This window comes from Macaca nemestrina, chromosome 1, assembly GCF_043159975.1.
Source record: "Macaca nemestrina isolate mMacNem1 chromosome 1, mMacNem.hap1, whole genome shotgun sequence".
Classification (NCBI taxonomy): Eukaryota; Metazoa; Chordata; class Mammalia; order Primates; family Cercopithecidae; genus Macaca; species Macaca nemestrina.
In genome coordinates, this window is record NC_092125.1 from 28,001,953 (window position 1) to 28,146,131 (window position 144,179).

A 144,179-nucleotide genomic window follows, 5' to 3' on the forward strand; every position below is an offset into this window, starting at 1 on the left:
GAATTTACAGTTTCCAGAACTGTGAGAAATAAATGTTTGTTGTTTAAGCCACATAGTCTGTGGTAGTATGTTAGAGCAGTCTGAACTAAGACAGGGGTCACATTAGAAGCTGCCTACCATAATGTGTGCCTTTGTGTATATTAGCATGGGTATATGTATGGGCAGGGGGTCTGTGGGTGCACATGGCATAGGGCCAATAGTGTATTGAGATCTTACACATTTTCCTGTTAGGAACATAAGGGGAGGAAAACAGTAGTCATGGTCCCTGTAGGGAACAGATGGAATTCACAAATTGAGAATTTGAACTGGTTTAATAAAGGGACTATTTACAAATAGGTGGGCAAGGATAGGAAAATTACAAGGAATCGGGCTTGTCACCTGGTGCATCACTCCCCCTGGGCCTCAAGCAGTCAGGTGAAGGAGAAATAAACAGAACTAGGAGAGGATATTTGTATGAGAAGACCCCTGTCAGATGTATGACCTTTTGTTAAAGGATATGGTCAGCTCATGGCATTTCCACAGAGAAGGTGCCAAGGAAATAAATACTTTGACCTCACTTTCCTCCAGTCTCCTCCTGGCACTATCCATTGGCTAAAGCCAACTAGAAGCCAGAAAGAAGTCAAAGGAGTTCACTGATATAGGTCAGCCTCCTAGGGAACACATAGTAATGTGTGAAGAGTGGAGAGTGGGTTTGGAGGGACAATCGAAAGATACCCAGGACAGAAAACAAATGTACTTAAGAGGAAAATCATATTCATAGTAGGCAGAGAGGAAGAAACAGGCTTACATGAATAGCTGTTGTTTACAGCAAGCTAGATGGAAGAATTTGCTGACAGAGAAAGATATTCAACATCAAAACAAGCTTTCAAATAATTGCATCTCTTGAAGATCCTTCAAAATAGGAAACACATACACATTTCTATGAACTTTTGTGGGAGAAATTGTACAGATGAAAGAAGCATGGGTGGCTAAGATGACTTTGAAGGGTCCTTGTAATTTGAGGATTCAATTTTCTAGGAGGAGTGATGCAAATCAGGTAACAAGATCTCCTGCAAAATATTCACAACTCTTTGAAATGGAAATTAGGCTATTCCAATTTAGAAATTAAATTAAGGCAAATATTCAGGGTGTTAGCAGGCTGTGCTCTTGCCTGTTTGAAGTAGTGGCTAAAGGAGAGAGGCGTACTTTTTCCTGGATGAAGCAGGATCTCTCTCAGCCAGTTTTCATCCTTACTTAGCACCTGCTGGATTGGAGTGGTGTCACCCAAGCAATCAGACAGGGGGGATGTGCCAAGAGCCTGCCCTCCCCTCCCACTGTGTGCTGCCCCTCCTCCCTACATCCCATGACAGCCTGTCCTGATATAGATGGACAGGGGACTGGTTTAAAATGACAGTCTCAAGTTCGTTTAGAAAGAGAAGGCTAATTCAAAGAAACAACAAGGCAAGCTTCCTTTCTCTGTAGGAATCGTTATTATCCCCCTTCATCATGGCCCACCTGGGTGCCCATTTTGCCTTTAGATCCCGCTGGCAGAAGACCGACGATGAACTCTGTCGACATAGCATGTCTTTTATCCTTCACAAAGCCATTCGCAATGACTTCTTTCAGAGCTATCTCTACCTGCTGGAAAAAATTCCCCTGGGTAAGTGAGTCAGAGCTACTAGATAAGAAACAAGAAATGACTGAAGGGATTGCATGAGGTCATGGGGCTTCTAGAAGAGAATTTAAAACAAGGATACTTTTTAGATAAAAAAAAAAACAACTCCACAACCAATGTCATTGGGCTGAAATGTTTCAATGGAATTATTTTATGAAGAATACAAAGATTAAGTGCCTAAAATAGAGTCCGGACTTTATTTTGGGATTTCCATGCACCCTCAGGCATTGTGATTTGCTTCTCTGGGTGTCTGTTGCCTGAGTATCAGGCTTGTAGAAACTCAGACATGTTTAATATTTACAAAAAATTGTAATTGGGCAAATTTGATAATTCAAAGATGAGAGTATTAATGCATTAATACACTGAGTAAGAGTTAAAAAGAAAGACATAACAGATAAAAATGTGCTTGAGGTATGTATGTATGTTTATGTGTGTGTGCTTGTGTACACACTTATAATCCTCTCTGGTCTTCTTGAATCACAAGAATAGTCAGAGAGCCTTAAAGAAGCAGATTTTAGCTTGGTTTTTGAATATTAAGAAATCAGTAGTCTGTCTCCATTTTTGTTATTTCCTCTAGTTTTCAGAGACTTGGATAAGAGAGCAATAAAAAGCTTATGTGGTTTGCCTACTCTACTTTTTTCAGCCTCTGTGAAAGTAGTTACTTAAGGGTACCCTAAACAGCACTGAAGAGGAAATAACTTACCATTAAAGAGTAAAGTACCCTCCTCCCTTTGATTTATATTTTCCCCCAGTGAAAGCAAGAAGGCTGTGTATCAGCCTAGTCTGTTTTCTTAAGGTCGTCTGAAAGCCCCATTGTGCACTTGAGGTGGTCAGGGTTTCCAGCTGTGGAAGCAGCTACATAATTCTTTGTATTGCATTCAAGCAACTGAATGTTAGCAGCCTGCCAAAACCTATTTATGAGGGATCTTTAATTCTAAACATACAAATACCTTCATTTCATATTTATATAACTTCTTTCTAAAACTTTTTTATCATCTATGACTTTATTTGATTCTCCTAGTCACACTATGGAATAGATGGGGTAGGTTGTCATTATTTTTTTCTACCTACCTTCCCTCCTTCTTCCTTTCATTTTACTTTTTCAAAGGAGGGAAATAAAATTCAGAGATGGTGATATTTAATCTAGATAGAGTAATATCAAAGCAAAGACCAAAGTCCAGGGCTTTTTTTGGTAGATCACACTGCCCATGAGTAATTCTTTTAGGACATATAATACATCTCATCTATATCCAAAAGGAAAAAATAATAGAGCAGTTTAAGTGGAAGGTGATGATGTTCTAGCCACTTCATATACTGCAGAGCATTGCTTTTCTGGAGACACTCTTCAGGCCATACCTCTATAAGAGTAGCTTTGTAGCCTTGGTTTTATTAGACTGGAGAAAGGTATCAATTACAACAGCTGAGAAGAGAGTCACTAACAGGCAGATGACCGCCAAACTTTACAAGTATTTACTAGAGAGAAAAAGAAGTCACCTTTGAAAGCAGCTGAAGATGAATGAAAAAGTAGAATACAATAGTCTCTTCTGAAAAGCAGATGAAAATTAATTTGGCACAAGTGGACAATAATTTATATTTGATCTCAATCCCTTTTATTGTCCAATAAAATCATTGTGATTTTGTGTTTTTCTCCTTTGTAAATATGCTAATGGTTTACCAATTATTTTCAACCTTTTAAAAAAACATCATTATCAAAAGGCAAAGTTTTTGACAAAATATTCCATGGATGCCCAGTGTAAAATACAGGAAAAAGTGAAACTTTTCTGCAAAGGATTGGGGTCAAGACCCTTTCCTTGGTCTAGTCTCTTAGACTCAGACTTACCACTGTCTCCGGAGGCACTTTTTTTTTTTTTCTGGAGACGGAGTCTCGCTCTGTCGCCCAGGCTGGAATGCAGTGGTGCCATCTCAGCTCACTGAAAACTCCACCTCCTGGGTTCACGCCATTCTTCTGCCTCAGCCTCCCGAGTAGCTGGGACTACTGGCGACCGCTACCATGCCTGGCTAATTTTTCATATTTTTAGTAGAGACAGGGTGTCACCGTGTTAGCCAGGATTGTCTCAATCTCCTGACCTCGTGATCCGCCCGTCCTGAGACTCTTCTATAATACCTGTGGGGTTCCATAAACACAGTTTGAAAACCATTAGTCTATTCCAAGCCAACATTGCCTTCATTTTACTTATTTGCAACTTTCCATAAATGGGCATTACTTATTTTCTCTGACCTGATGATTTGACCTGGACATTAGTTTCAACTGAGAGTCACAGAACTAGCCTCATCCACAGTACCTCTTTGAAGATAGAAATCGAGGGCTACATTAGTCAATATGGACTGGGATATGCTGCAATAACAAATTAACTCTGGAATCTTGATAGCTGAACACATAAAAAACATTGTTTACTCTTGCTACATCATTTTCAATGTGCATTATTGGAGGTGGAGGGGAGGCTATATTCCACACAGGCAATCAGGGATCCAAGGATGATAGAGGCTTTGCCAGCTGGAACATCACTAGTCACCAGGCAAGCAAATAGAGCAGCCAAAGTTTTGTCTACTAGCTCTTAAATACTTCAGCCCCAAAGGACATCGATTACATCTGTTTAGAATTCATTGTCCAGAACTTCAAGAATGCTGGGCAATATGAAGGGAGCACATGTATATTTGCTCACTAGCAAATGTTCCTGCCACAGGGAAAAATATTTTATTTTGGAGATTAAAATACCAGACAATTCTTATTTCTGATCAATTCAGTCATATTTAATGTAAGAGACATTTATGGAATTTCATTATTGTCAAAGTACTGTGCATTAGAAAGGATTCAAATATTAATAAGATAGTTTCCACTCTTCTTCAGGATTTTATAATGTGACAATGGATGCAAATCTACAAATAACTGTGTTAATCCCTTTAAACTAAGGGTACAGGAAAATCAGGCTACCAGTTCTGTGAATACTCAGATTTTTTGTGGCTTTGTCCTCTAATGGGAGAAGCCGAATGTTCAGAAAGGAATCTGCACGTAAGTCTTATCTGCCAGTGTGACTTTTATTCAATTAGAAGGTTTCCCTTAATCCTTGATTCACTCATTTAAACTTTGGTTTTTGTCCCAGGAGGTTATAACTTATATTTATGGAATGCAGTTGCGTGTATTAGTTCCCCTATTGGACTCTCATTCCCACGAGAGTGGAGACTTGCCTTTTTCTTCCTCTTCTGTATCTATTTAGCATTTACCATGGTTCCTGGCACATCAGAAAAACTCAAAAAATATTTGTTAAATGAATTAAATGGCCTCTAATAATTAATTGCGGATCAGCAAAGTTCTGAGTTCAAATGTTTGCACTGCTACTACTAGAAAACTAACCTCTGCGAGTTACTAAAGCCTCTGAGTATAATTTTTCTTAAAACTATAGCAGAGTTGATTGAAGGATGAAATGTTGGTATATATGTGAAATAGTCCTCCTCAGTAAATATTAGTTTCTTTATTTCCTTCCTCTGAGCCAGGTCTCTTTTAAAGTCACCATGTAGCTTTCTCTAGAACAGGCATTACCAAAGACAATACACTTAATTCAAAATATGAGAGTTTTCAGGCTGCCGTGAGTATTAATTATGTTTTTCAGTTTGGAAATAAAACTTAGTCAGAAGAGATGCTTCCTCTCCAGCTCCGCTGAGGTGTTTTACAGTCAGCTTCCTCTACTCTTGATAATTTCAAGACTTCATAGAAATGAAAATAAAGCCCTTCTTTCAAAAAGGCTAGGGAACTTCTCCTGTAGGGTCTGCACAGAGAGTTTGTTGTTTGGGGTAATTATATGGAAAGAACGGTGGCTAACCAGACTCTTTGATTCCTTCTTTCCTTCCTTTCTCCTTCCAACTGCCTAGATTAGAAAGCCAGTCTCACTCCAGCACACTATGTGGTGACATTCAGTTATGGGGAAATCTGCTGAAACATCCCTGGCAAGCTTCAGAGATTCATGGAATAGCAAAGACATACGTAGTAAAAATCTCCAATGGAAGGCTCAGCTATGCTGTTGAACATAACGGATCTTCAGGAAGAAGTGAGAACAAGCCTATCATTGTTCTCAATGTTTTGCATATAATTATCTCAGTTCATTTTCATAACATCTCTATTAGGTGTGCTGTTATTTTCGCCATACGATATTTGAGGAACTGATACCCAGACGAGTTAAGTAACTTGCCAAAGATCTTATGGTGGTGAGTGGAGTAGCAGGATTAGAACCCAGGTGATCTAACTCCATGATCTTTTTTAAAACAATGCATAATACAATGTAAATGAAAACTTAACTCACGGGGCAATATAAGTTTTACCATATTTAATGATTTAACAGGAATACAGAACAAACAGCCTATGAAGAACGTTGACTTCCTGTTAAGATAATCAAGGTAGGCAGGTCAGTGAGTAGGTTTAAATAATCTAGGTACACCAACCAAAGTTCTGTTAGAAGCTTGGTGTGAACAAGTTTTCCAAAAGTGTCTATTCATGAACAAATAGGAAACAGAACAGGAAAACAAGTCAGTGGAAATCTCCAATGTGTATGCCAGTGCTCAAAGGGTTCCACTGGAGCTGCTGGGATAACATCTCCACGTTTAGTAACAATTATTGAGGAATAACTTCACACTCAATGATTCTTCTAGTGCTATCCACATTTTTGAACACACAGAAGTCAATGGACATTCATTAATTATAATATTGAGCAAAAGTCTATTACTCCTAGACATTGTTAAAGGCTTAGCCCAACTTCATGTGTAGAACAATGGTTCTGTGTGGTTTAACAGAAAGACCAGAAGCTTTGCATTTGAATAGGCACATGCCAGGACCTGGTTATGACATTTCTTTTCTATATGATATTAAGTTACCAAGTCTCTCAGATTCTGTTACTCATCTCTAAAATGATGATTATAATTCTAGTCTTATAGAATCATTGTGACAGTTAAAAGAGATAAAGTGAAGAGGTGACATGAAAGTACTCAGCATAATGCCTGGCATATAGGAGGTATCCTCTCTTGCATTGATCCCTTTTCAGAAGAATCAGTCTCTGAGGAGGAAATTAACTCTGGCTTTTAACTTTGATGGCAAAGACATAGATTGTTTAGCTACACCTTTGCCATCAAAATTAAAAGCTAGAGTTAATAACAACATCTCTTAAAAAGCACTTGGAACTTCCAGAATAAAACTCACCACACAGCTATTGGTATTTTAAAAATTTATTTCATTCCTGTGATAGGCATTGCTGCACAACTCAGCAATGTACAATGATACATTTTCAAATGTTTATCACTACCTGTGCAATACAAATGCTGTAACACCATTTTTCTCTTTCAAGCAATGAAGAAAATATAATTTTCCTTCTTATTTAGCGATATATTTTTAGGTACAGAGTATGAGAGGGATGATCTATAGGTTTTCTATTTAAATAGACATAGGTTCAAGTTCCAGATATACCACTCTCTAGCTACTTAATCTTGAGCAACTTAATCTCTTAATGCCTTGGTTTCTTCTTTTGTAAAATGGATATATAATGTTTATCTTACATATTCAGTTCGATATAAATGTTTTGCATATGTATTACATATAAACATGTTTGATCAATTATAGTTACTATTTTTTAATTATTTGAGTATGCCTAAGTGGAAGGACAGGTATTTCATAAATGATACCAAAGGTATGACTTATGTGTGCTTATGTCAGTTAATCCCTATCACCATTCAGCTCTTTGTTGAACCCATATATTATTCAAAGAACAAAAACTAGCTTTTATTCAACGAACATTCAAAGAAGGCTCATCAAGAAGCTAGCATAATGTTAAGTGCTAGGGTTATAAAAAAATAAGATATAGCCTTATCCTGAAGAGTTTAGTGTAGAAGAGAGACCTACACAAATAATTTTTTTAAATGTGCTCCTGAAATGCCTGACATGTGGAAGCTTCTGATACTTGAAAATGTGGAAGTGACTTTGGAACTGGGTAATGGGAAGAGGTTGGAAGAATTTGGAGGGCTCAGAAGACAAGATGATGAGGAAAATTTTGGAACTTCTTAGAGTTGTTAAATCACTATGACCAAAATGCTGATAGTGATATGGACAGTGAGACCAGGTTGCTGAGATCTCAGATGGAAATAAGAAACTTATGGGAAGTGGAGCAAAGGTTACCCTTTTTATGCTTTAGCAAAGAGTTAAGTTGCATTGTATCCATGTCCTAGGGATCTCTGGAAGATTGAACTTAAGAGTGATGACTTAGCATATCTGGCGGAATAAATTTCTAAACAGCAAAACATACAAGATGTGGCCTGATTGCTTCTAACAGCCTAACCAAGATTTGGAAGCAAACAAATGACTTAAAGATGGAAGTTATATTTAAAGGGGAAGCACAGCATAAAAGCTGAAAATTTGCAGCCTAGCCATGTGGAAAGAAAACTTTTTCAGAGTAAGAATTCAAGCAGGTTGTGGAACAACCACTTGCTAGAGAGATTTGCATGACTAAAAGTGAGCCAGGTGCTAACAGCCAAGATGATGAGGAAGAGGTCTGGAAGGCATTTCAGAGATCTAAGAGATGGCCCCTCCCATCACAGACCCAGTAGTATAGGAAAACTGGTTTCAGGGGACCAGGCCCAGGGCCCTGCTACCCTGTGTAGCCTCAGGGCACTGTTCTCCATGTCCCACTCCAGCTCCAGCTGTGGCTCAAAGGGGCCCAGGGACAGCTCAGGCATCTGCTCTGAAGGGCAGAAGTTGTAAGCCTTGTTGGCTTCCACATGGTGTTAAGCCTGTGGGTGCACACAGTGCAAGAGTGGTGGAGGCTGCCAAGCCTCTAGATTTCAGAGGATGTATGGGCAGTCCTGGGCACCTAAGCAGAAGCCTGTTGCAAAGGTGGAGCCCCCACACCGAGATAACCTTTACTAGTGTGGAGGAGAAATGTGGGGTTAGAAGTCCCACACAGAGTCCCCACTGGGGGCACTGCCTACTGGAGCTATCAGAAGGGGGCCAAGTGCCTCTAGACCTGAGAATGGCAGACCCACCTGCAGCTTACAACCTCAGTATGGTCCAGCCCAGGAGGGGAGCTGCCCAAGACCTTGGGAGCCCACACCTCACATCAGTGTGCCCAAAATGCGGGGCATGGACTCAAGGATTATTTTGGAGCTTTAAGATTTAATGACTGTCCTGCTGGCTGGGGTTCAAACTTGTGAGGGACCTGTAACCCCTTTCCTTTGGCCTATTTCTCCCTTTTGGAATGGGAATGTTTTCCTAATACCTGTATCTCCATTGTATCATGGAAGTAAATAACTTGTTTTGATTTTATGGGGTTGTAGGTGGAGGAACTCATCTCCAGATGAGATTTGTGACTTGAGACTTGGGACTTTTGAGTTAATGCTGGAATGAGTTAAGACTTTGGGGGACTATTGAAAAGGGAATTTGAAATGTGACAAGGACAAGAGATTTAGAGGTCCGGGGCAGAATAATATGGTTTAGATATTTGTCCCATCCAAATCTCATGTTAAAATCCCCAATGTTAGAAATGGGGCCTGGTGGGAGGTGTTTGGGTCATAGAGACAGGTCCCTCATGGCTTGGTGCTGTCCTCTTTGTGAGTTCTTATGAGATCTGGTTGTTTAAAAGTGTGTGACACCCCACCTCTCCCCTTGCTCCCGCTCTGCCATGTGACATGCCTGCTCTGGCTTCACTTTCTGCCATGAGTAGAAACTCCCTAAGACCTCCTCAGAAGCTTAGCAGATGCCAGCGCCATGCTTCTTGTACAGTCGGCAGAACTATAAGTCAAACACCTCTTTTCTTTATAAATTACTCAGTCTCAGGTGTTTCTTTAGAGCAACACAAGAACAGCCTAATGCAGGTATCATTACCTCTTTATAGAGGAAGAAGCTGAGGCTAACATGAGTTATGTAACCTATTCAAGGTCATAAAACTAATTTGCGTCAGAGCTGGCAAACAAATCCAGGGATGTCTTACTCCAACTTTTTCCTTCCTCTTTTTCCTTTTCTTTCTTCCTTCCCTCCCTTCCCTCCTCTCTTCCTTCCTTTTTTCCTGTTTTACCATTACTTCTTTAATGGCTAAACTGAGAAGTACTCACCTGCAAATCTCTTTTATGGAAGGTCTTACCTTTCACAGGGGCATCTCCTAATTGGGCTTCTTTTTTTTTCTTTCTGTTGCAAAGGTCTAACTTGATCAAATATTACCAGACTCAAATCATTTCAAAATTACTGTCTAAACCTAGCTTACAAATCTTCTGAAGAATTTTAGATCATGTTTAAATTGACAAACAGGTCTAATAGCTGGAATAGAGAGGTATTTTAAAATAGCTATATTCAACCAATTAAAAAAAGAAGAAAGAAAAGAGGATACTCAGCACAGATAAGCACTTAGCTATCAACAAAATTTCTTGTTTGTCAGAAAGTCTTCATTTTATTGCCAACTTGGATAATATTGTCTTGACTTGTTGTCCCTATCTCTGATACTGGATCAATATTTCCTTTCATGTCTAGATTAAGATTTTGAGTGACTATTTTGTTTTTCTCCCAATTTTTATATTGAAAGACAGCAAAAGTCATCAAATGGCACATTGCCTCAAGGTAAACTTACTTCTTTGCATCTTAAGAGTCAGAAGATGAGACCATAAGACACAAAATTCTTTTGCTACCTGCAAAAGATTTTCTCAAGTAGGCATTTGAAAATTCTGAGTTTTATCCAGATAATTCATGCCATGTGACATTTCTTTCCTGCTCATTTTTTGATAACCCAAATAAAAAGTATCCTTCATGGTTAAAGTCTTATGGAGTCTTCTTGCTGCTACTTGCAGGCATCTGCTGCATGCCCAAGGCATTTTTTGGTACTATTCTTTGGGCATGCAGCCATGTGACTTAACTCCTCCATGCTAGGGTGTAATCTCCATGAGAGAGATTGAGCTTTATGTTTATATCCTGAATGTTGTATTGGGGCTTAATAACTGAATCATGAATGAATTGTCTTTCAATGTAAACTCTCCTGGATATTAACCTTTCCTAGAAATTTCATTTTTATTCTCCTTCAGAGTAAACCAACTCGTACTCTATTTTTCTTTTCACCACAAGTAAACAGTGGAAGCTCCTTGGGAATTCAACTCATAATGTAGGTCAAGAAATAAATAAATACTACATTAAATAAAAAACAAACAGTGTCTAGTTTTTGTCTTGAACTACCCCAGGTTTCACAGAGACATTGTAATTCTTTAATTAGCCAGTATATATATTTGTATAGTAAAAAGCCATGTGCTGGTGACCGATTGACTTATCTGAGTCAATATGCACAACTGCAGAAGCTTTCAGGAGGGGAGAACCTGGGGCCGAACATGACACCTCATTTATCTTTTTTTTTAGTGAAATGCTGCTGTCAATTAGGTGAAAATGAGAACTCAAGTCCATAACCATAAAAGCCCACCTATTGAGTCTGACGCCTGCTGAGATTGGCATTCACTTGTGGTCTAAATGTTGCTGGCATAATGGACCATTCCTATTTCTAGATTAAGGATTTTAATAGACTGCACAAACCAGTTGACTTAAGCAGGTGATGATGAGTGTGGCTGCTTTGCTGCTTTGGTTGGATCAAGAGATCCCTGGGCTATGGCTTGCCAATGATCCCAGAGCAGCATCCAACCCTGGGCAGCCTCTGTGAGCTGTGAGTTCCTAGCCTGATTTTCTGAGACATCCAGAAGAATTTGGAACAGTCATATTATTGGTGATGCCTGATTTTTGTCATCCCTGTTGAATTTATAAGCACTTATTAAGTCACTTGCTGTGTACACAACACTTTACCAAGTGCTAGGGAAGGGAGATTGGTGTAGGTCCATGGTTCTCAATGTTTTTGAACATAAGGACCATTCTTTTAATGTTGTAGTTTCTCAATCAGTAGCTAATTTGTGTATAAAATAGCAAAAAAAAGCTTCTATGTATTTATTTAAACTTTTAAAACATTTGAATTTTAAAATAACAATCTATGTATAATAGTTAATACGTATGGAGGATATAAATAATATTGGTGGCCTCCAGAAAATGATGTATTACATGGAAACTGATTCTTGTTCTTGTTATCCCTTTCAGCAAATTCATGGTGATTCAGGGTACAAACATTGGCTCCAGTGTCTCCAAGTTGGAAAATGCTGATGCAACTCCATAGATGGAAACAGTCATAGTAATATAAGTGGTATTTTTTGGATTTTTAACTTTTAGAATCAAAATTTGGAACTATGTAATTGTTCAATTCTGAACACCATCCAACATCTCAGTCCTGGGATTATCTGAAGAAAAATGTTCTTAAAGTGAAATAGGTATTTTTCTCTTTGATTTCTTCTACCCAAATTTATGCCATATTTTGGCTTGCTTCATGCCCTGATCATAACATTTTTGAACCACTGTATATTTTTCTTGGAGCTTTCAATTATCTTTTATTTTTGGTGGTTTAGATTAAAAATATGTCTTCCTTAGAATATTTCTAATATCTCCTTGCTTCTTGCCTACTCTGTTGGATCTAGCTTATTCTACTTAAAGATATTATTTTTGAAGTCTATGTTTTGTCTTGTAATATAAACTGATTTCTTTCCAGATCTGATACATATCTGTCATTTTGCGATTCCTTTTCATTGGATTCCTGGTTAATTACATCATCTTTCATCATGCATCTTCTCTTGATTGTAACCCTCATTGGGCTGGAATATAGCTTCAAGAAACTTCTGAAGAATGAATCTATAGGAGGTAAATATTCTTTGACAATTTGACTGGGTATTAAGTTTAGTTTCCAAAAATTTGATCTCAGAATATTGGTGGAACTGTGCCATTGTTTTCTAGTGTTTCTGATGAGATCTGTGATATAAGCCTGATTCTAGTCTTTTGAACATAGAGTTGCCAAATAAAATACATGATGCCAGCTAAGTTTAATTTTAACATAATCACCAAATAATTTTTAGTGTAAGTATTTACCCTGGAATGTGCAATATTTCAGGCATACTCAAACCAATAAATTATTCATTATTTGTCTGAAGTTCAAATCTGTGTGTTGTGTATTTTTTTTCCCCTAAATGTTGCAACCCTATTTGAAGGTCAGCCACTCTTCCTCCTCTAAATGACTTTTAGATCTTCTTACTACTCTTTCTGTTTTGAAATCTCTTAAAGATGTGCTTAAATGTGGCTTCAAAAAAAATCTATGCACCTCAGCACTTTGTTGGATCTTACAATCTCTTTCAGCACCAGGGAATTTTCTTCTATTACTTTCTTTAATAATTTTCTTCCCTTCATTTTATTAGTTTTCTGGAATTCTAATTAGCTTGATGTTGGGCCTTCTGAATTGCTTATATAAGTCTAGTCTTCTTATTTCTGTTTTGCATATCTATCTTTTTGTTTTATGTTCTGGAAATTTACCTAACTTTATATCTTAAAGTTTTTGGTTATCAAAACTTTAATTTCTAATAATTCTTTACTGCTCTTTTAATTATAATTTTCTTGGAATCTTATCTTTAATTTATGGATGTGCCTATTCTCATATGTCTTCAAAGATATATGAGTTTTTTTGTTTTGTTTTGGCTTAAATTCTCATCCATTTCCTGAATTATTTTTGTTTTCTTTGAGGTCAATTCTGACTATTTATCTCACTCTTTGTTTTTCAGGCTGCTACTTTACTCTCATGTGTTTGGAGATCATTTATCCACATTTAAGAATAAAAAACAAGGTAAATAATTCTAGGCAATGGATAAGGTTTCCTTTGTTTTATACTTGTCCCCTAAATAGACAAGAAGCCCTACATGTGCAGGTAGATTTTACCAGACTCTGATGAATGGGTGTAAGTGACAGCACTTGGAGTCTTCTATATGTGAAAATGAGTAGTATTCTAACATTTTAATGCTAACTGGTCTAGCTCTTCCTAGGCAATTGATCTACTTATTCTTTTAAAAGACAACAGACACATTTTCCCCTTCTAGGATTACAGCTGTGCTTTCTGCTGCTTTTAGGAGGGTGCACTTGTCCTCTTACCTGTTTGTTCTCTAGACAGAGTTTTGATTTATGCTGTTTTTTTGTTTGTTTGTTTCGTTTTTGTTTTTTTGACTTCCATTCTCATTCTTACACTTGCCTTCCTGTTGATTCTAAGTCCGGAATGTAATTTCCTCTTGCAAATATTTTGGCCTGCAAATTCTTTTGCTTTGTTCCATCTGCTTTTTATTGTCCAGAAATTTATCGTAATCATGAATCCATCAGTGATACCCTCTCATTTTCCTCACTATTATGGGTTTAGTGTTTTAAGATAGTTCTCAGGGAATACTGGGAGGGAGAGAAGACAAATGCATGTACTCAGCCTACAATCTTGAACCAGAAGTTCCATCCTTTAATCTACTGTCTATCGTTTTATTATGAATGTCTTATGATGAAAATATTTTATATCTGCATGGGTGAATTTTGGTTTGCAAAACACACTTATGTGTAGTCTCATTTATTCCTCAGAAGTTGGAACACATATTTTTCTTATACATTTTTGAAAATAATAAAATGACAAAGTGTATGTGAATGTGCCTGGCACACTACCTAGGACAGAATGGCTGCACAATAAATATTATGTCTCTTTTATTGTTTTGTTTTCACAATGTAGAATTCAGGCACATTTCTGTAATATTGGTATGAAGACATATTTGGATATGTATTGTTTGAAAAAGATATAAAACAGTTACCCCTACCTTACGATTAGAAGTAAAGTAATTTTTTCATTAAACTTTATTATAAGCTTAATGAGAAAATTCTCAGAAAACATTTGGAACTCAGGGATAAAACTCACCACAAAACTGATGACATTCTTTACATTATTGTAGCTAACACTGTTAAAAATTTTAATACACTGATATAGCTATGGGTTTATTCAACTATAGAGTTATTAAGTCATGAAAATGCCACATGATTGTAATCCGTAGATGCGATCTCTGAAGATCAGAGGAGTTAAGACATTTTCCCAGCATTACATAGCATGTAAGTCACGGAGCCAAAACTCAAACCCAAATCTTTTGACTTCAAACTAGTGCTCTTTTCTCCACAGCACAGATTCACAGGCTTTTAAAAGGAAATGCAACGCATAAAGCTGAGCTTTTTTTCTTATAAATATTAATAACGTTTCATTTGCAGTGAAATTGTACGCTTTAACGAGCCAAGTCATCAATGGCGAGATGCAGTTCTATGCCAGAGCAAAACTCTTCTACCAGGAAGTACCAGCCACAGAAGAGGGTATGATGGGAAATTTCATTGAACTGTCCGGTCCAGACATCCAGGCCTCTCGGAAATTTCTTAGGAAATTTATTGGGGTGAGTTATTCAACTGCAGCTTGATGAGAAGGCAAAGTCATTGCAAACACTGAGCTCGCATGCCTCTGTGTTGTTACTTAAGTCACGACTAAGCCATATGACCCAGCCAAGAGTTCTGCCTGCAAGCCTGTTTTAAGATGTTCAGAAAGGATGAACCATTTATGATATGATAAATATAGTAACACTCGTTTATCCCACTTGGCATTTCACTCTCCTATCGCCAACTAATCTTACATGCTCCAGAGGAAGGTGAAATAGCGGTGTTGATATAAAATTTGGGAATGAAGAAGATATCTCTTTTAGAGTCTCATAAACATTTCATACCCAAATGATTGATGAGAGATCATGTCCTTTGGGATCTTGGGTTGACTTATTGACTCCTTGTAATAAAAATGAGATGTTGGAAGGAAATACATGATTATGCTCAGTTTAAAAACAATGAAAGTAGAATCCTTTTATACTATTTTATACATAGTTTTGATTTTACCTTGAAAGAATGTTATCCTTTTGTAGTCCTGCATTGAGTCAACCCCTACTTCCTTACTGTCATGTCATATGAATACAGACAGTATATTGTAGGGGTCAAAATTTTGGGCTTTAAGGCTATTGTGGTTCTTCTGCTTAATGTATAAGCAACTTTGAGCTTGTTACTTAAATGTACCAAGTGTCAGTTTTCTCTCTTGTGACTAGGGCATGACAATAGAAGCTACTTCACAGGATAATGTGGAGATCAAACGAAATAATACATGTCAGGTACCTGCTTTAGTGCACAAAATTAGTACCCAATCAAGCTAATTTATTACTATCACTACTAATAACAGGCTTTCATATAATGTATTCATTCTATTTTAAGGAACTTCATTTAGTTGCTAGAAAAGACTTAACTCCCAAGAAAGACTGGGTGTGGTGGCTCACACCTGTAATCCTAGCACTTTGTGAGGCCAAGGTGGGTGAATCACGAGGTCAGAGTTCGAGACCAGCCTGGCCAATATGGTGAAACCCCGTCTCTACTAAAAATACAAAAATTAGCCAGGCGTGGCATTGCACGCCTGTAGTCCCAACTATTCGGGAGGCTGAGGCAGAAGAATTGCTTGAACCCGGGAGGCGGAGGTTGCAGTGAGCTGAGATCGTGCCACTGCATTCTAGCATGGGTGGCAGAGCAAGACTCCATCTCAAACAAACAAACAAACAAACTAACTAACAAAACAGAACAAAACAACAGCAGAAAAGACTTAACCCCCAAGATAAAGCTGCTGTTAGTTCTATCGAAGATGCAAAGTTCTAATTGGTAACAGGTTTTGTTCCAACACATTACAAAGTCATTGGTTTGAGATTTGGTGCCCATTTTATTCTGATAAAGGAAATATAAACATTAGGCCATCAACTAATTTAGTAGCAAAACATTAATATCTCTAGTGTTGAGGTGAGGTTCACTTCAAATCCAATCTCCCTGGAGCACCCAGTGTGTGAGTCCAGAGCCTGACAGTGGATAAAAATGTGATCAGGATGATGTATTTACTGGGGCCAAAGTGTCTGGACATTAGCTTCAGCCATAAAAGACTAGAGAGTCTAGGGATGAAGACCGTGGATATTTACAGGTTAGGTTAACTTGGAGTATTTCTAAATCAGTGTTGCTGACTGGCTTCACTGAATGCTGGTTCTGCGAGAGTCAATCTGCTAAGCACTTTAGAAGCGTTGTCTCATTTACTCCCCATGCGAATTCTTGGAGTAAGTGCTATTATTAGTTCTGTTTTTTATAGTTGTGGAAACTGAGGCTTGAAGAGGTTAAATAAGTTGTCAAGATTACACAGCTGGTAAGAGACAGAATGGGGAATTAAGCCCAGCCAGGTCTGCCTGACATCAAACTCCCTGCTGTTAACCATGACATATTTTTTCCATTTGTCTCATGAAACTGAAAAATCCCTGCTTTATTTATTTATATATTTACTTTTTTGGTGGACCATAGACCTTGACTCTCCTCCGGCCTGGCTGAAAGCAATCCCTCCTGCTTTCCTCGTGGTGAGGCCAACTTTGATCCCAAAGCATTTCAGAAGCTTAGTTAGTAATCCAGCTGTCTTGTCACTCCGTGTGGAATGCCAAGCTACCACAGGGATGCTGGTCAGACAGAGCCCATAAGCACGCCCACAGACCTGGGAAAGGAAACAGCCTTGTGCTAGCATATTTATGTTGGAAAAGAGGCAGCCTGCTCCTTTGAAACAAATATAAGGAGTCCTTTTTAGTAGACAAGGCTCATTGTAAAACTGTGACTTCTAAGCACAAACACAGTCCTTTTTAAGGACTGATATATGGTACTTTGACCTTCATACTCTAATCTACTAGATTAGTATTCAGGTCAAGATACAAAGAGTTAGGGAATATGAGTATCTGACATGACTTATTCTCGCGTCAACTGCAAAAAGAAGATTGTTTAAAGTTTTGCTTTCCTTTCAGCACTTAATGACATGAGACAGTGGGAAAAGGTGTTTAAACTAGTTGCAAATGTATTTACTTTAGCAAATAAACAAATGACATCAAGATGATGTCAATGCCATAGTTGATAACTTTCCTGTTTTAGCTTTCTAGTGGGCAAAAGTAGTAATTCATAGAAAGTCATCAGTATTTATTTGATAGTATTTATTTTTTGACATTTCTCAGAGATTGGATAGCTAAAAAATCTGGGTCTACTAACTTGTTATATTTTATAGTATTTATAGTGACATGAGGCCCTTTCATTTTAGTTTTTTAGCTCCACTGGATAAACCTAAAATAATGTTCTTCAAAACAAAATACATAGGCAGAATCAAAACTAAACTGAAATTCCTAATAATGTTTTACTAGTTTATATGGATTCATAAATATAAACATGGCATAATAAATGAAAATGAAAATAACGAAATGGGCTCATGTCTGTAATCCCATCACTTTGGGAGGCCAAGGTGGGTGGATCACCTGAGGCCAGGAGTTCCAGACCAGCCTGGCCAACATGGTAAAACCCCATTTCTGCTAAAAATACAAAGATTAGTGGGGTGTAATAGCTAGCACACACCTGTAATCTGAGCTACTCGGGATACTGAGGCAGAAGACTCACTTGAACCCGGGAGGTGGAGGTTGCAGTGAGCTGAGATCCCGCCACTGCACTCCAGGCTGGGTGACAGAGTGAGACTCCATCTCAAAAAAAAAAAAAAAGACTGTCTTGTTTTGAAATAATACATTGCATGTAGTTCTAGTCATATGCATTCAAGGGCATCAGATTTCAATACAATCACAGTTTCAGGCAGCCATGGTGTCCAATAAAGTTCAGGGTGCTTTGTTGTTCCAGGATTCTACTTCTAAAACTGCTTTCTACACTAATGAGAGCAACGTGACCAATAGAGGCTTTTAAGGCCAAGTAATAATAAGAAAAATTTGAAATGAGAATCTCTTATTGAGCATACACATTTTTAGTAAAGTCATTTCTAATAATGACATAATTTCTCCATCTACTGCCCGTCTTCTTGTTATGAATTTACTTAGAAGATGCTTCTTTCACAGCATTCATACTTAGGCCTTTTTCTGAATTAGCTTAGTCTAAATTATATTTGAATGTGACATGTGGCACAGTATAAGTAAAAATGGCAAACATATGGCAGTATACTACCACTTCCCCTTCTCATGCTTGAGGCAGACATCACTAATCTATCATAGATCTCTTTTCTACTGTCTAAATGAAGCCTTGTAATTCTTTTTAACATAGCATTAGACAGATATTACCAAGAGAATCAGAGTTATCACTTGAGGTGACATCTCTAATGTAGAACTGGCTTTGGATTCAGACAGTTCCTGTTCTAATTCTAATTCTGACATTAGTTATGAAATATTAGAAATCGGAATTTTCTCATGTCCAAAATGAGGATAATAATCGATATTGTGGAGTTTTCTTATTATAATTATTATAGCTAAGAGCTTGCTATGTATAAATAATAATTGTGGCTATTATTATCCATTTTGAAAGAAGTTACAGTTCCTTCACTTTTTGTTCTTCATTGTACTTTTCTAGCATAACGAAGGCCATTTGGGTGGACTAGAAAGCTGGTTTTCTGATGTTTCCCTCTGTTTGTATTTCACCTTTGATCCTTAGCCAATTTTTTTTTTATTCTTAGTTCCTGAGAAATCAAGAGTAGGCTTTTCCCTTAAGATCTTGATTGGCAACTTCAAGTATCTTGTTACTGTAATTTCTAGCACAAAACTGCTTCAGCAGCCATCCCAATTATGACCAAATAATTTAGACCAGCTGAATCTTCATAAATCAGAAACGTTTTTTAAGTTTTATGGAAGCAAGTTTGAGAAAGTTTGTATTGGCTGATTTCTCCCTACCTCCACCATCTTCCCATCCCCTCACTCCCAGCTAAATTAATGCACAGACATACTTAAAAAAACTGTTTTTAGAATTTTTATGCCAAATAAATCATGTTGTTTCTGGTACCAAAAAAACCCAGAAAAAAATGTTTAGCATTAAAAGACACAAGGAAACTTTGCCGAAACTATCTTTTATCCATGTGAACTTGCTGTGTGCCATCAGGGCTGTATTTGAAATAAAATCCTGGCCAGGAATGGAAAAGTTAGCATTGTTCAGCTCAGGTTCCCAAACTTATCATCCACCCAAGAGGAGTAGATAATTCAGAGCCTTCAAAATTTGCCTAGAAAAGATAAAATTCAACTATTCCAAACTGAAATGTTTCCATTGAATGAGTCTTTAATTTTAAAACTCGGAAAGGTTCTAACTGTTTGGTTATTTTTTGCTTACACGGCAATAATCTATAGTGTAGAACCATTTACCTGTGGATTTGTCTCAAATTTAGTCATTAACGTTTAATCTTCATAGGGCTAGCAATGGCTCATTTTTTTTTGGAGAAAATTACCAAGTGTGTAAACCTAAGATACTATTTTTTAAAAATCTCATTTATAATTCTTTATTTGGATAAAGAAAGCAGGACTAGAAATATTTAGATTTTTTGAAAAGATAATTGAATGTATATCTTGATTGTGGTGGTAGGTGCATAACTATATACATTTGTCCAAAATCATCAAATTGTATACAAGAAATGGTACATTTTATTGCATAAAATTTACCTAATAAAGTTGATTTAAAGAGGTAACTAGGGTGTGCAATTTTCAAGGATGGGTCTCTGTACTTGAAATATCAAGGTGCCTTTCTGCAGGGGCCTGGGAGAGCTGGAACAGACTGCGCCTTGGACTGCGGCTCCGGGATAGGAAGGGTCAGCAAACACGTCTTATTGCCTGTTTTCAACAGTGTGGAGCTGGTGGATATGATGGAATCCTTTCTCCTTGAAGCCCAGAACTACCTGCAGGTCAAAGGTGACAAAGTAGAAAGCTACCACTGCTACAGCCTGCAGGAATTCACACCCCCGTTCAGGAGATATGATGTCATCTGGATTCAGTGGGTCTCTGGTTAGTCCTGCATGACTTTGGCTCTGCTATTCTCCCCTTTTCAGCCAGAGAAGACGGTGCTTGGGGCTAATGAGGGCACCAGGGAAGAGTTAGCTGTAGTACTTCGAGCAGTTAGCTCCCTTAGGTGTCATGTGAACTCCCACAAAACTCTGATCTTCCAGATTTCTCCCTTGACATTTTCTGTACAATAAATTTACATTTCTTTGAGGATTTACGTTGGTTCTCGAACCAACCTAAATGGAGCAAGTGCCTTTGGACCAACCTAAATCCTCAAAGAAATCTAATTACTTGAAAAAATTTCAAAAGTGCAGTCAAAAAGATTAATCCCCATTTATTGGCAGAACTAGACATTCTTAGATTTAAATTCCCAGGAAACGAGACAGCAGTGAATTCGATTTTGGGGTGTGTGTGTGTGACACAAAGATATAGTAATAGAGGGGTTCTCCAGGGGACAGGGAGGGACTTGTGGGGGTAGACAATAATTTATCTCATGCCTATGAGGTCGACAGGATTTTACAGACAGGGGACAGAGTCTTCTCTAAGAGGATATGTGTCCCCTTATCTAAATTTTCAAAGCCTCCTGTAACTAAACGAGGCTATTAAATAATTCATGAATGAGTGAACAAATGGTCTCCTGATTCTCAGCCGTGTTCTTCCCTACTCATCTTCCATCCTCCCTACCATATCATCCTGTTCCCCCATCCACTTGGTCTCCCTTGTAGGGCACCTGACTGATAAGGACCTTCTTGCATTTCTTTCCCGGTGCCGAGATGGCCTGAAAGAAAATGGCGTCATCATATTGAAGGACAATGTGGCCCGGGAGGGCTGTATCCTCGATCTCTCTGACAGCAGTGTGACTCGGGACATGGACATCTTCCGGAGCCTCATAAGGAAGAGTGGGCTGGTGGTGCTGGGCCAGGAGAAGCAGGAGGGCTTCCCAGAGCAGTGCATCCCCGTATGGATGTTCGCACTGCACAGCGACAGACACTCCTGAAAAAGCAGTGGGAATGAACGCCCGGACTGGGCAGTGGTGCTTTGGGACAGGGCTGCTATCCTTCCAGGTGCCCCTTGTAATGCAGATAGGGAAGGTGAGAAAAGGGATACAATGTATGTCTGGAAATAATTTATGATATAATATGTACCTGTTTTCAGTGGTTATACAATGTACACACTCTGATGAGACGTGCAGAAATTCTGCGGATTTTCTGGAAAAAAAAAAGTGACATATCAGGAAACGTGCTTTAACTCTGTTTGTATGTGTCTAAACTGTACAAGCATGCATAAAATCAGAAGGCATAAAGGACAGCTGGCCTGCATCAATATTTGTAAAAATCGTCTTTAACAACATCCTTGGCAAAAAAGGTGTTTTTTGTTTTTTTTTTTTTTTCATCACAAGATCAAATCAGCATTCTGTGGGTCAAGGAAAACAATTTAGCTTTGGGGGTTGTTCAAATAAAGCATTTGTTTACTCAAACACACACAAAAAAGGAAAAGAAACAATGCCCACATATTCCGAACTATCTTGTTCCCTGATAATTACTATTATAGAGTATTCTGGTGGGGGCAGGGGTGGGAGAAAATCTAGACTCCTTTCCCCACTTTCATGTCAGTTACATTATATTTCCTTCCTCTTTGGTACTACTACTTCTCTTGAACAAACATCTCCCTCTAATTAAGAAGACACTAGTCAAAATAATCTTGTGAACACAAATCCATTATTTAATTTTGTCTTTAGCCTTTCTCTTGGCAGAAAGGTATTTGGTTTCACTTTCTATTTTGGGTCAGTTTTACTACCCAGTGATGTAATATGGATGTAATTTGATAACAGAGGTCTGCATTACAGTGATGGGAAGTATCTCCTTTCAAGAGAAAATGTTGTGCCCTGAAATTTCAGCCTTTAACATATAAGTAAATGTCATTGATAATCTAATTTTAGTCTTTGGTTTTCAACATTGCTTGGTTCATTGCAGCTGCTCCTGGGGTCTTGATTGATATGAATATATATTGGAAAGAGAAGCAGCAAAACAAATGGACAAGGAAATGATAAACCTGAAAACTGAACTAGCTAGACATTGGTTTAATTAAAAATAATCTAAAATTATTAAAAAAATGTAATTCAATTTTTATTAGCAGAATGCTAAATATAACTGCTGTTGTCTTTAAAACACTTCAACATCTTCACATGGAAGCACATTTGTGCTTGATATGTATTGAGTCTTCATGCAATGAAAATAATCAATTTAAGTAAAGAAGATAGACTACATGGATATGCTATCATCATAAAATAGTATTTTCAGGTCACAGCTGTAATTTAAGAGGAAAACAATTATGATAAAACATTTGATATTTTGTTGTAGCTTTACCTTGGTAGTTTCATTTACTGTGCTGGAAAATTACTTCACCTATTCTGCTCTTGGCATCTTACAGCTGTGGTATGTTACTTGCCATGCTCTAGGGTAGCATGCCACTGATTCCATGACAAGCAAGCCAGGGACCAGAACTAAATCGAATGGTAAACCATTACCAAACAGCCTAAGTGCAGCAAAACAATGGTACTCATGTTTTAGGCCTCTGTAATTCTTAGAGCACATTAGCAGAATCTTCTTTTTAGGCTCATCCTGGGAATTTTCTATTTCTTTCACCAGTATCCTTAATTCTCTTAACCCTTGACTTTCTGCTTTGCCAATATTCACAAGCTGATTAACACAATTGTCAATATTCTCTGCTATGGGTTTCTGAGCTTATGGAAGGAATGACATAATTTTCCTGCCGATACTGATACCTGATTTTCAACTCAGTTGGGTCATTGAGGTTGACCATCATTCCCTTTTCTCATCCTAAATCACATATTATTCTCCTTAGAAATTTTTCAGATTTTTATTGCTCTGTCCAATTTCCCAATTCCGTATCTATGCTTAACTTAATTGAGAAAGTAGACATTGGGAGTAAACAGTATCAACACCCCTTCTCCCCTGACCTGGCTTTATATTGTTAATAACGGGTACAAAGTAAAGGGTGGCTTGAGAGAAACTGGAGCCAGATCATGTACACTATAGGTCATGTTAAGGTTTGGACATGTTATTCAAAGAACAAGTGGAAGTTCTTGAAGGATGCAAGTAAAGGACTGATTTTTCTGCCTTTGGTAGTAGAGTCACAGAAACTGTGGAAAGAAGACATTTAGCATGCGACCTACTCCAGTCCTCTTCAATCTAACTGAGTAAGCGAAACACACTGCTCAAGCTTATCAACACATCTGAAAACTAGTGATACAAATGACAACCTATATTATTTCCTAAATACTGGTCCATAGTCCAGCTGCCTCAGAATCACTTGAGGGAGACTTATAGAGATTCTCAAACTTGATCCCCATGATATATGGTTTTGTTAAGTTGGTCACTGATTCTGATCACTAGTTTTGTTTGAGGACATTGATGGGAAAGAGGTGTGGAGCTGAGCTCCTCATAACCACAGAAAGGTAAGGCAAGGGAAGCAAAAGTATGGACCAGGTTCAAGGGAAATCGCTGGATGATGAAATCCATTGTCCGCATTGATGCCAGTCCTTCTAAAATATGAATCTGATCATGCCATGTATAAACTTCCTTTTCCAAAAGTTTTATTTTAGGTTTGGGGTACATGTGAAGGTTGCTTACATAGGTAAACACATGTCACAGGGGTTTGTTGTACATGTTGTTTCATCACTCAGGTATTAAGCCCAGTACCCAACAGTTACTTTTTCTGCTTCCCTCCCTCTTCCACCCTCGCTGCTAAGTAGAACCCAGTGACTGTTGTTTCCTTCTTTGTGTTGATAAATTTTTATCATTTAGCTCCCACTTAAAAGTGAGAACATGCAGTATTTGGTTTTCTGTTCCTGAATTAGTTTGGTAAGGATAATAGCCTCCAGCTCCATCCATGTTCCTGGAAAATACATGATTTCATTCTTTTTTTATGGCTGCATAGTATTCCATGGTGTGTATGTACCACATTTTCTTTATCCAATCTGTCATTGATGGGCATTTATGTTGATTCCATGTCTTTGCTATTGTGAATAGTGCTGCAATGAACATTTACATGCATGTTTCTTTATGGTACAGTGATTTATATTTCTCTGGGTAAGTACCCAGTAATGGGATTGCTGAGGGGTGGAATGGTAGTTCTGCTTTTAGCTCTTTGAGGAATTGCCATACTGCTTTCCACAATGGTTGAATTAATTTACACTCTCATTAACAGTATATAAATGTTACTTTTTCTTTGCAACCTCGCCAGCATCTGTTATTTTTTGGCTTTTAAATAATGCCATTCTGACTGGTGTGAGATGGTATCTCATTGTGGTTTTGATTTGCATTTCTCTAATAATCAGTGATATCGAGCTTTTTTTCATGTGGTTCTTGGCCACATGTCTTCTTTTAAGAAGTGTCTGTTCATATCCTTTTGCCCATTTTTTAATGGGGTTGTTTTTCTCTTGCAAATTTAAGTTCGTTAGATATGCCAGATATCAGATGTTTGTCAGATGCATTGTTTGTATTTTCTCCCATTCCATAGGTTGTCTGTTTACTCTGTTGATAGTTTCTTTTGCTGTGCAGAAGCTCTTAAGTTTAATTAGATCCCACTTGTCAATTTTTGCTTTGTTGTGATTGCTTTTGGTGTGCTTTTCATGAAATCTTTGCTTGTTTCTATGCCCAGAATGGTATTCCCTCGGTTGTCTTCCAGGGTTTTTATAGTTTTGGGTTTTACATTTAAGTCTTTAATTCCTCTTAAGTTCATTTTTGTATATGGTATAAGAAAGGGGTCCAGCTTCAATTTTCTGCAAATGGCTAACCAGTTATCCCAGCACCATTTATTAAATAGGGAGTCTTTTCCCCATTGCTCATTTTTTGTTAGCTTTATCGAAGATCAGATGGTCACAGATATGTGGCCTTATTTCTTGTCTCTCTATTCTGTTTCATTGGTCTATGTGCCTGTTTTTGTACTGGTAACATGCTGTTTTGGTTACTCTAGCCTTGTTGAAGTAGGGTAACATGATACCTCCAGCTTTGTTCTTTTTGCTTAGGATTGCCTTGGCAATTCAGACTCTTTTTTGGTTCCATATGAATTTTAAAATAGTTTCTTCTAGTTCTGTGAAGAACGTCTTTGGTAGTTTGATAGGAATAGCATTGAATCTGTTAATCATTTTGGGCAGTAAAACCATTTTAATGATACTGATTTTTTCTTTCCATGAGCATGGAGTGTTTTCCATTTGTTTGTGTCTTCTCTGATTTCTTTGAACAGTATTTTGTAATTCTCATTGTAGAGATCATTTACCTCCCTTGTTAGCTGTATTCCTATGTATTTTATTCTTTTTGTTACATTTTTGAGTAGGATTGCCTTCTGATTTGGATCTTGGTTTGACTGTTGTTGGTGTATAGGAATGCTAATGTTTTTTATACATTGATTTTATATCCTGAAACTTTGATGAAGTTATTTATCAACTGAAGGAGCTTTTAGGCTGAGACTATGGGGTTTTCTAGATATAGGAAATTCATAGAAATTCTAATTACAGACAAAACAGATTTCAAACCAACAATGATAAAAAAAAGATGAAGAAGGGAATTACATAAAGGTAAAGGGTCCAATTCAGCAAAAATACCTAACTATCCTAAATATATATGCACCCAACACAGGAGCATCCAGATTCATAAAGTGAGTTCTTAGAGACCCACAAAGAGAAATAGATTCCCACAGAATAATAGTGGGAGACTTCAACACTCCACTGACAATGTTAGATCATGAAGGCTGAAAATTAACAAAGATATTCAGGACCTAAACTCAATATTAGGTCAAATGGGTTTGATAGACCTTTACAGAACTCTCCACCCAAAACCAACAGAATATACATTCTTCTGATTGCCATATGGCACATACTCTAAAATCAACCACATAATTGGACATAGAACAATTCTCAACAAATGTAAAAGAACTGAAATCATACCAAACACACTCTCAGACCACAGCACAATAAAAATAGAAGACTGAAAATTGCTCAAAACCATGCAATTACATGGAAATTAAACAATATGCTTCTGAATGAATATTGGGTAAATAATGAAATTAAGACAGAAATCAAGACGTTCTTTGAAAATAATGAGAACAAAGATACAATATGTCAGAATCTCTGGGACACAGCTAAGGCAATATTAAGAGGGAAATTCATAGCACTAAATGCCCACATCAGAAAGTTAGAAAGATCTAAAATTAACACACTAACTTCACAATGGAAAGAACTGGAGAAGCAAGAAAAAATCAACCCCAGTGGTAACAGAAGATGAGAAATAACAACAACAACAAAAAAGCTGAAATGAAGGAAACTGAAACACGAAAAAACATTCAAAAGATCAATGAATCCAAGAGTTGTTTTTTTGTTTTGTTCTTTTTTGGAAAAAAAACAAGAAAGGCCAGGCACTGTGGCTCATGCCTGTAATCCCAGCACTTTGGGAGGCTAGGACGGGTGGATCACGAGGTCAGGAGATCGAGACCATCCTGGCTAACATGGTGAAACCCCGTCTCTAGTAAAAATACAAAAAATTAGCTGGGCGTGGTGGCAGGCGCCTGTAGTCCCAGCTACTCAGGAGGCTAAGGCAGGAGAATGGCGTGAATCCGGAAGGCGAAGCTTGCAGTGAGTGGAGATGGTGCCACTGCACTCCAGCCTGGTGACAGAGCGAGACGCAAAAAAAAAAAAAAAAAAAAGAAAACTGATAGACCACTAGCTAGACTAATAAAGAAGAAAAGAGAAAAGACCCAAATAAACGCAATTAGAAATGATAAAGGAAATGTTACTACTGACCTCACAGATAAAAAAACAACCATCAGAGACTACTATGACCACATCTACACACACAGACTAGAAAACCTAAAAGAGATGAATACATTCCTGGACACATACACCCAAGACTGAGCAAGGAAGAAGTTGATTCCCTGAATAGACCAATAATGAGCTCTGAAATGGAATCAGTAATAGCCTACCAACCAACAAAAGGCCAGGACCTGATGGATTCACAGCTGAATTCTACTAGATGTACAAAGAGGAGCTGGTACCATTCCTACAGAAACTATTCTAAAAAACTGAGGAGAAAGGACTCCTTCCCAACTCCTCCTATGAGGCTAGCATCATCTTGATGCTAAACTTTCAATGACTCTCCACCACCAAGAGGATGAATTTCTGTCTCCTTAGAATGGCATATAAAGCCTTTTGTGATTTGGCCCTGGCTTCCCTCTCCACTCCTGCACCTATACTTAAGTACTTGTAGGTCCCTTAGGGAGCCATAATTTGTGGCATTTTTACATGTTACTTCCTTGGCATATATATTTTATTTTTAATTTTTGTCAGGCCCAGACCACTTAGATGTTGCTGACTCCAGGAAAGCTTCCCTTACTCCCTGGGTGCTGGGCTAAGCACCCCTATTCTGGGTTCCCCTCTGCTTACCATATCACAGCACTTCCGTGACTTCATAATCGTCTGTTTACTTGCCATCTCCTCTTATAAAATTCTGAGCTCCCCGATGGAGTATTCACGGTTAGAGTCTCAGTCTTTATTACCGTTCCTACTACACTTCAGGAACTCAAAAGCTTTGCTGAAATAATGCAAGGTGATAATAAAAGTAGAAGGACTTGGGATATTCTTGGTTTCTGAAGGCATCAAACAGGAATCAACAAAGCAGCAGGAAAAACGACTGGCTTTTTAAGTTTCACGAAAACTACGGTGTGCAGGACTGGTCAAAATAGTAATCAAACAATGCAAGTGGCAAGAATCAGGAAGTGCACAGAAACGAGAAGCTCGGTGCACACTGGGATCGGGCAAGCGTCTGGGAGAAGATTGTAGCAAGACTGGATCCTGAGGTAAAATCCTGCCTAGTTAGGAAATCTCTCTGTCTTTCTCTCTCTCTCTCTCTCTTTTTTTTTTTTTGAGACGGAGTTTCACTCTTGTTGCCCAGGCTGGAGTGCAATGACGCGATCTTGGCTCACTGCAACCTCCGCCTCCTGGGTTTAAGCGATTCTCCTGCCTCAGCTTCCCGAGTAGCTGGGATTACAGGCATGTGCCACCATGCCTGGCTAATTTTGTATTTTTAGTAGAGACGGGGTTTCTCCATGTTGGTCAGACTGGTCTTGAACTCCCAATCTAGGGTGATCTGCCCACCTCGGCCTCCCAAAGTGCTGGAATTACAGGCCTGAGCCACCGCGCCCAGCCCTCCCTTTTTTTTTTTTTTTTTTTTTTTTTTTTTTTTTTTTTTTTAAGAGGAGACAGTCCGAGGATATGAGCAATCTGAAGTCCATAGTTTAATTAGGTGAGTGTGTACACTTGATAAGAGAGATAGATATGTTGCAATTGTGAGTAGGTTATATTAATAACAAAATCCTTACTCATTTCCTGCTATGCAAGAGGTCAGAAGAAACTAACTAGGTTATAGATGACGTTAATCCTTCTGTGAATGTTGATTAGAAGGTGCTCACCTGATGTCACAGATGAGCTAATTGCAAACATGCCCGCAATCCTAGATGAACTTTGGAGGACCTCTTGATTTATATAGTGATTCATGAATGGGTGCACTCTTCATCTACTTCCTTTTTTGAGAACCTGAGCCACCAATCCTAAGCACTGGCATAGAAGCATGCAAAGTCTTAAAGCATCAGCAGTTTTATAGATTTGGGCCCATCATAAAAATATAAAACAAAGTGAATAAGGTCATCCACGTGAAAGATGATCTGCTTTGTATTATGGACACATTTTGGCCCCATCTTGATTTTTTTTTCTCTCTACCATTTCCTGTAACTGGCCTGTTTTGAGTGATGTATTGGAGAGAAGGCCTGTGTCAGATATCTTCAGCTGCCTGTCATGAGTAATTAAAACCAGTTGTGTTATTGCTTTCCTTAGTTCCAGCTGACTCTTTGATGCTTTGGTGTCCATGCCAAAAAACTACCTCTTATAATCATCAGAGGCCAGTGTTTTTGCAGAGGTCACTGCAAGCTAATTAAGCAAATATGTGAAAAATAGTTTTAAATTATCTCTATTAGTGGAGTGTGTGTATACATGTATTTAGAGTGGGGGTTGAGGAGAGACTTTTAAAACAATAGCTGACTTCCAGAGCTAGTAATTTGGTGTCAGAGAACTACGTATATATGGCACTTTTGTACATTCATTAAGTTGGCACAATTTGATCTTTTGTTGCATGACAGACACTGTATTAGTTTCAGCAAATAAACATGAGTCAGTAATGGTACAGATAGATACATAAATGATAGTAATAATTCAGTATAAAATGGACTAAATGAGTGGTATATACAAAAAGTTAAAATAATATAGGTAAAAGAATAACTCACTCCATCTCTGGGATTTGAGGGAGGTTACAGAGATTCATTCATTGAACACATTTTTTGGTTTTGTTTTGTTCTGTTTTTTGGAGACAGAGTCTTGCTGTTTCGCCCAGGCTGCAGCGCAGTGACATGATCTTGGCTCACTGCAACCTCCGCCTACCACGTGCAAGTGATTCTGGTGCCCCAGCCTCCCAAGTAGCTGGGATTATGGGCGTGTGGCTAATTTTTTGTATTTTTAGTAGAGACGGGGTTTTGCCATGTTGCCCAGGCTGGTCTCGAACTCCTGAGCTCAAGTAATGCACCTACCTCGGCCTCCCAAAGTGCTGGGATTACAGGCATGAGCCATCGTGCCCGGCCTCAACACATTTTTTAATGCGTACTATGTGCCAGGCACTGCTCAAGGATCTCAGGCTACATCCAGGAATAAAACCAAGGTTCCTGGCCTTATAGAGCTTATATTCTAGGAGAGGTGGAGAGGTCGTAAATATAAATAAGTGAATTGTTTTTATGTTAGAAAGTGGTGGGGAAGGGAATAGAATAGAAAAGGGGATTGGAATTCACAGGGGATGTTTGTAACTTCCAAGAGTGGTCGGTATGGCTTCATTGAAGAGGTGGCATTTGAGAAAAGAAATGCAAAGATGAGGGCATAAGCCATGTTGATCTGGGGGAAAAGGGAATAGCTAGTGCAATGCCCTAAGTCTTGAGCATACGTGGCCCATTTGAGAGATAGCAAGAGGTCAGTGCAGCTGTAGCAGTGAATGAAGGAGAGAGTGTAGTCATATATGAGGTTCAGGAATATGACTGGGGCAAGATTATGTCGGATCTTGTAGGTCATTGAAAGGATTTTCACTTTTATTCTGAGTGAGAAGCGGAGCATTGCAGAGAAGTGACATATGACTTGTGTCTTAAAAAGATTCCTTGCTTCTGTGTCAAGAAATGATAACTGGAGTAAGAATGGAAGCAAGGAGACCAGTTAGCCCAGGACTTGGTAAACTATGGTTCATGATCCAAATCTGGCTTATTGCTTTTTGTAAATAAACTTTTATTGGGACATAGCCAGGCCCATTTGCATTACCATAATAGAGGTGAGTGGTTGCCACAATGACTGTATGGCCCATGAAACAAAGAAATACTTACTATATTATTCCCTATGTAAAACGTTGCTGTCCCCTATGTTAGAATATTGCTGCATTTCAGGAGAGAGGTGATGGTGGCTCAGACCAGGGTGTAGCACTGAAAGTAGTGAGAAGCGTTTGGGTTCTGCATATACACAAAACTAAAACCAACTAGATTTGCTGAATGGTTGGGTGAGAGGGTGTAATAAAGGAAAAGTCAAAGGTGAATGTCAAATGTTTGGCCTGAACTACCAGGAGAACATAGTTTCTATCATTTGAGATAGGGAAAGTTGGTGGTAAAACAGTTTTCATGGTGAAAGAAGATCAGGAATTAGAGCAGCTCAAACTCAACATTGGTGAGTGTTGGTATGACACCAAGTGAATGTGTTGAGGAGCCAATTGAATATGCAAATCTAAGTTCAGGAGAGACTACTAGGCTGGAGATGGAATATTGGGAGCCATCAGCATAGAGATACTGTTTAAGGTCATGATTCTGGATGAGATTACCAAAGGAATGAGTAAAAACAGAGAAAAGAACAAAGGATGAATCCTAGAATGCATAATCATTAAGTTTGGGAAGAAAAGGAAAAACCATTAAAGGATACGAAGGAGGACTGACCAATAAAATAGACCAGTAAATTAAATCAAGAGTAGGGTGTTCTGGAAGCCAAATGAAGAAAGTTTATCCAGGAGGGCAGAGGAATCGAATATATCAAATAATTCTAATAAGTCAGATAAGAAGAGAACTGATAATTGACTGTTGCAATTTTGGTAGACTAGGTAGGACCAAAAATTGGATTGGAATAGATACAATTAAGTTTGGAAAGAGAAGAATTAGAGAGAAGGAGTACAGAAAACTCTTTCAAGGAGTTTTTGCTGGAAAGAGAGACAAATTTGCAAGCGAGTAAGGCAATGTCAGGCAAGAGAAGTAGGATTAAGAGAAAGATTCTTGTTTATAAGATGGAAGAAATCATTTTTCATATAATTTCAACTTTTGTTTTAGATTCAGGGGTATATGTGCAGGTTTGTTACATGGATATATTGTGTGATGCTGATGTTTGGGGTATGATTGATTCTGTCACCCAGGTAGTGAGCATAGTACCCAATAGTTTTTCAACCCTTGCCTACCTCTCTTCCTTCCCCCTCTAGGAGTCCCCAGTGTCTACTGTTGCCATCTTTACGTCTGTGAGTACCCAATGCATAGCTTTCACTTACAAGTGAGAACATGTGGTATTTGTTTTTCTGTTCCTGAATTAATTCACTTAGGATAATGGTCTCCAGCTGCATCCATGTTGCAGCAAAGGACATAAGTTCATTCTTTTTTATGACCATGTATTATTCGATGGTGTATATGTACCACATTTTCTTTATCTAATCCACTATTGATGGACACCTAGGTTGATTCCATGTCTTTGCTATTGTGAATATTGCTGCAGTGAACATACACATGCATGTGTCTTTTTGGTAGAATGATTTGTTTTCCTTTGGGAATATAGCCAGTAATGGGATTACTGGGTGGAACAGTTGTTTCATTTTAAGTTCTTTGAGAAATTTCCAAACTTCTTTCCACAGTGGCTGAACTAATTTACGTTATTTCCAGCAGTGTATAAGCATTCCTTTTTCTCTGCAGCCTCGTTAGTGTCTGCTGTTTTTTGACTTTTTAATAATAGCCATTCTGTCTGGTGTCGGATGGTATCTTATTGTGGTATTGACTTGCAATTTCTCTGATGATTAGTGATGTTGAACATTTTTTTCATGTTTGTTGGCTGCTTGGATGTTTTCTTTTGAGAAGCGTCTGTTCATGTCTTTTGCCCACTTTTTAATGAGGTTATTTGTTTTTTGCTTACTGAATTGTTTAAGTTCCTTATAGATCCTGGATATTAGAACTTTATCATATGCATATTGTGAATGTTTTCTCTCATTCTGTAGGTTGTCTGTTTATTTTGTTAATGGTTTCTTTGGCTGTGCAGAAGCTCTTTGGTTTAATTATGTCCCATTTGTCAAATTCTATTTTTGTTGCAATGCTTTTGAGGATTTAGTCATAAATTATTTCCAAGGCCAATGTCCAGAATGGTGATTCCTAGGTTTTCTTCTAGGATTCTTATAGTTTGAGCTGAAGGTGGAAGAAATAATTTTATTGTGTATATGTATATTGATGGGAAAGATTTGATAGAGATGGAAAAATTAATGATTTAAGAGAGGAATTGCTAGCATAATATCATTGAGTAGTTAAGACAAGATAGAATCTGGTTTGCAAATGGGAGGATTGAATTTTAAATAGGAACATGATAAATAAATCCTCCCTAGAAGCAGGTGGGAGTTTATGTGTGCAGATTCTGGAGGGGGTGGTGAGAGTCTATGGAAATCTTTTTTTACTTGCTTTATTTTTCTAAGTGATGTAGAAAAAAAAAAGATCATTATCTGAGAGTAAAGATTGAGGTGGTGTATTGTGGGTTTGAGAAGAGAGGAGAAAGAACAAAATAGCCATCAAGTATATGGTAGAATGAATGCATTGGAACAGTGTAGTATGATCATCAAACAGCAGACAGGCTAACTTAAGGTTCATAATCTTGTGCATTTGTCTTCAACTCATTCTTTTGCATGGTTGTAGGCACAATGATAAATTTAAACAGGGTTGTGATTTTTTTCAAGTGAGTATAGCATGGATAAGGAATTGAGAGTGTATACAAATAACTGAATATGCTAATTAACCTTAAGATGAGTAAGTATGAAAGAGAGGATATTAATAAGGTTACAGACAGTGAAAAGATAGGAAGAGGAATGAATTGCAGATCCTGGTGAAGTTGGAATTGAGGAATTAGAGAGAATAAAGTGATAGATGGAAGTTATGGTCAGAGAATGGGATAAACTAAATTGAGATTATACAGGGATTATTGGTGATGAGAAGGTCTAGGGTTATGAACATATAACTGAATAACTGAGGTAGTATGAGGGTCAGATCACTGAAAAAGAGGAGTTTAAGAAACTGAGACGCTAGAGTGTTAGATCGAATCTCTAATGGGTGTATTGCAGTCGTCCAAGAATTAAGACATAAGTCGTATTGGATAGGGTGAAAGTGAACCAAGAACTAAAATCAGTGGGAAATAAAGGGGTATTACCTGGGGGCTGGTTGGTGACATAAACAATGAGGGATAATGGGTAATATGATTTATGTAAGATTAACCCCTAGAGTACCTACTGAGGAGAGAAAGAAAGAGAATAGTTTGGAAATAGTGATGAGGAGCAAATGTGAATCCATTGCACATATGATTTAAATTTTTACATGGGACTCCAAGAATAAATGATTTTTCTTGAGGCAGTGAGGTAGAGTCTGGGCAGGCATAGGGAAATCATTGGGCATTTAATTGCATGTGAAAAAACATGTAATTTAAGATATGGTGACTATATCCACATGGCTCAGTTATCAAGTGGGGGCATGGTGGCTACAGATGTAGAGATATCAGGACATAGTAAAAGAAGATGGAAGAAAACAAAGTTGCTGAGACTTGCTAGGTTGGGGCAGATTGTGCAAAGAGACCACCTAAGGTTTTTAGTCAGGGCACTTATCTCATCAGATTATTTCACAAAAATAAATCTTGCTACACCTTAGAAAGAGAGTTAGAGGCAAAGAAGGCAACTAAAAATCTACAGCAATAATGAAAACTACAGATAGAAGGGCTTGAACTTAGGCAGTTCAAGGTATAGATGAAACATTGGGAAGGGAAAATCAATAGGAGCTGGTGATCGTTTGGTGATCGTGGTTAGTGCGGCAAAGAAAGGAATCAAGGAAGATTTAAAGGTATTTGACTATAGCCACTGGGTAAAATATATTACCTTTTACTAGTTTAGGGAATAAAGCAGAACAACTAAGATTGATTGATAGATTATATATCTTTTAATAGGCAATAACATTGCAGAGTCCTAAGGCATACACCTTATTCTCTAGATAGATGCTTATTTATTTAATGCAACTCAGCATTTCTTAAAGTATCTTCAACACTGGTGAGGATTCCAAGAGACCAATCATATTCTCTTATCTAAACGATTTAGTCAATTTATAAATAGACTTGAGGACCAAGGATCACATATTAGTTTACTATATATAAAGCGAAGTTGGAGAATGCATCTTGGATCTGCATTCCAAACCTTCCTCCCATGTCCTACCTCTTCCTGCCTCACAAGTCTAGATCTTGGGATATGATTACCCCTGCCTGTCCACTGCACCCCATCCCCTCCCCAAAACAAAATAGTCTAGTGTGATGGGTTAATATTTGCCAAGACAGATACAAAGAGATCTACAATCTCCCTTAATCCAGGGAGAATGGACAGCCCTGACAGGAAAGGAGAAAAGGATTGACACATCTCTATGCTTTCTTTCCACAGTGAAACAGGAGCAAGCGAAAAGACCACAGCTTGCTTTGTGAGTCTAATCACTTTTCCAAATCCTTATGAGAGGAGCACTACTTTGACTGTGAGAAGGAATGAGTAAGATATAGAAAAGGGACAGAAATGTCCCCTGTTCCCTTACTGATCTCTCCTGGAAGTGGAATGGAAATCTTTGCCTCTCTATGGAAATTGAGGAATGGGGTAATAAGCACTTCCCTAGAGAGGAAAGAGTCCATGTTAGATGTAAGCAAACTGGCAATATAAGTGCAGGTAAGGTAATCTAGTCATATGTGGCCCCTAAGTAAGAAAGCATACCTCCCTATGTACAAAATGTAGGGCCAGAGCACTCTAAGGGAAACAGAAGACAGAGAACTCAGGTAATACGTTCAGAACAACAACAACAAAAAAATCAAGGTGCTGGGAAAAGATGACTGAAGCTCAGTATATCAGTTACATCAATGATTGGATCGCAGGTTGAGCTAGGTGAAAAGAGGAATGTTTAGTATATGGATGCAAAGTTGATATAAAACTCAATGGCAAGAATGCAGCCAAGACCTTGGGATGCGACCAGAGATGAGAAAGCCGCCAGAAACCAGGAAATAGACTCTTTCTATTCAAGCTTTGCTTTGCTCTGAACATATGCTTGAGTTTTCTCTTTCCTTGTGGGTGGAATTCTCTGCTCCCTAGTCCACATAACAAAACACGGGCAACCTCAGCTTCCCAGTTTGCATGTTCTGGTTTCAGCCATGGAACAAATGATGGAGTGATGGACTATCTCTGTCTTGGTAGCCCTTGCCCTTGCTTTCAATTCTCGTTTCACCGAGAATGGTCACCAATTGTTCTGGCAGAGTCTCACTTCTTGTCCTATCAATCAACTGTGACCAGGGAGTAAGGTCACATTGTGCAGTATGGCTGTGTCTCTCTCTTTCTGACCACCCCCAACTCTCAGAGGCCTTTGAACCAAAGCAACTCCATCTTGAATAGGAGCTGGGCAAAATAATGCTGAGACCTACTGGGCTGCATTCCCAAGCAGTTAAGGCATTCCCAGTCACAGGATGAAATAGGAGGTCAGCACAAAATACAGGTCATAAAGACGTTGCTGATAAAACAGGCTGCAGTAAGGAAGCTGGCTAAAACCCACCATAAACCAAGATGGCAATGAGAGTGACCTCTGGTTTTCCTCACTGCTACGCTCCCACCAGCACCATGACAGTTTACAAATGCCATGGCAGTGTCAAGAAGCCACCCTCTATGGTCTAAAAAGGGGTTGCATTAAAAATCTACCCCTTATTTAGCATATAATCAAGAAATAATCATAAAAATGGGCAACCAGCAGCCCTTGGGGGCTGCTCTGCCTATGGAATAGCCATGCTTTATTCCTTTGCTTTTAAAATAAACTTGTTTTCAATTTACTCTATGGACTCTGCTCGAATTCTTTTGTGTGTGTGTGAGATCCAAGAACCCTCTGTTGGGGTCTGGATTGAGACCCCTTTCTGGTAACACAACTATGAGCTATAGGTGAGGAGCACAGTTAAAGGAGGAGGCAAGCTGGGAAGGTACTCCAAAATTGTCTTCAGTGCCTGAGTGTCTTCAGGGTCTTCGTTGTCTTCAGTGACTAAGATCAGAAAACAATAAGAAAATTTAAATTCATGTAATATGTCTGTGCTATGCCCTAGAGATACAATTAAGCAGTCTCTTGACAGGAATTCTTTAAAACAGTTTCTTGGGAAGTCAGCTCACACCTGCATTTGGAACCTTAGCAAGAATAAGAAGGCTACAATTTTCCTGCACCATTGGATTAAATACATGTACAGAAACGATTTGGGTTATTTCAAGAAGAACAAAAGGATGTCCTGGAAGAATGTCTGATTCTCACCCCCTCTAGGAATATTTGTCCAGAAGGAAAAAGTAATGTGGCAGACAGGTCCTCTGTGTCTACCAGATGTTCTTTGACAATATGTATTGTTAAAACATAAATTACATTATGAGAATCAGGCCCATCAAACAATGAAATACCTAGTGACGTTTTGAGTCCTATTCATTAGGCCTTTCTGAGTATTGCTCTGAGTCTAGCCACCATTTCTTTCTTTTTAAAAATCATATGAGTTAAGGTGTACATCATGCTATTTTGGTATACATACTGAAATTATTACAATGAGTGAGCAAATTAACATATCCGTTTCTTGAAAGGAAATGTAAGTTTATCTCTGAGATGCGAACTGTTTGGCCTTTCCTTGGATCAGAAAGTACATGAGAAGAAATTTTCTGTCTCTTCCTCACTTCAGCCCTCTGGAATTTCCTTTCAAGTGGTGGGAAAATACTAATAATAAACACTCAGTGAATGCTAAGTTCTTTACATCTATGATTTTGCTTAATTCTTTCAACAGCCCTGTGAGATAGGTGTTTGCACTTTATAAGTATAGAAATTGAGCCTTAGAGAGTTTAAGAAAATAGCCCAAGGTCATGTGACTGGTTAAAGGACCAATCACAGATTGGATCCCAGTGCTGCTGATATAAAAGTCTGTACTCTCAAAATAAACACCACCAGTATGGTGATGTCTAGGAAACATGAAAAGATTATAATAATTTATTCATATGACTCTGTTATTAGAAGAAATGGATTCAAACATTTGATTGTATATGAGAAAACCTTGGAAGTAGATTAGCAAGTAGAGCTTCATAAACTTGATGTAGTAATTTTCCTGAGTAATTACCTGAGGGTAATTTTCCATTACCCTCAGATGAGTGAAAGGAATGGCTTTCCCCTTTCACTCCCAACAAGATTCCTGTCCCACTCATGTATAATGTCAGAAGATTCTTCAGATTATTTTTTCTTTTCTTAAATTTTGATTATCTTTTATTAATACATAATATTTGTACATGTTTACGGGGTACATGTGATATTTTGTTACATGTATACAATGTGTAATGATCAAATAATGGTATTTGATATCCATCACCTCTATCATTTATCATTTCTTTATGTTGGGAACATTTTAAATCTTTCACTCTAGTTATTTTGAAATATACAATATATTGTCTATTAACTATAGTCACTGATGTGCTATTGAACACTAGAATTTATTCCTTCCATCTAACTTTATGTTTGTACTTATTAACCAACCTCCCTTCATCACTCCCTCCCCACTGTCTTCCCAGCCTCTGGTAACTCTCATTCCACTCTCTACGCTATGAGATGAACTTTTTTTTTTTCTCCATATACAGGTGAGAATGTGCAATATATGTCTTTCTGTACTTACGTCATTTAACATAATGACCTCCAGTTCCGGCCGGGCGTGGTGGCTCACGCCTGTAATCCCAGCACTTTGGGAGGCCGAGGTGGGCGGATCACAAGGTCAGGAGATCGAGACCATGGTGAAACCCCGTCTCTACTAAAAATAGAAAAAATTAGCCGGGCGTAGGGGCGGGCGCCTGTAGTCCCAGCTACTCGGGAGGCTGAGGCAGGAGAATGGCGTGAACCCGGGAGGCGGAGCTTGCAGTGAGCCGAGATTGCGCCACTGCACTCCAGCCTGGGCGACAGAGCGAGACTCCGTCTAAAAAAAAAAAAAAAAAAATGACCTCCAGTTCCATACATGTTGCTGCAGATTACAGGATTTCATTCTTTTACATGGATAAATAGTATTCCATTGTATATATACCATATTTTCTTTAACCATATATTCACTGATGGACTATTAGGTTGATTACATATCTTGGCTATTGTTAATAATGCTGCAAAAAACATAGGGGTACAGATATCCCTTTGATATATTGCTTTTCTTTCCTTTGGATAAATACATAGCAGCTGGAGTGCTGGATCTTATGATATTTGTATTTTTAGATTTTTTTTTTTTTTTTTTTAGTTCAGAGGTACATGTGCAGGATGTGCAGGTTTGTAGGTAAACGTGTGCCATGATGGTTTGCTGCACCTAGGTGGTGTCCCATCACCTAGGTATTAAGTCCAGCATCCATTAGTTATTCTTCCTTATGCCCTCCCTCCTGGCTTCTCACCCTCTGACAGGCCCTAGTGTGTGTTGTTCCCTGCCATGTGTCCATGTGTTCTCATCATTCAGCTTCCACTTATAAGTGAGAACATGCAGTATTTGGTTTTCTGTTCCTGAATTAGTTTGCTGGGAATAATGGCCTCTAGCCCATCCACGTCCCTGCAAAGGACATGATCTTGTTTATTTTTATGGCTGTATAGTATTCCATGGTGTACATGTACCACATTTTCTTTATCCAGTCTATTATTCGTGGACACTTAGGTTGATTCCGTATCTTTGCTATTGTGAATAGTGATGTAAGGAAGGGGTCCTGTTTTAATTTTCTGCATATGGTATGCAATGAACATACATGTGCATATATCTTTATAGTAGAATGATTTATATTCCTTTCGGTATATTGCCAGTAATGGGATTGATGGGTTAAATAGTATTTCTGCCTGTAGGTCTTTGAGGAGTCATCACACTGTCTTCTATAATGGTTGAACTAGTTTACACTCCCACCAACAATGTATAATTATTCTGTTTTTTCTGCAACCTCACCACCAGCATCTGTTGCTTTTTGACTTTTTTTTTTTTTTTTTTTTTTGAGACAGGGTCTCACTCTGTCACTCAGCCTGGGGTGGAGTGGCATGGTCTCGGTTCACTGCAACCTCTGCCCCCTGATCTCAAGTGATCCTCCTGCCTCAGCCTCCCGAGTAGCTGGGACCACAGATGTATGCCACCATCTCTGACTAATTTTTGTATTTTTTGCAGAGACAGGGTTTCATCATGTTGCCCAGGCTGGTCTTGAACTCCTGAGCTCAAGCATTCTGCTCACCTCAGCCTCCCAAAGTGCTGGGACTATAGGTGTGAGACACTGCACCCAGCCTTGACTTTTTGATAATAGACTTTATGACTGGAATGAGATGGTATCTCATTTTGGTTTTGATTTGCATTTCTCTAATGATCAGTGATGTTGAGCTTTTTTTGTGTGTTTCCTGGCACTATGTATGTCTTCTTTTGAGAAGTGTTTGTCCATGTCCTTTGCCCACTTTTTAGTGGGGTTGTTTGTTATTTTCTCATACATTTGTTTAAGTTCCTTGTAGATGCTGGATATTAGACCTTTGTCAGACGGATAGACTGCAAAAATTTTCTTCCATTCTGTAGGTTGTCTATTCACCCTGATGATAGTTTCTTTTGCTGTGCAGAAGCTCTTTAGTTTAATTAGATTCCATTTGTCAATTTTTGCTTTTGTTGCAATTGTTTTTGGCATTTTCATCATGAAATCTTTTACTGTGCCTGTGTCCTAAATGGCATTGCCTAGATTTTCTTCTAGGATTTTTATAGTTTTGGGTTTTACCTTTAAGTCTTTCATCCATCTTGAGTTGATTTTTGTATATGATATAAGGAAGGGGTCCTGTTTTAATTTTCTGCATATGGCTAGTCAGTTCTCTCAGCACCATTTATTAAATAGGAAATCCTTTCCCCATTGCTTGTTTTTGTCGGGTTTAAGATCAGATGGTTGCAGCTGTGCAGTCTCATTTTTGTGTTCTCTATTTTGTTACAGTGGTCTATGTGTCTGTTCTTATAGCAGTACCATGCTGTTTTGGTTACTGTAGTCTTGTAGTATAGTTTGAAGCCAGGTAGTGTGATGCCTCCAGATTTGTTGTTTTTGCTTAGGATTGTCTTGGCTATTTGAGCTCTTTTTTTAGTTCCATATGAATTTTAAAATAGTTTTTCCTAATTCTGTGAAGAATGTCAATAGTAGTTTAATGGGAATAACATTGAATCCATAAATTGCTTTGGGCAATATGGATATTTTCACAATATTGATTATTCTGAACCATGAGCATGGAATCTTTCTCCATTTGTTTGCGTCATCTCTGATTTCTTTGAGCAGTGGTTTGTAGTTCTCCTTGAAGAGGTCCTTCACTTCCCTTATTATTGTTATTCCTAGGTATCTTATTCTTTTTGTGGCAATTCTGAATGGGAGTTCATTCATGATTTGGCACTCTGCTTGCCTGTTGTTGGTGTATAGCAATTCTTGTGATTTCTGCACATTGATTTTGTATCCTGAGACTTTGCTGAAGTTGCTTTCTTTGGTCTGTAGCTATTACTGCCTCAATTTCAGAACTCATTATTTGTCTATTTGGGTAATCAGTTTCTTCTTGGCTCAGTTTTGGGAGGGTGTATGTGTCCAGGAATTTATCCATTTCTTCTAGATTTTCTAGTTTATGTGCATAGAGGTGTTTATAGTATTCTCTTGTAGTTGTTTGTATTTCTGTGGTGTCAGTAGTGATGTCCCTTTTATCATTTCTGATTGTGTTTATTTGAATCTTCTCTCTTTTTTTTTATTAGTCTAGCTAGCAGTATATCCATTTTATTATTCTTTTCAAAAAGTCAATTCCTGGATTTATTGATTTTTTGAAGGTTTTTTTTTTGTGTGTGTGTGTTTCTGTATCCTTCAGTTCAGCTCTGATATTGGTTATTTCTTGTCTTCTGCTAGCTTTGGGGTTTATTTGTTCTTAGTTCTCTAGTTCTTTTAGTTGTATGGTTAGGTTGTTAACTTGATATCATTCTAGCTTTTTGATATGGGCATTTAGTGCTATAAATTTCCCTCTTAACACTGCTTTAGCTGTATCCCGGAGATTCTGGTACATTGTATTTTTTGTCCTCAGTGGTTTCAATGAACTTCTAGATATTTGCCTTGATTTGATTATTTACCGAAGAGTCATTCACGAGCAGTTTGTTCAGTTTCCATGTAATTGTGTGGTTTTGAGTGAATTTCTTAATTTTGAGTTCTAATTTGATTGTGCTGTGATCTGAGAGACTGTTTATTATGATTTCCATGTTTTTGCGCTTGCTGAGAGGTGTTTTACTTCCAAATATGTGATCAGTTTTAGAGTAAGTGCTGTGTGGCAATGAGAAGAAGGTATATTTTGTTGTTTTTGGATGGCAAGTTCTATATATATCGGTCAGGTCCACTTGATCCAGAGCTGAGTTCAAGTCCTGAATGTCTTTGCTAATTTTCTTTCTCAATGATCTGTCTAATATTGTCATTGGGATGTGGGATGTTAAAGTCTCCCACTATTACTGTGGTGGGCGTCTAAGTTACTTTGAAAATATCTAAGAACTTGCTTTACAAATCTGGGTGCTCCTGTATCGGGTTCATGTATATTTAGGATAATTGGCTCTTCTTATTGAATTGAACCCTTTACCATTATGTAGTATCCTTTGTTTTTGATCTTTGTTGGTTTAAAGTCTGTTCTGCCAGAAACTAGTATTGCAACCCCTGCTTTTTTCTGTTTTCCATTTGCTTGGTAAATTTTTCTCCATCCCTTCATTTTGAGCCTGTGAGTGTCATTACATGTGAGATGGATCTCTTGATGACAGCATACTGATTGTCTTCGTTCTTCATCCAACTTACCACTCTGTGTCTCTTATCTGAGGCCTTTAGCCCATTTACATTTAAGGTTAGTGTTGTTATGTGTGGATTTGATCCTGTCATCATGTTGCTAGCTGGTTATTTTGCAGGCTTGTTTATGTTGTTGCTTCATAGTGTCACTGGTCTGTGTACTTCGGTGTGTTTTTGTATTGGCTCATAATGATTTTTCCTTTCCATATTTAGTGCTTCCTTCAGGAGCTCTTGCAAGGCAGCTCTATTGTTAACAAATTCTCTCCACATTTGCTTGTTTGAAAATAATCTTATTTCCCCTGTGCTTATGAAGCTCAGTTTGGCTGGATATGAAATTCTGAGTTGGAAATTCTTTTCTTCAAGAATGTTGAATTCTTAAAGAATTGACCCCCCCATCTCTTCTAGCTGGTAGGATTTCTGTGGGGAGGTCCACTGTTAATCTGATAGGCTTCCCTTTGTAGGTGATGTGGGCTTTCTCTTTGGCTGCCTTTAACATTTTTTCTTTCATTTCAACCTTGGAGAATCTGATGATTCTGTCTCTTGGGCATAATATTCTCATGAGGTATCTTACTGTTGTTCTTTGCATTTCCTGAATTTTAATGTTGGCCTGTCTTGCTAGGTTGGGGAAGTTCTCCTGGATGATATCCTTAAGTATGTTTTCCCACTTGGTTCCATTCTTTCCGTCTCTTTCAGGTACCCCAATCAGTCATAGATTTGGTCTCTTTACATAATCCCATATTTCTCAGAGGTTTGTTCATTCCTTTTCATTTTATTTCTCTATTCTTGTCTGTGTATCTTATTTCAGAATGATAGTCTTCAAGTTCTGATTTTTTTTTCCCTGCACTTGGTCTATTCTGCTATTAATACTTGTGATTGCATTGTGAAGTTCTTGTAGTGTGTTTTTCAGCTCTAACAGGTTGGTTATGTTCCTTTTTAAACTGAATGTTTTGGCTGTCAGCTCCTGTGTTGTTTTATCATGATTCTTAGCTTCTTTACATTGTGTTACAACATGTTCCTTTAGCTCAGCAAAGTTCATTATTACCCACTTTCCGAAGCCGACTTATGTCATTTTAGCCATCTCAGCCTCAGCCTTTGTTAGAGAGGTGTTGCAAGCATTTGGAGGAAAATGGGCACTCTGGCTTTTTGAGTTTTCAACATTTTTGTGTTGATTCTTTCTTATCTTGCTGGGCTTATCTACCTTCGATCTTTGAGGTTGCTGACCTTTGGATAGGATTTTTGTGGGGTGTTGTTGTTTTCTGTTTGTTTGTTTTTCTTTTAACAGCCTGGTGACTCTTCCAAATATGGGCAAAAAATATTAAGTTATGTACAAAGGACTCCTGTATAAACCTTTTGGAGTGATGGATGGCTGCTTGGTAGTGACAGTGTAATAATGGCTTCCCTGAGTCATCGTGCTATGCCTGAGGGAGGTGAGAAGTCAGAGACAACTGGTCTCAGAGAAGGAACAGTTTTTCAGCTCAACTTCGTATGGGTCAGGTTCTTCATTCCCCATGACAGGGGTTAGATTTCAGTGGTCGCTAATCTGAGGACATGATCCAGACAGAGATTAATGAGAAACCCTAACCCTCTCTGGAATGTGGGCAGAGCTTGTGACTGCAGAGCATGGCTCCAGAAAAACTGGTTTAAGAAGCCAGAAGCCCAAATTGTCTAAAGTAGGATATTAGATCCTTGGCTAAGGAAAGATGAGCACCCTGAACACAGGCCCTGGTCTGGGGCTTGGTGTGCAATGCTCAGATCATGCTCTTACCTTTTAAGTTCGACCCTGTGATGATTGGCAAGAAGGTGACTCAGTGTACAAACAGGCATATTTAAATGTTAAGTTTCCCTGAGACATTAGGATTATTTAAAATCTAAAGCATGATGATCATGGCCCCTCCTTCAGAGAAGCGTGTAAGAAGATTAATTTCAATTTTTGGTGTCCTCCTTCAAGCTGATAATAGGAATGACTTGATTCATTTGTTCAATTGTTCATTCAACTACTAAACTGACAAGTATTTTTTTGGTACCTGATATATGCCAGGTGTTATGCTAGGCACTGGGGACACAAGTAACAACGTGATTTAAGTAACTTGAAAATTTGGTGAAGAGTGGACATAAAATAAACATGCACTCAAATAAATGTATAATTTTATGTATTTATGTATTTATTTATTTAAATTTATTTATTTTGAGATGGAGTCTCTCTCTGTTGCCCAGACTGGAGTGCAGTGACACAATCTCAGCTCATTGCAACCTCTGACTCCCAGGTTCAAGCAATTCTCCTGCCTCAGCCTCCCGAGTAGCTGGGACTACAAGCATGTGCCACCATGCCTGGCTAATTTTTGTATTTTTAGTAGAGACGGGCTTTCACCATATTGGCCAGGCTGATCTCAGACTCCTGACCTTGTGATTCACCTGCCTCGGCCTCCCAAAGTGCTGGGATTAGAGGGGTGAGCCACTGCACCTGGCCCATAAATGTATAATTTTAATTGTGTTAAATGCCAAGAAAGATAATAATGGGAGTAGGAGCATCTAATTTATGTTTGAGGCTCTAAGAAGATCTTTCTCCTTAGTAAATCTTGAATTCTTTGGGGATCCCACTTACGGAAGGTTTATGAAATGAGGACTGCAGTAAGATTCTCTGATGGGATCTCCATAAAAAATCAGAGGATATAAGTGGATTTGGAAGCAGAATAAATTTCCTTTCTGGTCTGCACATTCTCTCACACCATACATTAGCCAGATATGTGTTATTCCCAGTTTCATTCCCAGCACCTAGACACAATGGCTAGCATGTAGTAGGTATTCATTAACGTTAATTGAATATATGAATAACTTAAAAGCTGACATTTTAATACTTACCTGTTTTTGTTTAAGTTGTTCAGAGCAGAGCTGAAAGTAGGAGACGGAATCAGAATATGTGAAAAGCTTGTGAACAATACCAGACAGAAAAAGATAGCGAAGTCAAAGACCAGTTGGAAGGAAAAGGAATTATCTCATATTGAGACTTACAGGTCAGGATGAGGCAACAGGTTCCTGCCAGTAAAGCTTTTCATTCCAGCCTTAGTGACTATCATCTAGGCCTTCATGCCAGGATGGCAGAGAAATGCTGACTCTGCTCTTCACTGCCCTCCCACAGACTTTCAGTTATGAGATGAGCAAGTTCTGGGGATCTGATATACTGCATGGGTGGTGAGGGATGTATTAATGAATTTGGTCGTGGTGATACAAATATCAAGTCATCATGTTCTACATTTTGAATATATACAATCTATTTGTCACTTAAATATTTTTATCAAGAAATAAAGAAAATGAGAAGAAACCTCTTCAACTCTGGGGACACCAATAAGTCAGGTAATGGCAGAATGAGGAGGAAGGAGAAGTATGGAGAGTTTGAAATAGAGAACAATGAATCAAATGTATTTTCCTTTTTTTTGTCCATCATAACAAACTTTCTAAGATATGGAAAGTTTATTTTGGTTTAACTTTAGGTAACCCTATTGATATGGCCAAGTTTCCACACTAATGTCAACAGTGGAATTGTGTAGGCTCTCAAATGAGGGATAATGTAGAAATGATCACTGGCTGGGATAGGACATTGTAATACTTGCCTAGTCTTCCATCTAAAAGTAGTTAACTTACTTAGCTTCAGTGGGCAAAGAATACATCTGGTGACCCACTTAAAATAGGCCACACTTAAAGCTGTCCTGTGTTAAAGGAGACTCTCTTAAATGGACCACCCCGAATGTTACATGAGATGGTGTCTTTCTGCCAATAAGGTTAGCAGTGTTTTATAAATAAAAAGACGATGTTAGGGAGAAGGGTTCTTCCCCCCCTTTCTCTTTGTCTCTGCCTCTGTACGTCTGTCTTTTAATTCACATAGAGAATTTTATTATATAAATCTTCTGCTAATCTGTGCAATGACAAAGCAATTTCAACCCAGGAAAAATGATTCTACTCCCTTGCCTCTTACGTGAGATAAGACTGTTTCAGTTTTGTGAAAAACTAGGGCAGACTACATTCTACAGAAGCAACTTTTCTAAGTGACAGTAGATCCTCTAATCACTTCTTGGTTCCTACAGGACTTCTGCTGGGTCCCTGAAAGAAACCTCACATTCAGGGCGGAAAACGAAACATAGGCTAGTTGACAGCTGCTTCAAGAATGCAGTTGCTGGCTATCTCCTGACAGGGGGTTCTGTTGTGCTTTGAAGAATAATATGAAAATTCAAGCTCAGAATAAGCTTCTGTAATTTGAAAATTAAAACTCCACCCTAAACCTTCACCAGCATGTGAAGCCAAATCCTTTTAGATGTGCAAGAGGGATCTGTTTACTTTGTATGGAAAATCATTTTCTTTTTATTAGCAAGCTCCAGGGTTTCCTGATGATCTGAAGGGCTCCTGCCTTTCTGAGGGCAGTCCTGAGGCACTCTTGGCACAAATAGAGGCCAGAGAGATTGGAAATATTATTTTGCAACATTTTCTGCCTGGTTTTAAAGTCAAGGAAGACAAATGGTTCAGATAATTTCAGCAATACCTTTGAATGTGAATTGCCTCGTCCTGAGCTGACCTAGTGAGGTTAAAATCAAACCAAACCCAAACAAACAAAAAAATAAAAATAAAAACTGAAACCAACATACCATGAACAACTCTTCCCTTCCTCAGCCAGCCTGTTTGACCCAGAAAAAGGTAGCTATCTTTTTCCTATTATCAAAACCAACAGAAGAATCTGCTCATTGCTTTTTGCACTCATGATGGGGAAGGGCGGGGTGGGGTGGGTAGCAGGGGGTTCAGTAATTGTCTTAGTATTTCTTTTTCTTTTTCTTTTTTTTTTCTGCTATAACAGAATATCACAGAGTGGGCAACTTATAAACAATAGTAGTTTATTTGGCTCACAGTTCTGGAGGCTGAGAAGTCCAAGATCAAGGGACCATATCTAGTGAGGGCCTTCTTGCTGCATTACAACATAGCAGAAGGCATCACATGGTGAGAGAACATGACATTTAACATAAGATTGAATTCACAGCCTCAAGTCCTTTTATAATTGGCATTTATCCATTTATGAGGGCAGGAGTCCTCATGGGAGTCCTCATGATTTAAACACATCCCATTAGGCCCCACCTCCCACCACTGTTGCACTTGGGATTAAGTTTCCAACATATGCCTTTTGGGGGACACATTTAAACCATTACAGTTGTCATTAAATCTTTTTCTTGATGTCACCATGCTCACTTTTATCTTCTTCCTGTTGTTGAATTGTTCACCTCTAACAAGCAAGCCATCCTGATTTGTTCTCATCTCACCTTAAATTCCACTAAGAGACCTCCTTTATCAGATTTATCTTGAACATTCTAGCCCACAGTTATCTCCCCATCTCTCACCTATAGCAGAAATATTATTCAGGTCCCCAAGCAGTCTACTGCTGGAATCCAGGTATTTTTTTCCACTCCCTTGCCTCTTATGTGAAATAAGACTGTTTCTAGCAGTCTTCTAACTTTTGTGAGCTACAAGATCATCCCTGGATTTCCTACCCAGAGACTAAAACCCTTGAATTTCAGTAGACTTTAGACTTCTTGGTTCAACCACAGCTCCACCAGTGACTCCACTGTCAGCTCCCTCTGCCAGCTCCCTCTGCCTTTTAAATGCTGTGCAACCCACACTCCCCTTTTCTCTCTACTTTAACATCCATTCACCGACCTAAGATCTGCTCTTTGTTCATGTTTCCCAGCCTCCAGCTTTTCTAGTGCCAATGTGCTCCATTTTTGGAGTAATCCTGTCTGTCAACTGTGGTTCATTGTAAAATGAGCATGCCCTAACCTGCACTTCCAGGTGGCTTCATGATATTATTGTAATTACATTCCCTGACTACCGTAGGCAAAATGAAACACATGCTATGAAAGTAGGTATGTGTTATGCTGGTTCACAAGGCAAACTTGAAAAGAAAATGAGTAAGGTCTCCTTAGGACCTTTTCCACTGATTGGCCCCTTCTTCGAATGGGGGTTCATAATAGTCACTGCTTCTCTACCAATAGCATGAAATGCTTGCTTCTGGATCTTGTTTTTAAGTCTTTAGAACAGAGAGGTGATGATAAGTAGGTATTGTAATAAAGCTTCACTAGTGTACTTGATAAACCTCTATTTTTTTTTTTTTTTTAGTTGGAGTCTCGCTCTGTTGCCCAGGCTGGAGTGCAGTGGTGTGATCTTGGCTCACTGCAACCTCCATCTCCCAGGTTCAAGCGATTCTCCTGTCTCAGCCTCCCAAGTAGCTGGGATTACAGGCACACACTACCCCCTCTTGGCTAGCTTTTTGTATTTTTAGTAGAGACGGGGTTTCAGCATGTTGGCCAGCCTGGACTCGAACTCCTGACCTTAGGTGATCCACTTGCCTTCGCCTCCCAAAGTGCTGGGACTACAAGCCTGAACCACTGCGCCCAGCCTAGTGTACTTGATAATCTTATGTGCACTGTGAAGTTTGAGAAAAGATAAGAGTGGGGTAATGGGTAGAGATGGTTTCACTAAAGAACAACCTTGGGCCTGGTGCTAAATAGTTACTTTGTGTATGTTCCTTATTTAAATGTGGCAAGAAACTTTCATTTCAGACTTATCAATGGATGAGACTTTTTAGGGTTTATTTCCTAGCTGCTAATTTTCTGGATTTGTTATTTAGAGCATGAACTTAAGAAGCTGAGAAATATGAGTTCAAATCATTCTTGTTTTCTGTGGGTAAGCATTTTAGTCCTTTAAAATAGGATTATCAATTTCTCGTCTGTAAAATATGGGAGTGACAACGCCTACTTAATGGGATTGATGTGACAAATAACTGAGATATTTTAATCAAGGTGTGAATTACAGTGACCGTTCTACAGTAGATACTCAGTAAGTGAGAGCAGTGGTTATAACCTAGAAATATGCTTCTGGCCAGGGAGGAGACACCCAGAATCAATCCTGTTGGTATTAAAATTTTTTCTTTAAGGTTTTGCAGATAAAAAGTAAGGCCATGGTTCATAAAGATTCTGAGCTCAGAGTGATGGACTCTTGGGTTCTCACAGAGCTAGTGAGGAAAAAATGAAAGGGAAAGTCAGCATATACACACACACACACACATGTGCACACACACCCCACCCCTCAGTCTTTCAGATAGGGTCTTTAACAGTAAACCAAGGTTCACTTACAGAGTTCCCATAACAAATGAGCATATGGTGAGCATTTGACAGCGAGAAATACATATCCTTTAAGGAAGCTCTTAAGTTCTCGCAAATTCAATAAGAATAGAAGAATGTTTTAAAAATCAGAAGACATCGGAAACACAGGGAAACTCTCAGTAGTTTATTCTTTGTTAAAACTTGCAACATAGAGGTGTCTGTCTACATGTAGCCCTCTGAGTTAGGATGCATTCCTCCACACTACAGCCTGGAGAAAACAGATCTGCGTGTCCTTTAATCCCTGACCATTGTAGATCAAGTTACTTCTTTGAAAGAACTTTTCTTTCTCTAGCCAACTAAATGAATAGAAAATGATGTACTTAATTGTTTTCTAAATTGCAATTTTCTCCCACAGATGTTTTTTATCAGTGTTGAGCCCAGTGGACTCTGTCAGTCACATGGGGAGATGAAGTCATGTGGTAATAAAAGAGACGGGGTTGGGGGAGGAAGGGAAATACCATACAGTATATTGTCTAATTGAAAAATGTGCCACATAAATGCTGAACTTGAAATCTCTCCCTCCCCAAGGGCTACTCGTGACAAACAATGCACACATCTTCTGCACTGGAAAGATTAGACTTCTCCCCTTTCTCCATTATTAATTCAGGTCAATGCAAGAGTTTCCTTTTTTTTTCCCCCCCTTTTTTGGGTTAAGTCATTCTACTGGAATTGTGCTGCAAGGTAAGATTCCAAAGTGAAATCTTAAATGCAAAGGTGATGGCATCTGATCTAAAGGGTGAAGGTTACAGTGATGATGATAAGGGATAGCGTTAGATTAAACTCTAACTTTGTAGAAGGAAGATGAGAACTAACAACAATATCCATGGACGTGTCTGAGAAATGATTGCTGAGAAATGATAATGCAACCTAAAATGTTGGGGAGGCTGGGAGAATTACAGCACTTGGAAAATTCAGAAAGGCTCAGGCTTCAATGCCTGTTAATGAAAGCTGGAACCATAAGTACAGTGGAGCAGGAAGGACAGAGAGAAGGGAAGGCTGCATGTGTTTTTCAAGAAGGAGAAAACACATAGCAAGAAGGAGAATGCTACAGATGTAGGACCCATGTCAGCATCAGAGAGATTAGAAGACAAAGAGAGGCTGATGTTCACAAGCAAACCTAAAGAAGTAAAAGGTTTTAACTTCCCCCTCCGCCAATAGCCCATTATGGAAAGCAAATGAGAATTGACTGCGGTACAAAAGTGTTGGCCTAGAAGGTCCTCTGACAGCTCTTTCTAGTTCTCCACCTATCTTCATTTGCACTGCCTTTTACCCTCGCTTGACTGTGCTTTAAATTTTCTGTAGGAAGTGACTTGTAACCAGTGAGATGGTAACTAAGGGGCTTTTATCAGCCCTCACTGTTAAGAAGACCTCTCTCTTATGTTGGGAAAAAAAAGGCTCTTTCCTCTTTTTCTGCCATTATTGAAGAAGGAGAGCATCTGGCCATTATATAAGAAACTCAATGAATCACTTATTTTATTTTTTGCTCATTTAATTTAGCTGTGTCTCATATTTGACTAAAACTAACTCCAGGGATTTCTCCAGGTTCTTTGATTGCACTGGAATCTTAATGAGTCATCCATTTCTTTGAAATATGAGGATTATTACCCAAGTTTTATAATCCTTTAACTAAACAGTAATTTTTTTGTAGTAATATTTGGAATAGCTGGATTCAAACTGCATATAAGAGAGTCACCATGTATAATACCAAAGCTTTATGGGGAAAAATCATATTGCATTAAGTTGCAGATGATTAGGGATTTGTCTGGGCTTTAAAACATACTTCAACCTTTCTGTTTCTCAGTGTTTATCTCTGTGTTAAACATCCTCCTCCTCATCATGATTGTCATTGTCATCGTCATCAGCATCATCACTTTTCCTCTTACCTTCTTGTTCTTCTTCCTCTTCTTTTCCCTATTCTGCCCTGTCCTTTGTTTCTGTCCCCTACCTCCTTCTCCTCCTTCTTCTTTTTCCTGTCTCTTCTTGCATTTCTTTTCCCTTTTTTCTTTTGCCTATCCTTCTTCTTCTCTTCATGTTTTCTTTTTTTCTCTATCACTTTTTTCTTCCCCTCCCTCACTTCCTTCTTTCCATTTTCTCTATATATTTTTGACTTTTCACTCTGTGTCAAGGTTTAGTGAAGCCTCTTACTTATGTCATCTCATCACATCTTGGTAATGGGCCTAAATATTATTTTAAGAAAGGCAAATGAAGTATCAGAAAGGAATAATTAATTTATTTATTTACATGGCTAGTAAATATGACTTTGGGTATCTCTAACTCCAAATCCATGCTTTTAGCCAAAACCTCTCTAGGAGACATGAAAAATATTGCGGGAGAAAGGTTGAAATAATCAGTGTTGTAATTAAACTTTAAATTTATAATTTAAGAGTATAAAACTTAACTTTAGACTTGTGAAAATTTGGAAGTTAATTGAAATAAGGTAATTAAAATGCTTATATGATAATATGGTTTGGCTGCGTCCCCATCCAAATCTCATCTTAAATTGTGGTTCCCATAATCCCCACATGTGGTGGGAGGGACCTGGTGGGAGATAATTGAATCATGGGGGTGGTTTCTCCCATGCTGTCCTTGTGATAGTGAGGAAGTTCTCACAAGATCTGATGGCTTTATTAGGGGCTTCCCCCTTCGCTGAATTCTCATTCTTCTCCTTCCTGCCACTTTGTGAAGAAGGATGTCTTTGCTTCCCCTTCTGCCATGTTTGTAAGTTTTCTGAGACCTCCTCAGCCATGCCGAACTATGAGTCAATTAAGCATCTTTCCTTTGTATAATAAATTACCCAGTCTCAGGTATCTCCTTATAGCAGCATGAGAATGGACTAATACAGTAAATTGGTACTGCACAGAGCAGGGTACTGCTATAAAAATACCTGAAAATGTAGAAGCAATTTTGGAACTGGGTAACAGGCCAAGGTTGGAATGTTTGGAGGGCTCACAATAAGACAGGAAAATGTGGGAAAGTTTGAAACTTCCTAGAGACTTGGAGGTCTCAGAAGACAGGAAGATGTGGGAAAGTTTGGAATGTCCTAGAGACTTGTTGGATGGCTTTGACAAAAATGCTAATAGTGATATGGACAATGAAGTCCAGGCTGAGGTGGTCTCAGATGGAGATGAGGAACCTATTGGGAACTAGAGTAAAGTTCACTCTTGCTGTGCAAAGAGACTGGCAGTATTTTGCTCCTACCTAAAGATTGGTGGGCTTTGAACTTGAGAGAGATGATTTAGGGTATCTGGTGGAAGAAATTTCTAAGTGGCAAGACATTCAAGAGGAAGCAGAGCATTAAAATTTGGGAAATTTGTAGCCTCGCAATGCAATAGAAAAGGAAACCTCATTTTCTGGGGAGAAATTGAAGCTGGCTCCAGAAATTTGCATAAGTTATGAGGAACCAAATGTTAATTACCAAGACAATGGGGAAAATGTCTCCAGGGCATGTCAGAGACCTTCATGGCAGCTCCTCCCATCACAGGCCCAGAGGTCTAGGAGGAAAAAATGGTTTTGTGGGCTGGGCCCAGGGCCCACCTGCTCTATGCAGCCTCAGGACTTGGTGCCCAGTGTTCCAGCTGCTTCAGCTCCAGCTGTGGCTAAAAGGGGCCAACCTACAGCTCAGGCCATTGCTTCAGAGGGTGTAAGCCCCAAGCCTTGGCAGTTTACATGTGGTGTTGGCCTGCAGGTGCATAGAAATCAAGAATTGAGGTTTGGGAGCCTCTGTCTATATTTCAGAGGATGTTTGGAAATGCCTGGGTGTTCATGCAGAAGTTTGCTGCGGGGGTAGAGCTCTCGTAAAGAACCTCTGCTAGAGCAGTGTGGAAGGAAACTGTTAGGTCAGATCCCCCACACAGAGTCCCCACTGGGGCACTGCCTAGTGGGGCTGTGAGAAGAAGGCCACCAGCCTCCAGACCGCAAAATGGTAGATCCACTGACAGCTCGTACCATGCACCTGGAAAAGCTGCTGGCACTCAATGTCAGCCCATGAAAGCAGCCAGGAGGAAGGCTGTACCCTGCAAAGCTACAGAGGTGGAGCTGCCCAAGGCTGTGGGAACCCACCTCTTGCATCAGCATGACCTGGATTCGAGACATGGTTTCAAAGGAGATCATTTTGGAACTTTAAGGTATAATGACTGCCTCGTTGGATTTTGGACTTGCATAGGGCCTATAAACCCCTTCTTTTGGCCAATTTCTCCCACTTGGAATGGGTGTATTTACTCAATACCTGTACCCCCATTGTATCTAAGAAGCAACTAACTTGCTTTTGATTTTATAGGCTCATAGGCAGAAGGGACTTGCCTTGTCCCAGATGAGACATTGGACTTGGACTTTTGGGTTAATGCTAGAATGAGCTAAGATTTTGGGGGACTGTTGGAAAGTCATGAATGTGTTTTGAAATGTGAAGACATGAAATTTGGGAGGGTCCAGGGTGGAATTATATGGCTGTATCCCCATGCAAATCTCATCTTGAATTATAGTTCCCATAATCCCCACATGTAGTGGGAGGGACCCAGTGGGAGTTAATTGAATTATGGGAGTGGTTTCCCTCGTGCTGTTCTTGTGATAGTGAGGAAGTTCTCACAAGATCTGATGGTTTTATAAGCGGCTTCCCCCTTCACTTGATTCTCATTCTTCTCCTTCCTGCCATGTGAAAAAGGATGTGTTCACTTCTCCTTCTGCCACGATGGTAAGTTTCCCAAGGCCTCCCCAGACATGCTGAACTGTGAGTCAATTAAACCTCTTTCCTTTATAAATTACCCAGTCTTGGGTATGTCTTTATAGCAGCATTAAAACAGACAAACACATATAATAAATCTTTCTTTTTTTTAGACAGTGTCTTGCTCTGTTGCCAGGCTGGAGTATAGTGGTGTGATTGGCTCACTGCAACCTCCATCTCCTGGGTTCAAGCAATTCTGTCTCAGCCTCCCAAGTAGCTGGGACTCTTAAGTGTGTGCCACCACACCTGGCTAATTTTTGTATTTTTCTTTTAGTAGAGATGAGGTTTCATCATGTTGGCCAGGCTGGTCTTGAACTCCTGACCTGAAGTAATTTGCCCACCTTGGCCTCCTAAAGTGCCGGGGTTACAGGCATGAGCCACTGCACTTGGCCAGTAGTTTTTAATAGTATAATCTATAAAGAAGAAATGAAATAGGAATGTGATAGTACTTTGAAATATAGAAAGGTCTTTATATTAAATAATTATTTATTAAATGTATTTATTAAAACTCACAGGGGATGCTCAAGGATGAATGCATGTGTTATTACAAAGGACTCAACAGTCCTTGGAAAATGCACATTTGTATTTGTTAGAATCAACTATCAAGTAACAGAGACCAAATTACCATAGCTTTACACTTTACAAAAAGAAGTCTGGAGATGGACTCTTTCAAGGCAGTCACAGTGGCTCATTGATGTCTTCCAGGTCCTCCATTCTTTGTTTCTTTTTATACTACCATTTTGAGTATGTTGGCTTGTGTTCCTTAGATTTGTACCTCATTATGCTAAGAGATCTGTCATAGCTCCTAGGATCATATCTCACCTAATTACATTATTACATTTAGAGACAGAGGGAAAAAGTTTTTCTTCTTTTGAGGATCTTTTTTTTTTTTTTTTTTTTTTTTTTTTTTTTTTTTTTTTTCGTTTTTGTTTTTTAAGGAAAGGAAATAGTTTCCAGAAACTGCTTCCACTCAACTCCCTAGCACACTTTCTCTTATGTGTCATTAGCCAGGTCTGGGTTACATGCCCACTTCTGATCGCTGGCAGAGGAAATGGAATGGCAAGTGGGGCCAGAGAAGGAGCTAAACTTCTTCAAAAATACAAGATGTCTGCTTGCTACCTGAATATGTTTGGAGTTTAAGGTAGCAAGTAAGAGGGCAAAATGGATGTTGCATAAACAGTGAACACTGTCTGCTATACCACCTTATCCATTTCACAGGGAAAAAATATCTTCCTTAATTTCCCTCAACTGAGAGCAAACCTGTATGGAATATTTTGCCTTGAGGAAGCAAAGATGGGGAAGAAGACAGCATCCTATGGAAAGTTACAGTTGGTTTGCCTCTTTCTTTCAAACTTTTGTATATTCTGTTAGTATTCTAATCTAAATATCAGGAGAATTGTGAGCAGAAAAGTAGAGGAGAATGACTAAAAATTAAAGAACAAGACAAGCTTTATTTTTTTGAGAGGAGATATAGACAAGTGAGGGATAGGCATGTAAATAAGTAAATATGTCACTGAAGATGGATGGAACATTACATGTGGCACAGCACAAGGAGAAACAGAGTTCACTGCAGTCATGACAAAGGGGTGAGACAGGGACTCTGGAAAGGTCTGAAAGATTCAAAAGTAAGTTTATCACCCTTTTTAAGAACACAGCACAGTGTGTCAATGGCCATAAGAATAGTCTAATATTCCAGATTGCTAATTGATGATGATGATGATGATGACGACGACGATGTCAATATATAGTGTTTACAACATGTCAGCTGCTGTTCTTAGGACTTTCTCCATGGTCATTTAACTGTTGTGACCACACTACAAAGTAGGGTCTGTTATCATCCCATTTTTTTCCATGAGGAAACTGACACAGACAGGTGAAGAACTTCCCCAAGCTTAACACAGCTAGTAAATGGCAGATCTATGATTTTTTTTTTCTTTTGTTGGTTTCTTACATTTTCCCAATAATGCTATTTATGCACAATGGTTGGCCCTTTCAAATAATCATACTGAAATTTTTAATAGCATCTCTTTCATTACAAATTGATTTGGGAAAATTTGAATATTTATATACTTCACTCTTAAACATAAGCACTTTTTGGAAATCGTTAGCAATTCATCAAGAAGCCATCTTAGCAACAGTTACATAATTCACAATAAATATTAAGGCTGTGTAAGGAAGTTGAAAAAACCAAAGAACTCTGAACAAGTAATGTATGTATTTAAGTTGTATTAGAGCAACAATTTGAACAGCAAAGTATTGTGCATATCCATAGCTCTTTAATTATAGCATAAGGAATTTTTTAACATTTAAGGTGATTACACTGAGAGTAGGTAAACAACTGACTTGATCCAATGGAAGTTTATCTATTGGCTTATTTCTTCTGTGCCTCTTCTTTTTTAGAATTCGTTTTCAGTTTGCAGTCTATTAGGGCCATTGTGATTGCATCTTCAGTTAGCATGGAGCAGTGCAGCTTCATGGGAGAAAGGCATAGTTCCTTGTCAATATCTCTGCTTTTGATGATCATGGCTTCTTCAACCACTTTTTCTTAACCTATTCAATGGCTAATAATCTTGGATCAATTTCAGAACCACAGCCAAACATTTAAAACCTGGCAGCCTTAAGTTTTTCCTTTTCATTCACTTGAAACTTAATTTCATTAAATTACTACCAGCTAGAGCCTTCACCAATTTAGCTCGTTTTTGGATATTTTATCAAGGAGCCTTTCATTGTTTGAATTCTCTAAATGATCAACAACCTTCTTGTGATAGAGCAGGGCCTGGTGCAACAGCTCCTGGGTGGGGACATACAGGCTCATGAGCAGCAGGTTCAAAGCTACTGGCCACCAATGATCTACTCTAGCTGCCATATTGTCAAGACCAGAACTGGAATTCAACCCAGATATTCTGGCTCCACAGTTCATGTTCTTAACCCCTGGACTATATTATCTCTCTAGTGTCTGTGTTTTACCTAGCGTCTTAGAGTACTGAGGCCATGGCAAGGTTATAAATGGTAAAAATACAGCTAATAAAGAAGACCAATCAAGACTGTGTTATAAGGTTGAGGAGAAAAGGACACATGTGGCAATGATAAATTGCAATGTTTGGGGAAAGAAATGAGAATCAGTTATATTTTGAATGGAAACATGTTGGAGGAGAAGAAATTTGCAAAGTAATAATCAGACATGTTTCAGGTTGACTAATAACCAACTGAGTTCTTAGGTCATCACCTCTGAGAGTAGCATGGGTTGATGGGCACTGCTGTCCTGGCAGTTCTTTTTTTCTGTTTCTCACCATGTCACTGGCCTTTCTGGTGCACCTGTACCATAATAGCACTACTAGGTTGCTCTACCAGAGTACATTGTCTTTCACTGACATAGAAGAAATACCTTCTGATATTCCAGACACCTGCAGTGGGATGGAGAATGGGAAGAGGGGCCTTCATTTTGGTGGCATTTCTTGTCTAAGCAGGGATGTGTCACTCAGTGGCAAGCTCTGCCTCTCAGATAATGAATGGGGCACTGGGTCATCCATTCCAAGGTCTTGGGGCAATATCAGGATACCTCTGAGGCTTAGTTTATAATGTAGCAGTTTCTTCTGTTTGTCATATGGCAAGGCAGAATGGACTTTGAGAATCTTGTTTTTGTGGTCTAGTGGTGAAGTCTTACCTTTGGGACAGCAGCCCAATTGTTCATAATTATTGAAGAAGTAAGTCAGAAGGTAGTTTCATATATGCATCTGCCTAAAGGTCAGATGGAACTGTGGAACTCCATGACAAGCTCACAGAATGTTCCATTCTCCATCTGCACGCAGCCTGATAACTGTATTTTCATAGAATTAGAGACTTATAATATTTAAGGTATTTTAAGGTAATGTATCTCATTCAAATCTCTCTCTTTACAGATGAGGAAACTGAAGCCCAGAGAGATGAAATGATTTTCCATGTTAATACAGAGACAGCTGGTACTGGACAGTATGTTATTTTACCTAGTAGTCAATGCTCTTTCCTATACACCTCCCTGGCTTGGATAAATAACATTGTCTGGAAATGGGAAAGATAATTATAACTGGGACAACAGTAGAGAGAAGAAACTTTAGAAACTCTGACTAGAGCAGAAGGGCAAGCAAACCAGTTTGACTCAGCACTTTGTTTGAAACTGAGGCTTATTGGATGTTAAATTATAGGAGCCTCTATCCCATTGACTGAATTTTTTTTTGTGGGGGGAGTAATCTTCTCACCCACATGAAAGTAAGGAATTCTTCCATAAGCATTTAAGTACTACTATTAAGGGAACTCAAAGAGGTCATTTACAAAATAGCTCATTTACCCTTCCCACCAAGAATTTGTTGCTTTAATTGAAGGGAGTGGTTTTTTGAGAATTGGCTGGCCCGGCATTAAGCTTAAATCATTTGCTTTCCATCTTACTCCTCCTTTCCCTTGACCTTATCTGGGATTTTACTTTATTAATTAACTTGAAAAGTGCTTTCTATAGGTAGCATGAGTTTTTGGTTAAAAAACAGTTCGAAAAACACCCCCCAAAATGTAGTGAGAAGAAAATCATTTGAATTCCTATCCCCCCAGGCTTCTAATTCTCTTTTCTAAAGACAGACTCTCAAACAAGCTTTTTCTGTTTTCCTAAGCTATGTCTAATTAAGTATGTGTTACTATATAGCTGCCTCTTTTTATACACACGGCACCATATTATTCTGTGTCGTACCATTTCTTTTTCACTTAATATTTCTTAAAGATGATTGCCTATCTGTGTAGAGATTTACTTCATTCCATTTACATTTTACAATATTGATAAAATGTATTCTATTTTATCTCTTTCTAGTGCCTGACGTGTGGCCAGATCCCAGAAGATGAGTTTCTCTAAGAAGATCACATGAACCATCCCGAAAGGCCTGTTGCTTCGAAGCTCAGGAATCCAGGGACCCCTTCCTATTATGCGAACTTCCTGGGTGAGTGTTTTATAGTGAAATCATATGTCAGATTGTGATTCTCAGACAACCTTCCCAGTCTGGCTTAAGAGGAGAGGGTTGTCGGGGGAGGTCCTGGGAAAGCCGACTTGCCTTAAGATTGTCTTCTTGGCTGCTGGGTGAAGCTGCACTCCTACTCTGAGATTTCTCTGAGGAGACATTGGGTTTTCCTGGCAGGCAGAGCTTCAGGCTACTCAGCGGAATGTCTATGGTTCTGTAGCTTCAAGAGGAGCCAGGAAGATGAGCTTCCAAGCCAAGGGAAACACTGCTTCAGACTCAAGACCACGATTTGGCAGAGACCACGGGGCCTGCTGAATTTAGGAGAGGACTCATACCCCTTCCTTACTCAAACCACTCTTTCCCACTAAAAGAGGATGGAGGTGACCTAAGAAATCTGCTTTATTCACCAGCACACAGCAGTTGCTTGGGTGAAATGGACTCCGGTCCCATTTTGGTACAATAGGAAAGGCAAGTGCCTCCCTCTCTATCTGGGAAGAAAGGAGAAGGAAGCCAGAGTGGAAATCAGACATCTGAAGTCTCAGCAGCAGTCTTGGTCTGTGCTTAGACAAATAATCTCAAGGCGACCCAAATCCCCCTGTTCGTTCTGAAAACAGACAGTGCCAGAGTGAAACAGAATTAAATTGTTTCTCTTTCATGGCAGCTGAAGTGTAAAAACCATTCTATTCCGACCTTGTGGTCAGAATATCCTGACACCTCATAAATTATCTTAAGGGGTCAGGGCTCAGGGAGGTTTGGGAAGGCTGCGAGTCCACACTGCAGCCAACGGTCTGCGCCGCACGGCAGCAGCGGGAGCGCCTCCTTCCTGGTCTTTCCGATAGGCAGGCACCAATGTGTAGGATGTGGAGGAATGTAGTGTCCTCAGAGCCAGTTTTTATGAATTGGGACAAGCATTTGCCCTCCTTCTATGCTTGTAGGATTTGTATGGCCACAGCAACTACCTTCATGAAGGTTTTTAAGTAAGTGAGAAAAGCACAGTGATAGCTTCCATGTCGGACAGAAATTCTAGGGTGGATTTGTCTTAGCAGAAAAAAAGACAGGGGAGGGATGGAGACAATAGAGACATATACTTACACAATACGAAGAACTAGAGAGAAAAAAATGAATCAAGGAGAAGAGAAAGGAAGGTGGGAAGGGGAAACGTGGGTGACAGAAAAGTTTTCTTGATTCAGATATACACCCCCAAGCACACGCGTGCACACACACACTGTTTCTAACACACACACTCTCTCTCACAACACTCTCTCTCACACACACACACTGTTTCTAACACACACTCTGTCTCACAACACATTCTCTCACACACACACACACTGTTTCTAACACACACACTCTCTCTCACAACACTCTCTCTCACACACACAGTTTCTAACACACACTCTCTCACAACACATTCTCTCACACACACACACACTGTTTCTAACACACACACTTTCTCACAACACATTCTCACACACACACACACATACACACACACACACACACACACACGCCTCCTCAGCAGAGTGGAACTCTTGGACTTCTCTGCCTCCTGGTGAGTTTCTTTTAGCCCCCACATTCATCTGTGCCTTACACACAGTAGGTGCTCCATAAATGTTTGCCTATTGGTAACATCCACAGATTGGTCCCCAGAGAGGGAAACAGATTTATTTTGGGAAATTCCAAGTATGTAAAGCAAAGTCATTTGGAGCAAACAGTATTCTGATAGCTTGAACCACCATAAGGTTGAAAGAATCTGGGTATTTGTGGGTGTGTCTGGACATATTGTGTGTGGGAGTGTGAGTGGGTGGTCTGGATGGGTGGGTAATAAGTGACAGGAGGGCCCTTGAAAATATAAAGGGCTCCATAACTACTGTAAAAATAAAACTGGGAATAGCATGCCCAGACCTCCAGTCATGCGGTGACCAAACCTGACCTTGGCAGAGATGAATACATTTTGGAGATGGATTCAAAAATTATTAGTCAATGTTTTTGGTCCCCATGGGCTTTTTTTTTCTTTTTTAAAGAGCAGCTGGGCGGGTTTTTGGCAAGGCAAATGACTGCCACAGCCTGTAGAGTTCCAGAGCCCTCCCAAGCTTTTTCTAGACTCTTTTGTATTAATGCTTTTTTATTTCTGGTTCATTGTTTTCCTAATGGGATATGTCTTCTGCCTCCCCCCTTGGACAAAGGATATGATTTCTCACTGTCTCTGCTCTTAATTTCTTCCTTTATGGAAATTTTGTCTTGAGGACATAATTATGATCAGAAATACATTAGAAGTGTATTGTTTTTCCTAATTGTGTCATCCCATTCCTGATATCAGCATCTCTTAAACATCACTGGCTAGTAAAGAGATGGAAGTTAGTAAAACAAGCCACGTCATGGATGGACGATCCTTCTCCCAATTCCTCTGGCCTGGAGAAACAAAAGAAGATCCAAGGCAGAAGACAGTTAAAACCCTGTTCACATCAGGCTTCTAAATAGGTTGCAGTATATGATTTTCTGCAGCTGTCCCAGTGCATAAACATGCTCATTGGAATGTTTGTTGTAATGGTGAAGGGAGGCAGGACAAAAGGAAGTATTGATGGAATGTGGAGGGAAATCCTATACTATCCACAACTGTGGATACCTGACAAGTCTGAGTTGGTATATGTATGTCTTCATACATATATCGACTAATATACCATAGCAAGCTCTGTGATATGTAATTTAGATTTTTTTTAATTAGAGAAATAGTTCACAAGGTTAGTAACACATCTTTAAACTTTGTGGTTATTTGGAGTATTAGGTGGTAAGTCTTAGAAATAAACTTTCTTAGATACTGGAGATTACATGCTACAGGTTTAGACATTAAGGAGTGTCATAAAACTAAAATTTTCTCTAAAAATACATTGATAAGAACCTTCATACTACATCTCTATTTCCTTTACACATCTTTTGAGGTTTACCTAACCATTCCCCAACTAATCAGCCTAATTGTTGATTTCATGCAACCACCTCCTTCCTGTAATTGCTGTGTACATTTGTGTGTATTTGTGTTGGTTTTGTATATTTTATTTCTTTCTCATTAGACCATAATCTCATTGGGGATAGGAATCAGTACTTATCAGTACTTTTTTTTTTTGGCCCAGGGTCTCACTCTATTACTCTGGGCTGGAGTGCAGCATCAGGATCTCGGCTCACTGCAGCCTTGCCCTCCGGGGCTCAGGTGGGAATCAGTAATATTTATTCTGTATCCCCAAGTGCCTGGGATTATTTTGTAAATCCTATGCATAGTCAATCAATGAAGAACATATTCTACTCTCAGAGGAGCAATTTAATGCTAGGTTGGCTTGTTTTACTAACTTCCATCTCTTTTCTAGTCAGTGATGCTCAAGAAATGCTGACATCAGCGATGGGATATCACAATTAAGAAAAAAATACACTTTTAAAGTTATATAATACTCTTCCAAGTCAAGAGTAAATTGCCTATTAATTTTCCATGGCTTTGTAGGTCGCAAAATGGCATTTAAACTGTAGGTGTACATTTCTGATCATAAGCAATTATCCATCTTTTAATCAAATATAAACTATCTAGTTACTAAATATTTTGAAGTCAGTTTTTCTTGAGGTATTCTGTTTAATTCTTCTTGGAGCATTCTACTGGACCCCCCACTGTCATCATCTCCTAAATTTTAAGCTTGGTCCTATAGTCCAAAGAATCACACAGGGACAATCAACTGAATACATTTGACCTATTTCTGAACAAGGTTCTATGTCCTCCGACACCATTAACCAAAACAACTGACACTAAGTTCTAGTCCTTATAAAATGCAAAATCGCTGCCCTAGCTCATTACTTCAATCCTCTCCTCAAAATCTTTTGCTGGATTGCAGACTGATTCATGCTTCAGCTCCTTTTCTCCCACTGTAATAATTGGCTATGTGGGTCCTAGACACATTGCAAATGCATTCTACAGCTTTCCTCCTCTTCTTTCTGGAGATCCAGCATGTCTCCCTTGGTATATCACCAAACTGCTTCTGTGTGCTCTTCTGCCTGTCTGCATTAATACCACCCATCCTGAGCTCAGTTCTCTTATGAGACTCCCTTTATTCAGCTGTCTTTATGGGAAGAACTACTGAACAAATTTAGAATGAATTGCCAATTAATTGGTAATGATGTATTTTGGAAAAATGTGCTCCTCGTTCTATCTCTTGGAATATAAAATCTTCATCCCAGTGCTTCAAATTCATCCATCTATCCATTAGCCTGGGAGAAAACTTTAATTTGTTTTATAAGGAATTCAACCAGGTAGATAGGAATTAGTCAGATGCTAACATACAAGATAGATTTTGAACAAAACAATAGGCTTGAGAGGCAGCCAGGCATTGTTGAGAAAGTTTGTTCCAAATAACTTCTTTGCTCCTTTGCCATATGAACAACTTAGCTTGAAGTGCTCGTTCTCTGATAACACCCCTCTAGCCTAGAGAAGATGACTCTTCTGCTACAATCCCCAGGTGAGCTCCATGGCAGCAGAAGGGTAGTAAAAGAAAAGCCCGCCCCTCTTTTGGCTCTAGGGATTGTGAATAAAGGGAGTGGGAGAGTAAATCAGTGAAGCAATCGAACATCTCTCTCCCCATTTACTATAAGGTAAATAGTAAGCTCCAAGAAGCAGGTTAGGACTTGGGAGGTGGCCACCTTACAGGCTGCCTTAAACTAAGCTGGGTCATAGTCAAACCAACCAGAGAATGTAGTGAGCTCAGGCAGAAGAAACTCTGAGGTCATCCTTTCCTGAGGCATGCTTGGTTCCCTTGTGCACAGACAAATTCCAGAAAGAACTGGAAATCTGGTTAGGAAACTTGGCAAAGCGGGTGTCACTGTATTGGGGAAGGTGAAACGGTTCTGTAGCAGAAGGTGCAAGGCAGACCCCTCGAACTAGGGCCCAGTGATAGTCACAGCCAAACCTCATAAGGGTCTCTAACACCAATAAGAGTTGAGGTGAGGCAGAGTCAGCCAAGGGTCACTGCTGAGCCCGCCAAGCCCAAGCTAAGACCTACTAGATGGAAAGTTAAACTGACCACAGACCTCAGCTGTTGGATGCCAGTGAGGCAAGGAGCACCTGTGTTGACAAGGATGGTACCCCAGAGACAGAGGGAGGGGACGTTGCTCCTGAGACCCTGACTCTTCCTTTATGGACTTTGAGGTCCCACCAGTCATACTCCTCTTCCTCATTCATTCGTGTATCCCTGCCTTTAACCTAGGGCTGGAAGCCTTTCAAAGAAATTAGAATTTTTTTTTTTATAACAAAAATGATGTTAAATACTTCTTAAAATAGACTGTCTATGTTATGGATCAAATGGAATTCCTAAGTTTAACTACATTTTTGGTAATTTTTGTCTCACCTACCTTTTGAGAAACCAGATGGTTTACTGATAAAATACTAAACCTTATATTTTTTGGTCTTTTCATTTGCTCTTCTCATTTAGTGGCTCACACCACATGATGACTAGCTGTAGCTGAATAGTTAGCCTTTCCTAGGATATGAATATTTTAATAGGTCATTCTGAGGGGTCCAACTTTGTATACTGAAGGACTTAATTTTAAGGTTTAGAAAAGTTGTTGGCAAACTATAGCCCACAGGCGAAATCCAGCCTACCGTCTGTTTTTGTAAATAAAGTTTTTTGTAACAGCCACGATCATTTGTTTACATATTGTCTGTGACTGCTTCAGGGTTATCATGATGGAGTTGAGTAGTTACATTAGAGACCATATGTAAGTATAGCTCGCACAGCTAAAAGTGTTTATTATCTGGCTTTTTATAGGATGTTTGTCAACCCCTGATATAGAATAATGTGTGGTTTTATTGAGCATCTTGTCCAGTACCCTTTCTGGACAGATGAGGCCACTGAGGCCTGAGAATTTAAGGTACACATCCAAGATCACACAAAATGTAAGGGGAGAGATCAGGATAACAAACAGTGGAGTTTTAAACGTGGTGAAAGGCAAGTGGGGGAAATCTGTACAGAGTTGAGGTCTTTTGAACAGTCTCATCTTAAATAATGCTTCGAAGATTGCACGATTATTATGAAAAATCATACTAACAAACCCAAGAGGAAAATAAAAATAATAAATGAAAATCCCCTTCAACCTGTGAAATCACCTGGATTTTATGACAGTGGAAAAGACTCAGTTCAATTAGTGGCTCTGTGCCCCCAATACTCATAAAACCTGCATTTTGGAACATTCATATGTTCTTGTTATGTATTAGATAAATGAGTCCCCAAAGAGGCCCTAGTGTATCAGGTTACTCAGTTTAGAGATTTGGAAAAGAACCTAAAAAATTGATTACTAGACTCCCAAATGAGATTCCAACAACTGGGGGCTGGGGGTTGTCTGTAACCCTGATCTGTTCTAAAAGGCTGTCAGAGAAGCAAGGGCTACGTGATTTAGTGTCACCTCCCAGGCTGTTGGAGAAACACTGAGGAACAGAACATAGACCGGTTGCCACATTGCTACCTCTGTCTTTCATTACACTGAGGAGTCCTCTCTACCTGCTTTCATTTTACTTGCTAACTTTATGTTCACTTTTTATCTCTTGTAGTTAGGAACTAGCCCTGCCACTCCATTGAAATAGGGAGGGTGTTTCAGCCCTCACCTCATTTGACCCCTCTGAGATAGCTGACATTTTTGCCCACGCCCTTTTGAATAATGTTCTTTCCTCCCTTGGCGTCTCTAATGCCCTGTTCATGTGATTCTCCTGACTTGTTGCCTCTCACCAGGCTCATCTTTCATCTGTCCTCCATTCTCAGAGGTGGGCTATTCCTCAGGGTTACGATATCTGTCTTCTTTCTGTCTCTTACATATTCACCTAGGAAATTTACTTATGCTCAGAGCTTTAACTACCAGCTAACTGGGGTTGTCTCCCAAATCTGTTTCCAGTTCACGTGTCTCTTCTGAACGACAGCATTTATTTCCATGTGTCCACAGAACACCTGTAGTCAATGTGCCTCAAGTATCTCAAACTCATAAAGTCCAAAGCTGAAACTATAATCTTTCCCCATACACCTGATACCTTCTCTGGTATTCTAAATTTACTAACCATCTACTCAGCTCTCTCCAGTGACTCCCGGGATCTCTAAAGAATGAAGTTTCTAAATTCCACAAAACCTTCTATGACCTGGCTCAGGCTAGCCTCCTTGTATACTTGGCCTCCATTCTGCAGACCCTTGCAGTTCCTTGCTTTCCTCATTACTATATTTCTATTCATTTGTTCTCATTGGACTCACTTCCCTGTTAGTTCAATAAGCATCTATTTAACTTCCAAGATTCAGCTCAAGCACTGCCTTCTCTGTAATCACCCAACAAGACATCGGCCACTAGAAAAGGAAGGCCAGAATCCTTACTTCCTCACCTTTGCACTTTGAAGAGCTCTGGAATTCATCATCCTGACAGAGCAACTATGTGGCAGCAACCTGCTCCTTTTGGGCAAGGCTCTAGCTGACTGCACAGTTTGTTGTGGAATTTTCCAGTTCTCCCACCCATCTGGGATTATCTTAATAACTGTGGGCCAAGTGAGTGGTAATTCTTGGAGTAATTTAGTCAGAGTGTTGTCAGTGAACATTCTTCTGGAGAAAACAATGCAATAACTGGAATGGGGCAGTCTGGTTAGGAGCGGAGTGTAGCACATTATTCAGCATTTAGTACGTTACAAAGAGGTAGCATAGTGGGGTTAAAGAGCATGGAGTCTGGAGTCCGAAGGCCTGACTTTGAATTCTGGCTCAGCTACTTACTAGCTTTGTGACTCTGGACAAGTTTGTTAGCCTCTCAGTGCCTCAGTTTCTTCATCTGTAAAATAGAGATGGTGATAATAGTACCCCCCAGATAGGATTGTGGTGAAGGGTATGTGTCTGTGTGTGTGTGTGTGAATATGTATATATATATGTGCATACACATATGTTACTTAGAATAATGCTTACTATTTAATGTGTTACCTGTTACTATTTTTAGCTTGTTAGATGACGAAGGGGAAAACCAAATTCAGTAGCCTTGAGAAAGATCATTTTCAACCAGAGGGTTGAGTAGTCTCCCTCTTTTACTCCAGTAAAAACAACCAAACTCTCAACTCTCCAATTAAACTGCACACTGAATAACAAGCTTATATACCTTGTGTTTGTTTAGTCCTTTATACTAGGCAAATAACTTTCACTTACTTTTATATTAGGTTACAGTAAAAGCAAGAAAAGAATAAACAGACTTTTGAACATACAATTCTTCATTTTATGTGCAAATACTTTGATGAACATCTCCTTAAATAGTTTGAGAAGCAATTATAGAAACTTCAAACACTTGGGAGTTTCAAACACTATTAACATGAACCACTGTGGACCTCGGTACACATGATCTCTGTGGCATTTGCTCTTCACAACCACCAAATCCCAAGAGGCAGCATATGTAGGTTTATTGCCCCTCATTTTCAGTATAAGAAAACAATAAAAAATTAACATACAAGTTCTATTTTCTGACTCCCTGTCTGATGTGCATTCCATTGTTCTTTTAAAAATTTTTAACTTTGTTTTATATGTATAATATTTTTTTAAAAGTTGGGCTGTGCTGAATCAATTCATACCCTAGAGATTCTATCTAGAGGCCCTCAGTGCCCTTTTGATAACTTTTTCCAAATTTGAGAAATTTTTATCATAATTTTTATATCTTCATTGTTACTGATGGTGACCAAAAGAAACTAAGGAGAGCTAGGGGATAACAAGAAGTAGAAAATAGTGCAACAAAGAAAACAGATGTATTATCTATTTGCCTGTTGCTACTTAGCCAATGCTTTGTTGCGTGGTGTTACTATGTCTGTCTATATATCTACTTCTCTCTATTTCTAGCACCACCAACTACTCTGTTCCATGCTACCATGATGTCTTGCCTGAATTGCCATGATCTCTTCCCAACTGATCTCCCTAAAACCACTCTGACATACTTCTAATATTTTCTCCAGTTTGTTGCCAGAGTTACCTTTTCAAAATACAAATCTGATCGTGCCACTTTTCTTTATTTAAATCTCTTCAGTGGATTTCTTTTGGTCTTGAATAAAAGCAAAATTCCTCACTGGGGGCTATAAGACGCTGCATCATCTGACTCCACCTGCTTATGGTAGAGATTGCAAGCCGTTCAGTAATGCCTATTCCTCTTGTTCCTGTGACAGATGGTTTACAGTTTCCAGATTCCCTTACTGTTAGGACCTAGCCCATAAATACCTTCAGTGTGCATTACTCATGATCTTGCCAGGTGACTTCGATGGCAATACTCATGATGATTTTGAAAGCCACATCTTGAAGATAAAGAGTAGTATCAGCATGAATCTCTGAAGTAGATCCCCAAGGATCTTTCATTACCATCCTTGATCTGTGATTTCTTGGAAGGCTATATGAGAAAGAAATACACGTTTATTATAACCTATTATGGGGTCTATTTGTTTCTGCAAGCAAGTCTACTATAATTAATATGTCATATCTTCTGTCTCATCTATCCACAATACTACCCATGCCTCATTTCTCCACATCAGCTGAATACCTCTTTCAGTTCCTCATCCTTGCCATGCTCCTTTATCCCAGGGGATCTTAGCATATGCTATTAACCTTTCCATTAATACTTTCTGGTTAAATCTTCCTCATCTTTCAGGTCTCAGCTCAGGTATAACCACTTCCTGGAAGCCCTCTCTGAATTCAAGTCCCACTATTAGTTAGGCTCATCTCTTCATGTGCTTTTCCATGGATCTTATGATGGTTGTGACTGTGCATTTGTGTTTGTGCTTGTTTAATTATCTTATGCTCCTTCACTAGGGTGTAAATCCACGAAGGCAAGGACAGTGTTTGTTTGGCTTATTTAGCATCTATGTAGTGCCTTGACATAGAGACAATCAGTGATATTTATTGAATGAGTGAGTCAGATTGTTGATTTTTATCACTGAGAAAAAAATTTTAAAAATATTTTAAAGTAAAATTTATAGCTGTAAGTTGTGATCCAAAAATGTTTTTTTCTCAACATATAATATTGTTTGGATGCTTTGTGTTTAAAGGCTTTTAATAATTGCTGACATGTCCTAAGATCATAATTTCAGGAAAACAAAGAGATTTGAGGTGATGGCTCTTGATGTGGCAGCCCTTTAGCCAGCCTCAGTGGTTTAGCTTACTTGCCATCAGCATGTTACTTTCCCTGATAGTTGATAACCAAATGCAATTTATGAACAATATATTTCTTCCTGAAGAAACGTCTTGTTTGGGAAAATTTACTAGGTCTATTAGTCCATTTTCACACTGCTGATAAAGACATCCCCAAGACTGGGTAATTTATAAAGAAAAGAGGTTTAATGGACTCACAGTTCCACATGGCTGGGGAGGCCTCACAATCATGGTGGAAGGCAAAAGGCACATCTTAAATGGCAGCAGGCAAGAGAGAATGAGAGCCAAGAAAAAGGGGAAACCCCTTATAAAACCATTATATCTTGTGAGACTTATTTACTACCACGAGAACAGTATGGGGGAAACCGTCCCCATGATTCAGTTATCATCCATCAGGTTCTTTCCACAACACGTGGGAATTATGGAAGATATTATTCAAAATGAGACTTGGGTGGAGACACAGCCAAACCATATCACTAAAGAAAACAATATACAAAGAATAAGTTGTATTCTGGCTATAGTTTAGTGTAGTGAGGGTAGAAAGAGCATAGGCTTTGGATGAAATAGATCTGGGATCTTGGTCTCTGGTTAGGGTTGTAAGGTATGTAACTCTATCCCTTGCAACAATTCAGACATGCTTATTCTAAAGAAATATTTATTGTTTGAAATACATATTTAACTAGCTATCCTGTATTTTTATTTGCTAAATCTGGCAACCCTATTTCTTGTTCTCCACTTACCAGAGTTTGGATAGGAATTTTACCTTGAGAGGATTAAGGAGGATACACTATTTGAAACGCTTAGCATAGTGTCAGACACTATGTGCTGACACTTAGTGTTCCAAAAATATTTATTCTTTTTTAGATTCCACATGTAAGTGAGCTCATGTAGTATTTGTTTTTCTGTGTCTGGCTTATTTCACTTAGCATAATGTCCTCCAGGTTCATCCATGTTGTCACAAAAAAGTCAAACTCAAAGAAAGAGTAGAATGGTGGTTACCAGAGGCTGGTGGGGACGGGAGGGGTGATGGAGAAAGGGGAGATGTAGGTCAAAGGCTATAAACTTTGAATTAGACAGAAGGAATAAGTTTTAGTAACCTATTGTACAGCACAGTGACTATAGTTTGCATATTGCAAAACTGCAAAAAGAGTAGATTTTAAATGTTCATACCACACAAAAATGTTGAGTACATGTGGTAATGGATATGCTAAATAAGTAGATTTAGTCACTCTACAATGCATGTATATATGAAAACATCACATTGTACCTCATATTTATATACAGTTGTCAATTAAAAATGAAATGAAATAAAAACATTTCAAATGAAAGAATAAAAAGCAGAATTAACAGTATTTTAAAATTTTATACTTATTATTAAAATATGTTAAAATGAAAGTTACTTTTGTTACAATACTAGATTCCATTATTTGTAAACATAGGAGCTACCATTGTGTGCCATATTATATACCATGTGTTGTTCTAAGAAGCCCTTCATATGTATTATTTTATTCATTTTTTTTCAATGATCCCATAAAATAGATATGACATTGTCTCCACCGTGCAGATGAGACACAAAGAGTTTGGGTCACTGCCGACATCACACCGCTCACGGTGGTGCAGCCTCAGATCCCACTGTCAGACTCCGGAGTCTGCTTCTTCACCACCAAGCCATAATTTCTGTCTGTGACAAGCAAGGTCGGGTCCATTATGGATGAGCATCCTTTCATATTTGACAGGACCACTTCCCTTTAGCCTCTTTGTAACCCTGGGGCATTGGTGATGCTGTCCACCTGGTAAATCAACCACCCCTTTTGCACCCAGAGATGATTTTATAGAAATCTAAATATACTTTACTAGGTTTACATGTTAACACTAAAAGAAAAAGAATGTTCTCTGTTTGCCTTTTAGTTGAGGCAACCCTTTGGTTTTATAGGCTTGTTTCAGTAAGTAATTATTCCGGTAATGCCAAGGCCTCCTTTATTGAGTCATAAATGCATCCTGGACAACTCAAAATAACAAGCAGGCCTTTTCCTTTGGGCCTAGCAGGCACACTGTTTGGCTAGATGTGAGTTGGCTTGCCTGCCTCTGCAGGTTTCTCTTTCTCTCTGGAAAGCTCCTATGAAACCATGTGAAGGGGGGGAAAGAGGATCAGATAATTGGGATCTTTAAGATGGTTATTATGAAAAATGTTCTGGAACCAATTCAAATACCAATCAGAAACCACATTGTTCTACTAAATCACTTTCAGATGCTATATAAGACACAAAATACAATTATTTCCAGTTTAAAAATATAATGTTCCTTTAAAAAAACACAGCATTTTATTTTATTATTTAAAAAAAAAATCTGCCTTGGCTGGATTTCAGGCCCGTCACAGATGATGTACAGACAGGCTTTGTGCCTTTCCCTTTGGATTCAGGGCCTGTAGACCTCACTGTAATGTATTTTAAAGTTCCTTAAAATGGATGTGACAGCTGTTTTCTTTGTGTATTACTGAAATATACAGAGTTCAGAGGCTCCATGGCTACACTTTGGGCATGTATGTCATTACAGGAATGAAAAAAAGATGATGGCCAAATGCTGTATTAAAATCCCATTAGAAACGCCGGGAGAAATTTATGGCCCCAATGTCTTTTATCTGACAGGTATCAGTTCGGTGAGTTTTCTTTCTTGCCCTTTTCTCTCCCTCCCTCCCTCCCTCCCTCCCTCCCACCCTTCCTTCCTTCTCTCCTTCCTTCCTTCTCTCCTTCCCTCCCTTCCTCTCTCCTACCCTCCCTCTCTCCTTCCCTCCAATCCTTCTTCCCTTCTTCCCTCTTTTATTACCCTCCAATTCCCTACTTGATCACATAACATCTGAGTGTTGTCTTTACTACTGTAAAGGCAGTATTACCAGATTTCTGTCAATATTTGCTCCTCTTCCTTGTTTTGTACATTAGACACCTTGAGGTTCCTTTCCCAGATATTTTTTCTCCAGCTGAGGATTCATTGAGCCCATGATGGTTTGTCTGAGCCATCATTACTCTGATGAGGAATAAGGAGTTAACACACCATGTGATTTCAGGAATGATTTCTGTTACAGCAGTTCCCATGTGATCCATCAGGCTCTGAGCATGAATTTTAATGGGCTCAGAACCACTTCTCTTCCCTGAGGTCACTTGCTTTCAGAGTGAATCTTCCACAAACTGATTGGAACCTGAAGAATTTGCTCTGTCAAGAGAGGTATGGATTTTTGCCTTCAGACCTCTAGGGCATGCTGTCACCCTCTGTGGAACAGTAGGGAAATATCAAATCATTACTTCGTTAAGTATAGAGTTACTTACGGATTAACATGGAAAAACTCAGCCCATAAAGCTGCTACAAGGTCTGACAGTAGGAACAATAGGAACCTGGAGGTCTCATTCTGGTCTGGCTTTGCCACTTACAAGCCGTGTGGTCATGGGCAAGTTGCTTTATCTCTGTAGGTTCAGTTCATTTAATGGTAAAAGGAGGACTGGCTTTGAAGTCTCTGATTTTGTGGAACTAACCCAATGGGAGCAGATGGGAAGATGAAATATTGCTGTGAGATAGTGTCACCAAGGATACACAACAGGTTTTTTCCCCAAATGTTATTGGGGAAAAAAGAATAAATAACTCTATACTTCAGGGAACTCAGAGTCACTGATAACACCTCTATTCACTTATCTAATATTTTGTTCATCTCTATTTACCAGCCTAAAAGCCATTTAAGGCCAAGAATGGTGCCACTCACCTCTGTATCCTCACCTCTGTGCCTGTTTTTCATGTGTAGGAAGAAAAGCATAAACCTTAGGTGGTATGGAAAATGAGGAAAGGGGAGGAGAAGGAGAAATCCAAAAGATAGATGGAAAACCATGGGAGCAAATCAAGGCAGGAAATCAGAGAAATCAAAGCCAGAGAGCATCTCAGGAAGAGCTGATGGCTACCAGCATTGAATACCACAGGTAGGCAAAAACATGCCGCAGAAGGGCTGAGCAAAAGGCCCTGCAGCTTGGGAATATCAGTGGTCAGGCTATGGAGACTAGAATAGTTCCTATATTGTTACTTCACCTTGCAACTTAAAAAAATATATATACAGGCTGGGCACAGTGGCTCACACCTATAATCCCAACACTTTGGGAGGCTGAAGCAGGAAGACTGTTTGGGCCCAGGAGCTTGAGACCAGCCTAGACAACATGGTAAAACCCTGTCTCTACAAGAAATATAAAAAAATTAGCTGGGGGTGCTGGAGCATGCCTGTATTCCCAGCTATTAGCGGAACTGAAGTGGGAGAATCACCTGAGTCTGGGAGGTCAAAGCTATAGTGAGCCTTGATCACACCACTGCACTGCAGCCTGGGTAACAGAGTGAGACCCTGTTTCAAAAAACATAATCTACGTATATATACAGAAATAGGCTTTTATGTTTTCATTTTTATAAATTGGGAAATTTTATACATATATTTCTCTCTATCTTGCTTTTTTAGTTTTCAAATGCTGTGAAATTCCTCCAGATCATTTAGGAGAGATCCAAACTCTCTAAGTCCCTATTTTCTAAAGCAGTATTTGACAAAATTTGTATATATTCAAGATGTGTAACATGATAATGTGTTATACATAAACATTGTGTAATGATTACCACAATCAAAGAGCACATCCATCATCACCCAAAGTTATCATTGGTGTGTGTGTGTGTGTGTGTGTGTGTGTGGTGTGCATAATAAGGACACTTAAAATCTGATCTTTTATCGAATTTCAAATAAATAATCAAAAAGTAAAAGCATTATTATCTCTAGAAAACAGGAAGACAGCACTGTCACTTAAGGTTGAATAAACGAAATATTGAAGAAGTTAATTTCACCAAACATTACACAGTAATAGAAGGTAAGTGTCGTGAACCCAAAATATCTGAGAGAGGTCTCATTCAATCTAGAAAGTTTATTTTGCCAAGGTTAAGGATGCACCAGTGACGAGATTTCAGGAGGTCCTGACAACATGTGCCCAGGATGGTTGGGGTACAGCTTGCTTTTATACATTTTAGGGAGACATGAGACATCAGTCAATATGTGTAGGATTGGTTCGGTTGGGTAAGGCAGGACAACTTGAGGTGGGGGCTTCCAGGTCATAAATAGGTAAGAGACAAAGGTAGCATTCTTTTGAGTCCTTAATCAGCCTTCCACCGAAGACACAGTTGAGTCTGGCTCTGTGAATCTGCATTTTTACATAAACAATAGGGCAGAGGAAGTAATCAGATATGTATTTGTCTCAGGTGAGCCTCAAAGGGATGACTTTGATTTCTTTCTGACCTTTGTCCACAAGGAATTTCCTTGCTGGCAAATTGTGAGGGAGATATGTAGCTTTTTATCTTTGTAGCTATCTTATTAGAAATAAAAAGGGAGGCAGGTTTGCCTGACATATTTCCTAGCTTGACTTTTCCCCTGGCTTAGTGACTTTGGGGTCTTGAGATTTATTTTCCTTTCACAGTGTCAAATCTATACTTCTGATGCGTCTTTTAGTTCCTACTCCCTTTAGACTATATTACACACTTCTTACTGACATGAACGGGGCTGTTCAGTGAACAGGGGCAGAATGGTCCAGTAACTGGCTAAGAGTACATCAAGATCCAGCAGACTGATGTACACACCACCATAGGCTTACTTCCCACGACATCCTTGAATGAAATAAAAGGAAGCATTCAAACTACTTGGTAATAAAGAATTGGAAAAAACAGCAGAAGATTAGAATAAGTAGTAAATGACAAATGGGAAATATGAATACTTGATGACCATTATGTTCAAATGACTATCTCAGCAGAACATTCTGTATCTACAGAAAGGATTGGCTTAAGTAAAGCTATTATGATGGGATTAAATGCTAACTTCAAATTAGAGACCAACTCCAAAACAGAAAAAGAAAATGTTTTTAAGCAGTACCCTTTATATAATCTGGTATCAGTTTTGAGGAATAACAGAGTACATTCTGAGAAAAAAAAAATTGGAAACACCTAAAGGGTAAGGAAATCATGAACCAGAAGTATGGGTTTCTGCATTAAAAATTGTATCAGATTCTTTTTTTGGATAATAGTTTATAACACTAGTGAGAAAAAAGTAGAGTAGATGTTATTTATTAGAGTTTTTATGGAGTATGTGGTTCAGAAATTGCAAAATTATATTTTTAATTTATTTTGAGCATTAATTCCAGTTGGCAGAGATTAAAATATGTTGCAAAGACTGCTTGTAGAAGAACCAAGAAAGGAAGAAGCCAAGGTGTTACAGTTTAGGAAGCAATATGTTTTACATCTCTTTCTTATAAATATTTTCATTACTTCTCTGAAAGAAAAATAAATTGGAACATTAATGAAATTGGCATGTAAGTCCTTAGTTTGAGAATGTTAGTGAACGCTAAAAAATTGGCAGAATTGAGAGATGAAATTATTTCTCTTCTTTCTCTGGATTTTTGGAGAGATGAGAAGAAGAAAAATTATTTATTTGTTTATTCATTCAGACATTTATTTCTCCATGGTCACATTGGTGCCATAATAAATGTGACACAAAGATGTATAAAGAAAATAGCTATTCTTCATTATTTAAATTATCTTCATCTTAATTTTCTTATCTGTAAAATGGAGATTATAACCACAAATCCTGAGAGTTATTGTGAGCATTAGATGTGATGATCTATGTAAAACAGTACAATGCTTAGTGTATAGGTATGATGTTAATAACAACAATTATTGAGCACTTACTATGTGCTAGGTACTCTGTTAAATTTTTTGTATACATTAATTCATCTGATCCTGATAACAAGCTTATCGTGGATGGAATCATCTTAATCCCATTTTATGGGTGAAGAAACTGTTGTTTAGAGAGTTTAAGTAACTTGTCCAAGTTTGTAAGGAGTTTGGCTGAGGTTCAAACTCAGCCTGAGAGTCTGACTCCATTGCTCATACCTGGGAGCTATTATGGTTATTACTTTAACTACTAGGCTAAGCTGAAATTGCAGCAATAGGAATTTAAATTCAGACATAACGTTCTTAACTATAGAGATTATGGGAAAAATGGAATGGAAGTTTTTAAAATATGAAAATCCTGAGAGACTTTTAAGCATATCCCAGACGTCAGCTGGGGTCCTACTATCCCTTGGAGACTTAGGTCAATTTGGTTTAAAATTTCAATTTGGTACCAATACAAGTTTAGAGCTACTTCTACGATTTCTGTGAATTCTCAATGGTGTCCTTCTTCAAGTTTTCTTTGTCTTAGATTCATCCTGCATCATCCAGACACAAATTCTACTTTCCCCAAATATGTCATTAGTTTAGTGGTTTTACTGAAGATCTGAGAGGTTATGGGAAAAGTAACATCACACAATATTACTAATTTCCTGGCCTTATCTTCATTCTTCCTCATTTTACACAAGTGGAAATATGCTTGATAAACTTGCTGATTTCAACCACCTTGTAACCAGGACCCCAGGCAGGATTCTTCCTATTGGCAGATAGGCTCATCATGCCACTGCAGGTGAGGAGACAAACCTCTTCTTCATCATCTAGGTATTCTTCTTAAACCTTGAATTTTCTTTCCATTAACAAAAGAAAAATAAAACCAGAATCATCAAAGCTAATGTAAGTCAATCCTTCGCCTAAAATCCTCTTGAAAGGCCAAGAGGCCAAAACTAGAAACAGTAAGATTACGTTAAAAGTTAGAAATGTTAGTCGGTCTTGGCAGCGAACGTGTAATCCCAGCTACCTGGAGGCTGAGGAAGAGAATTGCATGGACCCAGGAGGTGGAGGTTGCAGTGAACCAAGATTGTGACACTGCACTCCAGCCTGGGCAACAAGAGCAAGACTCCATCTCAAAAAAAAAAAAAAAAAGAAAAGTCAGAAATGTTTCCAAAGCATTCATTTGTATGGACCACATGAAGGGGGGATTCCTTGCCATCTGATTTCCAGTTGGGTTGGGCCAAAGGGAATCCTTGGCAGGAGATTGGAAAGAGGGAAGAGAACGAGGTCAAGTTGTTTATTTACCTTGGTCTCCTTTTTGGACACTAAGGGATCATGAGGCCAGAAGGCCAGTCAGTCAACTCCAGGGAGAAAATTGGCAGAAGAGAGATCTTTGCAATGCTTTATGCTCCTGTGGATACATAAGCACATGTCAGTATAGCCAACTAAATACATAGCTTCCCTTAGTCTTGACACATGCAAAACTTTTTTTTTTTTTTTTTAATTCATGTTGAAAGGAATTTTAGAAACTAGTTTCTTCTTTACAAGGGCATTGTCTTTATAATAGGTCCTCTTGCCTGCGGGCGATCTGTATAAAAGCAGTTTGGTACAGAGAGATCTGGGTTCCAATTCAGGCTTGGTATCTACTAATTTAATGAAAGGAAGGTTTACAATAGTCAAATCATGTATTTACCAGTGCAATTCATCATTTAACATATAATTATTGGGTATCTAGTTGTATCAGGCCCTGTGCTAGGCACTGAGAAAACAGCAGTGAACGACAAACTCCCTGCTTTCAGGGTGCTTACATGTCAGTGGGAACAAAAAAATCTGTAATATTCTAAGAGAAAATATAAGGCAGGGCAAGAGGACAAAGCATTATAGGGGAGGGGCCCCGAGATAAGGTGACATGTGAACAGAGATCTAAATAGAATAAGGGAGGGAGCTGTGGAAATTTACGGGAAGAGTGTCTTAGGCAGAGGGAGCCGCCAGTTCAAAAGCTTTGAGACTGGAGTGTGTTTGGTGTGTTTCAGGAACACAGCAGAATCCAGAATGGTGGCTGGAGCTGACTGAGACAGAAATGGGTCAAAGATGAGATCAGAGAAGTAACCTTACTTCCCTTTTCTAGCAAATTCACCTAATTTTCCTTTCTCTACTGGATTGTTTTGAAGTCTTAAAAGTTTGAGGGCAGTGTTTATAAAGTGACTAATAGAATATTCCTCCTGTGATAAGTCCTGATAATTCTGACATGGGGTAGGGTTCACACCTTGTTTCTACATTTCTCTAGATTCCTTTCCCATCCTTGTAATAGGCCCAGCAAAAATTCATGTTGTTCAAAAAGACAAAGGAATACTTTATTTTTAAGTCATAGCCTGATTTCTAATCAAATGAATTTTTTTTTTGGCATGATTAGAAGTGAATTTCTTCAGCTCCAAATTAGTTTCCAGCCTTTCTTTGTTTATTCCATTATGATTTATGTGGCCACGCATGCTTTCTGTAACCTTCCATTATTTCTCTCGATCCATGTTTTGGCTAGGGCAGTCGGTCCTACCCACCATAATATAAAGAACTCTTACAGATTTTTAAGGAAGTTTTTCACTTATAGAAAGTAATAAAAGTATTAATTTCCTTTTCAGATTATTTAAATGGATCATAAAACAGCCTCATTTACTGAGCCTACATTTCCTTGTGTCCCAAATAACCAAGAGAGGGTGTATGGTCTAGGGCACTAAAGCATTTATACACACTGGTGGTCTGAAAGGTTTAATGTCTCTTCCTGGAGTGATTAATTTAAAGCAGGGCAAGACTGGCTCAGCATTATTATTTCATCTTAAGTGCATCTGGAAATCCAGAGTGAGCCATTGTTTAACTCTGTTGAAGAAAAAGAAATGCATGTTCATAATTCTTACCTGTTACTAAAGCAATTCCTCAACTGCTCCTCATACCTAGGAGGCAAAGCTCCTATCACCTTGAACAGGAGACAGGAAGTGGCAGAGTCATTTCTGTCTATTGATGAGGTAGGGACTTAGGGAGCAGAGTAATTGGAGTTTAGTGAGGCCTGAGGCTTCTATAATTTTATGAATTGAGCAAAAAACTGAGAATTTATTTATAAAAAAAAAAATTCCAAGAATTAACAACTAAAACAGTTCGCCAATTTTATAAACATCACAAAATCAAGAAAAATAGCATAATATTTTTAATTGATTAACTCCCTAACTTACTACTATACATTCTTTTTACATTTTTGACTGCATACTCTTTGATGAGACTTTCTTACTAATAAGATTCTGTAATATTTTATACAGAGAGTATATAAAGATATCTTAGTCTTTCTTTTAGCACAGTTGATTGAAATTTACTTTTTATTACTCATAGTTTAGATGACCATAACTATGGCTTACTACAGAGACATATTTGCTGTTTTTTGTACTGCTCCCAGTTTGTGGTCTATCAATATAGGAATTTTGACGGTCCTAGTATTTCTTAGCAGTGGTTTAGGTTCAGAAACATGCTGAGAAAATGAGTTCTCGATTGCATGTATCGATAGAGAAAAACCTGGGATAGGAAAACCTGGGATAGTTCTTGATTGTATGTATTGATAGAGAAAAACCTGGGATAGGAAAACCTGGGATAGTTCTTGACTGTATGTATTGATGAAGCAAAATCTGGGTAGATTAGGGTACTGAGTTTCAGGGCATGCTGTACTTTCAGGAATCCTTCACTGTAAAGATTAACGTAGGTAAGCAGTACAGGGGAAAAAGTGCCCCTGATACACACACACACACACACACACCATGTGCACACACAGCTGGGTCTGAGTCCCTTCCTTCCATAAGTAACCTTTCAATGACATTCTGTATTTTTTTTTCACCTATTCAAGCCTGTCTGTGATGTATATTTTAACTTGATCTCATTTAGATAGGATGTTGGCACCCTGTGCTTATGTGTAGTATTTGGTTGACTACTGGCACTTGGTTGAACATATGGCAAGCACAAGGTTAATCCACTCACTTGGAAATAGTGGCAACTCTTCTTGATGTAACTATATCCTGTAGAGTCCACTTATATTTTGCTGCGATTTTAGAAATTTGGCTCTACTTAGACCAGAAACGAAATAGTCCACTTCAAACTTTTTTTTTTTTCTTCAGTGAGAGCTTCCAATTGAAATGGAGAAGGAAGAAGAGGACATATTTTCTGTAAGAACAAAAATTCCACACGGTGCTTACCCTACCTGTCTGATTTCTCTGTTAGGAATATCAACTTCACAAGGCAGAGAGTATTTTTCTTATCAGGTATCTTCTTTGTTGCTCTCATGCCCCTTAAGAGAATTTTTACAGACTTTGTTCCCCCTTCCACATTTTTAAGTTGACAACTAAAATGTTTAATCATAAGTTTATACAGTTTCAAAGGATATAATTTCTCGAACATTTAAATGGGAATTTTTAAAATAAAACTGTCACCTGACTTTTAAATGAGCACTTTTTACAGAAATATCCACTATCATCTATTTTAAAAGCGTATAAATATCTTCTTTAAAAATTAGACATTTTTGTAATTCTTTTTTCTCTTTGATATTTTATTTCTATTCCACTTCCTGTTAGACTCTTACACCAATGCAATATATTTTTAAAATTGAATATCTGTTTCTGATTACCCTTTTATATGCCTATACAACCAAAATTTTAAAATTTCCATTCTCTGTTTTTTTCACTATCTCCATAGTCAGAACTTTATGTCTAAATTTAGATTCCTTTTGCTACATTTTTAGCTCTGCCTACTAGTTGTAATAAAAATTTTCTATGGTCCTAGAGTTTGAAGACCTACAATTTTCTTCTGTATTATCATAACAGTTATTTTTCATATGCAAGTGATCAAAAATATACACAAATCATATTTTTTAAATATCAAAAATAAAATTGTATTGGAGATGCTTTTCTTAGTATGAGACGTGGTCAGGATTTATGGTGCTTTGATTAAATGAGGTGACACAAATATTTCAAATTGTTCCTTTGTTTGACATCTCAGAGATTATTACATCGCAAGACAATGCATACCTCCAACAGGGATGATAAAGTGAATGGGAAGGAAAGGGTTATGAAGAGTTCATGGGAGGCACCTAGGCAGACTACTTTTAGGAAAGAGTGGATGTGGAAGCTAAGTATCTGGAAATTGATTTCCTTAGAACGGTTTGTGTTTGCATGTCTTCTGAAAGGTTTTATGTGCTCCCAGGAGTAAGTATACCTGTTTGAAGACGCTGCTCAATATAGTTCTTAAAATAATCTAGAAACATTTTGCCCCAGCATAGTAAGAAATGAGAGTACAGCCAGAAATGAGAGTGGGAATGATTAGAGAGACCTCTTTGAGGCCTTGGTAGTGGGTAGGAGCACAGTGGGAGGGGCTCTTTTAAGATGTACTTTAATCATCAGGAATTCTGATACAATTATATTTTGACTATGATATATAAACTTCATTTGATTACTTTTGTCAAATATTTTTTGCTCTTCACAAAGTAAATGTCTTTTTTAAAACTTTTTAACTGGCAAATAATAATTGCATCTATTTAGGGGGTACATTGTGATGTTTTGATACATGTTTACATTGTGGAACAATTTAGTCAATCTACTGAAATTTAGTGAAAATAACTTAAGCTATTAATCTCAGCTTTGGTGGCCTCTCCTAATTTATGCTTACACAGGAGGCCGTATTCATTGTGAAATGTCACAGACTCTCACAAACAAGAGAAGAAAATATGGAGAAGCCCCTCAAACAAAATGCACTAGGTTAATTCATACTGACAAATGTGACACACTTAAAATCGTTCCTAACATCAGTTCATGATTTACTTCAAAAGTTCTTAATATTTGAAAATGCTCAATAATTTAAATTATTTCAATGTATATAGCAATTAAACCCTGCTATTAAAACAAAAGAATCAGGTTCATTTCAGAAGGGTGAAAAATAGCAAGATCTCACTGTAAATCAACTGTTTGTTTTCAGTTATTTGGCATGAGATCTTACTTATTTTTAACCCATGTTTTAATTATCTTAGATACCCTGTTGCAAAAGTTCTGAAACATTGTGAGAAAATGTTCTTGTAGCACTTTGGCAATGGGAGCCTCACTTCACTCTGTTACGTGATGTCCCATCCAGGTTTCAGTTAAACCTGGAAACACCTTTGTCCTGAGGTGAAGCAGTAAGTCTTGCTTAAGCAAAGCTAGTGAAATCAGAGCCTGGTCCAAGGCTCAGAAGTGTTTGTGGGGAAAAGCGAACACTTTATGTGGGAGAAGGAACCAAAGGAGAAGAGAGGAGGAGGAAGAAATTGAAAAAGAAGGGGAAGAGAAGAGGAAAAGAGAAAGAGATATTGAGAGAAAGAAAAACAGAGAGCTGTGTGTGATTGGATGCCATGACTCCTCAGTCCTAGTGCTAATGCTGTTGTTACCTAACTCTATTTAGGGAACTTTCCAAAACGCAGAGAAGCTTTGTGGGCCTGGCTTTCAGAACTTATGCAACAATTGTTTTGGGAGCAGACTGAAAATTTTACAAGAGGACTGAGTTCTCAAGAAACTGACAATGTGACTAAAAGATCAAAGGTTTGGTGCAGTGGGACGAAGTTTCAGGAAGCCTTTCCAATTGTGAAGATTTTCTTTCCTGTTATGGCAGTTAAGACATGTGAAAATAGTAGTTGGAGACACCTATAAGCAGCTTTCTTCTTAGTTCACATGTTCCATGAATGTCAGTGCCCTCCAAACCCATGAGAACAAAGCAGGCAACCAGGATGATTACTGCCAAATCATTGATAAAAGGAGAGAGAAGTACAGAGATACACAGTGATTGTGGGTTACCAAAAAGTTGCATGGTCAGTTTGACAACTGTTATTGCCTTCAGGTTGACAAACTGCAAAAGCAGCATTGCTGTGTGTGGGTGGGGAGGGAGGAGGAATTGCATGAGTAAGAATGAGATGAGCAATAGTTAGGTGGGGTGGAACTATAATCTTAACAGTTATTGGAGGTTCTGATGTATTTATCAAACCAAAAGATGATCTAAAAGCCATACACTCAGACTTACATTAGGGCAGTCTGTGATAAGCCAAAGTTAATAAAGTTAATATAGTGTGTTGTTTTTGAAAATATAGCATGATAATTAATAGCAACTCCTTTTTTTATACTTGCTTGGTTAACAGGAGGAAATGTAGATAAAGTAAATATTTTTGAACAATCTTTAATAACCAGGAGGTGCTTAATATTTATTTAGAAATCCCCAACATTTTATAAATCATTGTTTTGGCTGCTGGGACAAACTCAGAATATGGAACCCACAGAAACCTGTCAGTTACACCAAGACTTTCCAGTTAATTGCTACTGCACTGAAGAGCAGTCTTCACAACTATACCTAGAACTTATTAGGCCAGGAAGGCAAGGCGTTGGTATGTGTTTTTATTATAGTTAAACTTATCTGGATTTAAAAGGCATTAACTATCTTCTGATTTCTTCCTTTTTCTTCAATTGTACAAGAGTGTTTCAATTGGATATTGCAACTGAAGACATTCACTCTGCATTGATCACCTATGGAGTGATCAACTTTCAACTCTTTGAAGTTTCCTAAATGTAAGCCTTCTTCTTAAATATCCTTAAAGCAGCATTTTTAAGCCTGTAAAGATCCATGAGCCCAAGAATCCCTGCCTGAAGTACTTTTGGCTTCAGTCATCCAGTTTCACTCTTCCCGTTGTTCAGTTACCCAGATAACAATTAACCAGATCCTGGTTTTTCTCTCATGCCTTGCGGCTAAAGTCATGTTTACCCAAATTGATAAAAATGAAAATGAAAATTGTTTATGCAGAAATTCATTCTGCTACTACAACTCTCCTTTCCATCACAGTTTTAGAAGCTTGACCATGATACGCAAAGTGCATTCTGAGGATGACTAACTAGTCATAGTTGAAGGGTTTGGATAACAAAATAGCAGAATAGGACGGGGCCAGGTAATAGTCCTCATCTAAATTTGACTCCAAGGAACACCAGCACTATTATCAACTACCACTATGGTTAAATTAAGATGCTTTTTCCAGAAGGAGTGAACATTCAGACATAGTAAATTTATAGGATCAGCTTCCAAAAGTGACATGTGTTTCTCCTGGATTATTCTACTCAGAATTCTAATTAGAAACAATGCTGATGAACCCCAGAACACAGTTTCTGGGAGAATCTTCTATTATCCTGACTAATTTCATGAACTAAGAGAAAACAGAAGAAGCTTATAATTAATTACGGCCAATTATGCAAAGCTAAACCTCTGACGAGCTGTATCTATAAAAAGATATGAGGCTGACTTTATTTTTTCTTTTCTGGAAAGAAAGAGGCACTCTGAATTCAAAGGCTGTTTGAATGAACTGACTGCTTCAGCACTCCTTGTAGATATAGTCCATTCAAATAAAAGACAATATATATCTGACTGAATTTTGTCAGCACATTAAGACATTTATTATAAAAAGATTTAAGAAGAAAATAATGACCATAGTTCTTCAGACAACATGCATACGAATGTGACAAAACACTGTGGTGTTGCAAACTCAAGATAAAATGGAGTGAATGAGAAAACAAATTTCCCCACAGTTAAGTTGTATCACAATGTTTATTTATCTTGAATTCACCCATCTTTATCCCATTTCTACCAGTGCTGCTCTGGCCAAGACACCTTGCTGAAATCTCCACTTCCACTTGTGCACCCTGCCAAGCCACTCTCTTACACAGCTGCCAGAGTGATTACAAAAATAACGTGCGATTATGCTACCCCTACTTATCTAAAATTTGTCGAAATGCCCATTGCACTTTGAATAAAATACAGATTCCTCTCAGATCTCATTTCTTATCATGTCTTTGTCAGTCATTATGTTCCAGCCTCACTGACCTTCTTTCTGTTCCTGTAAAATATTCCTGCCTCAAGGCCATAGGTCTACGACCTGCAGTTCTCTTTTTCCCATATGTGACCAAGCTCTCTTTTAGCCATCAGGGCTCATTTAAGCTCTTTCCGTTCTTTCTAGGCATCTTATCAAAATCAACCTGTGTATTATTCATTTATCACATAATCTTGTTTTATTTTCCTCATAGCACTCTCACTTTCTGAAATTATCTTTGTTTATATGTTTAATGCCCTTCTTTTACACTAGAATAGAAGAAACTCAAAGATCAAGAAACTTGTCTGGCCTTTTCACTGTTAAATTGCCAGGATTTTGAACAGTGCCTAACATAAAGTAAGGGCTCAACAAATAAATAAATGTTCAGCTCCCTTGGCTGTCTCTGCAGTGATCAAGAATATTTTGGTGTCTCTCAAAAGAAGTATATGCTTATACTAGTCTCTGTAGTTCTTGGGTTTGAGTTGTGGAATTACGTGTAGGTGAAACAAAATTATAATGAAAACCTTTGTTTTTAAACCCTTTTGAGTAGAGTCTCATAGAACTTCATTTTATAGACAAGTAGGGTCAGGGATTTGGGAAATGGGGAATTAAATTAGTATTTTTGAATGCTTATTATGTTTTAGACACTGTGATAGGCATTTGATATATGTAAAGGCAATGTTCAGTCTTCTAAATTGAATTCCATATGACTTAGACTATTCAGGGGGATGGGCTTGTGATCAAGACTGTATGAAGTCAGGGGTAGCTAGATAGAATTAGGGATAGCAAAAGGACAGATGGTAAGATTATGGGGGTATGATATTGTAGGATATTGTAGAAAAAGTGTGAGCTTCAAATCAGGTCTGAGCTCAAATCCTAATCTGCCACTTTTACTAGTTGTGTGACCTTGCGTAAGGTACTTACAACTTTAGTGTGGCTCATTTTTCTTATTTATAAGAATAGAGAGCAAACAGCATTTACAAATGATTAATTCACAGTGTTGTGAAGATTTAATGACATAATATTTAAATATGTAAAATAACTAGGCCTATTGCCTTTCACATAATAGATGCTTAATAAGTGACAAGTTATTATGACATACATTATTAATTATCTACCCAATAGCTATACTTCCTTTTTTCTTGACAATGGAGCCTTAATTTTGTTCAGAGTAGTAATATCTAGTCCAAATGATGGGTCATGTTTGATGTAAGACAATCATAAGCAATCTGTTTCCCACTTTCCCTGCTCCCTTTGCAACTACAGGTGGTCACGTGATCCAATGATCCAATTTCAGATGACAAAACTAATAGGAAATCCACTGTGTGTGTGTGTGTGTGTGTGTACGTTCATGTGTGTGCATGCACCTAAGTGAGGGGAGAGGAGCGTCTGGAGAAGTTTTTCTTTTCTTAAAAAGAAAAATATTTTAATAATACAATTTAGCACTTGAGCTACATTTGTTTTTGAATGGTTTTTAAATTAATATTATTATTTCGAGACTGGATTTTCTTCTGACACCCATCTGTAGTGCAGGGGCATGATCACGGTTCACTGCAGGCTCCATCTTCCTGGCTCAAGTGATGTTCCCAGCTCAGCCTCCCAAGTAGCTGGGACTGCAGGCATGCACCACCATGCCTGGCTACTTTTTCTATTTTTTGTAGAGATGGGGTCTCACTATGTTGCCCAGGCTGGTCTTGAACTCCTGGGCTCAAGCAATCCTCCCTCCTTGGCCTCCCAGTGTTGGGATTGCAGGCATGAGACACCACACCCAGAAAATTATTATTTTTAATTGACTAGTAACAATTGTACATATTTAGGAGTACAGAGTGATATTTTGATACATGTGTACAATGTGTAGTGAACAAATCAGGGTAATTAGCATATCTATTATCTCAAACATTTATCATTTTTGTTTTGTATTGGGAACATTCAAGATCTTCTCTTCTAGCTATTTGAAAATATACAATAAATATTGTTAACTATAGTTATCCTACAGGGCTATGGAACACTAGAACTTATTCCTCCCATCTAGCTGTAATTTTGTATCCATTAACTGTCCTCTTCCTGTCCTCCACTCCCCACTACCTTGCCAGTCTTTTAGTAACCACAATTCTACTCTTCTATGAACTCAAGGTTTTTAGCTCCCACATGTGAGTGAGAACATGTGGTATATGTATTTCCGTACATGACTTATTTCACTTAACATAATGTCTGGGTTTATCCATGTTGCCACAAATGACAGGATCAGGATTTCTTTCTTTTTTTTTTTTTTTTTTTTTGGTGGCTGAATAGTATTCCATTTTGTATATACCACATTTTCTGTATCCATTTATCTGTTGATGGATGCGTGTTGATTCCATACTTTGGCTGTTGTGAACAGTGCTGCCATAAATACAAGGTATCTCTTTAATGTGTTCATTTCTTTTCCTTTGGATAAATACCAGTAGTGGGATTGCTGGATCCTATGGTAGCTCTGTTTTTAGTTTTTTGAGGAACCGCCATACTGTTTTCCATAATGGCTATACTAATTTACATTCTCACCAACAGTGTATGAGCATTCTCCTTTCTTCCCATCCTTGTCAGCAAGACTGTTTTATCTTTTTCGTAATAGCTATTCTGACTTCTGGGGAAGCTTTTGTATTTCTGATATTAAGACAGCAGTTGGTGATCCTGTTTATTATCCCTTTCCTGCTGACATGAATGTGGAAGCAATGGTTTGTGATCAAGGAGTCATCTTGCAACTTTGAGAGAAAGCTTTGCAATTTTTTAGCCACTGAAGCAATGCCAGGAGAAGCCACTTATTTGCAGACATCCCATGTTTACTTAAGCACTGTTAGGTTGCTGGCTACTGAAAGCATTTCTAACTGATGTAGGTGTGTGTTTATTTGTTTGAATGTGTGTGTGCTCACATATATGTAGGTGGGTAGAGCATTTAAATATAATGGCAGTGAGATATACATTACTTGCACCAAAATTACCTGGTTCAGTGTCACCTAAATTTTTACCAAGTAAAAGCAGGGATAAATGCCACTTTATTTAAGGTCACTTCACACATGACAGAGGTTAAGGATCTGGATTTTGAATTTCATGAATTAAATCTGATGCTCAGGATACCAGTCCTTCCAACATATTTGCTATATTTTATTGTGGAAAGGAATAGCATTTATATTTATCAAAAGCCAAGTTTAAAAAGAAATTTGCTTTTCATTTTTGAAATGCAAAAACGAAATATATTCTATACATATTTTTGGACATTGAGTAAAAAGCAAACAACATAAAAAAAGCCATGTTAAAAAATCTTATTTTAGACTTTTACAATTTAAAGTGTATATGAGAAAATGGCTTAAAATAAAATATACTTCAATTAAAATGTTTTACTCTGTCATGTAATATATAAAGCATATTATGATATATAAAACATATTCTTAGAAGCCAGAATTCTAAAATAATACTATAATCAAATAGTTTTTGAAAGTTTATATGGAACCACAGAAGACCCTGAATAGAAAAGCAGTTTTGAACAAAAAGAACAAACCTGGAAGCATCACATGTCCTGACTCCAAAATATACTGACAAGCCATAGTAACCCAAACAGAAAGATTCTGGCATAAAAACAGACACACAGACTAATGAAATTGAATGAAGGACCCAGATATAAAATCACACATTCATAGCCACTGATTTTCAACAAAGGTGCCGAGAACACACAATGGGGAAAGGACAGTCTCTTCAAAAAATGGTGCTGGGAAATCTGGATATCCACATGTAGAAGAATGAAATTACACCTCTCTCTCTCACCATATAAAAAATCAACTCAAAATAGATTAAAGACTTAAACGTAAGACCTTAAACTATGAAACTATTAGGAGAAAACATAGGGGAAAAGGTCTATGGCATTGGTCTGGGCAATTATCTTTTTTGGATATGACCCCCAAAACACTGACAACAAAAGTAAAAATAGACAAATGAGATTACCTCAAACTAAAAAGCTTCTGCACAGCAATGAAAACAGTCAATGGACTGAAGAAACAGCCTATAGAATAGAATAAAATACTTGCAGACTATACATCCAAGAAGGGGTTAATAACTAAAATATGTAAGGAACTGAAGTTACTTATGAAGCAAGAAAATGAATAATCTGATTTAAAAATGGGCAAAGGACCTGAATAGACACTTCTCAAAATAAGACATACAAATAGCTGTCAGATATATGAACAAACGCTCAACATCACTAATCATCAGGGAAATGCAAATTTAAACACAATAAGATATCACTTCACCCTTGTGAGAATGGCTATTAAAATGAATAAAGATAACAAGTGTTTTCAAGGATGTAGAGAAAAGAGAACACTCACATATCATTGGTGGGAATGTATGAAAAATGGTATAGAGGTTCCTTGAAAGAAAAGAAAAAAGAACTACCATATAATCTAGCAATCCCACTACTGAATACACATCTAAAGGAAATGAAATCAGCTTATTCACAATAGCCAAAACATAGGATCAATCTGAGTGTCCATCAACAGATAAATGGATAAAGAAAATGTGGTATATATTCACAAATGGAATACGACTCAGCCATAAAAAATGAATTCCTATCATTTGCAACAAGATAGAAGGACCTGGAGGATGCTCTGTTAAGTGAAATAAGCCAGGCACAGAAAGATAAATACCACATAATCTCACTCATATGGAATCTAAAAAAGGAACTCAGAAAAGTAGAGAGTAGAATGGTAGTTACCAGGGGCAGGGGTGGTTGGAGGGTGGTAGGAAAATGTTGGTCAAAGGATACAGAATTTAAGTTAGGTAGGAGAAATAAGTTTAAGAGATATATTGTACAACAAGGTGACTATAGTTAACAATATGTCGTTTTCTTGAAAAATGCTACAAGAGTGGATATAAAATGTTCTCACCACAAACACGATAGCTGTGTGAGGTAATGTATATGTTAATTAGCTAAACTTAGTCATTCCACTATGTATATATAGTTCAAAAGTCATGTTGTACATGATAAATACAGTCATGTTCCACATAATGATGTTTCAGCCAATGGCAGACCACGTAGATGATGGTCCCATAAGATTATAATACTTTACCTTTTCCATGTTTAGATATGTTTAGATACACAAATACCATTGTGTTATAATTGCCTACAGTATTCAGTTCAGTAACATGCTGTTCAGGTTTGTAGCCTAGGAGCAATAGGCTACCCCCAATAGCTCAGGTGTGTAGTAGGCTCTACCATTTAGGTCTGTGTAAGTACACGCTATGATGTTGACACAATCACAAAATTGCCTAAAAACACATTTCTTAGACCTGTTAAGTGACACATGACTGTACATACAGTTTTATCTGTCAATTAAAACTAATTTCAGGTGCTTAGTTAATTTGCATAATAATAAATGACATTTACTTAGTATTGCCATGTGCCAGATATTGTTCTAAAATCTTAAGTCATTTAGTCTTATTAACTCTATGGGTTTGGCGTTATTATTACTGTCATCTCCACTTTATGACTGTGGGTCCTGATTTACAGAGACATTGAATAATAAGCTCCAGGAGAGGTAAAATTTGAACCAACAGCTTCTGACTCCAGCATCTGCCCTCTCATTCACTGTGCTCTGTGGCCTCCCAAGTTATATCACTCATTATATTTCATGTGAGTTACAGTACTTGTATAATGTGTGGTGAGCTACATTTATTAACACATTTACTGTTTGTTCTTTCATCTGAGTATTTGAAGATATCTTTCTGCTTATTATCCCATACAGGTTGGAATAAATGGGCTTACCAACCACCCTTACCCTCTTCCTCCCAGTAAGCTAACAAATTGGGAGATGGATCACTAGTACCACATGCACTCAAATAACAATTAGAACAAAACTCCCTCTGAAGCAAATCCCAAACCAAAATTCTTATCTGCCTCAAGAATCAAGAGTCAAGACTAATAACCTCCATTTTGTAAATGGAACAAAAGTTTCATAAAAGATGTGGAACAGAGTACTCCTTTATTTGTGCCATGATTAGGCCAAAGGAATAGAGAAAAGCAAAAGTTAGAAATATTTAATGAAAGAAAGCAGAGCAGTATGAGAATAAAATGTGGAAGAGGAGCAGGAGATTCAGAAATGAACAAGAAAGTTGAGGAGCTTGGGTCTGGTGGGTGGAACAGGTATTTGAAGAGTGCTGGAAAATTAAAAAGTGTGCTTTGACCAGTCTGTCATAGAAACTACAGTTTTAAAGGAAGCTGCCCAGAATTGCCTCTCTGCTTGGATGCTCCTTAGGCATCTAGGAAATAAACAATTAAGCCCAGCTCTGGCCACATCCTTTTTCTCCTGGCATTTGCAGCCTCCTTCCGTTCTCCAAACCTTTGATATTATTCCTTAAGTTAATCACTTGTTTTCTCTGTGCAGTGTCCCATCCCTGCCTCTGTAATTCTCTCTGTTGTGAACAGCTCTCCATTATGCATTTATCCTGGACCAGACCATACCCAGGAAGCCACTTTTCCAGCTATAGGGAAACCACAAGAAAGCTCCAAAAATGGAAGTCCCAGCTTGCTCTCCACAATTATGTCATTTTTCTCTCCCTCTTACTTTCAAGTTTTTCTTTTAGTTTTGTATGTGGAATTGGGCTAACAGGAGAACCAGATTGCTAGTGCTAACTTTGGGGAAAGCTCCGTAAAGGAGTTGCTGTGAAATCTCACTCTCCCATTATGTAGCCTGACTATTGCCACTTCATCTTCTTTTCACTCCTTAGTGTCTCACAGATTGGCGTCTTCCCCCACTACTCCACTAAATCTGATCCCACAAAAGTTTCTAATAACCTCCCAGTTCATGACTCAAATAGAAGCTATTCAGTCCTTTTTTAAAAATGAATACTGTTTGACAACATTTTTTTGACATTTTTTCTTCCATCTGCAAACCCTTGATGCATGTCTCCCTCTCTGATTGTTCCTTCTCATTTTTTCCCAGTGGTCCCTTTTTCTCTGTCTCATCCTTACATTATGGCATCCCCAGAGTTTTGGTTCTGTCCACTCCTTCCCTTTCTTATCCTCCCCTTTTTTTATTGGTTGATTGTGTCATCCCTCTATTTCCCCACACCCACCACCCAAAATGTTGAAGGCCTAATCCCTGGTACATCACAATATGACCCTGTTTGGAAATAGGGTCACTGCAGCTATAATTAGCTAAGTTAACATGAGGTCATACTGGAGTAAGGTGAGCCCTAAATCCGATATGACTGGTGTCCTTAAAAGACAAGGAAAATGTAGATGTAGACACATACAGAGAGAGGTCAGCCATGTGAAGACAGAGACAGACACTGGAGTTATGCTGCCACACACCAAGGAACACCTGGGGCTACCAGAAGCTGGAAGAGGCAAGGAGATTTTCTCTACTAGAGGCTTTGGAGGGACCACAGCCCTACCAACACCTTGTTTTCAGACTTCTAGGCTCCAGAACTGTGAAACAATATATTTCTGTTGTTTTAATCCCAGTTTGTGGTACTTTGTTTTAGCAGCACTAGGAAACTTACAGGCCTCTCCTGCCTTCCCCTCATTCCTTCCCCTTCCCTCTCCACTCCTTCCCTCCCTTGATTTTCCTTCTCTTCCCTTCTGGTCCTTTTCTCTTTCCTTCTCTATTCTCTAGATAACCATAACATCTACTCCCATGACTTCCATTACCATAGATACCCCGATAGCTCTCAAATCTCCTAAACTCCAAAGCCAAATTTATTGTTTTTCATTTATCTTCTTTATCTGAGTGTCCCACCAGCATTTGAAATACAACACATCCAAAGCAGAACTCAAACTTGCTTTTCCATCTGTGTGCTCTGGCAGATTATGTTTTCCTCTGATGACTGCCACAATATATGGCTCATCCTTTTTGTAGTGTGCCCTTGTAACTCCTCCCACTGAGAGCTAGGGGTATGTGTCCTCTCCGTGGACCTGGGTGGACCTTTGTGACTATCCTGACCACAAAGTAGCTGGAGTCACAAATGAATTCATGTAACTTCCAAGCTTAGGTCATAAAATTTCCATTCACTTCCACCTGGTTCTCTTGGCACACTTGCTATTGGAATCCAGCCACCATACTATGAGAAAGCCTAGACCACAAAGAGAAGCCACATGTAGGTGCAATGGTCATCAGTTCTAGGTAAAGCCCCAGTTGAAAGCCAATATGAACGTCCAGGCATATGAGTGAGGAAGCCTGGAGATGCCTCCAGCTTCAGCCACCATGTGATTGCAACACATGAGAGATTCCAAGCAAGACGCATGTAGCTAAGCACAATCAACTTTCAAACCATAAGAAATGATAATAAAATGATTGTGTTATTTTAAGTCACTAAGTTTTGGGGTAAATCATTATGCAGCAATAAATAACTGGAGCTGCCTTCTATTTTGGTTAATGAAACATTTACCAAGTCACATATGTTTGTATTCTTAGTCATCTGTGACTCTTCCTTCGTACTCCACAAATTCAATCAATTCTCAAATTCCTACCAATTCTATCTAATAATTTTATGTTGAATATATCCCTTTCTTATATTCTGTTTCCCTGCCTTTTGGAAACCATTAAGATATGCATATAAAAGAGGATAAGAAATTAAACCGACTGTCCAGGCTTCAATCTCTTCCTGCTTGAATCCATCCTCATGCTTATGTGAGAGTGATCTTTTAAAAATACACATCTGAACTGTGCTCCTTCCCTGCCTGCCACCTTCTGTGTTAAAGATAATAATGTATGAAAAGATACTCTTCATATGAGGTCCTCCATAATCTAGTTCCCCAAACTACTTTTCCAGCTTTGTCACTCTGCTTATACCCCATGCCCCCTCCTCATTTTGTCCCAGGTAAGTACCTTCCAGGCTCCTCTCCTTTTGCTCGTGTTCTTTGTCTTCATAAAATGCATTTATCGGCCGGGCGCGGTGGCTCATGCCTGTAATCCCAGCACTTTGGGAGGCCGAGGCGGGCGGATCACGAAGTCAGGAGATCGAGACCATCCTGGCAAACATGGTGAAACCCCGTCTCTACTAAAAATACAAAAAATTAGCCGGGCGCGGTGGCGGGCGCCTGTAGTCCCAGCTACTCGGGAGGCTGAGGCAGGAGAATGGCGTGAACCCGGGATGCGGAGCTTGCAGTGAGCCCAGTTTGTGCCACTGCACTCCAGACTGGGCGACAGAGCAAGACTCTGTCTGAAAATAAATAAATAAATAAATAAATAAATAAATAAATAAATAAAGCATTTATCCGCATTTGCTGTCCAATAAGCTCTTACATATTCTTCAGGACCTATATTACATATCACTGCTTTGAAGAACTTTCTCGGATGATTCCCTTGCTCCCCAGAAGTTACCTTTTTTTCTCTCCTATAATAAAACCTTGCAATACTTCTCTCATTTTATTAGAATTTTTCTGTCTAGGCATCTTTCCTAGATGGAGAACTTTACAGCACTAGGACCACTGAATCTAGATCCAGTGCTCAATATTGGTAATTTTAAGAAGAACAATTTACAATAAAAGTCACCATCATCCATCCATTATCTATCTATCCACCCATTCATTGTTCTATCCTTCTATACATTCAGCTATTTATTCATTCATTTATTTCCCTATCAAATATTACCTACCACTGGGACTTTACTCTGAGGAAAGAGTGAGCATATCATCTTATTTTGGTTTAGAGAGTCTGAAAAGTAAAGCCTTGCCTTTGCCTAGACATAGGAAATTTTGTGAACAGCTTTTTTTTTTTTTTTTTTTTTTTTTTGAGACGGAGTCTCACTCTTTCGCCCAGGCTGGAGTGCAGTGCCGCTGTCTGGGATCACTGCAAGCTCTGCCTCCCGGGTTCACACCATTCTCCTGCCTCAGCCTCCCGAGTAGCTGGTACTACAGGCACCCACCACCGTGCCCTGCTAAGTTTTTGTAGTTTAAGTAGAGATGGGTTTCACCGTGTTAGCCGGGATGGTCTTGATCTCCTGACCTCGTGATCCACCTGCCTCGGCCTCCCAAAGTGCTGGGATTACAGGCGTGAGCCACTGTGCCTGGCCATGAACAGCTTTAATAACAAAAAGCAAACATGTTTATGAACCTAAACACTGCAAGAGCCACATTATGTATATCTTTACATTTAAGTCTGACAAGAGTACTGGAAAGTAGATTTTATTATTGTGTAAATCGATACTGAGAGATTAAATATAACCTGCCCAAGTTTACAGTTAGTAAACGGCATTGCTAGATTTGAATCTGAATCTGTTTGATTTTAAAGTTCATTTTCTTTCCACAGTAGGTCACACTTTATTTCTCTGTTTAGTGTCAGTGATCATCTCCTTAGTAACTACTGCATTGTCACTATTTCCAGATCATCCAGATGTTTGTCTACTGGAAATCTCAGTGGGGCACTTATTAGTCCTGACAGCCCTTCCACCTAGCTTCCCAAAGTTTAGTTTCCCCAGCTGCCTAGTGAGCAGTGTCTTATTTCTCTTTCACTCAGTTATTTTGAGCAATTCAGGAATTGAGTTTTCATGATGCTGCATAGACAGCAATTAGTCAATTACTTCAATTAGTCAAAGATGGATTTGGGAAATTCTAATTAGAGACAGTTTTGTGTTCAAATAAGGCATGTAGGGGAAAGTCATAGCTGAGTAAATAAGGGTTGTGGGTGTGGCTGTGGCATCTGTATATGGGTCTTTGTGTCTGTGTGGGTGTGAGAATGCAAGCACATGTGGTGTCTGCAGAATGAGGCATCTGTAGCTTTGGTGGTTCTGCTGCAATTGGGCGTTTTTATTGTCTGCCTGTCCATGTGTTCTTAGGTGCACATGTGGCTTCTCTGTGGGTGTGCCATCATGTCTGGATATGGGTTTCTCTGTGTGCATGTGGGAGTGCTGGAGGAAGAGCTAACATCTAAATAGCTTTTCCAGACTTCCATCCAGGACCCAAGACTCTAAGCAAAAATGATGCCAGAAGCCTAAGTGAAATTTGTTGCTGATATCTTAAATGGGAGGCATGAAAGAGCCAGAATATGAAACGAAGAATCCATTATATACCCCTTTCCTCTTCTCTTCTTAGTCTTAAAAAACTTCTCCCCATTTGTACCTCATTTCTTATCTGTCCAGGTGAATTATTTGTCACTCAGCCTTTGTGTCATCAAACTAAATGATTATTTCTGTGTTTCCGCCTCTAAACACATCTGTGTCTCTGCCACTGACAAGGAGGGAGCGCTGTGAGACCTGGAGAAGATTGGCAGGAAGTGTCCAGCCAGAGGGCACAGGAAGCCAATGATTATCCCGCCATATTGAATAATCAGGTTGACTACATGCCAGATGTGTTCTAACACAGTCCCACCCCTCCTCCAAAGTGCTCAAGTGATAGGCTAACACTGTGAGAGAAAGGATAAAAGGTAAAATAGCAGCTGGAATTATTATAGGGCATGAAACAAGTCAATCAGTTGTGTGAATTGTGAAACATGAATTCTATTTGTGCTGCGTCAAAGTAATATTTGCAAAATAAGGGGAAAATCTATGAAAGCATCTAGTAGAGAGCTCCAACTAATACCCAAATCAGACTTTGGCCCTCTCCAAACATTTTAACTAGTATCTGCTTTGACTGGTGACCCTGATACATACAAATGAAAAGTTCTTTATTTCTACATTTCCATGACTTCCGAGTAACGAGAAGCGTAGATTTGAAACAAATTGAGACGGGGGGAGATTGATTCAACATGCCTGAGAGATATTAATAGATTTTTGTTCTGTTGAATGGCAGCAATGCAATGGGGACAGCAGTGAGATGCTTCCTCTTACATTGGAAATGGGGGAAGTTCGCCATCTATGGGAGTAAGTATGGAGACTGTAAATATGTGGCTGAAGTGTTTGGGAACATACAAAACTCCAGTTAAGGTCACCTGGGTGTAATTTCGAGCAGGCAGTTCCAGAATGTGATTTTAATTTAGTAATTGAAACCCAATTGTATTGTACTTTACATGGAGAAAAAGTTGAGGACACGGAAGACAGTCTGGATAAATAGAAGAGGGAACTACGGTTGAGCAGCCTGGAGACTGGGAAGTAGGGCACACACAGACTCCACTCAATTCAGAGTATTGTGGGGCAGTGATCCTTCACCCACAGCACCACCTGTAGCATAAATATGAAACTTTGCTTAAGATCATATGTATTTCCATTTGTTTTTATTCTCTGCTTGCCAAATGGCATTTTTTTGTTTTTTCTTTCTTTCTTTTTTTCTTTTCTTTTTTTTTTTTTTTTTTTTTGAGACGGAGTCTGGCTTGGTCGCCCAGGCTGTGGCACGATCTCGGCTCATTGCAAGCTCCGCCTCCTGAGTTTACGCCATTCTCCTGCCTCAGCCTCCGAGTAGCTGGGACTACAGGCGCCCGCCACCACGCCCAGCTAATTTTTTGTATTTTTAGTAGAGACGGGATTTCACCATGTTGGCCAGGATGGTCTTGATCTTTTTTTTTTTTTTTTTTTTTTTTTGAGGCTGAGTCTTACTCTGTCGCCCAGACTGGAGTGCAGTGGCGCGATCTCGGCTTACTGCAAGCTCCGCCTCCCGGGTTCACGCCATTCTCCTGCCTCAGTCTCCGGAGTAGCTGGGACTACAGGCTCCCGCCACCACGCCCAGCTAATTTTTTGTATTTTTAGTAGAGACGGGGTTTCACCGTGTTAGCTTGGATGGTCTCGATCTCCTGACCTCGTGATCCGCCCTCCTTGACCTCCCAAAGAACTGGGATTACAGGCGTGAGCCACCACGCCTGGCAGCCAAATAGCAATTTTTTAAAAAAGGTCTCACTCTGTCACCTGGGCTGGAGTACAGCAGCATGATCATAGCTCACCGCAGCCTCAAACACCCGGGTCAGGCAATCCTTCCACCTCAGCCACCCGAATACCTAGGACTACAGTTACATGCCACCATACCTGGCTTATTCATTTTAGAAATTTTTTGTAGAGACAGAATTTTGCTATGTTGCCCAGGCTGGTCTCAAACTCCAATCCTCTCTCTTTGGCCTACCAGTGTGCTGGGATTATAGGCATGAGCCACTGCGCCCGGCCAGTCAGTAGCATTTTTATTATGAACTGTTCTGCTAATGAGAAGGTGGTACCCTGAATGGGGAAACATCATTATTCTATACTCTGGAAGGAATATCTCTCAAGATGAGTGGGAGGAGAAGCATTCTAATTGAATTGTTAAACTTCAGTCTCCTGTGAGTTTGAGACAGACTTCTCAGGACAGATGACGGTGGAGATACATTGACAAGGTAAAGGCCAAATTTAGAATTGTATCACCTGTGAGGCTTGTTGGTGGACAGGAAGCTGGATCTCTCTTGGAAAGCACTTTTCTATGAACCACTTTGAATGCTTAATGGTGCTGGGACATTATTTAGAAATAATGCATACAGAATGAGATTTTTGTCCCTAACACTAAAAAGGACTCAAGCTTGGCTGACTTCTGGCTATTTCTTTTCCCCACTCTACAACTATAGTCCTGATTTGCTTGAATAATTTTTGGGATTTTGTGATGGAGGGTTGAGAAAAAAGTGGTAGGTGGGGGGCGGTGGGGAGGTGGTGTGGGGGGAAACAAGAGGTACAAGATAAAAACTGGATGAGTTTTTTAGGGATGTTTAAGGAGATTGGCTGTAGTCTGTGAGAAATATGGATTGGGTCCAGAAATAAGTAACTATTCTTAAAGGAATATGTGTCAACTTCATGGAATTTTTGAAAACACAAGTAAAATACTTGTTATTCTGAAATTATTGTGGTTGGATGAAATGCATTCTTTTAAATTCAGCACCTGTATGGATCAAAACTACATGAAACATAGCTCTAGGAAGGTTCTGCATATGTTTTATTGCTTACTATTCTAAATTACTTGCCCTAGAAGTTTTAAAATTGATATTTTGCTTGTCTGGCTCAGAGAACCTTCAGCCATTAACTATTAACCTAACCTTTCCCGTTGGTTAGGATATCACATGTTACATCAGATTGTTCTCCAGAGCCCCAGAGAATATACCCAGCTATTAATGTGTCATTTTTCTTGTGGATGTTCCTTCAGCATTTCAGACTCACATGTTCTTAGCATTGTACTTTCCAACCCTTTCTCTCCTTTAGTGTTCCCAATCTCAGTGAATGGTACTATTTTATGCTCAGATTTCTAAATCAAAACCATGGTGACTTCTTAACACTTCCTTCTCTGATATCGACCTCCCAATTTGTCTAAATATTTCTAAAATCTGCCCACTTATCTCTATCCCACTGCCATGACCTTGGATCAGACCACCATTACCTCTCACTTGGATAACTGATATAGCTTCATAACTGGCCTCCCTGTCTCCAGATCTTCCCTGATCCATACCTCCAGGTGAAAATCATGCCTCTATTTGGTTGCATTTTTTTTTTCCTTTTCTTTTTTTCTTTTTTTTTTTTTTGAGACGGAGTCTTGCTCTGTCGCCCAGGCTGGAGTGCAGTGGCATGATCTTGGCTCACTGCAAGCTCTGCCTCCCGGGTTCACGCCATTCTCCTGCCTCAGCCTCCTGAAGAGCTGGGACTACAGGCGCCCGCCACCACGCCTGGCTAATTTTTTGTATGTGGAGTAGAGACGGGGTTTCACCATGCTAGCCAGGGTGGTCTCGATCTCCTGACCTCGTGATCCGCCCCCCTTGGCCTCCCAAAGTGCTGGGATTACAGGCATGAGCCACCGCGCCTGGCCTTGGTTGCATTTCTATTTGGATTATGCCTTTCTTATATAGTTCTCATTTAACATTTATTTTGAAGTTTCTTATTTGCTTTGTATGTATGTGTTTTATATTGTTCATAGTCTTAGTCATAGTTCATAGTCTTAGTTTTCTGAGACTTACATTTTAATATTCTATTTAATTTTCCTCACCCTTTAAAAAAAAAAACAAAAAAAAAACAGCTATCAATCAATGCTTCTTACTACCCGCCATCCCCCTCTTTGACCAGAGACCTTCCCCAGGGAATTCTTGCCTAATTGGCTGGACTAGTTACATTGCTATCTCACAGGGGTCCATGTTATGTCTTCCTGCATTGGATACACAATTGGTTGGATCCCATGTCTTCCTCTTTCTTGGTTTATTCCAGTAAGTGATGGTCTACGAAAGGGTGAATGTGAGATCCAATTTTGGAGTCTTTTCCTTTCTTAAAATATATTTATTCTGCTCCTCATACTGATAGATCATTTGGCTAGCTATGAGATTCTAGATTTAAAAATCGGATCCTTGAACTCAAAGAGCTTGTTCTCTAGTACTATATAGTTTTACTGACAAGATGTCTGCATTTCTCTCTGGAGACTTTTATGATCGGCTTTTTATTTTTTATGTTTTAAATTTTTATAATGATTTTCCTAAGTTTGGGTCTTTGTTCATTTATATTACTTTGCATTTTATAGAACCATCCATTTTGTATTTGTTCTTTGGTATGGGCAAACTGTATTGTTTTATCGGTCTGATTTTTTTTCTGTTTATTCTATTCTCTCTTCCCAAATCTATTTTGTTGGATGTTGGATCTTCTGAATTGATCTTTTAAATCTCTTATTTTTCCATGTTTTCCATTTCTCTTTCTTTTTATTTCCAGGAAACAAACTAGGTGATATCTTCCTGTCCTTGTATTGAAACGTGGGCAATTTGGTTTTTCACTCAGTCTGATGCTCTGTTGCATCATATGTCAATGAAACCAAAGCCCTCTGCTACAACCTTGGACTTCTTTCCAAACTTCTCCTGATCTGCATTTTCTATTTGACCCCGGCTCTCTTGGCTTTCTCTTCAATTTGCAGTCCTTTTTATCACCTTTGTTTTTGGCACAGGAAATTCCTGAAAATTTTGTAACCTACTATAAGACATATCTTTAGATCCAACAGGGACTTGGAACCATATGTACTTTTATAAGCACTGCTACTATCATACATATTTGTTGTCAGCAGAAATAATCGTCTGTAAGTTACTGCTATTGATCTTTATGTTAAAGTGACTCCTTTTACAGAATGAAGAAACTTTAGTAAATCAAATCAGGTTTCCTAATTTTTCTATTGCTATGGAAACAGATTTTGTTAAGTAATGTTTGGAGCAATGAGTGGGTACCTCTATTATGTGAAGTAAAAAGAGTAAGAGAAAATACTGGAAATTTTCATGGCCACTTTCTTTCTGACCCTGGGTTAATAATGTGTAGCTTACAGAGTACACAGTTTTTCACTATGTACTAAGCTCTGACAGAGCAGAGATCCTGTCTCTGAGCATGAGGTTGGGTAATTCATTTCTATTCAAGGCTGTGTCAGAATAGTTATAATGAAATTGACTATATTAGCTTCATTGAGAGAAAAAGACTACATCTTGTGATATAGGCACATTGTATAGATGAGAAAACAGATTCAGAGAAGTCTTTGTTGGAAGTTGCACATCTAGTAAATGTCATTGCCTTGCACACTCCTGCCTCTCTACCTCTTATAATCTTTATGCTCCCTGGAATGATCTCCCTTCTTTTTGCCATTTGAAGGCCCTAGCAGTAGGGCATAGTGATTAAAAGCCTAGGCTCTAAAGTCAGACAACCATGAATTTGAACTTTTGCCCCATTACTTAGCGACTTTGATCCAGTTAGTGACCCAATCCATCACCGTGACCTTGCAAAGTGATTGTAACCATCTAGATCCATTCTCCACTCTCTCCACCTTGCTCTCTGTCCCAGTAGTCTGACCTCTGTGCATTTTATCCACATGCTGCCTTGATCTGGGACTTCTGGTAGATTTTAGCTAATAGGAAGCCTCAGCAGGAAATTAGAGCATAGGAAGAGAATGAAAATGGAGATGCTTATTTCTCCACTCTTCCCTTCCATTTTCTATAGGCTGCCTGCATCCATCTACAAAGAGGGATCCTGCCAAGGTGCCCTTCTGACTTAGCTCTCTTTCTGGCTTCCAGTAATTATTCCTTTCCTTCTTCCAAGTTTGGGGATGACAATGGCCTCAACAAAATAAGAAGGCATAATGAAGCACCCTTTTATAAGCATTGGTACTATCATATATTTGTTGACAGCAGGCCATAGAATGAGCAGTGCTTATAAAAAGGTACTGCACTATTCCTTATGATTTAGTTACACCCTGCCTACATTTTGGTAAATAGTCATTTTAATAAACTTTCCTCTAATTAACCTACTTTTAGGAAGCCATCTATTTCCTTTTGGAAATATATATTATAAGCCACAAATATATCATTATAAGCCTCAATTTTATTTTCTATAAAATGGGCATAAGAATATTATTTACCTCATAGATTTGTTGTGAAGAATAAATGGGATAATGGACCTAAAGCATTAGGCATAGTACATAGAAAGCACTCGATACATTTCAGCTATTACTATTAATAGTTGCAACATCAATTTTCTCCCATTCTGTAGGTTGCCTGTTCACTCTGATGGTAGTTTCTTTTGCTGTGCAGAAGCTCTTTAGCTTAATTAGATCCCATTTGTCAATTTTGGCTTTTGTTGCCGTTGCTTTTGGTGTTTTAGTCACGAAGTCTTTGCCCATGACAATCTACCCATCTGACAAAGGGCTAATATCCAGAATCCACAAACAACTTAAGCAAATTTACAAGAAAAAATCAACCCCATCAAAAAGTGGGCGAAGGATATGAACAGACACTTCTTAAAAGAAGACATTTATGCAGCCAACGGACACATGAAAAAATGCTCATCATCACTGGCCATCAGAGAAATGCAAATCAAAAGAGCAATGAGATACCATCTCATACCAGTTAGAATGGCGAACATTAAAAAGTCAGGAAACCACAGGTGCTGTAGAGGATGTGGAGAAATAGGAACATTTTACACTGTTGGTGGGACTGTAAACTAGTTCAAACATTGTGGAAGACAATGTGGAAATTCCTCAAGGCTCTAGAACTAGAAATACCATTTGACCCAGCCATCCCATTACTGGGTATGCACCCAAAGGAATATAAATCATGCTGCTATAAAGACACATGCACACATATGTTTATTGCGGCCCTATTCATAATAGCAAAGACTTGGAACCAACCCAGATGCCCATCAATGATAGACTGGATTAAGAAAATGTGGCACATATACAGCATGGAATACTATGCCGTAAAAAAGGATGAGTTCATGTCCTTTGTAGGGACATGGATGAAGCTGGAAACCATCATTCTGAGCAAATTATCACAAGGACAGAAAACCAAACACCATATGTTCTCACTCATAGGTGGGAATTGAGCAATGAGAACACTTGGACACAGGATGGGGAACATCACATGCTGGGGCCTGTCGTGGGGTGGGGGGAGAGGGGAGGGATAGCATTAGGAGATATACCTAATGTAAATGACGAGTTAAGGGGTGCAGCACACCAACATGGCACATGTATACATATGTAACAAACCTGCACGTTGTGCACAAGTACTCTAGAACTTAAAGTATAATAAAATAAATAAATAAATAAAATAGTTGCAATATCATTCATCTTAAGATAAGGTCAAAATTAATCTACTATTGATTCTGATTACTTCAGAATTCTGTTTTCCCAACATTTATGCACTTTGAGTTTTTCCTGAATTAGCCTGTGGTAAGAAATGTTTATTTCTCATTTTTTTTCTTTTTCTTGTCTTGTCCTTTTAATCAATACTTTTCTGGAAAGATGGCTCATAGGTAATAATGGAGCATTTATTAACAGGCAGGCTGAGAGAGATTATGGATTACATAAATATTGAGTTCCTATTGCTAATGTAACAGACACACACACACTCACACACACACACACACACACACACAAATAAAAATAAAAAAGATTACCTGCCTATCTCTGATAGCTTAATCCATCCATAGAGATAAGAACAGAAAATATATTTACAGTAGAATAAATCCAAACCCGCTTAGAAGTGTGAAGTTCTGGCAGGAGTTAGTAAGATAAACTAGTTGACTTTAGCTTTCCTAATCTAATTCTATGATTGATTTTGATAGAAAAAGAAAGTAACAGACAGGATGCCCAGGATCACACTCAAAGTCACCAGTACCTAACACAGTGAAGTTTTAGTCTGTGTTGATGTAACTTCAGAGCACAGTTTTGTACACGGAAGAGTTTAAAACATCTCGGGAACAGATGTAAAGGCACTTTTTTTCTTTTTTAGCAAGAAATGTGGTTACTGTCTGCCACCACAGTCAGAACCAAAGGACACCATGCTGGCTAACGGAAACCAGATGCTCTGGTAAAGAAAGCCATGGATAAATATGATTTATTTTCAGCTGAATGACCTTCAATTATCTCCCTTAACGTTTAGACCTGGTTCTCTGCCATATTCTTTCTTTGAGTACTTAAAGAAGAGACCAGCAAAGGGGCACCATTATAGAGTGATTTATGGAGGACATGGACAAGGGTCATCTATGGAATGTGAGAGAAAACAGGAGGGAGAGGAGAAAAGAGGGAGAGGGCGCACGCAAGAGACATTGAGAATAAACTCAAGATAAAAAATAAAAACATGGGAAATATAGTTTTGTGGGTAGATTCCTGGCTAGGAGCCAGGAGTCTTGGGTGCCAGTCCTTCTTTTGGTATTAACTCATTGTGACAGGCTGAACCAATTCAAAATACATTTATTGTGAATCCAATCTCTTAGCTTCATTATGCCAAGATTCTCCTGCCATCACACAATGGAGCTAGTTTTCGTAGATTTTCTAATTTCCAGGAATACTATGCGATTTGATAGTAAGATGATTTGCGTTTCTTCACCCCAGCTCTTTAATCCCAGTGTTGATACCTTTATCTTATATGCCATCCTAAGCCCGTAGTTAAACGTCTTGAAGATGCTGAGACTGAATAGCCATTTTTGTCTCCCTATCCCTTTTCCTGGAAATTCTTCTTGACACCTTTCCATTTATGAAACCACTGTTTTTCAGCTAATGACTTTATTTTGATAACTACTGCATGTCCTTAGGAAAAGTCAGTGGCGGTGGTGCCAGCAGGAACTATTCATAGTAAGCAAACTGTTTATGAAAAATATAATCTTTAAGACACAACTTGCTTGTAGACTTACTTCATCTCTTTCTTTGCATTTTGCTAAATTTTTCTCAACAGTTTCAACAGCCACAAGAACATCTCTCTCTAGGTGTCTTACCAAATTGAGACTACTCATTGAGAAAGTGAAAATCATCTCATTTCTTTTCTCCTGTCTCCTTGATTCTTTCTCCTTTACTTAAAAGCAATTTCTCTTTTTCTGATCAATTCATCTTAAAGTATCCACAAGTCTTCTAGAAATCCAGATTTGGTAGAATCTCTTCTTCTTCCTTATTAAGTTTACTGATTCTACTACAATATCTGTTTTAAAAAATCTGGAAAGATTTATTTTAGAGTTTGACTGAGGCCTCAGGCTAAGAGGAGCTCTAAAAAAATGAATAGTAGAGACAGAGCCCAGCCATTTTCTCCTTCTCAACGAACATTTTTTCCGTTAGTTCTCTCCTCTCTCCTCTAAATTATATTTTTTCCCTCTGTTTTTTTCCTAAACACACACACTTGCTTTTATTTCTTCTATCTGAAAAAAAAAAATAAGAGAAGAAAAAGACTATGTGAGTTTGCTTGGACTGCCAAAGCAAAATGTCACAGACTGGGTGGCTTAAACAACAAAAATTCATTACTTACAGTTCTGGAGGCTAGAAGCCCAAGATCAAAGAGTTGACAGGTTTGGTTTCCTGAGGTCTGTCTCCTTGGCTTGTAGATGGCTGTCTTCTCACTGTGTTTTAGTCTTTCTTCTCTGTGTGTGCATCTCTGTATGCCCTAATCTCCTCTTCTAATAAGGACACCAGTCAGATTGAATTATGCCCACCCTAACAACCTCATTTTAATTTCTCTTTTAAAGGCCATATCTCTGAACACAGTCATATTCCTAGGTACTAGGTTGCCATATGTACCTCCTATGAATTTTGGGGAACACGGTTCAGTCCATAATACAAAGGAACAAAAAAATTCTAAAATTCACTTTTTACTCGACTTTTCTCTCCTACTACCACATAATTTCCTGCCCCTCTTTACAAAAACAATTTCTCCAAAGAGTTGTATATGCTTGCTGTCTCTAGTATTTTCCCTCTCATTCTGTCATAATTTTACTCCATTCAGCTTTTTGCTTTCACGACTCCATGAAAACTACTTCAGTGGCCAAAGTCACTGATGACCTTGCTGATAAATCCAATGGTCATTCTCAGTGCCCATTTTATTTGATATAGCAATACCATTTGACACAGTTGATTATCTTTCTTCCTCAATACCCCCTGCTCCCTTGGCTTCCAGAACAACATACTCAATTGATCCTCCTTTTGCCTTCCTGGTTCCACTCAGTCTCTTTCGCTGGTTCCTCCTCTTTTTCCAGAACTATTAATATTGCAACAATCTGGATTCTCTTCTCTATCCACATTCATTCCCTTGGTAAACTTATCCAGTCTCATACTTTTACTATTATGAGTATACTAGACTCCAAAATTTATCTCACTAGCTTTCTCTCTTAAATTTCAAATGTCTCTGTATTATTTCCATATGCTCATAATATGTATAAAATTGAACTCCTAATCACCTTCCCAAACCTGCCCTATTTGTAATCTTCTCCACCTAAATTTTTGGCAGCTCTATCATTCCGGTTGCTTAGACTAACAATATTGAGTCATCCTTGACTCCTCTCTTCTTTCATTCCATATCTTATTCACCATGAAATCCTGTTGGCTCTAGGATCAGAATTGATTTGGAATCAGATCGCTTCTCGCTAACTCTGTTACTACTAATTTGTGCCAAGACATTATCGTCCCTCACTTGGAGTACTACACTTGACTCCAAAATGATCTCTGTGATTTCATATTTAGCAACCAGAGTGATGCTCTTAAAATACAAGTCAGATCATGTTACTTTTTGAGCTGGAATCCTCCACTCACTTCACATACTACTCAATGAAAAAGTCAGTCTTTACAATGGCCAAAAGACCCTTCATGATCCCATTCTTTCATCTCATCTTCTAATATTATCCCCCTAATTTACTTCATTAGCCATATTGGTCTCATTTTTTTCCTACAATACAGCAAGAACATTCTACCTTAAGGCAATTGGACTAGCATTTACATCTGAGGCATTTGTTTCTCAAATACTCTCATGGATAACTAGTCCTTCCTCTCAAGCCTTTGCTCAAATCACACCTTTTCAACCAGGCCTACTCTGATCTCCTTTTTAAAATGGTAAATTGCCTCAAACCCAACTCCATCTATGTGGTCCCTCTGACTGTTTTATTTTATCTATTAAATATAACTTATTACCTTCTAATATAAGATACAATGTGCTTAAGTGTATAATACAGGCATACAATGTGTAATGATTACATCAGGGTAAATGGGATGTCTATCACCTTAAGCACTTATCATCTCTTCATGTTACAGTCCAATTATACTCAATTATACTCTTTTAGTTATTTTAAAATGTACAATAATTATTGTTGACTGTAGTCACCCTTTTGTGCTGTTAAATACTAGATCTTATTCATTCTATCTAACTATATTTTTGTAGCCATTAACCTTCTCTATTCCACTGACCCCCTATATTAGTCTCTTCTCACGCTGTCAAGGCTTGGGGCTTGTACCCTCTGAGAACATGGCCTGAGCTGTACCTTGGCGCCTTTTAGGCATGGCTGGAGTGCCCAGGATGAAGGGCACTATGTCCCCAGGCTGCATATAGCAGGGGGGGCCTGGAGCCAGCCCAGGAAATCATTTTTCCCTCCTAGGTCTCCAGGCCTATGATGGAAGGGGCTGCTGCCAAGGTCTCTGACATGCCCTGAAGGCATTTTTTCCCATTGTCTTGGCATTAGCATTTGGCTTTTCATTACTTATGTAAATTTCTGCTGCTGGCTTCAATTTCTTCCCAGAAAAATGGATTTTTCTTTTCAACTGCATTGTCAGCCTACAAATTTTTCAAACTTTTATGCTGTGCTTCCTCTTGAATGCTTTGCCGCTTAGAAATTTCTTCCATCAGATACCCTACATCATCTCTCTCAAGTTCAAAGTTCCACAGATCTCTAGGGCAGGGGCAAAATCTTGACAGACTCTTTGCATAACAAGTGTGACCTTTACTCCAGTTCCCAAGAAGTCCCTCATCTCCATCTGAGACCACCTCAGCCTGGACTTCCTTGTCCATATTACTATCAGCATTTTGGTCAAAGCCATTCAAAAAGTCCCTAGGAATGTCCAAACTTTTCCACATCTTCCTGTCTTCTGAGCCTTCCAAGTCTCTAAGAAGTTTTAAACTTTCCCACATTTTGCTGTCTTCTTCTGAGCCCTACAAATTGTTTCAACCTCTGCTCATTAGCCAGTTCCAAAGTTGCTTCCACATTTTTGGGTATCTTTAGAGCAGCACCCCATTACCTAGTACCAATTTACTAGTATTAGTCCATTCTCATGCTGCTATAAAGAAATACCTGACACTGGATAATTTAATGAGGAAAGAGGTTTAATTGACCCACAGTTCCACAGGGCTGGGAGGCCTCAGGAAACTTACAATCATGGCAGATGGGGAAGCAAATACCTCCTTCTTCACATTGTGGCAGCAAGGAGAAGTGCCAAGCAAAAGGGGAAAAGCCCCTTGTAAAACTGTCAGATCTCATGAGAACTCACTCACTAACACAAGAAGAGCATGGAGGTAACTGACCCTATGAATCAGTTACCTCTCAGTGGGTCCCTCTCACCACATATGGGGATTATGGGAACTACAATTCAAGATGAGATTTTGGTGAGGACACAGACAAACCATATCACCCCCTAACTACCGTTCCCAGTGTCTGGTAACCATCTTTATACTCTCTATCTCCATCAGTTCGATCGTTTTAATTTTTAGATCCCACAAATCAGTGAGAACATGCACATTTTGTCTTTCTGTACCTGGCTTTTTTCACTTAACAAAATGTCCTCCATTTCCATCCATATTGTTGTAAATGACAGGATCTCATTCTTTTGAATGGCTGAATAGTATTCCTTTGTGTGTGTGTGTGTGTGTGTGTGTGTGTGTGTGTGTATCACCTTTTCTTTATCCATTTATCTGTTGGTGGACATTTAAACTGCTTCCAAATCTTGGCTATTGTGAGTAGTGCTGCAATAAATATGCAATGATAGATGTCTCTTTGACTTTTGATTTAATGTCTTTTGCATAAATAGTAGTGAAATTGCTGGGTCACATGGTAGTTCTATTTTTAAGGAACCTCCGCACTGTTCTTCATAGGGGTTTTATTAAGTTGCATTCCCACCATTGGTGTATGAGGGTTCCCCTTTCTTCAGATACTTGCCAGTATTTATTATTGCTAGTCTTTTGGATAAAAACCATTTTTAACTTGAGTGAAATAATATCTCATCATAGTTTTGATTTGTATTTCTCTGATGATCAGTGATGTTGAGCACCTTTTCATATACCTGTTTGCCATTTGTATGTTTTCTTTTCAAAAAGTCCATTCAGATCTTTTGCTCTTATCGCATTGTTACATTTTTTCCTATTCAGTTGTTTGAGGTCCTTATATATTCTAGTTATTAATTCCTTGTCAGATGAGTAGTTTATAAATATTTTCTCCCATTCTGTAGGTTGTCTCTTCACTTTGTTGATTGTACCCTTGCTGTGAAGAAACTTTTTAACTTGATGTAATCCTATTTGCCCATTTATGCTTTTATTGCCTGTACTTTGGAGATATTACTCAAGAAAATTTTTCCCCAGATCAATGTCCTGAAGAGCTTCCCCAGTGTTTTCTTGTAGTAGTTTTATAGTTTCAGGTCTTAGGTTTAAGTCTTTAATCCATTTTTTATTTTACTTTTGTAGATGGTGAGAGATAGGGATCAAGTTCATTCTTCTGCATGTGGATATCCAGTTTTTCCAGCTTCATTTATTGAAGAGCCTGCTCTTTCGCCATTGTTTGTACTTGGCACCTTTGTTGAAAATTCACTGTAGATGTGTGAATTATTTCTGAGTTTTTTATTCTTTTCCATTGGTCTGTGTTTTTATGCCAGTACCATGCTGTTTTGATTACTGTAGCTCTGTAGTATAATATGAAGTCAGGTAACATAATTTCTCCGGTTTGTTTATTTTTGCTCAGGATGGCTTTGGCTGTTCTGAGTCTTTCATGGTCTTGTGTAAAATTTAGAATTGTGTTTTCTATTTCTGTGAAGAATGTCATTGGTATTTTGATAGAGACTACATGGAATCTATAGAATGCTTTGGGTAGAATGAACAATTTAACAACATTTATTCTTCTAGTCCATGAACATCAAATATCTTTCAATTTTTTGTGCCCTTGTCAACTTCTTGCATCAATGTTTTGTACTTTTCATTGTAAAGATATTTCACTTCTTTGGTTAAGTTTACTCCTAGGTATCTCATTTTTAGCTATTGTAAATGGGATTACATTCTTGATTTCTTTTTCAGATTGTTCACTGTTTGGCATGTAGAAACACTATCAATTTTCATATGTTGATACTGTATCCTGCAACTTTACTGAATTTATCAGTTCTAATATTAATAGATTTACTGTGGAGTCTTTAAGTGTTTCCAAATATAAGATTATATCATCAGCAAACAAGGATAATTTGACTTCTTTCTTTCTAATTTGGATGCCCTTTATTTTCTTCTCTTGTCTGATAGCTGTTGTGAGAATTTCAAATACTATGTTGAATAACAGTGGTGACAGTGGGCATCTTTGTAGCATTCCAGATCTTAGAGGAAAGGCTTTTCATTTTTCTCCATTCAGTGTGATACTAGCTATGGGTCTGTCATATATGGCTTTTATTTTATTGGGGTATGTTCCTTGTATAACCGGTTTTTTGAGAATTTTTATTATGAAGGGATATTGAATTTTATCAAATGCTTTTTCAGTGTCAATTGAAATGATCATATGTTTTTCCTTCATTCTGTCAATACGATATAACACATTGATTGATTTGCATATGTTGAACTATCCTTGCATGTCAGTGATAAATCCCACTTGGTCATGATGAATGATATTTTAATGTGTTGCTGAATTCAGTTTGCTAGTATTTTTTTGAGGATTTTTGCATCAATGTTCATTAGGGATCGTGGCCTATAGTGTTGTTTGTTTATTTGTTTTGGTGTGTCTTTTTCTACATTTTGGTATCAGGGTAATATTGGTCTTGTAAAATGAGTTTGGAAGTATTCCCTCCTTCTGTAATTTTTGGAACAGTTTGAGTAAGATTGGTATTAGTTCTTCTTTAAATGTTTGACCCAGCAGTGGGTCCTGAACTTCTCTTTACTGGGAGATGTTTTATTACTGCTTCTATCGTCTTACTTGTTATTGTTCTGTTCAGGTTTTAGATTTCTTCCCAGTTCAATTTTGGTAGGTTGTATGTATCTAGGAATTCATCCATCTCTTCTAGGTTTTCCAATTTATTGGCATATATTGCTCATAGTGGTCTCTAATAGTCCTTTGAATTTCTATAGTGTCAGTTGTAATGTCTCCTTTTTCATTACTTGAATTCTGATTTCGTTTACTTGAATTTTCTCTCTTTTTTTTTCTTAGTCTGGCTAAAGGTTTGTTAATGTTAACTTAAAAAGAATGACTTTTTGTGTCATTGATCTTTTGTATTGTTTTTATTTCAATTTCACATATTTCTGCTTTGATCTTTATTATTTCTTTTCTTCTCCCAATTTTGAGTTTGGTTAGCTCTTGCTTTTCGAGTTCTTCACAATGCATCATTAGGTTGTTTATTTGAAGTTTTTCTGCTATTTTGATGTATGTGTTTATTGCTATAAATTTTCCTCTTATTATTGCTTTCGCTGTATCTCATACATTTTGTTATGTTGTGTTTCCATTTTCATTTGTTTCAAGAATTTTTAAAATTTCCTTCTTAATTTTTTCATTAACCTACTGGCCACTCAGAGGTATATTGTTTAATTTCTATGTGTTTCTGTGGTTTCCAAAGTTCCTCTTGTTATTGATTTCTAGTTTTATTCTATTGTGGTCAGAGAAAGTACTTGATAGTATTTCAATTTTTAAAAAAATTTTTAAGAGTTGTTTTGTGGACTAACATATTATCTATCCTTGAGAATGATTCATGTGCTAAGGAGAAGAATATGTATTATGTAGCCATAATATGAAATGTTCTGTAAATATCTATTAGGTCCATTTGGTCTATAGTGCAGATTAAGTCTAGTGTATCTTTGTTGATTTTCTGTCTGGATGATTTGTCCATTGCTGAAAGTGGAGTGTTGATGATGAACCCTGCCAGGACTAGGTCCTTCCCTTTTGGCCCTTGGTGTGTCTAAAGATGTCAACCAGGAGCTAGGGCCTAGAATGGAGGCCTCAAGACTTTGCTGGGTGTTCTAGTGTGGCTGAGCTAGTATCCAGGTTGCAAAGCAAAGTCTTCTTTACTCTCCTCTCTCCTCTCTTTAAGCAGAGGGAAGGAGCTCCTCCTGGAGCTGCAAGCTGTTCTGCCTGGGGTTGGGAAGGGGTGATGCAAGAAAACTCTTAGCCATCTTGGCTGGTGTCTCAGTAGGACTGCATGCATCCTAAGTCCACTGGTTCTAAGCTCAGCACAGCACAAGGACTTGCCCAGGAATTGCAGTACTTGTGGCCTAGGCAGCCTTTTAAGTCTATTTAAAACTGCAGCACACTTTAGCCCTCAGTGCTGGGACTTGCCAGAAATCAGGTTCCCACTGCTGGGATGGGTGATTCCCCTCTGGCTAAGGTTGGTCTAAATGCATTCTTCTTGAGTGCTGGTTGTATTCTGCCCAATGTTGCTTTCTGTGACAGGACAGCACTGAGTTCCAATGCAAAGTACAACAATCACTGCACTCTCCCTCCTACAAGCACACAGATTCTCAATCTGTGCCACATATCTGCTGCAGGAGAAAGGGGAGGGGTGGTGTCAGCAATTCAATACTCTTGCCTACTCTCTTCAGTGTCTCCTTGCTTTGATGTTAAAATCAGATACCATGATCACTCACCTGATTTTTGGTTCTTATGAAGGTGCTTTCTTGTGTGAACAGTTATTCAATTTTGTGTTTCCATGGGAGTGATGATTGCTGAAGGCTTCTGTTTTGCCATTGTGTCTCATCTCTCTCCTTCCTAATTCTGTCATGAGACCCTATGTATGACTTAAGATTGCAAGCATCTTGCTCCTATGGTGTTTGTTCATACCTGACACTAAATTCCTTCAGGTGTCATTCCTCACCTCAGCCCCAATTCATACTGGCCTCCCTTCTAATCTTTCATGGCTCATTCCTACATTGACTATACAAGACAGCAGTATTTGTCACATTTAATATTATTGCTGTGGTCTGGGTATTCATGTCCCCTCAACATTTATATGTTGAAATATTAACCCCCAAGGTGATGGTAGGAGGTTGGCCTAACTGGGGGATGATTAGACTCTGTCCTAATGAACGAGATTAGTGCCCTCATAAAAGAGGTTCTAGAGAGCTGCCTTGTTCCTTCCATCATGTGAAGACACAGTGAGAAGGCACTATCTATGAACCAGAAGGCAGGCCTCACTAGACACCAAATCTGACAGCACCTTGATTTTGAACATCTCAGCCTTCAGACCTGTGAGAAATACATTTATGTTGTTTGTAAGCCACTCAGTTTATGGTATTTTGTTGCATCAGCCTGAGTAGACCATGGCAAATATCAGAACATTATAGCAGTCACCTCCTTCTTGAAGATGTTCATTAAGTTTTGTACTGGCATTTTTAATAACATCTAAATTTATCTCTCACTTCCAATCTTTTTTCACCTATTATTTTATTATTTTATTATTATTTTATTGTGTCCAGATTAAGCTTCAAAAATACAGCTATGATCCTATCATACCTTGAGTAGCTCCCAAAGATGGCTGAATAAAGCCCAAATCCTTTGGCTTAGTATTCTAGGCTGCTGTCTATAACCTAGCCACAGTCTACTCTTCAGCCTCATTTCTCACTATGTCCTCAAGCATACCTTAAACTTTAGACGAAATGGAGTACCTGATGCTTATTAAACATAGCTAGTAAGTTTCCTACCTCTATGCTTTTCTTATAGTGTTAATTCCAAATGTAGTATTCTTCATCCTTTACCTAGCTCTTGAATTTCTTGTACCTCAGACTGAGCTTACATAACATCCCTTCTATGAAATTACCCTGAAGCATCCTTTAATGAAGAGATGTTTTCTTCCTTTAAATTACGACAGCACTCTATCTGAACTTCTCCTCCAGCTATAATTACTTCTGCCTTCTGATATATTTGTATACATACTTGTCTTTTTTTCCCTTCCCCCAGCCCCCCACCCCCCGCCCCCCCACCCCAACCCTCAGACTATAAGCTTTCTTTCACTAGTCTGAATTTTATTCATCTTGATGCACTTCACAGCTCTTAGCTTCATGTCTGGGACCTCAGAGACACTCAGTGATACTCAGTTAAAGTCTGTTTAATAGATGTTGAATAAGTTTCTAATTTTCTCTATTGGGCTTTGTAATTCTGTACCAAGTCCCTTCCTCTTACAATATTCTACTCTTCTGTCACCTACTTCCTCTTCTTCTCTGGTCCTTTTTAGTTCTGACTTTACAATAGATCCTGTGCTTTAAGTTACTTAATAAAAAAAGAGTATAAGTGAATTAGGGAATGTCTCAAATCACTATTTCTTCATGTGTGCACTTACCAAATTGGTCCATGTATTTTTAATGCAGAAATACATGTTCTATTTATAGCACTTATCTTTTCATTGTGTGTTATATAGTTTTAAAGTATTTTTATAGTTATTTTCTCATATAATTGTCAAGGTCTAACTGGAAATTCTTGAGGCATATTACAGACCAAAAGTACTAAGAACCAAACACCTTGGTTGATCCAGAATGGTTCTATTTTAAAATATCCTCGGGGCTGGGTGTGGTGGCTCACGCCTGTAATCCCAGCACTTTGGGAGGCTGAGGCGGGTGGATTACCTGAGGTCAGGATTTGAGACCAGCTTGACAAACATGGAGAAACCTCATCTCAACTAAAAATACAAAATTAGCCGGGTGTGGTGGCACATGCCTGTAATCCCAGCTACTTGGAGGCTGAGGCAGGAGAATGAGACAGGAGAATGGCTTGAACCCAGGAGGAGGAGTTTGCAGTGAGCTGAGATTGCACCATTGCACTCCAGCCTGGCCAACAGGAGAGAAACTATGTCTAAAAAAAAAAAAAAAAAAAAATCCTCTACTGGTGTAAGACTATGTGTCTCAGTTTTGGCTTCTGATATTATGTTTGGTATGATAAGGAATCCCTATGCTTTGTTTCTTTCTTGTTCATTAGTACTTGGAGTCCTGAGTGAAGCAAGGAAAGGTATTGATATTTCAAAATAAAACCATAACTGGCTTTGCTGGTATATATTCATTTTGGTAACCTTGTCTTTCTATCTGAAGGAAAATAACTGTCTGAGAATTGACTAACCAACCAGCATTTATTGAGCATCTACTCTGTACCTAGCCATGTGCTAACTTAGAAAGACCTTGAGGGATAAAACTAAATCTTGTTTGTCCTTGTAATCACTCTCTCCCCTCCAATGGGCCAAGTTTAATCTACTCATGAAAACATGTATCGACCCTGTGCTATGAACCAGGCACAGAGTTTAGGCACTCGTATGAGAAGATAAATATGTCTGGTGTCTGTTTTCAAGGAACCTATAATAAAGAAGGAGAAACAGTCAATGAAGCAAAATGATTACAATGTAGCGTGGCAGGTTCTGCATCAAATATTTCTTAAGGATGTGATAGAAGCACTTAGAATGGCCAGCTCGAGTATCACTCCGTTTTAGAAGCTTTTTCTAGGTCTTAAAAAGGTTTAATAGAGACTCAATTTATGTTCGTTTAACAAAAGAATTATTATGAAAATGTAACCACAATAAAAGGCCAAAAGTAATAAAATGGCCAGTGAATGGTAGAGGTAGTGAGTGTAGGATTTTGCAGGAAGATCACTTGGGATGGGTGGTTTATGGGGAGAGCACTGAATTCCCCAAACCTAATCTAATTGATGGCCCCAAGTCTATGGAGAGTAAATTCTTGGTCTGATTGCCCTATCCAGAATTGTAGGTCAACTTCTGATAAAGAATGTTCTAATATATTCTTTTTTTTTTTTTTTTTTTTTTTTTTTTTTTTTTTTTTTTTGAGACGGAGTCTCGCTGTGTCGCCCAGGCTGGAGTGCAGTGGCCGGATCTCAGCTCACTGCAAGCTCTGCCTCCCGGGTTTTTACGCCATTCTCCTGCCTCAGCCTCCCGAGTAGCCGGGACTACAGGCGCCCGCCACCTCGCCCGGCTAGTTTTTTGTATTTTTTAGTAGAGACGGGGTTTCACCGTGTTAGCCAGGATGGTCTCGAACTCCTGACCTCGTGATCCGCCCGTCTCGGCCTCCCAAAGTGCTGGGATTACAGGCTTGAGCCACCGCGCCCGGCCTAATATATTCTTTAGAGTTAAAGCTGGGATAACTGCCTGGATTGATTTTTGAGTATGTGATACTTTGATCCTCTGAACAGAAATTATATTAATATTCTATGCAGCTATGAAGCTTCCCTTGCTACTCTTTGTGGGAATTTGGGAAAAAAATCCTGAGTGAGTGTGGAAGAAAGTCTGTAAAATGATCTACTTATGCTTATTAAAAGGTAGTGAAATCTCTCTAACCAAAAGATAAGTTCTTCACAGTTAAGAAAGAGTTGGATTCTATTCTGTGTCATCTGTCATAATCTGCTATCTGTGGTCCGGCAGTTGAATATTTATTACCAGCAGTGATGCGAGAAGTGAGAAGAGCCTAGTTTGATTTTCCAGATCTAAGACTGTGTTTTGAACCACCACTTAGACAAATGCTTTGACTTAAAAGCACTGAGCCAGCTTGATTTGGAACTGTCACCACCAAGAGAGAAAATGTCTGGAATACTGCAGTGTCATTTCTGGGCAGTCTGTCTTTTATGACTTGTCATGCACTACTACAGGGAGACAAGTGAATACTGTGTACATGAAATCATTAGTGCTGTCGTAGCAGGCAGAAGAAAGACCACCAGGCAGAACACAAGACCACCCAACACAAAAAACATGAGCTCCCATTAGCAATATGGTTGAGACTATATGCCCTTGACATTTGCCTTTCAGAATGTTGAGCCACCAAGCATGCTGTTGGATAATTATTGCTTTGTGATGATATTCAGCAACTCTCACAATGTGGACCACCAGTTCTGGTTTGGGTTTCTTCTTTTTATTAGGACCATCTGAGAATGTCTGTGGTAGAGACTTTGGTGAATTTCATCTGTCCTGTGGCCAAAGGAATGAAAGGAAGAGCAACTTAGTTTGTTAATATGGAAGAATTCAGCAACAAAAAACCCATGACACATGTCTGGAAGAGGCTTCATTGAGGGATTTTTTTATTTTTCAAACAAAGCATTCTAAAATGTTTTACTACTGCTTATTAAAGGGCACTCTATGCACATAGCCTTATACTAATTAGCCTTATACTAATTTCAGAGCTGTAGTGATATATTTTTAATCCAACAAAACTTTCTGGTTGGTATTTCTATTTCACAAAGACTGGGCTATCTCCTGGTTGAAAAACAAGCCAAAACAAAATAAAGCATTTTTTTTTTTCTAAAATAAGTTAATGTGATTTTAAACAATCATAAAGTTTTTATTTTTAAAATATTTTTGTAAAGCAAAAATGAGTTCAATCTCTTTCCTTTACTTGCCTTTGCCTCAAACTTTTTTTTTCTTGCCTTTATTTCATTTTATTCGACTTCTACTTCTTATATTGAATGTCTTGGTCAAATTTTTAAACTTGAATTTACCAATACTGCTTCTCATCTGACTCATTTATTTCCTGATGACAAATTTTTTGCTCAAGTTTTTTCTTTTTTTTTTTTTTAGATTTGCCATTGTTGTTGATACTTGCTTCTCTTGTACTCTTGTTCTTTCAGTAAACATTTTATTGAAGTTATTTACAGATTTTTCTCAGGCATGTAAAATCTATTAACCAACTACATATCTGTTTCATCTTTATGATTTCAATGCCTTTTAAATTCAACTTTTTTTTGAGGAATTTCTATTCTCTCTGAAAATTTTGAATTCCAAAGAGAATGGATAATCAATCCTTAAATAAGTAACTCATTATCTTAGTGGTCTTAAAGAAATTTATTTAGATTGCAGATCTTTAAATTGACTTGACGTGTTATGTTGTCATTGCTTGTAAAATCTACCTTTAGTGGAAGCAAACAAAAATTACTTTAAAAACATATATAGAGAGGTTAGATTTTATACCTAGTGCAGAAATCTCTTGATTCAAAACATTTGACAAAAATACCGTAAGTTGAAATTGAGTTATCTTCTGCAGAAGCCAATTCTCCAGCAGTGTCGGGAGTAGAACTGGGGCTCTTTACTATTCTAGTCTGTTGCTCTGATAAGCAACATCAGTGTGTACAGGTGAGATTTTCATCCAGTTAACATTCATTCAGAGAATTATATCTTCTAAAGCTTTCTAACTCAACAAGAGCAGAGTACATAAGCATCCTACACAGTGCTCAACTACAAAATATTTGATGAATAAATGGCAGGAGCTAAATATAACTAGAAAAAGCTGTAGAACAAAAAAGAAACAAAATCGTAAAATGACTAGATCTGGAAAAAAACATTCATGAAGATCGTGGATTTTAAAGTTTAGACTCCTGATTCATCTCTACTTATGCATAATCTGTTTTGGAACCCATTGTATATGCCACTATTTCCAGTAACTGATCCAAAATTGAGTTCCATCCTGGAATGTTGTGGTTTCCAAATACTAAATTGTTTACCAGATATAGAACAATACAGATTTTTCATCAACTTACCCAGGCCTCTTCTGACCACCATTTCCTTAGTATCCTGACAAGAAATTCCGAGTTTCTCCTACTGGTATATAAGCTCTCAGGCTTATGTGAATTTGTCTTCTTTCTCACTCAGGAGATTTCTCTGCTTTCCCATGCCCTGCATCATTCTTTCATCCCTAGGGGCTGATCTGTCCATTTCCTGTGGGGTACATGCTTGGCCCAAATGTGTGTAATTATGAAGTTTGCCTTGGGATCTGGGGTAGTGGGATGGGGATAGTTCTTGATGCCTGGTGCACACAGTTTGTGTCTCGGGAGAAGAATCATAGAAAACAATTAACTGAGCATTTGTCAAAAATACTGGCACGTGCACATGTCTTTTAGCTCCCCAAAGATTTCCCTTCTGCTTTGCTAACCTCAGGATACTGGCCAGCCAGATGGAAAGACTGCCAAGCACATCCAGCTCATGTAGCCAGAAGGCCACTCCATTTGAGTATCTGGAAATCATTCTTCGCTCACTTGGGAGGTTCTGGGGCCTCTTTATTTCCTCAGAAACAAGGCCCACCCCAGTGATTTCAAGAGCACATTGCAGCCTAGTCTCCACAAGCGAACAAGCTGTGAGAGCTGGTAATCTGCAGCTCCTCTCCTGCTCTGTTTAATGCAGTACATTCTTTTCCCAGCAACATAGGTTTACGGCCTCCCAAGACCCTTCTCATGAAAGGTACTAAAATGCAGTGTCAAGTTAAGTTAAGATGAGTGATTAGGGAAATCTGTAGCTACTGAGAATGAGGTTCCCGGATGCGTATCAGAAGCGACCACAGAAGGTGAGGGTTTGCCTCTTTTCCATCTGTTGTCAGGAATAATGAAGAGAAGCAGAAGGCATTGGTTTGCTTCTCAAATTCCCAGCTCTGCTTCTTACTGTTGCCAATAATGATGCACTGGGTAGGGGATGAAGCTTCCCTCCCATATCTCTTTCCTGGCTTTGGTGATGGACTGGCCACATCTAGAAGGGAAAGAGACGTGAAATTCCTTGAATGCAGATCAGTGGCCAAGGTCCTACCAAGGTCAGTCGTTGAGTAGGACAGCTCCTTTACCTGCAGGACCTTACCAGAATGTCTGCAAGGCAATGACACCAATGTGAAAATAAACCCCATCTTTCACTCTGCACTTCTCTTCTTCTTATCTCAGATTAAAATGCACCCCCCTTTTTAAAAAAATCAAGCAAATACAATAAAGATGAAAAAAAGTGACTGACAAAGATAGAAATTTAGAGGAAATAAATTTATACTTGACTGCTCCTCCTCCCCACCCCTTCCATTCCTTAAATTGGAAACAATACTTCAGTAATGGTCTTTCTAATACATAAATGTAACCATATCACTTTCTTGCTTTAAAGTCTGCAACTGCTATTTAGAGTCAAGTTAATGGTCTTTAGTATAATACTCCCCCACAACCACCCCAAACTCAAGCCAGGCTGAATTGTTGCAGCTCCTTAAATCATCAGGTCCTTTAGAGTTTCCACAGTTGGACACAAGCCACTCCCCATACTTGAGATGCCTTTATTTCCCTGGTCTTGCAAAACTGCTGATTTAAAATGCCATTCAGATGTCCCTCTCACTTGCAAATCTTCTCCAGCTCTACCAAGAATAGCACTTGCTGTCTTTGCACCATGGAATTGTGTGTGTATCTTTTATAACATGATATTATTTTGGTTTTGTTGCTGTTGTTCACTTGCATGTGTATCCTAGTGGACTGATTTCTTTGGGGGCAGGGATTTTGTGTTATTGTCCCATTAACCCCAAGGTTTCTGAATGACTGCAGTGTAGTAGATTCATTACACTGTTGCAGAATGAATGGACAAAACTGGAAAATATAACTAAAGTTTGTATATATTTCCCCATTTTCTAAATTCCCACACCTTAAGAAAGATGCTTTTTCCTCCTTTTTCACATTTTGTTGAAGTAGTACAGTCTTTCATCTCTTCCCTTTATTCCTATCTTTCTTTCTTGATTTTATCTTTTTTTGGAAAAGAAGGTATTTGGCACGGCATCCTTCTCTCTGCTCTCATCATCATGGCTGCATTCTCTTATCAGAGACCCAGAGACCTCAGCTCTTGTCAAGCAGCCCTGTCTCGTGGCTGCAGCGCCCACTGGGATCTGTGCTCCCTCTCATTCATTGCCCTCGGGGTGCAAGAGTAAAGACCACTTCCCACTATGAACAGTCCCTTAGTTATTCTCCCTCCCTCCAAATGTGTAAATAGTCCCTTCATTAAATGCTCTTTACCCTTTGAGTGAGCCATCTCTTTCCTGCCTCAACCCTGACTGATACTGTGGTCAACAAATAATAATTGAGTTACTATTTATTAATTAATCTCTTAATTTATAAACAAGAATACGGATTTCTTCCACTTAGTTACATCATATCCACAATGATATCTGTAGGAATCAGGAGCCAAAGTCTTGAAAATGTTTAGGGACCCCAGAGAAATATTCTCCATTGAAGTTGAAATTTGTATTTTCAGTCTTTCCTGTTATATATCTCTGTCCCACTCATGCAACAAGCGTTTATTAATCACTGCCTTCTCTTCATTCTTATCTTTGATTTTTTTAATCTTATCTTTCCCCTTTTCTATGTGAGAATATTCTTAGATCATAAGTCAGAGAACTTCGACTACTGGCTATGTAATTAGGCAAGTCTCTGCACCTTGGTTTCCTTATCTGTGAAATGGGGAGGCTGATTCCTCTCTTACAGAACCCACAGAGCTGCTGAGTAAATCAAATAAAACAATTGTATGTATAATCTGTAATCGCATTTACTACTTTTACTGTTTTTGCTGTTTTCATGTTTGTAATTGTTGATGTCTTTCCTCCATAGTGCTTCTTTTTTTTCAAATAAAAGTTTTTTCTTTCTGCTGTTTTAGGTTTTCTTCCTTTTCCATGATATTCCTTTCATGCTCCTTTTCCACAAGTGCCACCCTCTTGACTAGTCTTTTGAAAATACCCTGCAAGACCCATTAGTCTATACCTCAGCTCCTTTGAGACTGTCCTGTTCGTTTTTCTCTCTTGCCTTAGTGGCTTTCTTAAAAGCTTGTTTAAAAAAATATTCCCTCTGTGGTAAAAGGATAAAAATTCTAGAAAAATATAAACTTGTACCTAGACTGAAACAGATGTATAATTCTCCTTTGTTGAAATGGTTTGGCTTTGTGTCCTCATCCAAATCTCATCTTGAATTATAATCCCATAATCCCCATGTGTCAAGGACGAGACCTGGTGGGAGGTGATTGGGTCATGGGGGCAGTTTCCCCCATGCTGTTCTTGTGATAGTGAGTTCTCGCAAGATCTGGTAGTTCTATAAGTGTTTAACATTTCCTCCTACATATGCTTTTTCTCTCTCCTGCCGCCTTGTAGAGAAGGTTATCTGCTTCTCTTTCCGCCATGATTGTAAGTTTCATGAGGCCTCCCAGCCAGGTGGAACTGTCAATCAATTAAAACTCCTCTGTTGATAAATTATCCAGCCTTGGGTAGTATCTTGATAGCAGTGTGAGAATGGACTAATACATTTGTTTTGTGATTTTTGAGAATAAAGTTAAGGTGAATATCAGAAAGGTTTTTAGGGTTCAGTTGATCACAGCCTGAATAGTGTCTTCATATGCTACTGTTGTAATTAGTAGTCTAATAACACCACCAAGGTATTGTCCCATTCATCTTTCTATGTATTCTCATTTCTTATTCTTAATATTATTTGCTCAGTGTTTATTGAGCAGCTATTTTGTGCCAGACTTTTGTTCAGTGCTGCATTTTTAAGAGAGGCATTGTCTTCACTCCCAGCAAGTGTACAGTTCAGTGGGGATAAAAATGAGCATGCTGGTAATTACAAGACATGTTAGGAGAAAACACAAATGAGTTTTGTTCCCTGATATATCCACAACATCAAGAACAGTTTCTTGGACATAGCAGGTCCCTAATAAATACTGTTGAATTTATGAATGGATCTTGAGATTCCAAATGTTGAATAGGAATTCATCAGTTAAAAATGAGTGGGATGAGGCATTGGAACAGGCAGAAGAAATGGCTCAGAGGCAGAAGAAAGCATGATAGTTATGGGAAAGTGCAGGTTTCTGTTTAGCAAGAGCTTTATGTGGGAATGAGATTTGGTGAGAATTGAGCTCAATAAATCAACATATCCCTTGATAATGACTACGACCTACTGTGTGTCTCCCACATATCAAGTACTTTATATAAATTATCTTAAACCTTAACGCTGTGAAAAAAAGTATTATTCAGTCTCCTTTGCTCATTCAACTCAATTTCACCTAGATACAAGTGATGGCAGTGTTCAAGAATAGCCATATACTTGATCCTGGCCATACATTTCTTTGATGACTGATAAGATGGTCAAACCTTGAAAGCTGAGTTCAACTGCCTCCAGGAAAAAGAATGCAGATTTTAGAAATTTTTTTCAGCTGTTATCACACTCTTATTATGTGGGAATAAATTTAAGAAGACCCTAGGTAGTAAATAATCTGGAGCCTTCAACTGTGGTGCAATGAGTTTTATTAAACAGTTGGATGCCAAATTTTAGTACAATGTGCAATAAGTAAACCAGAGGCAGTAGAACTGGAGCATAACTCTATGCAGAACAAAGAACTCTGAGAAAACACTATGTTCTCTGGCTAACCCATCAAAAGGTGTGAGTTTGAAGGGGACTAGAGCAGAACTGCAGAGATTATGACTATTTTAAATTCTAATAACTTTCAAATTAATGGTTGGAAATTTATACTGAAGGCTATTGCTAAGTGGTCCTGAGAATCCTAGGCATTTTGTGCAGAGAAGATCTTATAGATATTTTACTGTAACTTCCTTGTTTTGTAGAGGTGGAAACTGAGGTCCAACAAGTTCAAGGTCTCACAGCTGGCACTGAAGTTAGTGCTCTCTCCACTGCACCACATTGTCTCTGCAGAAGTTTTCAGTGTTCCTCTACTATGAGATGATCTCTTTAGTTAAATCATAGGATGCACAGAATTTGCACCACTCTTTCTTAATGTCTACTTCCCAGTCACTTAGTTGTTTGTTTTTTTAAGTTACTCTAAGCTCCTTAAGGATGTGGAAAAACTCCATGAAGGAAGAAGTGAATTCAATACTAAAAGAACAACTTTTTTCAATCTTGACTTTATTGCCTTTCTGTTATTTTTATTAAAGAATCCAAAATTAAATGATTTGTCCATATATACGCTTTATTTATTTTGCACTATGTGGCAAGTATTCATAAAATATTAGTTTAAGAAACCAAATATGAGATAAATTGAGTTACTGGCTTACCTTCAGGTCACATAGGAATCACAACCAGGATCCAATTCTTAAGAATCTTAGTTGACACCAAAGGTGTCTCTCCTTGGAGGGGGCTTGGTTCACTGAAAAGGGAGATCATGAAGGCCTCAAAGAATGCTTGGAGAATCTCCCAAGAAGCATTGCAATGGTACTTTTCTTATAAAGTGTGAGCCTTTATAAGAGAACTTCATGAAACAACTGTTGTGGTGCTTTATTTGGGGCTCTTTACTATCATCATTGACAGTGAAGCTTTAGTAGGAAAACAAACAAACCAAAAACACTGGGCTGATGAAAACAAATATGGAAGCATCTGGTACAGTATCTAGCAGAGAGAAGATACTTATTACATCTTTATTGATGGAAAGAAGGAAGGAAAAAGGGATAGGAGAGAGAGAAAAGATGGGAAGGGCTTTTAAAAACAGATGCTAAATACTAGAGTCTGGGAAGGGTGGGTAGGTGAAGCAGGGATGAACAGAGGTAGGTTAACAGGTAAAAACATACAGTTAGATAAAAGGTACAACTTCTATTGTTCAACAGCAAAGTAGAGTGACTATAGTTACAACAATGTATTATGTATTTCAAAATAGCTAGAAGAGAGTAGCTTGAATTGTTCCCAACACATAGAAAAAATAAATAATCAAAGTCATAAATACCTCAAATATCCCAACTTGATCACTATACAACCTATGCATGTAACAAAACATTTACTTCCTTAAAATGTAAAATATTATGTATCAGTAAAAACTAAAAATACAAAATTTAAAGCAGCTTTTAACACATGAAATAACCAGCTGGCATCATAATGACAGGATCAGATTCACAGAAAACAATATTAACCTTAAATGTAAATGGGCTAAATGCCTCAATTAAAAGACACAGACTGGCAATTGGATAAGGCATCAAGACCCATCAGAATGCTGTATTCAGGAGACCCATCTCACATGCAGAGACACACATAAGCTCAAAATAAAGGGATGGAGAAATATTTACCAAGAAAATGTAAAGCAAAAAGAGCAGGGGTTGCAATTCTAGTCTCTGATAAAACAGACTTTAAACCAACAAAGATCAAAAGAGACAAAGAAGGACATAACATAATGGTAAAGGGATCTATGCAACAAGAAGATCTAACAATCCTAAATATATATGCACCCAATACAGGAGCACCCAGATTCATAAAGCAAGTTCTTAGAGACGTACAAAGGGACTTAGACACAATAATAGTGGGAGACTTTAACACCCCACTGTCAGTATTAGACAGATCAATGAGACAGAAAATTAACAAGGATATTCAGGACTTGAACTCAACTCTGGACCAAACGGACCTAATAGACATCTACAGAACTGTCCACCACAAATAAACAGAATATATATTCTTCTCAGCACCACATCACACGTATTCTAAAATTGACCACATAATTGGAAGTAAAACACTCCTCAGTAAATGCAAAAGAAAGGAAATCATAACAAACAGTCTCTCAGACCACAGTGCAATCAAATTAGAACTCAGGATTAACAAACACACTCAAAACCACACAACTACATGGAAACTGGACAACTTGCTCCTGAATGACTACTGGGTAAATAACGAAATTAAGGCAGAAATAAATAAATTATTTGAAACCAATGGGAACAAAGACACAACATACCAGAATAAGCAGTGTTTATAGGGAAATTTATAGCACTAAATGCCCACATCAGAAAGCTGGAAAGATCTAAAATCCATACCCTAACATCACAATTAAAAGAACTAGAGAAGCAAGAGCAAACAAATTCAAAAGCTAGAAGAAGTCAAGAAATAACTAAGATCGGAGCAGAATTGAAGGAGATAGAGACACAAAAAACCCTGCAAGAAATCAATGAATCTAGAAGCTGGTGTTTTGAAAAGATTAACAAAATAGACAGACTGCTATCCAGACTAATAAAGAAGAAAAGAGAAAAATCAAATGGACACAATAAAAAATGATAAAGGGGATATCACCACTGATCCCACAGAAATACAAAATACCACCAGAGAATACTATAAACACCTCTATGCAAATAAACTAGAAAATCTGGAAGAAATGGATACATTCCTGGAAGCATACACCCTCCAAAGACTAAACCAGGAAGAAGTCAAATGCCTGAATAGACAAATAACAAGTTCTGAAATTGAGGCAGTAATTAATAGCTTATCAAACAAGAAAAGCCCAGGAACAGACAGATTCACAGCCAAATTCTACTAGAGGTACAAAGAGGAGTTGGTACCATTCCTTCTGAAACTATTCCAAACAATAGAAAAAGAGAGAATCCTCCCTAACTCATTTTATGAGTCCAGCACCATCCTGATATCACAACCTGGCAGAGACACAACAAAAAAAGAAAATTTCAGGCCAATATTCCTGATGAACATCGATGCAAACATCTTCAATAAAATAATGGCAAACTGAATTCAGCAGCACATCAAAAAGCTTATCCACCACAATCAAGTCAGCTTTACACCTGGGATGCAAGACCAGTTCAACATATGCAAATTAATAAATGTAATCCATCACATAAACAGAACCAGTGACAAAAACCACATGATTATCTCAATAGATGCAAAAAAGGCCTTCAATAAAATTCAGCATGCCTTCATGCTAAAATCTCTCAATAAACTAGGTATTGATGGAACATATCTCAAAATAATAAGAGATATTTATGACAAACCCACAGCCAATATCATACTGAATGGGCAACAGCTGGAAGCATTCCTTTTGAAAACCAGCCCAAGACAAGGATGCTCTCTCACCACTCCTATCCAATAAAGTATTGGAAATTCTGGCCAGGGCAATCAGGCAATGGAAAGAAATAAAGTGTATTCAGATAGGAAGAGAGGAAGTCAAATTGTCTCTGTTTGCAGATGACATGATTATATATTTAGAAAACCCCATCGTCTCAGCTTAAACTCTCCTTAAACTGATAAGCAACTTTAGCAAAGTCTCAAGATACAAAATCAATGTGCAAAAATCACAAGCATGCCTATACACCAATAACAGAGAGCCAGATCATGAGTGTACTCCCATTCACAATTACTACAAAGAGAGTAAAGTACCTAGGAATACAGTTTACAAGGGATGTGAAGGATCTCTTCAAGGAGAATTATAAACCACTGGTCAAGGAAATCAGAGAGGACACAAACAAGTGGGAAAACATTCCATGCTCATGGATAGGAAGAATCAATATTGTGAAAATGGCCATACTTTCCAAAGTAATTTATAGATTCAAAGATATTCCCATCAAGCTACCATTGACTTTTTTCACAGAAGTAGAAAAAAAAAAAAACTACTTTAAATTTCATATGGAACCAAAAAATGGCCTTTATAGCCAAGACAATCCTTAGCAAGAAGAACAAAACTGGAGGCATCATGCTACCGGACTTCAAATGATACTACAAGCTACTGTAACCAAAACAGCATGGTACTGGTACCAAGACAGATATATAGACCGATGGAACAGAATAGAGACCTCAGAAATAATGCCAAATATCTACAACCATCTGCTCTTTGACAAATCAGACAAAAACAAGCAATGGAGATAGGATTCCCTATTTAATAAATGGTGTTGGGAAAACTGTCTAGACATATGCAAAATACTGAAACTGGACCCATTCCTTACACCTTATATAAAAATTAACTCACGATGGGTTAATGACTTAAATGTAAGACCTGAAACCATAAAAACTCTAGAAGAAAACCTAGGCAACACCATTCAGGACATAGGCATGGGCAAAGACTTCATGACTAAAACACCAAAAGCAATGGCAACAAAAGCCAAAATTGACAAATGAGATCTCATTAAACTAAAGAATTCTGCACAGCAAAAGAAACTATCATCAGATTGAACAGGCAACCTACAGAATGGAAGAACATTTTTGCAATCTATCTGTTTGACAAAGGGCTAATATCCAGAATCTACAAGGAACTTTAACAAATTTACAAGAAAAAAGCAAACAACCCCATCAAAAATTGGGCAATAGACATGAACAGACACTTCTCAAAAGAACAAATTTATGTGGCCAACAAACTATGAAAAAAAGCTGATCATCACTGGTCATTAGAGAAATGCAAATCCAAACCACAATGAGATACCATCCCATGCCAGTTAGAATGGCGATCATTAAAAAGTCAGGAAACAACAGATGCTGGAGAAGATATGAAGAAATTGGAACACTTTTATACTGTTGGTGGGAGTATAAATTATTTCAACCATTGTGGAAGACAGTTTGGTGACTCCTCAAAGATCTACAACCAGAAATACCATTTGACCCAGCAATCCCGTTACTGGGTATATACCCAAAGGATTATAAATCATTCTACTATAAGGACACATGCACACATATGTTTATTGCCACACTGTTCACAATAGCAAAGAGTTGGAGCCAACCCAAATGCCCATCAGTGATAGACTGGATAAAGAAAATGTGGCACATATATGCCATGGAATACTATGCAGCCATAAAAAGGATGAGATCATGTCCTTTGAAGGGACATGGATGAAGCTGGAAACCATCATTCTCAGCAAACTAACACAGGAACAGAAAACCAAACACCACATATTCTCACTCATAAGTGGGAGTTGAACAATGAGAAAACATGGACACAGGGAGGAGAACATCACACATCAGGGCCTGTCAGGAGGTGTGGGGCTGGGGGAGGGATAGCATTAGGAGAAATACGTAATGTAGATGATGGGTTGATGGGTGCAGCAAACCACCATGTCATGTGTATACCTATGTAACAAACCTGCGCGTTCTGCACAAGTATCCTAGAACTTAAAGTATAAAACACACACACACACACACACACACACACACACAAACACACAGAGAAAAAAATGGACCTAAATTCAAGTTGCTTAGTGTTCCAAATATAATGTAAATGGAATATTTGGGCCTCTGCAAATCATTCTATTTGTAGAATTTGTGACTTACACTTGGAGTAACATTTTGAATTTAATTTCGAGGAGTATTTGAAAAAGCTATTTATACTGGACTTTCTTCTCATACATTTGTGTAATTGAAATAACTTGGCCTTTTGGCCAAAATGTGTAAGATCTATTTTACACATAGTTGCACAGATCCAAATGTCAGCTCTACCATTAAAAAAGTACATGGAACTAGGAAAACAGAATCTTCTTAAAAGAGAATTCTCAGTTGCCAAATCACATTTGTTATGAAAATTATTATGAGCTTCATTATAATATGCTCTATAAAAGGTACTCTGTACTTTTAAAACTCTGAGGAATTAGTGTTTTGTTAAGAAATTTTGTTAAATTACCGAGATGTTTTAGTTTTTAATACTTATATGCTGGACACAATAATGATAGAAAAATCTTTCTGTGTTCTATGGGGAAGAGCTCGACATGAAGCAGGATATTTTCTCAGGGTCAGTTTCTGCAGCATCCCTCTAATTCAAAATCCATAGCACTACCAGTTTCTTCCTCAGAAGGCCCCATTTCTTTTTTCTTTTCTTTTCTTTCTTTTTTTTTTTTTTTGAGACAGAGTCTCTCTCTGTCACCCAGGCTACATAAAAATGTAAACTTCTTTGGCCAAGTCCATTTAAGGCTCACCAAGGACTACCCTTTCTACCTTTGTGGACTTCTCTCAATGAAAAACCCCTTGTGTAAGCCCAGGATTTGGATACCACCCTCCTATCCTGAAAATAACGATAGCAGTTGACATTTATTGAGTACTTACCATGTGCCAAGCAGTGTTCTCGGTACTTCTCACATGTTAATCGCCAGGACGGCCTGTGACATGGGTATTACCATTACTTTCATTTTACTGATAGGGAGCTTAGGCAGAGAGGTTAGGATTTCCTTACGTTGTACAGAGTGGTAACTTGTACAGAATGGTAACTTAAAGGGCCAGGATTAAAACCCAGGCAGTCTGTCTCCAGAGCCCTCACTGTTAATTTCTTTATAAACATCCTGCCCCTTTCAGCCTTGCCCTAAGTCTCCCAAATAAATGAAGTCTCATGTGGGCACCTTCTTTCCCAGTTAATGAAAATATTCATGTCCTCTCTTTAAAAGACCACATGTGTTGCAGTTACTAGCAGTGAGTGAGTCTTTGGCCATCCTCAAAGAGAGCCACAGTGTCTGCTTGATAAAAGCCACAATTTTCCTGACCTGCTCTGGGGCTGGCCCCCTCAAAGAAAATGCAGGCAGACACTTGGCAACTGGGCTCTCCCAGACTCTCAAGCACATAGCTGTGTTAGTGTTGGCAGTGGGGGACGGTTTGCTTCCTCCCTGTTTCATGAACTGTCACATCAGCCTCTTTGATCCTCCCAGGGTCTCAAGTGTGCCAAGATCATTACTCCACGTTATTGCTCTGTTTCAGATAATTGCCAGAGAAAACGCTAAGGTTGGTAATGACCAAGGTAAGGAAATATTGCTCCCTGCACGGTATACCATTTATATATTGCATACTCAGAAAGGCTCCAGAGTGGAGGCATTGCTTATTTTTATTGTCCCAAAGCCATGAGGGGGAAAAAGGGGAATGAACAGAAATTGATACATCTGGAACAAGAGCCAGGCATGATTTACTCACATTTTTACCTGACCTGAAATTGCTTATTTAGAAAAAAGAAACATTATAAAGTCTCAGGAAAATGTCATGAATCACAGCCAACATGATTTCACATTGGGGCTTCATAAACTGTGTGTGTGTGTGTATGTTTTTTTTTTTTTTTAAAGCAAAGAAGCTGTCCAGGAAAATCAAATGAGCCAAAGGTAGGCCTGCCACCATGACCATCACCATAGCAACCGTGTAAGAGCATGATAGCACAGCACGGGAGCCCCATGGCTCAGGACTGCAAACGGATGGAAACCTGCTGGTTCACTAGAGGCCATTCTTACTATGAAAAGAGGATGGGCACTGACTTGGGAAAGTAACAAGAGACAGCAGACTTTCACTATTACACTATTGCCTCAAAAGTGAACTAATCATACACTACATCACTGAAACCCACAACTACAGGAAGTCAGAAGAGAGAGGGAGGAAAAAGCTGATTAAAGCCTTGCATTCTACTTTAATAGTTCCCTTACTTCATGTGCTCTTAGCACTTTGTAAGCAATATGAAGAGTTTTGAAGCAATTAGATAATAAATGCTATTATTATAGCTACCAGCTGGAAGAGACTTTAGAGACCATCAATTTTTTTTTTTTAATTAACTGAATTTCAGGATTTATTTGGTTTTCATCTGTTTTTTCATTAATGTCCTCTTTCTAGTCCAGGATTTGACCCAAGGTAGCACAGTGCATTTAGTTGTCATCTCTCCCCAGTCTCTTCTGCTCTGTGACAGTTTCTCAGGCTTTCCTTTTTTTTTTTTTTTTTTTTTAAACGACCTTGGTAGTCCTGAGGAGTGCTGGCCAGATATCCTGTAGAATGTTCTCCAATCTGAGTTTGTCTGATGTCTTTCTCGTAATTAGACTGGGATTATGGGTTTCTGGGAAGAAGACCACAGAGGTGAAATGCCCTCCTCATCATATTCTATTGAGGGTATATGATAATCACATGACATTTCTAGGGATATTAACCCTCATCACTTGGTTAATGTCATGTTGGCCAGCTTTCTCCTGTAAAGGAGAAAAGTGTAAAGTTACTATTTTTCCCTTTCCCTATTCTGTTGCTTGGGGTTGAGTCGTTAAGCCTAGTCTACTCTCAGGGTATGTGTAGAGGGGTGTCAAGTTTCACCTTTTTTTAGTTGGGGGTGTAGTTACATATATTATTTGAAATTCTTCTGTAAGAAAGATTTAACTTTTCTCTTCATTTTTTTTTATTCAGTCATTTATTGATATTGGTGTGCACTCATATAGAGTCACAGATTGATCTTCCCTAATCTGAAAATCCAAAATCTGAAATGCTCCAAAGTCCCAAACTTTTGGAGCACTGACATGATGCCCCAAGGAAAGAAGGCTACACCTGACTTCATGTGATGGGTTGCAGTCAAAATGCAGTCAGAACTTTGTTTCATGCCCAAAATTATTTAAAATATTGTATAAAATTACCTTTAGGCTATGTGTAGAAAAAGCAGAACTGCATTGCGTGTTTACACTTGGGTCCCATCCCTAAAATATCTCATTATATATATGCAAATTTCCAAAAATCTGAGAAAGTCTGAAATTTGAAGAACTTCTGGTCTCAAGCATTTCAGATAAGGATAGCCAACTAGTATTTCATATTTTGGGTTATAATCTAATGCCATGTTATTTATTTTGTTGAACAAGTTACTTCAAGTTTGGCCATTGGGATTGCCTTTGGGTTGGCTTCTGATTTCCTTTGACATGCCCCCATCTATTTGTGTGTTGAGCACTTCCTTCCTTTTGGCACTGCAAGATCCTCCAGCTTCTATTTTACCTGCCCCAGCCCTCACATTAGGAATTTCTCCAAGGAACCCTGGTTCCTTTCATTGAAGAGTGGTATTTAAAAAACAAAGAAACCATCAATTTTTAACTTCTTCATTGGTCAAATAAAGAAGCTGAGGTGCAGATGACAAATCAAATCACCTGATGCATCATCTGATATTGAGTTAGTGGCAGGCAGGGTTTAGAAATCTGGGCCTGACCCCTAGTTTGATAGTGTTTCGATACTCCAGTCCTTGCTATATATCTCTGCTTTTCCAGCTAGCTTGTGACCTCCTTTGAGGTAGGAAGTATGTTGTCTGCTCTTTGTAGAGTCTCCATTGTGCCTTATATAAAACTGGGCACGGTGCATATAGTAAATGCATTAAGAGACTCTCTGCTGCATCCTCTTATTTAGCCCCACTCTTCTCTGCTCAGGTCAGACCCTCATTCACTCTTGCTCTAGACTATTGCAATTTCTACAAATACAGTGGTTTCTTCTTTTCTCATCTATCCTACTCATTGCAAGATAAAAGATGAAATTGCAGAGTTCTGAAAATCTCTTTCTCAACACCCATTTCATAAAGTTAAACTCACAACTCAAACTTACTCCCTTTTTCTGTTTATCTGAAATCATATGTGGTTTCCTATGACTGTATTAGCAAACACTGCTTCATCATGTATTGCCCAGAAAAGAGGGACCGTCAGATATAACCTCCCTCAGCTTTCTTGTTTTCTATCATTAATTCTATTTCTGTCTTCTACCAACCTTACATTTTTCATTTCTGTTACAGAAAAAGTGTCCCTACTTCTTTCACAGGTTTTAGCGGGTGTTAAACCTGACTTCTCTGAGATAGGGCTCCAGTGGTTATTATTTCTGAGCCTTAAATTCCTACTCTTTCATTTTCTATTGGTGCATTCTGTTGAACACATTTATAGGCTGAATTTTGCCTCATCCTAAATAAATAGATACATGAAAAATCTTCCCTAGCCCTTTCTTCTTTACATCATGCCATTTCTCCTTCCATTCATTTTTACATTACTCAAGAGAAGTCTCTACGCACAGTCTCTACTTTCCACTATTAAATGACATATCCTACCTGAATTTAGATTCCCCCACCTAATTAATCCTTTACAGTATCCCTGAAGTGTTATGAATGATCTCTTAAAAGATTTTAATGACTCCATCAGTCATGGTCTAGTAGGAAATGGCACATTCAAAGGGTTTAATTTTATAACGTGAATGTTGGTGAGCTGAAATAACCCGGTGGGAGGTTACAGAAGCCAAGCAGAGTGACGAGGTATCCAGAGACCAGCAAGAGCGGGAAGGCAAGTGGAGAAAGAAGTGTTACCAGAAATGAGCAAGAGCTGTAGCTGCCTGATATGAGCTGTGGTCTTAGTAGAGGAAAATCGGCTTCTGTCAAAACTATGGACCACCAGGGAGGGGGAGCAGAAGAAATTCCCTTACTTATCATTTCTATTACCCATGATGTCCTGTTGGTGTCTCCCATTGGTTAACCCAATCTTAAGATAGAGGGCAGGAAGCTCAAGTAACACAGTTTGTAGAGGTCAGTCCTCTAGGGGGTTCAGGAGATGGATAAAGGATTGCGAGGGGCAAAGAGAATAACCAGCATAATTACTTATCTGATTGAACAATTGGGAAGATTTTTCTGCTCACTTTTTAAAGTTTTTCCTCCCTAATGCTATCTCCTGACGTCTTTCAATAATGCATGGATTTAAAAGATAAAAGAGCACCTGCTCTGTTGAGAGGGCTGTGTTAGACACTGGAGATTCAGTGGTGCAAAGAAAAGTGCTCTCCTTTCCTTCAGAAACCTTATGTTTTGAAAATTCCTTTTCAGTCTGCTGTACCAGCTCTTTCTCTGCCTTCCTGGTTTACTGTTGTCATTCTTCAAAATTCTCTCCTCAGGTCTCTTCTCTCTCTAGGAAACCCAATTTATCCCCAGAGACTTTTGTTCTCACATGTATGTGAGGACTTCCAAATCCACATTCTAAACTCAGCTTCTTTAGCTTATTAGGAAATAATTTAAGGTGCTCAATATAATGGCCTCAATCTTTTTCCTCATATCTTATGGTCTCTTACATTCTCTATGCTCCTCCTTCTCATAAGAGGATCCAAGTCAGGGTTTTTGTTTTGTTATGTTTTAATCTGTTTTTGTTCATTGATGTATCATAAGTGCCTATAATAGTATCTGGCACATAATAAGCACTCAATAAATATTTATCGAATAGTGAACGAATTCCTTCCAGTGAAATCAGATTATGCTGTACTCCCTAACCATATGACCTTGCTTATTTCTGCACTTTTGCTCACATAAATTTTCTTGCATCATTCTAGCATCTGTAATCCAATCTTCCTCCAAGATTTAACTTAAATATCTTTCCTATGAGCCCTTTAAGATACTGCCGAAATAGAATTAATGCATTCATCTTCTGTGTTGCCATTATATCTTTTTTTTTTTTTTTTTTTTTTTTTTTTTTTTGAGACGGAGTCTCGCTCTGTCGCCCGGGCTGGAGTGCAGTGGCTGGATCTCAGCTCACTGCAAGCTCCGCCTCCCGGGTTTACGCCATTCTCCTGCCTCAGCCTCCCAAGTAGCTGGGACTACAGGCGCCCGCCACCTCGCCCGGCTAGTTTTTTGTATTTTTTAGTAGAGACGGGGTTTCACCGTGTTAGCCAGGATGGTCTCGATCTCCTGACCTCGTGATCCACCCGTCTCGGCCTCCCAAAGTGCTGGGATTACAGGCTTGAGCCACCGCGCCCGGCCGCCATTATATCTTGTTTATATTTCTGCTTCAGCGCTACTATGATTTCATATATTATAGTTAAACATATGTATTGCTTATCTCCTCCTACAACATCACTAAAACTATCTAGGCTAAGTCATTTATTGTCATTCCTTCTTTACATCTCCAAAGAGCCTGGAAAAGTGTTTTGTTGAATTTAAGAAGCTAAACATTAAATCTCAGCCCAAATATATAAATTAACCTCTCTTGGTCATTTAAAATGTTTAGTATCTGTCTCTATACATAATTAATGTATGTCAGGAAAGTGAGGGCATATTGCATCTTTATTTTTGTACTTCTGGAGAGGTGTCAGGAAGTGTAGCTGAAAAAACAATGTCAGATAGCACCAATTGGATACACCTTTAGTCAATGAATCCTCAATTAGGGTGACCTTTTGAATCTTCAATACTGCAATGCCATACCATCCTATCTGTGCTCTGAAATTTATATGATCTAGGCTCAATTAACTCAATTATATTGACAGGAAGTCACATCAATCCAGTTGCATACCCTCTGAAAACTGACTTCTGCAGAAAAAAAAAATTGTCCTAGAGTAGATATTTACAGAGATCCAGAATAAGTTTCTGCTAATTTGTAAATATTAGAAGTGTTCATCTAAGTCTATATGGAGATAATTGAGGTTTGTTTGTATGGATTCAATTGGACCTATTTTTGAATCTATTTTTCATACCCATGGGTGGAAAATCAACAGCCACCATGTTGGACTTTAGCAATCCTGGTCTGCCTCCCTTTTTCATTCCTCCACTAACATATGGTGAAGATCGAGCTTCCATGTCTGTCTTTGTATTTTTTGGTCTTGGCTCCTCCTGATCCACAGCAAGTGACTGTAAAGACTAGAACACACATGGAGTTTAAGCACTACTGCATGCAAATTAACTCCTCTGACTTCTAGAATATAAAAATCTCTCACTTCCCTCAGGTTGCAATTAGTTAGAAATTAGTAGAACTGTAGCTTCCTAAGGACAACTGTAACCTTTCAACTAAAAAAATTAGACTGATGAAGAAACAAAGAGAGTGTGATTTATTACTGGTCAGTTCTTTGCCAAACTCACTTACGTTCCATCCTGGGCATGTAGTAAGAATACATTTTCCAGCCTCTATTAAATCCATGTCATGTGACTAGCTTTAACCAGTGTAATCTGAGCAGAAGTAATATGTACTACTGAAATATCTGCCCTGTAAAAATTTCCTGTGCTTCAAACTCCATGATTTTTTCCTTGAACAGTTTGATGCAAATGAAGCCACATGTTGAGGATGACAGAACCACAAGACAAAAGCATCTTGGGTCCTTAAATCACAATGTGGAGGAGAACTGGCCAGTGATTAGGAAGACTTATTGCAGATTTTATGTAGTATATTTCTATTACTTTTGGCGTTACAGCAGCTGGTGTTAACGAAACAGAGGAAAAGTCAATGGAAGTGTTAAGAAAGACAAGGGTAGAATAAATTATGCAAATATTTTAATATAGGGTCATATATATTAGAGATTTGATGTAGTTGGAGTGGCTGCTCGTACTAAGTTCCTAGGGAAGGCAAGACAGCTTACAAGTAATAAAGGGCAAACCGAAACTTTAACTTTCTCTAGGCCTGATCGCTCATGGCCAGCAATGTGGGAAGGACAATTTAGCATCACAGACATTCGTGAGTCTAAGACTGAGCAGTGTAATCTAAATATATACGTAGGAAAGAAATATTCCTCTAAAGGAAACAATTTCCTGAAATACATTGTCATCTCTTAATTCTAACCTTTTACGTTATTGTGAAAAGCAGTTTAATTCATTCCAGTCACAGTGACTCAAACTTCTCTATTCATCTGCTTAAGGAAATCCTCCTTGGGAAGGTTATTCCAGCTCAAAGTGATGCACTGCCTCAGACTTTATGTCAAACCTCTACTTCCCAGGGGGCAGAAAAAAAATCTTTTCGATAACAGATTTATCCAGACTCTGTGCCAGAAGAATTCCAAAACATTTTGTGGTTGGATCTGGGTTCCATACTCTATACAACTTTCTTTTATCCCAATATATTTTTTTCAAAAGTGATGAGATTTAATTTGGGACATGACACTCATGTAAGTTGTCATTATTCCCTTCACAAATGTACCTAGAGATTGCTATTGCAAAAAAAAAAAAAAAAAAAATTGACAGACATTCTAGTTTTACCAGATATGTAAATGGAAACTTTACAAAGTATTTTGAAATAAAACATACTGAAATCAATATCATCCATGAGATAAGATGTAAAATCAACATAGATTATTGACCAACATTTTTGGCCTTGTCGTCTAGAAAAGTAGGTACTTTTGCTTAGTTATGCTGAGTAGCCTCGCATGGACAATCCTGGTTTATAATTCTTCCGATGTCAGAATCAGTTCCAGGCCAATGAAAAAAGCCACTAGCCAAGACTTTCATGTGAACAATCTCCAAGTGTGCTGTATGTAGCATGGCCAAGAAAATGTGGTGACCATTTTCTGGAAAATCAGTATAATTTCTTTGTATGATCAAATAACTCATAGTGATTACTTTTGAATAGCTTGAATTTATTTATAAACTTTCTTCTGTACACTTAATTTAAGACATAGACCAGTGCAGGAACTCTACTTAACAAATGCTGAAATTTGATTAACTGGAAGGGGAGTGGGGGCAGGGGTGTTCAAGGAAGTTTTCCGCTTACATATTCAATAAACAGTCATCCAGCAATCTTGACACTGACGTGGCAGACACTTCTCAAGCTTTGGCATTCCATTCTTTTCTTCTAGATTTGTGGCAAGACATGAAATAATAATGAGAGGAAGAAAACCGACTTATGCCCACAAAGCACCAGGTGCCATGTTCAGTGTTTATCTCTTACATTAATTAATTTAAACACTTAAAGAATTCCAGAGTTACATACATAATGATAGAATTTAGTGTTTCAGCCTAGCCTTAGAAAGGATGCCAAAGCATAGAGTTTGATCTTCTTATACCTCACAATGACAGCTGGGATTTTTATTAAAATGTGTAGATAATTAGATGCCACAAAAGATCTGTTTTGAACCAAATGTGGTTGGTGCTTCAAGGTCATCTGGAATTTGGTGATCAAATACAAATTCAATGTTATTATTATTATTGTCATCATTTATTTATAATATAACTCAGCAGAGAGCCTACTATGACCAGGCACTGAAATAAGTATATTACTTTCTCATTTCATGTATCCCTTTCAACAACTCTTTGGGGTAGATATGGTATTTATTCCTATATTAAATTACTAGTTTAAGATTACATAACTAGTAACAGGCAGGTATTAACTTAGGCAGCCTTAGGGTATCAACATAGAGCAATATTCAGTGATGGTATTCTAGAAAGTGTCTTTACAGTGGTAAATTCAAAGCTTTGGAAATTCTTTTAACAGTAGGAAATGAAATAACTTAGCTATGTCTGTGTAAACTTTATGGAAAATAAATATGGTCAGAAATAAGTAGGCCAGGGAAGCTTTACCCTTTTGCTTTATTTTTAGAATAAACACAAAATGAAATTCATGCACATTTCTCCTTTTTCTCAACTTAAAAAAATACCTTTTAAATGGCTGGATAATATACTTACAGTTCTAGTAAACTGATATACTGTATAGTCTATACACCTTTCTCATACAAAAATCTAGAAATGCTGGATAAAATATAGCAAACATTCTTTTGTAGTCATAGCTGAGAATGGGCAAGTGTCAGGTTCCAAACTCAAAAAGGAGACTGAAAACAAGTGGGGAAGGAAAAAATGGTGGAATGTGTGTATATGAGGTGTGTTTGTCATTAAACTAGGGACATAGTTACTTTTGGCCGTATAGACACAGATGGTGATTCCTTGAGAGCATGGAAGGCAGAGAGTTAGAACAAAGACCATCTATATAGATCTAGGATCTGAAAAGATTGTATCTTTAATTAACGTGTGAGATGGAAAGAAAAAAAAAAAAACCTACCTACCAATGATATACAGACATGGCAAGGAAGCTTGTATACCACTATCTGGGTTTTTAGAGGATGATGAAAAGGATGTCTTCTGATAATTTATAAATATGGTACTCTCTTTGGCAATTTAAAGTTGCATGGCCTGCTTGATCTAGAAAACCATAAGCTTAGAAAATAACAGTAAAATTGGCCTGTGTCTGGTAATACTCCTGGGTCACTGGGAGATGCAAACATTAAACTAATTTGGAATTTCACCCATAGGTACAAAAGATTGTCAGAGAAAAAAAAAATCTACCTCATTTAAAGGAAAGTTTCTGTTAAAAATTATAAAGCATTGAAAGAAGTAATCTGCCATGAGTGAAAGTTAGCAAATATGACAAAAAGCAAGGTAGGGATCTCCAAGAATCTGAGATAATTTATTAACAATATGAATTTAAAATGATTATGCTAAAAGCATACCAAATGAAATCAAATAAGTGAATAAGACATGAAAATGAAATATTTTTAAAAAATGGTTTACTTCAATAATTTTTTAAAGTTGTTATAATTAAATATTCAGTAAATAGTTTAAACAGTAGATCAGAAGTATCTGAAGAGAAATTAGTAAACATCAGAAATAAGAAAATTTCAAAATAATTTGACACAGAATGAAAAATAATGAGACAAAAATTATGTATAAAAAATAATTCAAGAAGACTCATTTACTTGATTGGAGTCTAGAAGTACAGAGTAAGGAAATGGTGAAGAGAAAATATAAAAGAGATGGTGTTTTTAAATTTTCTAGAATTAATTTTAAAATGAATCCTTCTATGTAAGATTCACAAAAATTTTAACAGGGGAATAAAAATAAATCTACACTTGTGAATGTTGTAGTGAATTTGCCGAACACTAAAGACCAAACCTTTGAAGCAACCAGATTGAGAAGATAGATTACCTATAAAGTAACAGCCATGGAAATGAGAAAAGACTATTTCATAAGAACAATTGAGGTCAAAAGATAATGCGATAATATTTTAAAGCACTGATGGAAAATCACTGTCTATCTAAAACTCTATATACTGGCTAAATTATCCATTTAAGAGTGAAAGCAAAATAAAAATATTCTCAGTCAAAAACAGAGAGAATTTATCACTCAGAGACTTCCACTAAAAAAAAAAACTAAGATGGCAAGGTAATGGTGCAGGAATGACAAATAGACAAAGCAGTGGGGGAAAAGGTTTTAGCTGTTTCATAAATAGACCTTATAAAATTAGTCATCTATGTATAAAAATAAAATAAAATTAGTCTTACTTTGTTTTGCACACAAAAATATATTCCAAAACATGAAAACTTTAAAAATGTTAGATTAAAATGTCTTTCAACAGAAAAGAATTTACAAAATAAGACATTAAAGGCAAACATTATAAAAGATCGATAAATGTAATTACATTAAAATAAAAGATAAAGTGTACAACCAATGGACAGAGGTTATTTGCAACACATATAACCAATTTTATTCATCAGGATAGGCTAGATTATGACATAACACCAACATTTCAGTGGCTTAAAACAATACAAGTTTATATCTTGGTCGTGCTACATGCCCACTGAGTCAGCAGTAGGCACTTCAATTTACACAGAGACCCAGGCTGATGGACACCCACACTTTGGTTATTGCTAAGACCATAAAAGAGGGAAATAAAAATTTCAAGGATTCGCACTGGCAGTTAAATGTTCTAACCTGGAATTGACCTATGTCACTTCTATTCATAATTCATGTGGCAGAATTAGTCAGATGGATCCATCTATTCCCAAGGGAACCAGGACATTAAATCTTTCATGTGCCCAAAAAGGAAGGAGAACTGGGTATCCATAAGTAGCCCTACTGACTGTCACATTGACAAAGTATTTGTATTCAGAATATATAATTAACTAATGTAGATTAAAAAGAAAAAATTAAAATTTAAGAGAAAAAATGAGTGATGGGTTTGAAAAAACAATTCACAGAGGAAACCTAAATGGCCATTAAACGTATTAAGAAAAGTTCAACCTGATTACAAGTCAGGGAAATTACAATTACAAATAAGTAGATAATATTAAATGACCATCATACTGACCAAATTAATGTATGATAACGCCAAATGATGGTGAAGATGTATAGAAATGGAAACCCCAGCACATGACTGTAGAACTCTACATTGTTACAATGACCTTGAGAAGAAACTGCAACATTCATTTAAGTTGTGTCTCTCTTGTGTCTCTCCTAGACAAGCTCTCACACATATGTTCAAGGAGACAAGCTCTAGGATGATTGTTTTAGCTCAGTTTATAACATCAGCAAAACAAAACAACCTAACTATTCTGCATTAGGGAAATGTGAACTATGTATACAATTGAGTAGTGTATTGTAGTAATATAAACTATTTAAGTAGATAAATGTCAACATAAATGAACCTGACGTATGATACTGAAAACTCAAGTCACAATAAGATCGATTTTTACATTTGTATCAAATACTTTTATTTGCAAAATTTTTAAACATGGGAAAACAACACTACATCTTTGTTAAAGACATAGGGACATGTATGTATACATATAGGAATGTACGTTTCACACATGTATATTAAATACACAAGAATTATAAATATATATAAAGTAACGATTACCTTTGGGAGAAGATAGGAAAAGAACAAGTGGATTTCAGAATAATTTGAAATAGTTTACTTTTCAAAAAATAAAGATCTAAAGCAAACATGGCCAAAAGTTAACATCTGTTTTATCTTGGTGGTGGTATACTGGGGAATACAATATTTTCTGAACCTTAATGTATTTCTAAAATTTCATGATTACAAACTAAAAATGAAAGAAAAATAATAAATGCACTTATAATCAGGATGGAGCTTTGAAGTCACACTTTAAATTTCTTCTCTACTTCAAAGACTTAGCAGTGAAAGGTTTGTATTTGTGTATATTTAAAAGGCGTAGACATGGTTAAAACAATAAAACAATGTTAAATATATTTGCTGATCCGATAGGGAATAAGGAGCAAAACAATAAGCAAGCGAAGAATACAAGGGCCTGCCAGGCTCTGGAACTAAAAACGGTCTGAAAGAAATTGGACTCCCATGAGGTAATGGGGAACATAACATGTTCCACACGTGGCAAAGCATGAGAGCCAGGCTCACTGTGAGAAACAGAAGGCTGCACAAATCTTGTGGCAGACTAAAAACAAAACAAAATGCCCTCAAGAAACAAAACAAATTCAAACTTTTATTCAAGATAAACTCACAAACTAAAATTTTAAAACACATGAAGAAACTAATATTTGCAGCAAACATATTCAGTAATCAAATGATGAATTCTGTCTCAACTGCAGACAGTCTCTGATTTACGATGGTTTGATTTACAATTTTTTGACTTCATGATGATGTAAAGCAATACACATTCAGTAGAAATCATATTTTGAATCTTGAATTTTGATCTTTCCCTGGGCTAGCAATATGCAGTGCAATACTTTCTTGTGATGCTGGGCAGTGACAGTGAGTCACAGCTTCCAGGCAGCCACAACATCACAAGGGTAAACAACCACTAGTCTACAGTGTACCGTGTTGGCAGCACGTTTTGATATTGTGCTTTGTATTTTTGCATCCCATTGTGTCTACAAAATGCCCATCTATGTAAAGTATTCAACATTTTATTATAAAGTAGGCGTTGTGTTAGATGATGTTGCCCAACGGTAGGCTAATGTAAGCGTTCTGAGCACGTTGAAGGTAGGCTAGGTTGAGCTATGATGTTCAGTAGGTTAGGTGTATTAAATGTATTTTTGACATAGGATATTTTAAATTTATGATGAGTTTATTTGGGATGTAACCCCATCATAAGTCTAGAAACATCTGTAAATGAATATAATACAGATATCTAAAAATGATTTTTAAATAATATGTTTAAGATTCTCATATATCAGAAGGCATAGTAACCTTATAATATAGAATAATTAATCATGAAATAAAAACCAAGAGACAATACTGAAAGATGGGTAGATAAAAGAAGAAAATTGAATTATTGGAATTGAAAATATAATAATTAGACCAAAAAGATCAAAAAGATGAGCAAATATCTCATGTAAGGTTACGAGAGAAAATTAATGAATTGGAAGATACTACTCAGGAAACTTTCTCAATGTGGCACAGGAATAAATAAAGGATAAAATTAGATGCCTCATTATTAAAACTTCTAAAAGTAGAGAATAACGAAAAGATGGAAAAACAATATTCAAAGGAATTCATATTCATAGAAAACTTTTTAGTCTTAAAGAAGAGTCCCCAGATTTAAAGTGAATACCAAATGCTATGCAAGGTAACTAGAAATAAATTCACATTCTAAACATATTGTAGTAAAACTTCAGATCATCAAAAAATAAAGAAAAAAATTGAGCAGAATGAACAGTCTATCTACCAAGGAATGACAGAACATCTAACAATAAGTTTCTCATTTGCAACAATATATGCAGAACATAAAGGGGTACAAACTTTGAGGTACTGTATTAACATCCCCTTCCAATTATATATATGTGTGTATATATATATATGTGTATATATATGAACTATTGTTCTT

At 38.2% G+C, this 144,179-nt stretch overlaps 1 protein-coding gene and 5 long non-coding RNA genes across 8 annotated transcripts; 4 read left to right on the forward strand and 2 right to left on the reverse strand.

Moving 5' to 3' along the window:
• Positions 1–1,473: 1,473 nt before the first annotated feature.
• NTMT2 (N-terminal Xaa-Pro-Lys N-methyltransferase 2) lies at positions 1,474–21,576 on the forward strand. Of its 2 annotated transcripts, XM_011760486.3 has the most exons (4): positions 1,474–1,639; positions 14,817–14,992; positions 20,191–20,440; positions 21,163–21,576. In XM_011760486.3, exons 1-4 carry the CDS (start codon positions 1,486–1,488, stop codon positions 21,432–21,434), a joined length of 852 nt encoding a protein of 283 aa, XP_011758788.1. In that variant the 5' UTR covers positions 1,474–1,485; the 3' UTR covers positions 21,435–21,576. The 2 variants fall into 2 exon arrangements, 1 of the variants encoding a protein (XP_011758788.1); XR_011611010.1 differs by lacking the exons at positions 14,817–14,992; positions 20,191–20,440; positions 21,163–21,576 and adding an exon at positions 11,760–11,854 and having other exon boundaries at positions 1,571–1,639.
• Positions 1,474–28,037, reverse strand: LOC105493045 (uncharacterized). Its single transcript, XR_011611011.1, has 5 exons — positions 27,897–28,037; positions 21,583–21,645; positions 20,102–20,334; positions 3,495–3,779; positions 1,474–1,620 (listed from the first exon to the last, which is right to left on the reverse strand). It is a non-coding gene; the product is annotated as an uncharacterized lncRNA (long non-coding RNA).
• Positions 28,038–28,173: 136 nt separating this feature from the next.
• LOC139355306 (uncharacterized) lies at positions 28,174–60,221 on the forward strand. Of its 2 annotated transcripts, none has more exons than XR_011611014.1 (4): positions 28,174–28,309; positions 58,494–58,563; positions 59,426–59,552; positions 59,748–60,221. It is a non-coding gene; the product is annotated as an uncharacterized lncRNA (long non-coding RNA). The 2 variants fall into 2 exon arrangements; XR_011611013.1 differs by having other exon boundaries at positions 58,494–58,553; positions 59,748–60,215.
• A 12,207-nt stretch (positions 60,222–72,428) lies between these two features.
• On the forward strand, positions 72,429–92,670 carry LOC105493042 (uncharacterized). The gene is made up of 4 exons (XR_011611031.1): positions 72,429–72,949; positions 73,518–73,689; positions 90,868–90,990; positions 91,103–92,670. It is a non-coding gene; the product is annotated as an uncharacterized lncRNA (long non-coding RNA).
• On the forward strand, positions 77,131–85,582 carry LOC105493043 (uncharacterized). Its single transcript, XR_011611026.1, has 6 exons — positions 77,131–77,240; positions 80,590–80,733; positions 81,467–81,672; positions 82,491–83,297; positions 83,953–84,045; positions 85,113–85,582. It is a non-coding gene; the product is annotated as an uncharacterized lncRNA (long non-coding RNA).
• Positions 92,671–117,023: 24,353 nt separating the features above from the next.
• LOC105493041 (uncharacterized) lies at positions 117,024–130,249 on the reverse strand. The gene is made up of 4 exons (XR_011608460.1): positions 130,179–130,249; positions 124,457–124,548; positions 119,163–120,141; positions 117,024–117,600 (listed from the first exon to the last, which is right to left on the reverse strand). It is a non-coding gene; the product is annotated as an uncharacterized lncRNA (long non-coding RNA).
• Positions 130,250–144,179: the final 13,930 nt, after the last annotated feature.

What these genes read in the sequence shown, in the direction of transcription:
- NTMT2 (XM_011760486.3), top strand. Translation starts at nt 1,486, where the DNA reads ATGGCCCACCTGGGTGCCCATTTTGCCTTTAGATCCCGCTGGCAGAAG. An exon ending in GCTGGAAAAAATTCCCCTGG is followed by an intron (nt 1,640 to 14,816) that starts GTAAGTGAGTCA and finishes TTTCATTTGCAG; the next exon opens with TGAAATTGTACGCTTTAACG. An exon ending in TTCTTAGGAAATTTATTGGG is followed by an intron (nt 14,993 to 20,190) that starts GTGAGTTATTCA and finishes GCCTTTCTGCAG; the next exon opens with GGGCCTGGGAGAGCTGGAAC.